This window comes from Galendromus occidentalis, unplaced genomic scaffold, assembly GCF_000255335.2.
Source record: "Galendromus occidentalis unplaced genomic scaffold, Mocc_1.1 scf7180000077231, whole genome shotgun sequence".
Lineage (NCBI taxonomy): Eukaryota > Metazoa > Arthropoda > Arachnida > Mesostigmata > Phytoseiidae > Galendromus > Galendromus occidentalis.
In genome coordinates, this window is record NW_003805219.1 from 331,580 (window position 1) to 454,563 (window position 122,984).

Below are 122,984 nucleotides of genomic sequence, written 5' to 3' on the forward strand. Positions count from 1 at the left end.
CTTCCCATCGTCGGCTCGCTGCTCTGTTCGTTGTCCACGCGGTCTACTCCCCGGATCGACGCAGCCCCTGCGTCTACTGACCCGAGGGAAAGTAACTCGATTCGGTGTCTGAATGATATTGTCGTAGGCTTCTCGCGATTGACGATCGCGCATCGGTAGCGATTCCTTGGTCAGCAGATCGTCGAGCGTGATTGCTCGTCAGATGCTTCACACATACGGGGCACAGGTTTCAGGAGTTCACGTCAGAGACGAGATTAGCTCCAATGATATGATTGAGCACCTATCAGAAGAGCAGGGATCGGAATTCGAATTTTCGGAGCACGTCTCTCTCCCGCGCTCGGTAGCGAAGTGGACGTCAATGAAGATGCAGTCACAGAAATATGTTTGGTCGGGTTTGCTGAACCGTTAAGTCGACTCGTCGAACATTTTTCATACGGTGCGTTTTGGCGGCTCTCACCCATGTCGGCGATCTTATCTCATTATGGGTGCGTTCGGTGTGTGTGTGAGTCTGTCTTCCGCGTAATGAGAAGGAGTGCCTGGATTCGCGGATCCTTCGTGACTCGACTTCGCCACAGCCGCTGCCGAGACTCCTGGCTATACTGCGGAAGATTCCATGCTGATTTTCAAAGCGGTTGTCGCGACGATATGCCAACTGCGACCCTTCTTATTGACTCTGGCTTCCCACACACGATGAGCCGCAATGAATTCGTGCGAATTTTCCTGGCCGGAATCGGCGGAATTTCTCTGGGGCGAGGGGAAAGCTCCCCTACGCCCATACTCTGCGGCGGCAGGGAACCTCCGCGGCCGAAGGTACATTCGTATTCCTGTGTAGCGCCGAGACGACATTCCCGGGGCATGATGACCTCGCCGAAGCTTGACGGCTTCAGATTATGATGATGAGCTCTTGCGTACACGCCAATCGAAAATTCCTAATTACTAACGGTGAACGATTGTCAGTGAGCGCAGGAATATTTGAGCAACTACCGTTTTTCTCACACGGTCATTGATCATCATTCGATGTCGGCTGCCCGTTTAACGAGTGTACTTCGACTGCAGACATTGCTTACCGAAATCCGGAATGACGGATCACCCAAAGGACCGGATATCTCCCGCAAGCCGGTGTCATCTCATCATGCTAGTGACCGAATTGAAGCGGTCATGATCATAAGCGACCCGCTCGTCCTAACCGTCAGCTCAGTATGGAAATGACAAGTTCATCTCTCATTCGTTTCAGAATCGGTGTTTATTCGAGCTTGTGGTTTATTTGCTGCTTGTTCGTTTGGTGATTCAATCACATCCGTGATTCTTCGGTATTGATACTCCTCCCTTCCTACTACCTTATCTTACCGAACATGATCATGAAAACGATCGATTTGTTATCAATATTATAATACCTTATAATCGATATTTCTCCTCTTGCAAAGTTTCTCATAATTATAATTATTCGTATTGTTGTCGTCGTATTCCCTCAACTATTATTACTTGTATTAGTCTCATCGTTTGCACCGATACATGAGTCATTGTCGCTCTATTTACAGGAAGGAGGGCTGGGAACATCGGCATTGACAACAGTTGGAATCATTCGCGGCAACGGTAGAAAGCAGCCTGTGAGTTTCATTCGTCTCTTGCTCCAGACGCGATCGTTCGGCGACAGATCGTGATTGTACATGTATGTAGATATACTTGTCGAGGGACAAATGATTTTCCTCTAAAGGCTCATCTCATATTCTTCTGAAGGATAAGCAAACGTACTCGCATTCGCACACAGGCGCACGAACACATAGAATCAAGTCGAGCTCCGAGAACGAGAGCGTCGATCGCCTTCGTCCTCGGATAATGATGACAGTGAGAACTCCGACTATCTCTCTAGTCAGGCGGACTATATCATCAGCTCGTAATAAATTAAATCGATGGAATTTTCCGCGCATCAATCCTCGCTCTCAAGCTCGGATCCCTGATCCTTGTCAGCGTCGCAGATTTCCGGAAATACCATCGTTGTGCTTGGGATCTCGGTACACTTATCTATTCGTGAAGAGGAACGAATGGATGCTTCGAAGAAGTTTGGGAGGTTGAGAGGGCCGATGAGAGAAACTTCAGGAGTTCTTGACGAGGGAATCCTCGCATCTGGGTGATCCCTCCGCACGACGAACTTTGCTTTGAAAAATGACTCTATGAAGATCTCTGAAGCTCCATTACATCCTCGATGGGAACCCTATCTACATAAACTCGAACAGAAGAGGCGGAGACGAGGATTCTCCGGTCGGAACGAGTTACCAATGCTCTATTGCCATCCAGAGAATATTTGTTTTTTTTTGGTATATACATCCGTATGTACAATCTGTCGGATTGATTTGTAGGTTACTCCGGTTCAAGTGAGCTTACGATATGTCTTCAGTTGTATTAGGTTCTCCCATTCGGTGCCCGCATCGGAATCAAGATCGATGAACCCTGGGCCAATGCGATTATGAAGGAGCTATCCGCGCTAATCGTCAACTCGCGGATGGGTTGCGGGATTCCGCAAAATTAGATGCGAGGATGACACCCCAACCCCGAAGGCTCTAACCCGTTCATTCAAAATCTAGACTTGTGTATTTGTTGACATGATTACTAATTCTCGTCGATTCGCTCATGTACTGCTACTGGTGGGCGGAGATGGTGACCGGCTCTGAGTTTCAGAAGCCGAAGTCACCGTTGACGGCGTAGACGTTGACGCCGTTGTGGCCACGGTGAAACTCAAGCCATGGGGCAAGTGAAATCTTTGCGGTGGCGCCATGTGAGAAATCCCAGTGATGAACGGATGCGCCTGACCTCCTGATAGACCTAACGCGAAAGCGGCCGCCGCAGCCGGTAGCAGGGCTGGACGGGCTGCCAAACGGAGTTTCTCAACTTCTGCTTCTTTCAAACGCTTCTCTTTCGCTCGTCGATTCTGGAACCAGATCTTCACTTGGGTTTCCGTGAGGTTCAACGACGAGGAAAACTCGGCCCTTTCGGCGATTGAGAGATATTGTTTCGCTCGGAACTTTCGCTCCAAGGACAGAAGCTGCTGGGTCGTGAAAGGAGTCCGGGGTTTTCTGTTGTTTTTGTGTTTCCGAAGTGCGCATTTCATGGCTTGAGGTGGGATTTTCGGCAGGTCGCCGCTTTCTGCAAAGAAAAGAAAGAGAGAGTTTGAATCCGGAGTTCAATACGCCGTTCAGACGACCAGCGCGTTTCGTTCGAAGATCTCGAATACCCTCGGAATCGTCAACGAGAATCGGAGACATCGAGAATTGTCGTATTGGAGCAGCGAAAATCCGAGCTTATCTTCCGCACGTCACCCCGCCCCTGGCGACTCGTCGACGTCGTTCCGGAAGCCACGAATCCACTTCAAAGGGTCCCGACGCCGTACTCTCGCGTGTTTTCGTTCCCTCTCCTCCGCTATCGTTTGGCCTGTGTCAACTAGCGCAGTTTGTTGAGAACGGCTGACTTTCAGAACATACCGCCACGTACTACGACTACCACCGACGTTGACTCGTAGAAGATGACGAAGACCGCGCCCCTTGTGTAGCTATCATAAAACACGAGCACACATTAGCTCACCCGCTTGCCTGTCGGTCCGGCCGACCGACCGCCCGCTCACTCACTCGTTGGCATACAAACACTTACAAACACTCTCATGTCTATAACAAACGCAGTTTCATCGTAAAATGATGTCGCTTCATTTTTGCCACAGAAAAGAGAACGAACCGTCCTTTACGAGTTATTGTGTGCTAAGCGAGTATACTTATTCGGTGCAAGCGCTCGTATCGTCGTCCACCGGACCAATGTTCCATCATTGTTCTTCAATAACTCCATCCACTGGCTGGATTCACGATTGTCCCTCGAACGATCCATTCGGATCGTCGTCGGTCAACAAAATCTTGATACACATATCTCTGATCGACGTAAATTGTCGGTCTCTGTCTTCTGAGTTTCTGTGTTTGCATCGATGTGTTGGTGTGTATTTTAGGCGGTGCCTTTATCCGTATTTTCATACTACTAGGTATCATTGCGAGAGGGCGGTCCGGAAAATTCCTCTTTCCTGCACATAAACGCTCGCTGTGATATGGTGAGCTTCATTCGAGCGTAGGCTGAACACCTCTTGCCTCTCTCCGATCATTATTTCCATGATGATTAACAGTAAGCGCGGCTGTTGTTCGATGCCCATCGCGGGAATACCTTGAAGAGAGCGCGCCGATGTACTCGACGGAGGCATCGCGTCAACACGATTCGAGCCTTCTGATTCAGACATGCGAGAGCGATGGAGTTGGATGGTAAGTGATTCACCGAGAATGCGATCGGATAAATGGGATCGACAAGGCCATCGATCGCCGGCTCGAGCGGAAAGCCGATCTCCACTCTCGAGGATCTAATTCAGCGTTCGCGTGCGATCGACTCTGCGTGACATCGAATTCCCATCGTGCATAAACAATTGCCCTGTTCTATCGAGATATTTTCATCGTTTAGAACGAGGACCTGAATGTCGCTACCTTTGAGCATTCCGGGGATATGCCTCGGGGTCGGCAGTTCGGCAGGATTTAGCGGGTCCTCGATCAGGAACTGCGATCGCAAGCAGAGCGAGCTCTCGGCCGAAAACGACACAATCGAGACCAGGTCCGGCCTGTGACGACTCTGAGTTCCGTTTCGGAAATTTCCAAGCGACCTGACGATCGTTCCTCCGAGCTTCCGATTTCCCGAAAGGGCAAGATACGACTGTCGAAGCCCATCCTGGATCAATCCCAGTCGTTCGAGTTTAGGGAGAGCACTCGGGACGGCCACCCTTGTTTTCAGTCGATGCACGCGGCGAACAGCGAAAAGAAGCTCAATTCGCAGTGGAACTAGTCGACAAATTCCGCGTCGACAAATTATTCCTCGGCGACTGCCTTGATTTAGCGCAGAACGCTGTTCCTCTTTGACGCTCCATTCCGTTACTTCTCTGTTCAAATCCAGTGAAATTCGGATGGGAGAAGGGATCGCCTCGCGTGAATGATTTTCGGTTTATTGTTCGCAGAATTTCAATTTCGTAGTTCTCTTTTCTGGCAGTAGTTGGAGCGGTTCCTCCTCCTCTCCCGGAGGATGACCACGTTAGTAATTTAAGTTGAAAGGCAAAAGAAGATATCTTACGCCTGAGAAAAGAGAACGTCCCTGTTCTTCATTTTATAGAGCCATCATCGCACCGCAGGAGCTGTGGCCACATCTCACCACGTGCTGACTTCAAAATCCGTCGATTTCGAAACGTCGGCTCTGTGGCTCGGATCGTTCCTTCATGAACTTGACTCTGCTAGATCCGAATCTGGTATGATTGGTCAGCCGGAGTCGTCTTAATACATTCGCGGAGCTATTGCTCCACGGAGCTGATTTCCGTAGTGTGGACTCAATCGGCGAGGATCGAAGTTATGCTTCGCGGAAATAGTCGTACGATGGGACTGTGTTTACGACAAACCATTCGCTGATCGGTGTTGACCCTTTTGAGACGGAACTCTCGACCGGAAATTCACCGGAGACTTCGAAATTGTAAAGCGCTGCCGAGAAAACACAATGAGTGGAGTGTTATTGCAAGCTGTATTGAAATAAGTATATTAAGCATCGTTCACTTTATAGGCTCATCGGATTCGACCGTAAATTGCGAGATTCCGGTTGAGCATTCCGCAATCGAGATTTGGGATCGCAAGAGCCTAAGCCACCGGGCGAAGGATATACTCGAAAACTATCAGCAGCAAGATTCGTCGTCAGGAAGCTAGCAGACTTTCGAATGTCACTCGTAACATGACGCACGCCCCGCGATATACGTCTAAAAGTTTATTCACCGTTCGGCTCCTACTCGCGAGCCCGGGGTGGGGGGAGCTTGTGAAGATTTGGCAATTGGATTCTAAGTGGCGGATGGATTTTCGACGCCTCGTTGCCTTCGGTCGTATGTGAGATGCCACCATGGATGCATGTCCCACATCGCGCGTCTGCTACAGATAAGCTCCCTCTCGGTCGTTCTCGCTATGGATCGCTTCCTGGTTTCGTGTTTCGGTCGCCTATATTCTGCTGTTCTCTGACAGTGAATAGGCCCCGAATCCTTTGCTTCCGTACTTCAATTAGAACTCGTCGTTTGAGCGTTTTTTTCCCTCAATCCGAGCATGCAGTCCTCGGATCTCGCCAGTGTAGACACGGCTCGCAGGAAATTGTAATTCCTGAAATGAGCAGCGGACGTCGACGCGATAGCGATTGCACCAGCCGCCGCGGCGCTTGTGCTTCTGCCTCCGCGCTGCTCAATCGATATCGTTCCCAGCCGAAAGGACCGTTTTCCGAATGCTGAGGATAGGGAAACACTCGCACAGGAATCACTTGATGACGGCGCTTTGGTCGGTGTCTCATCTTGCTGTCGGTTGTGCTTTCGTGTAGTTCGCTCAATCTCGCAGTTTGTATCACTGTCCGGAGAGTTGATGTCTTTATAGAATACCTAGCACACTGGGGCCGAACACGCGACGGAACACTCCATCAGCTCCATATGGAAGCCGACGACGACTGCCGCTACGGTGTTACCGAGGCTGAGCTTGATCGGATCGAGTCTCTTGTCGCTCGTCCCGCTCTGCCTACAGGACATACTGGTATCAACAGGAAGTCCTAATTCGTGTTCCCACACAGGCGCGCACAGGCTGGGATACCGTTAGCCGAATAGGCCCGGGCTGCACAGCTAGCTGGATGGGTGTTTGCTTTATCGGATTCGAGACACCCGAATCACCTTGTAAGCTCTTTTTCCCAAAGGGCGTGCTGTGCAATTTCTTCCTCAACCTGTCCAGGCGAATCCATCCGCGAACTCCAGCTCCGTAGGAAAGGAGAGTCATCCGACGCCTAACTTGACGAAGATCGTGTCGCGATGCACTTGGTCGTTGTCATGACTTCCATACTTGTTTCTGTTGTTTGTCGAATCGTGCGTCCGTCAGAGACGTCCGTCGGCCTTTCTACCAACACAGACATCTATCTGTGAGCGGTCGTTCTGCTTCTCCTTCTTCATTTTCTAATAATTCTAATCCGGTAATTTATGCGGACGATTAACGCCCGCTGCTCTCCCAGGTAGCAGCAGTCGGATCGTGCTGTCGAGACGAAGCACATGGAGTCGCCAACGACGCCGAGGACTTCAACGACGTCAATATCTCCGGCCACGATTTAGCGGCATCTCGTAGCAGCTTGGGGCGCGCAGCTTTTTTCACAACTTCAAAAGAAATACGAGCAAGACAAAACCGCGGACAGGATTGGAAGGAGATTCTCAAACGGAGAAGACCGACAGCGGAGAAGAGATGTCCGCCGACAGCTCTATCGGCCAATAAATTTCACAAATGAATTAAAACTCGATCCGATACCATTAGCACAAAATTTAAGCTTTTCCTGTGCGGGCTCCTCGTCGCTGCCGCAGACGAGTACGGCACTATGGGAACTACCGTGTTCACTGTGATTGACTGCGACAATCGAACTCGAAGCGAGTCCATTTGGAGCCGGTCCCGTCGCGCTGAGCCCGTGTCCTGTGTGGAATCTTGCAGAGCCCTATCGTTCCTCCGGACCCTCGCCGAATAATTCAGACTCTCGCGTTCTTTGCACATGACGCCCGATCTGCAGTATCCACCGGCTCGATCGGCTGTCGATGCCGATCTGAAAGCGTTCCGGTGTCGTCTTCGAGGGTCGACGCCTTATTCGTCCGTTTCTTGATTTCTCCACGCTGTGTTTCAACGGGGAAATCTGACCAATAACGCTTCGGGGACAATTCCGACGCTCTGCCGTCGGCGTTTCTTCTTTCTTCTCGCGTTTAGAGAAAGTTGAAACTAAAAGTGAAGAGCTCCCAAACGAGAAACACGTCAAATCCCGGATACATCGGTAGCTGGACCCGCGTCTGGATGTACGGCTTGCCCGCTCAGTCGGTCGCCGGGTCGTATCCAGCTCTCTGCAGGGGTCGGTCGTTGTTGACCAGGAGTTGGTTTGCCGATGTTCGAGCGAAGCAGCTTCTCTCGTCGAGATTCGTGCGAGTCTCAATTAATTGTGCCGATTCGCTTCTGCGGAATTCGGTGCGAATTTCGTTCCCGGACTCCTCTCGGCTAAATCCGCGTGTAACTTCTTTCAATGATCCGACCGCTGACGGAGCATGTCAATGCCGAAAACGGAGCTTCATTTTCTAATTCACGCTTAATGTCGTTAGCCCAATGATCCGTCGTGATGTGTCGTTTTGGTAACACTGCTTCTATAAGTCTTCCTCAGATGTGTTCCGATCGGCGTTGAATCCGACGAAGAGGAACTCCAAGCAAGCCATCATTGTCCATTGAAGAGATAACCCCCCTCCGAGAGATGGCGAGAACATTTCCAACATGGCGTGACATTGAAAAATTAGTCCCGGTCGGTATTATTCCGGATCTCACGAGAGAGGTCCGCTGCGACCGTCATTCCGTCGGCGGCGTACCAGTGGCTTCTCCCAAATCTTTCTCTCCTCGAATCATCCTGATATTCCGTATGTGTCGCCAGCAATCATCCATTATGATCAGATTCCTCCCCTCATTATTCGGACCGCACCACTTGCTTGAGCTTGCGTGGACGCATCGGAGGGACCCCTCTCGTCGGTGGCAACGACTGCAAGTTCAGAAGACGTTGGTCTGCATGACGCAAGAGGGGAGAGGCGGCGAGAGCCAGAGCGAACGGAGAGCTCCGTTCATAACACGTTTGTAATCATGGAAGTGACACGAGGGTACTTTTTCTCTCAAATTTTCAGTGAAAATGTCTTCGCCTCGGAGTCTTCGTTTTGATGCTTCGCCTCTCGACACTGCAGGGAGCTGCGATGATTTAACACGGACATATCTCACAGATATTACAGTGTGCACGTACTCAATTATTGCTAGCGTTCCTTTCTTCCTGCCGACTCGGTGGCTTTCCGAAATCGATCATAGCGAGTTTTTCCTCTCATATGACGAGCTCGAGGATTGATCGAGGATATCGCCGTTTTCGAGACGAGGATCGCCACGGTACGTATAGACCAAGAGTCCCATTGCGAAACTCCGTGACTAGGAGAAAATCCCTTTGTTTTTCTCTGGCAGATGAAGAGTTTGTTCGGGAGTCAATAACGTAGCCGACCACCTCCCGACCTGTCATTGGCTGGCGAGATTCATTGGGATGGCTCTTTTTTGCTACATTTTTACTTCCTCGCCATATCCTGCATGCCCCTTTGTTCGTTGTATCTCGCGCTCCTCCGACCTGAGAGCTGTCAAACGGTCGAATGTATATTTTTATTAGAACATCTTCCTTCTTCGCGTTTTATTTACGCCTCTTCTCTTGGTAGTTTGTAACATGTTCCCATTCCGGAGCTGTTCTTTGTTTGAGCGAATGCGACGACCGCGGATCAACAAATCATCTTGATTCAGTCGTCTTGTCCGGGACTACTCCGAGATTTATCGCGACTCCCCTCCCGATCTGGCGAATTTTCCGAAAACTGCGGATCACGGCATCCGAGTCTCAAACTTTCGAAGATCGAACATCTCACCACCAAGGGGCTGTGTAAGAACTGAGACAACTCATTCGGAGTATTTGGAGCCGCGATGATCTGTCCGAATGGGTCTTCGGGACTCGTCGACAGAGCGAAGCAAGGTGCTGCTCAGAGTTTCGGTGGAAGTTTTCAAAGTGGCAATAAATTCAACGCTCGTAGAGAATACCGTCGGGTCGCGTGGGACGATGTCTCCGCTTCTGGTTCCCATTCCGCAGCCCGAGCATCATCGCCCGCGATGTTTGATAGAAAACAGTGCGCACGACCCGAAAACAGAGAGATATGTCCCATTTAGGCCGCGGACGATAAACGGCCTCTTTATGGAACGTCCAGAGACATTCACTGATTTCAATCTTGGGACAGCGTCCGATCCGCGATTGTCATGCAAGCCGGCGTCGGGATTTCAAATGAGATTACGAAGAAGCAATCCGCGGGCACCAAAAGCCATCCGCGGTCAATATCCTCAACGTCCAGATTTTCCTGCCGAAAGTCTCGGCTACGCTCCGTATGTGATCCGGCAATAGCAATGAAATCGGTAAGATAATTATGACCATGATCGGGAAACTCTTAGGGAAGGATGACGATGATTGCCTGACGGTAATGCACTGATGTTTCTCGAAAGATTCGAAAGGAGCATCCGACCCTCCATGACCATGGACTGAGTCTCGAACTACCCGAATCGTTCAATGAAAGCCGCGTCTCTCGTAACTCAATGGCGCTTGGGGACGCATCTCCCTCACACTGAGCGGGTCTATTTCGTTGGAGCTCATATGGTTGAAGAAAGGGACCAACTTGCGCGTTGTACAGCTCTTTTCATTGCCTTAATTTTCGCGACGAATCCCGCAGACGTTTTCTCAAGGATCGTCTCTCGCATGTCTTTCGGAAACGTCCCAGACGATGAGCGGAGAGCAAGCCGAGAGATCTTCGCAAGAAGGACCGACGGGAAATTCGAATGAAGATGCTCCACGTATTTTCCAATCCAGTTCTGCCGAAGGTGGTATTTCTCAAAAAGTTTGTCGCGAAAGTTCAGTCACGTCTTCTCTTGCCGCGGCGCGGTATTTATTTGTAGCTTCTATCCGGACCATTTATTAATTCGAAGAGGAACATTTATTTATTCTGTTATCGCTCGTCAGTCCCCAAGTGATTTGGCGGTCAGACGGAGGGTCGAAAGAACGGACGACCACTGTTGCAGCCGCCGCCGTCGCCAACACCGCCGCTTCTGTTCCTAATGACGATTCACCGGTCGAAGGCTTCCTTTACATCGAGCCGTAAGCTATCGCTCCGAATTCCGCCGCTCGCTACGTGTCGTCTATTATTTACAGTAGATCCAACTTAAAAATGCCAGGAATTTCCCCCGAAATAAAGTATGACTCTGCGGCGATATTGGAGCTGCCTCGCCAGCCCCCAAGGTAATTCAACGGGGCATGGAGGCGACCCAGAGGGCTAGTCTGACGCTTGAGAATGAGAGAGGGAATCCAGGCTAGAATATCCCGCACGGAATGGTCCAGATTAGGAACGGGCGAGTGAGGTTGGCTCGAATGGGAAAGGTTTCGCACCTCGGAGCACCAACGAGGTAATTGGGCAATGATTCAATATACCCGAAAGTGAAGATTTCAATTACGAAATGCGGCAGGCGTATTTCTGGGCAAGCTGTCGAGCTTGCCAAGCGGCCTGTTAATCTTTCCTTGATTTTTTTCTCGAGACGATGGCGTGTCCGCTGGTGATATTTTCTCAGTCCGTGTTTCTGGCCGTGCTTTTCAGTCGGTAATGATCATTCCCCGTCGTCTGTGTTGCGATTTGGCTACCGCCAGTCTTTCTGTTCCATATTATTACTTATTCTGCGGTGAATTGGGCTCGATTTATTCTCTCCAGTCATCGGCCCCGTGCAATTCGGCTCATTGCTGCTGTCACTATCGGTAATAATATCGCAGCTGTAAACGATGTCGTTTGTTCCGACCGGAAGATTTTGCGCAGACAAGGAACAATTATAACCGCGCACGAAGTCCTCGAGAAAATATTTCACGGCGCCTTGGTCTTCGCCATCGCGTCATGAGCGAGAATCGGATTGGGACTCAAGACTCCACGAAAATTGAGACCATGGAGGGCTTCCTGAGATCTTCCGAGCTACGACGCCAGAGTTACGTGTTCCCGGCGGGCTCCTATCATGGCGGCCAGAGAGACAACTCGAGAGAGGCGATCAGGCCGGTGCGGTGCCACGGTAGAAAGAGGCAATGGGGATCAATCACCATCCGAATCGAATTAGGAAAAGGCGTACGTCGGTCGCGTCGGTTCGGGTCTGAATTCGAATTCGGAATACGTGCGAATACGAGCTTTTGGAGAGGAAACGTTTTAGCGTAAATTAGGGGGAAGAAATTGGAAAATACGATCACAAACAGACGACGACCTCAAACAATTATTAGGATCAGCTAAGCGCCCGACGACGACTCATTGATCGACGAGAGTAGCAACGAGCAGGAGGCGGAGTCGGAACGCCCAGACGTTTAGCAAGGAAGCGCTCGTATCCGACGTAGAGAACGGACCTTTCAGCCAGGGAATTGAAGTCGCAGTCGCCAAGTGGTCCTGCTCTTTCGGTCCAAATTAACCGATCCCGACGGTGGTGGCGGCGACGACGAGTACTTTCACAAGGAGAAGCCCCTCATGGACTGCTCAGTCGACTTAAAAGTGGCAAAACCGCCGTTTTCGCTGACGATGTGTAATTTGGTGAGAGGCTACATCTTTTTTAAGACTGAAATTTTTTCGAAGCTCCGATTCGAACAGAAAGCGTTCACCCGAGGGGATCCAGTGATGGATTTCGGATTATTACGATGAGAAATGGAATCTGCTTTGGAGGAAATCTGCTACGCAGCTTCATATGTGGTATGGATATCGAGTTGCTATAGCGAGGCGTGTTGTTTCTACTCACGCTTTTATCTCCCAATAATTTCACGTAGACAACGTTATTAACACCGTCCGGAGACGATGATTCCGCCGCTGCCTTCGCTGCAGTCACATCGAATCCGCGACTTCGAGCGAGACCATGACGAAGTTCGCTGCGGGGCTTCAGAAATAAAGAAACAATGAAAGCCAAGCAACAACAACGGCGCGTCGGCACCGGCCGCAGAATCAGCAACAACGAGCCAAAGCCTACCGTGTCTGAATGTTGAACGCTGCGGGTGTCGTCGGGCTCTGGCGTTCAAAAGAGAAAAATGCGAATAAATGTCCGTTTAAGACCGCCCGATATAAATCCCGCAATTATTTAAAAGTTTCGGCGGGATGCGAGATAACATTGTGCGTGAGCTTCATTGTTCACGCACTCACCACCGCTGTCGCTTCGATTGCTCATATTGACAAACTGTTCGAGAGCAACGGACTGTGCTCAACATCGGACGATCCCTTTGAAGCCGATAAACGAAACCCAGTTCTTGATCACTGACATCAGGAAGTCAGCGCAAGTATCCGAAAGAGGGGAATTTTTCGCATTTTCAGCGCGTCGAGACGTCGCGACGATAGAAGCGCTTGCTCTAGGTATTCCCGTGCATGCCCCCGGAACACGATCGGCAGAATCGTTGACCGCAGGTTGGGAGCTCGAAGAGAAGCGCCGTGATTTGTCCACGGAGCGGGGTTCGACATCAGATCGCGATGATCCTTCGTCTTATGATAAGATGGATCTTAATAAATCTCATTATATGCTAATTCATCTGGATGACGCACGAGCAGTGCCTGGCGAGATAAGAATACTTCAATTATCATCTTTGGAATCGACAGGAGCCATGATATAGGAAGTAGAGAAATGGAATGAGATTACGGTCATTTAATTAATCGTCTACAGGACATATTCAAATGGGCGACCACGATTCGAAATAATTGGACTAGGTGAATGATTCCGCCTCTGCGCGCCTCTCTGCTCACCCGCGCTCACAATGCTAGTTTTTCATTTTTCATACCCAAGACGGAAGACAGTCGGAAATCGAGTTCGTGATTTGATGGAGCCGAGATCGCCGATCCGAAGGCGAAGTCCGGAAAGTCCTTTGAGACATTACGATAGCAACTTATTATCGGGTCGTGATAGAGAATCCGGGCAATCCAATCGACAAAATATCGGGGATTTGACCGACTCGCTGAGGATTATCACGCAATGAGCGTTTCTTCACCTTTCAGATAAATCAATTTTCAGCCGATCCAGCGAGCTTCCAATCGGCCCGTGTACTCAGAGAATGTGTCGACCGAGCATTCGTTCCGATACTTTATCAAATATTCTGCGGGAAAATTCGACACTCCTCCAGCATAATCCTCGGAACCTGATCTCCCGAGAACGCTCGAACGCAAAGTTCCGGACAGAAAATCAGAATCTGAGGAATTTTCCCTCTACTGGTTTGAGCGATTATGATTATAGGTATATGTAAATGCATGTGGAGGATCGGAATTATTCGGCAAATGATTCTCACATCGCAAGATTTCCGCCGGATATATGTTGTCAACAACGTTCTTCGGGCATGCCGATTCCGGCATAATTCACGATGATGCGAAGTATTCGGAGCATCTGCTCAGGGTCGCGGCAAAGAGAAGAGAATCATAGTTGACGGTTGTCTCTTTTCGGATCAGCGCCCGCCCAGCGAGGGGGGAATGAAAGCGCTACAACAAGGCTAAGTGATCGTTCGTTAGATGGACGACACCATTCCTTAATAGCTTCGAATTGTCACCGGCATCCCAACCCCTCGTACAGCCGCCAAATGGGCTCCTCATTCTGGTGAGATGCTTGAGCATAAGTATCGGCAGCAAGCCATCGTTACGATCGCTACGATGAGTGCATGTTCTCATCACCACAATAACACCTCATTACTCCTTGATTGCACTCACTCGAATCGTGATCACCGTCAACATGGAAACGATCATAAAAACTGAATCTCTAGAATGGTGGCCAAGGCAGCATATGCCGGTAGCAGCTCTGTCTGGTTGTCATAAAGTCGTCGTTTGCGATGGCCTCCTGCTTATGGGCGGTCCGATCGCTCGCTCGCTCGCTCGAGCTCCGAGAGCGAGACTCTCCCCAACACTTCGAGACTGCACTCGAGTCGACAACTGAACTCGACTTCACCGCTGAAGCCCTGAATACAGCTGGCGCTCTGACTGGCGGTTCCGCGAGGGTAATGAAGCGGGCTTAATTCGTTCCGAGTCGAGAGGACTTCATGAATGTTATGACTCCAGCAACAACAAGCTCTACCAGTGAGAGGAGCAGATGGATGGATTTTTGCAATCCGCGCTCCAGACAGGCTCCTCATTACACAATTGGATGTTAGAACTGATTGAATGGCCAGTCTGGAGGGCGCTGTTCGCGCGCTCCGGACGCCTTTCTCCTTCCCCGACACACAGGAGGGCTCTGAGTGAGCCCTCGGACGCAAAATCTCAGAACGTAATGAGTGGAGGAAATGAGCGCGACGGAATCGCTGAATCTCGGCCTGGATCGCGATAAGTCGAGCATCTGCGTGATCCCGGGAAAATTGAGCGCGTAAGACAGGACAGATTCGAAGCTCTTCCGATAAGTCGAGAATTATTATGGGAGTAAATCATTTTGATTAAAGAAGAAAACAGTAGCGGTGGCATTGTTTTTCGTTATCGAATCGAGAACAATCCCAGGAGTCATCCTCTCGCCCCCTGTAATCTGCGAGGCTGAGGAGCTGTTCGGTGGAGGTGGTGGAACACAGGGAAAAGTCAAGGAATCAACCCGACAGCTCAACTGCTCGAATCGGAGCGTAGATGCGGTCCCGGTATCTGATTCGTTTGGCTCCGCGGCTTTCATATCTGTGGTGGTGTTGGCGAGACTGCGCCTATCTTTGTGCGCGCGCGCGTGATATTATCGTTATTTAGGCGTAATGGTCGGACACACAAACTGCTAGGGGAGCTGGCGAACCAGCCACTGGGAGACGAATCAGATCATTGTGTCGTGGATGGATGATCATAAGGCATCTGAGGAAGATACGGGGAGATGATTTATCGAGTCCGCTGAAAGACACCCGGACCGGCGATCTCTCAAAATCTTTGAGTTCGCGCTTCCCGTCCAGGAGTGACAGCGTTACTTTGGGCTTTATGCGCGCGAGTTGGAACACGTTCTTACAACGGAGCCCCATCAAGCACCGCGCGTACGCCGAATGTCAATCGCTTTCTGATGGAAGGCATCGGGGAGAGACGATTGAAAAGAACAATACGGCGCAAATACGTTCGATACCGCTTGTTCTTCCCCTTCGATGCTCCAAAAGGGCGATCAATGAATGGAAGCGCCAGCGGCGAGGGATAGGCTTCACCCGAGGATTTCTGTTGACTCAAAATCACGGAGTGCACCTCTGACAATGGCATTATTGACTCTCGAGAACTTCATGCAGGCGACGGATCGGGCCGTCGCTCGGTTTGTCCGTCCGTCAGACCTCCATTCATGTTTCCATATGTTCGATGGAGAGTTTTCTCACTTCATCGGCTCTCACTCTGACAATAGACTCTATCGCCATGTGTTTGAAGTGCCATCGGCTTGCGGTTTCTAAGCCCGAGCTCATTTCACACGGGGACTCTCCGATAGTCAATCGTTCGGCTTGAATGCTGTCGGCCAATCCGGGGAGCGGACGATTCCTAAATCGATGCTTGATCAGCATACAGCGCACATTTCGGCACCCTTACAGCTCCTCCGCATCGAGATCTGCCGTCCCGAGCGCTGCACCGCGCGCACCATTGATGGTTGTTCCCCCTCGTGAAGATGAAGCTCAATAAATGCTGTATTCTCTGTCATTCGAAGATTAACGAGTTGACGAGGGGAAAAACAGAAAAATAAGTGATCAGCACCGTCCTTTATTTGCTGGCTTCTAAGTAGCTCGCCTCCCCGAGAGCCGCGGTGGCGCTTGTTGGCTTTGGCAAAACGATGTCTGAATCATGAAAGTGATAAATGGACTTTTAAAAAAGGGATTGGGCTCTCCCCACCGACAGTCGGAAATGGAATGTCTTCACAGGTGGTTCTTAACAACAATCCCAGTAACACAAGAAATCACAGCGGTGTCGAGAGCGATTATCACAGTCAATGTCGAAAACCGGGCGACGCCCCCGCACGGGAAGTGTCAAATGAGGTTACCCATCCCTCTGATCTACACGCAAAAGATATCAAAGGTCCTGAACATGCCCGACCAGAGAGATGCCTTCTCCGGGATCTCCGTCAAAGCCAAGCAGCCTATGCTTCGAAAATGTCTGCTATGAAGGAATCGTTTTCACTGGAATCGACCGCGGCGAAGGTTCGAACCGTCGTTGCTGTGGCTCGGAAGTGCCATTGAGTCCAGTACGGGCGATTAAGCGGAACCAATTGACTTGAAGCGACATTTCACTCGACTAGGACAGACGATATCCTGTGCTTTTCGCTTTACGGACAGCGACGCACTTCTCCGAATGTTTCATGTGATTAAACGACCGAAACGACGGCGGCGACTTCCAATTGACGGATGAAAGGGTGGACTGTGAGACGTGGAAGGTTTGAATGACATTTCGGCGATTACCGACAAGGGCTTGGCAGCGGGGAAAGAAATTTCTCGACGGTCGACGCTCAGGTTCCGGAAATCATTTCCAGGCAGACCAATCGTTAACATCCTGGCGAGTTTCCGACAGATTCTCAACACTGGCCAAAAATGCCTCTCATCCAGGCTCTGATAGCCCATTGCTCGAAAAACCACTGCGACATGCATGAGCCTTCTCTTCGTCTTTGTTAACTGGGAATATAACTCCACGGGATAAGAACTAGCTCGCATTCGATGTCGGTGCTTGGAAACGCCGAGAATGCTTTCAGCCGCCGGCTTTAGCTACAAATCGTGTTGCCAATGGTGAGAAATCTCCCGCTATACCCGGGACTCGAACCGCAGTTCTGGATTGAGACTAATACAGGAAAAGTACTCACTTGGAGAATAAGATCGTTGAGGCAGCCAAGGGAAAGTCCCGGCCGTCAGAGCTGCGGCCTGAGCCGCCCAAGGCGCCAGGTTCGGCGGTAACATCGAGCTGGGGAAACCTTCAGGCAGCCGCAGCGCTGCTGCTGTTTCTGCGTCGAGCGGGGGCGCTCGTAGGAGTCCGTCGACTGAAAACGATCTCTGGTGTCCGAAGTGAGAGGAGAGATTGATCGGTGACGCTGTGCTTGACGGTTCTTCAGTGATTTCTGGCGGAGATGATGGCGACGGAGAATTATTGTGATCGTCTTCCTCGTCGTCCGTGGCCACATGTAATTCTGCCTCATCGTCTTCTTGGGATTCGGGCGAAAGCGGAGGATTCAAGTCTCGACTGGGAACACGAACCGGTGGTGAGCGCGGAGATCGAAGCAACGAGGCAACAGAGAACGATATCTTATTCGATTTGCTGGAGCTATTGTTGTTATTATTGTTGTTGTTGATGTTGTTGTTGCTGGTGGTGTTGTTATTGTTGTTGTTCGGTGGGGCGGTCGCCGTTTGTAGGCACTGCGTTTGGATCATGTTGGAATCGTTCCGTTTCCTCTAATTATCCAGTCCGGTATTAAAAACGAAGGTTCCGTCGAGGGGGCAATCGAACCCGCAACAATAAGTCTCGAACCACGATGCAGAGACAAGCTCAATCGGAGAGAGGCAGAAACAACAAGTGTTGCGCGATTCTTCTCTTGGGCGCGCACTAGGATTCTCAAGAAAATCACACGGGGAGCACTCGGAACGGAAGATATAGCTTCTGTAGAGGGTGTGACCGCGCGGATGAAGAGACACTTGATGAAGTGGATGGGACGAACAACAGGTCAGCAGGAATCACTGAATTCACAGTGTGAGGCGAAGGCTCGGCTGGGCGAACGACCGAGATTCCGGAAAGAGTTTCACGCGTGTTTGAAACTTCTTTCAGCGCCGGGTCCCAGTCTGAGAAATCATTCACTAGTTGCTGCTGGGATTCTTATCGCGACACTGTTCCACATGTGCTTCGACGATTCAAAGCGAAGGCGACAGCCCGGATCTATCCGTCACGAAGTGTTGTTAAATGGATCGTCCAAGACAAGACATCGACTTCTTGGAGTCCATAGCTTCCGTTCGAATGTTGTATGGGACGGTTTCTGAACGCTCGCGGAACACGTCTGATCTCAGTTGATATTTGCGGGGACGTTAAGATCGATTTCTTCGAATCCCTTGGTTGATCCGGTCCACCTTTGCTCACTTCACTGAATCCGAATGAAAGCACGAATTCATTCCATTTCTCGCGGGCGAGGTCTGCTCAATTTCTTGCGCGTCAGTACGAACGTTGCACCCTGTGCTCCGTGATGTCTCTTCTGGCTCCGTCCGCGTGTAAGGGCGGAATGTGTGGTTGATTTTCGGGGCTACTGGCTGGCCAGTGTATGCTGTCACTAAGTAGGTGTCCGTCGTGGTCGCTGCTGAGGAGATCCGCTCGAGAACACACATACACACAAACAAACATACGGTTCCGCGCGGACTGTGACGACTAGGCGCTCTGTTTGCCGACGACTGACTGACTGAATGAGTGGCTGGTCACAGGCTCCCTCGTCCGCTGGCGAATCCTCTGGTTGTCGAACATCCTTCTCCTGACGGCAACGAGCCACGGCGGTGGTAGCGGCGGCGAGCCGGGCGCAGACACAGGCCGCGCATTCAGAGGCGGAGCCCAGGGTTAAGGTCCGCCCATCGTTTAGCCAAACGGCAATCAAAGCTCCTCACTACCGCCGCGCTGGTGCTGCAACCGCTGCTGCTGCCACTACTCCTCGAATAAAGAAAGGCCAAGCGTTTACACCGACAGACACTCTCGCTCACTTCGTCGGTCTGATACACTTACTGGTGACCAAACGACTAGGTACTACTATCCAGTCACGCAAGGTAGCAAGCGGCCGGGAAGCTGGTACGATCGACATGAGGAGGTGCCCTGTTTCTCTGCAATTACCGACCAAGTGATAGTTGCTCTAACCGTCAACGATACAATTCGCGTTCATGCAGGAAAGGCGTCCTCCGTTGATCGAACTCGAGACTCTCACGAGTCCTCGATTGAGTAGATGTGAAAGCTCTGCGCAGAAATCGATGGGCTCAACTTGAAATTCCCGCGTTTTGCCGATCCCGCGGAGATTGCGGCTGCGAACCTGCCCCGCAGCTCTCATCAAGCGATTCACTCGGCGCAAGACAAGATGACGCGTTCGGACACTCCCTTTCCCAGCGCGAAACAATCGTATTGCACTTACTCAGCAGCCGCATGTGATCGGGGTACCATTGGCAGCCGAGGGGTTGGCGAGTTCGAGCTCGCTAACCGGAAAATACTCCCAATGAATTATAGTATCGGTCAGTCAAGGATTCGAATTGTACACAGCGGTCTCCAATCACTCCGGATTCGGGATATACATTGAGCAGATACATATGTACGGTAGACGGTGTGCCCCAGTGCAGCGAGAGATCTAATGGGTGACACAGAGGCTGAAGCCGGAACCGCAGTCGACTAGGTCGGTCCCTCGGGAGGAGAAGCCGGTCTCACTCGAGAATATGACGCCTCGGACCACGAGGGCCGAAATCGGTTACATAATCCCACTGACGTCCGCGGGCGAATGTCAGGACGGAAATTCCTCGTCGGCTAACCACGGTCGATTTCTCGCGAGAGAGCCCAAGAGGTAGGTGGAATTCGGGGAAAGACATGAAGGGTACCCTGGGGAAAGTGAGGGGACCATAACAGGAGCTCTCAAACTCTCGAGAAATGAAGCAGTCTCGAGGACGAACTTCCAGCTCCTGATTATCGTGAGGTCTAATAGATGATCGCTTCTCCTTCTCGCTGGCTGTCTAGTATCTGGCATCCGTAGATGCTAGATACAGGGTGGTGTCCGACGAACAATTCAGATGCAAACGACCCATACGCTGTCCCCATGGCTGCGTGCTTGGAGCAAACGTGTCGACAAGGCTTGCTCGTGGACCGTGAAATTCGAGAGCCGACTATGGCGCGAAAGATCTCGAGTTTCAAGCCAATTCTGATCTTCCTCGTTTTTTTTGCCGGAGTAATGTCAAGGAAGAATTTCGGCCACGGGGGAGAAATTTCCGATCCTCTCGCACCATGCTCCGAAAACCACGGATGGGTGCTCGGGAACCTCCCGCATATCTCGCAATTTTACGTTATTTCTGCCAACCCCACAACTTGTCTACCTATAATAAATATTGGGTGCTGACCTTGCAGGTTGCATGTATGATATAGGCTGCGGAGTGCAGTCTCCTTCTCTAAAGACTGCGGGAATCCGTCGACATGAGCTTTTCATCAGCGAAATCTACCCGTGAGGACGAATCCTTCATCATATGGCCATCAGATCATCGTCACTACGTCGTCGTGGCGAGGCTTCGGTTTCAACTTGCACCTTTCTCGAGTTGCCTTTCACCGGAACGACGGGACTATAAAGAGAGTGTAAATCGCTTCGCTCATCGTAGCAGTCGGCTGGCTAACTGGGTGGGAGGGAGGCAGGCCGGCGGGCGAGCGAGCGAGCCGGGAAGCAAGCAGTCAGCCATCCGGCAATCCAGGGAGAGTTCCCCATCAAGTCCCCATATTCTCCCCTGTTCGAGCAACCCCGACAGAGATAAGATATCAAATGTCACTCGAGCCTTTGTGGCGGTAGCGGCGGCCCCAGCAGACGGGTGGCTGACTGACTGGTTGGATGGGTAGCGGCGATGGTGGGGGAAAAGGGGAGTTCCGGTTAGAGTTAATCATTGCTCGGAGATTGCTTGATGGGAGTCGACGGTCGAACAGAAGCTTTTGAGGGCAAAGCACACGGTGGCGGCCACGCTATTGCTTTTCTATTTCAATCCGACGCCGTCACCCTCCATCTCCTTCGAATCGGTCACATTCCTGAGCCTGTTTTCGCAACTCCTCACCTAAAGGAGAGTATCTAGCGAATCGCGATCGGGGAATTCCGTCTTTCTCGGATGATCACGGCCGATTCCCGCGTCGAATTGTATCGGTAGAAGTCATTTTGTATTCCAGCTCTGCCAGAGGACGATTCGACGTGCGCCTTACGCACGGTCTAACCGAGCATCGGACACAAGAGAATTCCCCGAGCCTCTCGCGGACGTAACACCTATTACGGAGTCATCGTGAGCGAAGCTCTTGCTCACTCGAACGGAATGAGGAAAAGCGTGGAATACCTCAAGGGATGATCACGGTTTTTCTGTCGCACATTCCCGGATCGCTCGATGCCGCCAACAGAGTCACCAACGGCAATGGACGAACGAAAACCTAAGAATGTTAAAGGTGAATTTATCTTGATGAGCGCTTCGTTTTGGTTTCGTTGCGTGGCAAAGTCTGGCTTCTTCCCATTGTGTATATTTATATCCAATCGAGAGTTTCGCTTCGAAGTAAATAGATGAATGAGTGAAAAACTGTCTTTGCGATGAGCGTAATTTTATTAATGGCGTCCCGCCAGTCAGAGGTCAAAGATAGCGGCGAGCCTCAAAAGCCCGAAAGCCTCACAGCAGCCGCTGAAGCCAAGAAGCTTCCACTGGCTACGGCGCGAGAGGACGCAGAGAGAAGAAGATGAAGAGGGTAATATCAATTGCCAATTATTGAGCGGCCAACGTGACATCATGCGAGCCGAGCCAGTCGGTGATCCTCATGCGTATTGCGCTAACTGCAAATATCCCCGAGCGATCCCCGAGGATCACCGAAACGACTTTCGACGCACGGAAGTCGTAAGGTCTATTCGACCGAGCGAGACCTTCCGAGTTCAGAACTGACGATTTCGCAAACATGTTCCCGGAGCGGGATCGAGCATCTACCGAAGAACGTTCCATCAGAACCTCCATGGGACCATTCCTCGAGATTTCGGTCTGGCGTTCCTTGAGAATCTCCGGGGTTTTTGCGAGGAGGAATCGCAAGCGAATCCGCGAGTGAGCTTTGATCGTGACTGCCGCTCATTATATTGACGAGCCACCTCATACATACATACTCAAGGCCTCGGATCAGCCTACGGGAGATTATTTTTCCGTACATACCGGGGACGTTGACGGTTCCCTCTCGAATGGGATCGAGTGTGAGAGCCCTCGGGAATTATATCTTCATCGTTTCTGGTTTCGGAAGGATTCCGACGATCGACGAGCGGACGCAGCCGTACAAAGAATCAGGACAAGGATCTATCTCTTCTATTTGGGAGTAGAGGATCACGCTTCGGGTGTGACTCTAGTTTCGGCTGCTCCTGCTCCGCACTTATTTGCAATTGTGGAGGATTCGAATAACTATCTCTGTCAAAAACTATCTCTCGATCCTTCATGCTCGATCGGCTAGCCTCTTTCAGGAGTGATTGACGCGTCGGGTGGAGTCGTCTGTTGTCACAAAGCGAAACGAGCCGATAGAATTCGAGGATCTTCGAAGTCGGAGTCGAATATTCCAAGCCTGTCAACGCCCTGACAGATTTGGGGGAAACGATCTTCTTCTGCGAGTGTCCGATTCCGGTAAAGCCGAACCAGTTCTTCACGGACGCACGTCGCAATCCATCAAGCGGCGAATACCAGGGCTTTCAAGAAATACGATATTCTTAATCGATGCCGCATCGATACATGCGTTTTCCGAGCGAAATAATAAATTGTTCAGACTTAGTGCACTAACGAAGCGTTCCACGTCCGATCGACCGATCAGCGTTTGGAGGAATTCCTTCCAAACGCTGCTCGTTATCAGAGCTGAGTACATGCCTCCTTACGATGGCGCTCAGGGGGAAGCTTGTTAGAAAGAGAAGAAGATGCTCACACGGCTTTACCGGTAACCTTGTAGCATCCGATTCGTCCATAGTCGCCGGTTCCCACCGACGGATCTGGTTCAAGCAATTTCAAATGACAGCATTGAAGGAGGAAACGTCAGGCTTGGCGAAACGAGATCATTTTTCAAATGTTTTTAACATTCTAACTAATCGGAATGGCAGCCAAGCTGACGCCGGCTTCTGCACAGGGTGCCACAGGCCGACAGAAGTACTCCAAGTAATCACCGAGGATTGTGTTACAGAAGGGACATTGAGGCACTGAACACGGGTACCTACTACAGGAGGAGGAACTCTCAATTCGGATGTCAGACACCCGAAAGACAAGACTCAGAATATCGAGTTGGGATTATAATTCGTCTAGGATTCCGATCGATGCCGCCGTTCGACGAAGAGTAGGTCTCGATCTGATCCGGGGAGCATCCCGGAAGCTCTGGGAATCTCTCCAGAATTCGACAGATTCGAAGGCTCCTATTTGTACCGCTGTAACCCACGTGCGACCGTCGAACCTGAGTCCATCGATGAGCCCAAACCATGTATCGTATGACTTCACTACCCACTCCGGGACTCCGGTAGAAGCTCCTTGTGAGCTCCAACAATCGCGCCTAACGAGTCACTCCCTTGCGCCGCACCTCTGTGTCGGATACAGTAACAACAAGAGAACAACAAGAGATCAACAACGCAGTCGACTCGGCAACAAGAGTTCAATTGATTTACAGGATTGGGTTACAGGAGCCCGAACAACGAGCTCGGGCTCCTCCAGAAGGCCTTTGAAGAAACGTTTGGAGGCCACTTTCTCGCCTTATGTCTGCCTTCATAGTATTGAATGGGCAGGTGGCCGATTTCAGAGGATAATGATCAGAGTCGAGTACCCGCCTTTCGCTCCATCGGAATCCACTTCCACCGTCTAATCAGCCTTCATGAGGACGAGATACGGAAAGGGCCGAGTTGGAACCCAATCGAGTCTGGAAGGATCCGAGACTTTCCTCTTTTGATTTGCGCCCTGAATGTATAAGCGGCGGCTCCGTGGAGGGGAACGTTTCCAGAGACTGCAGAATCACAGTTGCGGGTATGTTGGAGGAGCGTCGTCTCGTGTTGTTTGATCTTCTCCAAAGCGAGAATGTCTACTTTGTGTCAGTGAGCGGCGGCTCAGGTTACAACAAGCTCACATAGATTTAGGGGCTCGACGGAGTCGGTCCATTTGTGCTCATTCACACCTTTGGACTGATATTTCGATGGAGCCACCCCTCCCTCCGGCACACCCGAGTCATGGAGAGATTCTTAATCGGTCTCCGAGAGATTCCGCGGAATTCATCCACTTCATTCGCCTTCCCTCGTCGTCTGGGCTCGAATCTCAGGTTTTCGAGAAACATTCGATCCCCGACCGGTCTCTATCTTTGTCCAATTAGACTTGTGAAAGTGAGGATGGAGAAAGGAATGGCATCGGATTCTGTTCAACGACCCGGTTCCATGACAGAATGAATTTGCCGCCGGGATTTGAGCTACACATCTGGTTGGGATCGATGTCACTGCGCATATTTCGACTGATTCACTCTGTTGTGGTCCGAGCTCTCGTTTTCAGAGGTATCTTCATCGAGCCACTCGTGTGGAGCCCTCAATCGCGATTCCACTCGGTGCGTAGGCAATATGCTGCTCGCAACAAATCTCGACCCGAGTCGACCTATGGCACCTACTTATGAAAGCGTTGTTCACACTAAGGTCTGAATCAGATGCTATCGGACACCTTCGTACGGATCGATTGGGTCTTCTAATATTGCCGTCCAGATCCCCCTGAGCCTTTGTGTGCATGGGTATTCGAGATGCTATCGAGTTCCAGGACAACACCGCCGATGTGAAAGATCTCGGCTACCTGACTTGAGCTCGAGCGCGACCCGACATCTGTCTTGGACCCGGAGGAACGATTTACCTGATTAGGAGACTCGGCTTCAACAGAGGAGAACAAGAACCATCGCAAGGGAGGTCCGCTGCTTCCGAACTCTTATGCCCGAAGCTCCGAGATGATACTAGGTAGGTACTTTGATATCATTGATTTAATTCCGGAACTTGATACTCGGTCCGAGGCTCAATGGGACGTCCGACCTTTTCCCCATCGTTGGTTTCCGTACTGGAGCTCTCTCATCACCCGAAAATCCGGGTTCGTCTCGCTCGGACGAGCTTGGAATATGATGTGGGTTCACGGAGATGGCATTTCGTTCGAGAGCAGAGAGATACCCACCTGTTGTTCCGAGCAGCAATAAATCACAGAGTTCACTCTTGTTGGACTTCTCCTCCCCGTCGGATCTTCCTCGCTCGCTCATTTAAATAAACAAATGCATTCGCCTTGTCTGCTTTCGGAGTTGTCACCACACGATGGCTTCGGCGGCAGTGACAGCGCTTGACCACCTCGTGGCCTCTCTTGTCTCAATAGCCATTTTTCATTTCTTATCATCACCGTCTTTTGCTCGACTCCCAACAAACTCATGCTTTTATAACGAGCTGGCGAGTTACTCGGACAGGGTTGGATCTCGTTAAAAGTGCTTTTTCAGCCGCTGGGTCGGCGCTCGTTCTTGTATCCAGTTCATACACCGACTCGCGAATTCATTTCCATTCCGGCTGACTTTGAGTGCGCAGCGGTACGCTGGGAGGGGGCGAGCACGGTAGTCAATCGTCGCATTTCGTTCTGAGGGAGATTAACACGTACTGCATCATTGTCGAGCTCCGACATATGCCTCGCCCTTGTGCTCCGACTCAATTAACACTTTCCCCGGTGTCGCTCGAACCCGGGCCCGCGGAAGTTTGACAAAGGCTTCCCCATTGCTTCCTCTGTTTAGTTTGAGACCAAAATGATCATTTGAAAAATCGGAAACTCGCAGAGGGAGAGGAAACAGGGGAAGACGAAACTCGACGCGGCGATCAGACACGCAAACAGATAGGGGAAAGTTGGACGACGACCCGACGAGTCGGCCGAACTTCACCAAAACGGAACCGACGAAGCCCGTCTGAGTCAATTTTGTTTCATCGTTCTCGCGACCGCGCACCAGATAAAAGAAAAGTAGAAAAAGCGTTTCCCTGGTTAATTTTTTTTGACATCTAACTTGCGTCGCGCTTTTTACGAAGCCGCCCTACTGGGCGTGCCTTCTTTGATCATCGCTGCCAGTTTGGTTACTGTCCGCGCAGACGATCGACCTGCTTGTCGGTCGGCCGGCTGACACACGATTCACTCACACAAGCGGACACAGACGACCAGAACACAATCTACAAATAATTTTTCAATTTTATCGCCGACTTTCAAATAGAAGCAACGCAAACATGGAGGAGCAAATGGGCACCCGAGTTCAATTGGCGCCGAATCGCCGCATCTAGATAAATGATAATGACCATCACGAACGCTATCAGCACCGTCGCTAAGAATCGAACGTTACGGTGCCATTGCTTGCGGGCTCTGGGGAGCGCGATTGCCCGAAATCAGCCTGGGGTCCAGGAGTCTCCGTCTGTCTCCTAGAAATCTACGGCACTCTTGTGATCCGCCTATCTCACTTAAACATCCATGAATCACTCAGAGCGCGAATATGGCTCTCGGGGAACGGGAGACGTATTGCTCCAATAACAATTATCTTGTTCTTTCGTTGCGCTTCTTCTCGAGTTACTCCTTTTGTGAGTCGCTGTAGAGCATTGTCGAATACTCCGTGAAACGTAGGAGTCAATGCGATCACTTGAAAGATTAACAATCATTGCCTTAGCCTCCTCGCAGCGGCCAGGCGTCTGTGCCGCGCGAATAGACGGTCGAAGCACGCATGCTTTATCTGGAACCGTGTGGACACGGAGTAGAGGAATTCGCCTTCTGACGTCTGAAAGAGTGTAAGTTGACACGTTTCATCGTAGGGAAAATGCATTCTTGGCACTGTCTTTCATGAGACGGAATTTCGACACTGATTGACTGAGGTGCTGAATCAGAAAGATCCATCGATCGAAAACAGGCGTTTTGCGGCTCGTTGGGACGCGTCCCGGAGTTCTCCTCACTCAACTGAGTTTTCACATTTTGATTCGATTTCCCCACAAGCACGCTTTCTTGTGACGCTGAAAACAGGCCTCATACTATCGAGCCGGGTGACACATCCTTCTTCGGACGAGAGAAATATTTCGTCTGAGGGTATATTCTCGCAGTGAAGATCTCGTGCCCCGATTTATCTTTCGAGAAGCTCTATTGACTTTATGAATTGATTCTGCTCGCTGCTGCAATCTGTCCAAGAAAAAAGGATAAATGCCGGGAGTGAAGGATTCGACGCCCATCCAGCCGCAGAGTATGTACTCCGAGTCACTATGACCTGGTGGCGCCCTCTGTGGTTTGGGCTCAAACGAGTCTCCTTTTGCGGACGTACTCTCTCCGCGTTGCTGTCATCTGTCTCCCCGAAAGCACATGCGTTTGTTGTTGCGAGCTACCAGTAGCGTGGAAATTCCACACCTTTCGCTGTCTGTGAGGAATTAAAGTCGAATTTTTCTAATGGTTTATGCAGGACGGACTTTCGATTTGATATCGCTCGGTGAGTATCCTTCGTGTCTTCGGCGCTACGCGCAATCCTGTAGACGTTGGAGAGCAGAGCAGCCGCGGGACCGTGGGGGAACGCGAATGCGAACTTTCGTCTTTACTCGCTCTCGACTCACAGGACTTTCCTCTCCGCAGTCGCGCTTGAATACTGTGAGCATGCCGCAAGCCGTGGTTTTGGGCGGTCTGGTCACTGACCTGCTGACTTACGCCCCCAGGTTCCCTGTCGCGGGCGAAACTTTGGTGGCACATGGGTTCCAGATTGGGTTCGGAGGTTAGTGGAGAGTCTGCCGAGCGCTCAGTGTTAGCCTCCTGACATCAGAGCCCTCACCGAATTTTTATGTCCTAACAGGGAAAGGAGCGAACACGGCCTACATGTGCGTCCAATTGGGGTTGGAAACTGCGCTTCTGGCAAAGTTGGGTGATGACCAGTTCGGGGAGAATTACCTGAGGTATCTGAAGACTGCCGGTATGGACACGTCGCACGTGACTGTTCAGAAAAACTGTAAAACTTCTGCGTCCGTCATTACTGTGACAGATTCCGGTGAAAACACGATTGTGTACTATCCCGGAGCTGCGGACGAGCTCGTCGAAGAGGACGTGGACCGCGCTGAGCACCTATTCCGCGGAGCCAAGGTTTGTTTCTCGAAAAAAATTCCGGTATCTGTGGAATCATTCATAGACCGGAGCTGGGTGGACCTTCTGAACGATGATGTTTCGTCTCCCGCCAGGTGTTTGCCTCTGTTTTCGAAACGAAGTTGTGCAACGTCAAGCGAGGGGTCGAGATCGCAAAGAGAAACGGACTCATCACCTATGTTAATGCAGCCCCGATAGTTCCGGACCCCTTCCCCGTAGAGATGCTCCCTCAGATCGATTACTTGTGCCTTAACGAAGTCGAAGGTTCCGCACTAGTATGCAAGCTTAAAGGAATTCCCACCGAGTCACTCGAAGAGCAGGAGATCGTGGACTATCTTCTGCAACACGGTGGAAACACAATCATTCTGACGAGAGGAGCGAAGGGCGCGGCCTTCGCCACCGGTTACAGCCCACTGTCCCGAAAACTCATTGGCCCGAAATCTCAATGGCCCGAAAAACCATTGTCCCGAACGGTATCTGTCCCGAAAACTCATTGGCCCGAAAAAATGAAAGCTCAGCGTTGCTTCTATGCAGAGATGTGCATCTAGCACATTCTTTTCGCTCTTATATTATGTCATATTATTACGTACAATCACAGGGGGATCACAAAGAGCCACGGCTCAAGACAACCAACGTCTTGAATCGATGGAATTGATACAGTTGAGTGGTTACAGCCCACTTGAGTGTCATTGGGAGTACAACGTGTGCGAACAACGTCTGAGGTATTCTATGAGAGTGATTTCATGGTTTTCATATTGTCGTACGATGCGCTCCAGTCTTTGTATTTAGGAGTAATGTATTTTTCCGCTAGCGGCTTCGGAGGGTGCCCGACGTCCAATAGAAGTCTGTCCGACTTGTGCTTGCTCTGGTCCTGTTTGAGATGGCCTATCAAGACAAAGATGTTCACGTGGCTTTCCTTGACCATTCGATTCAAGGCACTATGCCATGCTTCGATATTATTTGTCGTGCGCGGTCCAAAGTTTCTAAGGGGAGGAAATTGAAGGATAAGGCAACACAATCATTCGTACAGTACCATCCGGACCACGACAAATCATTTGAGAGCTCTCACCCATAATGGTTCCACAACCGACGGGGAAAAACCGTCTCATTCTCCAGCCATGTGTGTATGACATACTCTTTGAGCTCGTCCAATTTGGCATACGCAGCGTGATCAATAGTGGGAGATTCACTCTGAAGCTCCAACCACGCATCATCGATGAGATGCTCCGGTACTAAACTTAGAGCCATCACGCCTTTGACGAAACTGCGGATCAGAGTCGATTGAGTAATGCTGCCGAGCTCAAACTTATATATATGCATGGTTGGATTGTTTCCATCACTGGATAATTGATCTACCTCCTGATGCTCGGATCGTTATCGTAGAAGGTTCGGAGACCGACCTGCTGGGTTTTCCTCCATATCGCTTGAGAAAAATGGAAATTGCATCCCTTTACTTCCGTTCCTGGGAGCGACTCTTCGATTGCCTTCAGACTTGAAACTTCAAAGTCTAGTTGCATCTTTGGAGGTTGAAAAACCATATGCCGTGTCACAGCGAAGGTCTTCAGGAGCGTAAACATTCGGATGTAAGTTTCCTTCTGTTTATCAGGGAGGAGAAAATACACGAGCGGCATCATTTGCCCCCGATATTGAGCGTGGAGCGTATAAAGCTGAGCGAACAGATGAGGCACGACCTTGAAGGTCCCGTCCATGTAAATCGCGTCAGCACGACAGAGGATCGTCATAGCTTCTTCGGTCGAGAAACCGAGGATTCTGTCCGTGGTTCCATCGTCAAAGACTAAGAAATCCTCCCCGTCCAAGGTTCTTGTCCACGTATCGCGAAGCACGATATCAGACCGACTTAACGGCAGCACCGGTCGAACCTTAGCTCGCTGTCGATGCAAGGAGCTTCGAACCTCTTCAAAATTCGGCAAAGCAGCGCCGATCTCTTCGGCGGCGTGATCTTGTCGAAGATTTGCAATACTCCGAACGAGGACTTCCTGATACACTTGTTTACATGATTTGTCCGGTCGAAGCAGAAGCGTTCGTTTCATCTCTGTCTTTGCAGCGCGTCTGATGCGATCACGACGTTCCTCTTCGTGATTAAGAGTCCCGGACGTCCTGATAATTTCGGCATCGGCTCCCTTGGAATAGCGAAACGGAGACTCAGGCGCGTTTTCAACTTCGTATACCCGGAATATCACGATCGATGATCAGTTAGATTATCTATCAGGGATAAGTGAGAATCTATACCTTGACGACTATGATTCGAGCAGAACAACCGTCCGACTTTTTTCGAATGCACCGACAATAATGTTTCTGTTCCTTCTTTTTGTCGACTTCGAAGAGGAAATCGTTGACACGGTAGAGACTATTCGCCCAAGCGGACTCGATTTCTTCCGGGATCATCTTCCCGTCGACGCGAGAGACACAAACGATCGCGCAAGAGTGACTTGCGGAACATCCACATGTCACATTCAGTCAGCTGCTGAAGCCCGCGCAGAGAGGATTAAGGATAGAGATAGAGAGGCGTAGAAGTCTCCACTGCGGCTCACTCGCCACATCTCCGCATAGAAGCTTCGCTAAGCTCTAAATTTTTCGGGGCAATGCGCTTTCGGGACAGATCCCGTTCGGGACACTGGGTTTTCGGGCCATTGAGATTTCGGGCCATTGACTTTTCGGGCCAGTGGGTGCACACCTTCGCCACCAAGTCATCCCCCTCTTTGAGCCTGGTTCCCGCGGTGAGAGTTGGGAACGTGGTTGATACCACAGGCGCTGGCGATGCTTTCAATGGAGCTTTCATCTATCAGTTGATCGTCAACAATCATTTGAGCATCGAAGAAAAGATTAGAAAGGTCAATGGAATCGCTGCGCTCACCGTTCAAATTAAAGGGACCCAAAGCAGCTACATGCCCAGGTCGAGCGTTCCTGAAGAGTATTTGTGAGTGAGAATCGCAGATATGCCGAGCTGTCCTTTTATTGAAAGAGTACACTGTGAAACACGCCCGCGTTGGAATCGGCCGAACCCTCTTCCATCCCCGGTCGAGATTGGTCACAACATCGGTCCCTCTCGGGGAATCTTGACTAAGTATAATAGAGAATTGATACACAAGTCTCCTTGCATAGAATCTTGAGCGGAGGTGAGAAACGGCCTGAGTTGATGCTGTTTTCAATGAAGTCCTGGAGCTCATATGTACAATCGAGGGAAACTTCAGGTATTCGGTGGAATGATAAGCTTTTTCTACATGCAGGATGGAAGGAGGCATGATACATTTTTCCCAGAAGTGGTGAATTTTTACATTTACGGAGCGATGATTTGGAATAAAGTCCAACCGAGAAGGTCAGATTTCTTCTTTGACTGTACCCGTAACCCCAAGTTCTGCTTTGATTTTATCGCCGATATCGCTCCCATTGATTTCAGACTCCTGCTTCACATCCTTGATATACACTCGCTCATCTTCCTCCTTCTCGATTTTTCGTTTCTTCCTTCGGCTTCCCTCTACCGGCTCCATTTTCTTCTTTTTCGGCAGCAACAACTTCGGCAATTTCTCCACCCACTCCCCGGTGTCTTTCTTCGTCGGATCCGAAGTATCCTTGTATTCCGGAATCTTGAACCCGAGTTTTTGGAAGAGTTTCTCCATGACGGTATCCACATAGTAGCTTATCCTGAGATCACACTTCTTGTCCAGTTTCGTCTCTTGAAGATTCACAACAACTATCTTCGCATCAGGATTGTTCTTTCTAGCCTGGAAGGAGGAAGAGAATGTGAGAGAGGATCTCGCTTGCAGGGCATTCACGAACATTAAGGCATGACGCTTGGGAGAATCGCGTCCAGGAAAAATTGTAGTAAGAATAACTCACCTGGAGAGGCATCGTTCCGACGGGTAAAATCTGTAATGTGCTACCCAGGCATATAACCAGGTCTGCGTTCCGGCAATGCTCAAGAGAGGCTTGCAATCCTTCGACGGGGAGTTCATCCTCCCAATCAAGGATTGAATCGCGGAGTTTGCCACCCCTGCACGATTTGATGTTTCGACCAAGTCTCTCAGCCAGACAGGGCTCTCCTGTGAGCTTCTGACCAACCTGAAAACGAATTTCGAATACTTTGAATTTCTGGAGCCTTTTCACTTGGAGTCCGAATCTCGCTCACTCGCCCGCCCCTCGGAAATCTGAGGTACGATTGAGCGATCCATTGGAGTGATCTGAAATACTTACAGTTCTAGTGCATCGTCTCCGGATGAACTGGCGTTTGCACTTCTGGCATTTGTCGACGAACATATTGCCGTGAACGTCGGTCAGCCTGTTCAGAGGGAAGCCGCTCTTCAGATGGAGTCCGTCAACATTCTGCGAACAGATGAAGTGGAGCTTGCCCCGTCTCTGGAATAATCGGTCTTCGGTCAGTATTCCGGATCGCGGAGAATGGGGGAAGTACGCTCTCGGGTGAGCTGTATTACTGCGAGACCTCGAACTCAATGGAGCGCTTACCTGTAACTCGACGAGAGCCATGTGCGTTTTCGTCGGAACAGCGTCGTTGAAGGAGATGTTGATAGTGGGTTTCTCCCCTTGCTGTTCCTTCGTCCAGACTCCGTTGGGTCCTCTGAAGTCAGGGATACCAGCTGACGTCGATATTCCGGCGCCGGTGATCACTACCATGTGCTGGCTTTTCTCGACCCATTCGGCTAGAGTTGTTATCTTGCTATCCAACTCCGGTGCGGCATCGAAGACTTCAGCTTGTCCGCACTTGCCTAGAACAATCGAAAGCTAATGTAAGACATGCGCGTATACTCTCTGGATGAATTCCGGATTGCTCTAGCGCCGCGGGGTTCCGGATCCAATATTTAAAATACAGCTGTTGGAATGGTCGCTGTCAGAGCCTTCGGAAAGTCTCCCAGACTGATTCCGGAGCCGGGCTCATCCCGTGAGAAGGGAGGCCTCACGGATACACACGGCAGATACTCGTTCACTCACCTTTGTACTCATAAGGAGACAGACCGTTGGCATAGTCACACGACATTTCCGCTCTTTGATGTTCGGGTCGGTGCTGGAACACTATGCTACCTCTCAGAGACCTCTGAGTGAAGCATTCTGGAATAAGTAGTGATGGACTCTGATTATATGGGCTATCTCCTCCTCCCTCCCAGCCACTCTCACTCTGAAACGAACACTGTTTGTAAATAGAGTGCAGAAAGAGAGTAGGGGAGAGATCGAAGAGGCTCACGGACTGGGACGAGGAGCTCCGCCGCCTCGCCTAATCGTGGGACGAATTCTCGGAGGGGGGATTCCCGAGACGAGAGAAATTTCGTACTCTTTGCGCGAATACGAAATACGATCTAATTGATCGAATGCTGGTGAGCTCTGAACGATGAGGAAACTCGCGACGAATCGCCGCCAAGAAAAGGCATGGAAGCTTCTATGGGTGGACGGTTGTGGGAAAGGGAGAAAGTTGTGCAGAAAAGCAGATTGAAGAAGCCGGCGGCAAACACGCGACTTCAGCGGATTAACACCACGAGAATGCTCCGCAAGTGCTTTTTCGATATGTGAATGACATCCGGGTCTCTCGACCGAGTCCGAACTGCTTATCCTTTTACTGAGAGTCCATCATAGGTTGGTGGTAGCGGAGAATTTCTCCGGATAGGACTACCATGACAGCATATTTCGGAATAATTATCATCACGTCGACGGACCAGATAATCGGAGAAGGGAGATTTCTGTGAACTTTATTCTTCCACAGTGTCGGAGCGAAAGATCGGATACTCATTATGACTGTTGGGATACAGTATCGAGACTTGATCTCCTATTTGCGCACATTAGAATCCGCCGTCCTGAATCAACTGTATAAACATCCCGCGACATGCCTGGCCATTTTCAGAAGACTGCCACCATTGGGTATGAATTTGATGAATGAACGAGAAATCCGCATTCCATGGATGAATGAGAAATGGGGTATATATTCCGATTGAAGTGGGTGGTTCTGTGTAACTGAAGCTCGGATCTGTTTTTATTTCTGCAGCTCGGCAATATGTCATACGACTCCTGCACATCCGACAGGCCGTTCCGCAAGCTGTGATAAATTCTTGGTACGATCCGGAAGCTGCCCGCGATCACACTTCGTCCGAAGACGCCCTCCTCAGTCTCAGATTGTGGCATGAAACAACATTGCCGGGTACGCAGCGCTCGCCAACATCGTAAACTGGCTGGAATCTTCGAAAACGAATTCGAAATAAGTCGTCTCTCTCTCCTCCCCTACAGGCGGTTTACCGGGCTGGCAATTGAACCCCACATTCCAAGAGATGCTAAGACAGGCTCTGGCCGGGGGAGGGGATCCGTGGATTGTGTATGGCGAGCTGGACAAAGACAAGCACGGCAGAGATACAAAATTTCTCGATCAGTACGCTCAGGAGCGATGGGATTGTGTTCTGCACTATATGGTTGGCTCAGAGGTGGGTTTTTACGCAGCGACTGCATGATTCGATAATCTCGCACTCGCTCGACACAATGAGATTGATGACTATCTCACCGATCTCTTTTCGCGCTCAGGTGAACTCAGAAAGTGGGATATCTCAAGACGCCGTTCGGATTTTGCTGCACTCGGGCTTGATGAAAAAAGAAGATGACTCCCCAAATTCGAAAAACCTCATCACCATGGAAGGGTTCCAGTTCCTTCTGATGGATACTGAAGACCAAGTTTGGTACTTCATTCTCCAGTATCTATCGACCGTCGAAACACGAGGGGTCTCTCTCGTTGATTGCCTCCAGTTCATTTTCCAACTGAGTTTCCTCACTCTCGGCAAAGACTATAGCATTAAGGGTGTGAGCGAGAATTTACTGGTGTTCTTGCAACATCTTCGGGAATTCGGTCTCGTCTACCAGAGGAAACGGAAGTCAGGCCGCTTTTATCCGACGCGATTGGCCATCGGTTTGGCCTCTGGGCTGAAAGAACTCCAAGCTACAAAAGACGAGCAGGGATACATAATCGTCGAAACCAATTATCGCGTCTATGCATATACAGACTCGCCGCTACAAGTTGCTCTGTTATCGTTGTTCTGTGAGCTCCTCTATCGGTTTCCTAATTTACTCGTCGCTGTTCTCACGAGGGAGAGCGTCCGTCAAGCTTTGAAGGGAGGGATCACATCGAATCAAATTACGCACTTCCTGAAAAGCCGGAGCCACAGAGTGGTACTCGAAAGGGAGGAAGGAATCATCCCGATGACCGTGACGGATCAGCTGAGACTCTGGGAACTGGAGCGCGACCGTTTCAAGTTCGGGGAGAGCGTTCTCTACTCCCAGTTCCAGACAACAGGGGACTTCGAAATGTTGAGGAACTACGCTCGTGATATTGGTGTTCTGAAGTACGAGAATCCTCAAAAAAGATTCCTCGTAGTCAGCAAGAGCGGGGATGCCGAAGTCCGGCAATTCTGGAAACGACATAAGAAGGACTACGATTGAATAAAGGAGCGTTGAGATTCTGTTCTTTGCGCGTAAGGCTTCTAGATAGTGAATGAAATGAGTCACCGATTGAGGGGTGATAGAAGCTCGACTCTGATGGGTATCAGAGCGAAATTCGAAAATGCCACTCGATTGTGAATCAGCATTGCTGATCGGGCGTCGCCGACCACCTGAGTTCGACAGCTGCGTTTGACTTATTCGACTGCTGGATGACTATGAGGATATGATTTGCGTAATCGATACGCCGTACAATCTTAGTGGTTTCCTCCTTGGGTCGATAAGGGAGGAAGTTTCAACATTTCAAGGGCCTGTTGAATTCCAGCGCATCGCTTCGTTGGAAAAGTCAAGCTAGCTGCTAATCGGACACTCGCTCCGAGTAATGCGACAAGCTGGAGCTCGGCCTCCCCGCGACTCCTGATTCAGAAAGGATGTACCCAAGTCACCAGAAAGCTCATGTTCGTCGTGGGACCAAGGCTCTATCCACCTGTTTCCGGATAGGTGACAGCTGTTACGGGGAGAAAACGGTCTCGCCAACCTTGTTGCGAGAGTTGATTTCTAGATTAGCCTTCTCTCACCCTGTGGAGCTGGATGTAGCGTAACGCTATCGTGTGTCTGTGGGCTTTTGAGCCACCGTCGTTGAGATCGCGGTCAGCCAGGTTCCCGGAAGCCCAGATTGCTTGCTCAATAGCCGGGGACTGGTGCGGTGAGAAGTCCCGGCAAGAAGTTTTTCCCGGAAAATCAGTGATCGGATCGGATGTATTCTCTGTAAAGTTCCGATCAAGTAAGTAGCAGCTGTTGCCGCTTGCACTTCCCCAATCAGCCATCTCATTTGCCCGAGTTGCAAGCATCCTAGCGTGTAATCAGGGATAAGCCTGCCTTGATTCATCGGCCGATGAGTTCACGATCAGCGAATGCACGGATTGCACTGTGGATGGCGTTCGGAGTTTGGTAGTGAGATTCCGTCAGATTCAGATTCCGCAGGGGGGACGAAAATTTTTTTCTCAATTCTTGGAATGTTCGGGATTGAAAGACTCATTTTCAATCCGGTAGCGTAAATCGGAGCAGAAGGGCTGTCAGGATCTTTTTAGACTCTACAAATGTATTCGCGGGCGTGAACAGTGCTCTCAGGGGATACGGATCACGAACACGCGGTAGCAGTACCCCTGAGGAAGCAAAGAAATACGGGGGAATTTGTGGGGGTCGGATGCCCGGATTCGAGTGAGTTATTTTCCGGGGAAAAAAGGGCCATGACCGTTCCGCGGTCCAGCGGACCTCTCGAGAGTCTCCATTGATGGCCACCAATGCTGTCTTGAATCAGCCCAGGCTTAGGGAGACGAGATATATTCCGATTCTGTATCGACCCTTGAACTGATAAGTATCCCACTCGCATTGAATCCGTTTCACAGGTCCAGAACACGAGGAGGAAGCTCAAAAAGCTCTTATCTATCTCAGCCTAGGTCCATCAACTCGAAATGACCGAACCAGTGAATAGACAGCCTCGATACTGGGAGGAGGGACATCTGAGCTTCTCCGGCGGAGGTTTCATCGGTATCTATCATGTAGGCGTCGCTATAGCCTTCAAAAAATTTGCACCGCACATCACATCGCGGAAGGTCCTGGGCGCATCATCGGGCGCCCTGGCGAGCATGTGTCTGGTGACGAACATGCCTATCGATCAAATCATTAAAGGAATAGCGACAATGTCGACACATTGCCGCTCTCTGGCCCTCGGACCCTTCGACCCAAGGTTCAGCATCTTCAATATCATGAAGACCGCGCTAACAGAAAACGCCTGCGAGGACGCTCATCAAATAAGCACCAACAAATTGTTCATCTCTCTCACGCGGGCCACCACGCTGGAGAATAAAATGATGAGCGATTTTGAATCCCGGGAAGAGCTCATCGACGTTCTCCTCGCTTCCTGCTTCATACCCTATTTTCTGGGTCTGGTTCCACCGACGATTCGCGGGGTTAGTTACATAGACGGAGGTTTCACCGACAATCTCCCGACGCACGATGAAAACACGATTACGGTTTCGCCATTCGCTGGAATGGCAACGATACGGCCTCGACCGAGTACGTCAAAGTTACCGGACATCATCTATACCCCCGAGAATGCTATACGCATGGTGAAGACAGTTTTCTCACCCCCTCCGAAAGCCCTAGCTGAAGTGTGTCAAGAAGGATTCAAGGACGCTCTGGAGTTCATAAGAGAGCATGATCTATTCGCATGCGAATCTTGCGCCCTCCTGCCCAATAAACCCGAGACTCGCTCTTGTCGTCGATGCCTCGACCTGATAAGCGAGGCCGAAAACGCGGGTGTCTCCAGTGAATATTTGTGGCCTCTAGAAGACGCCGACCGGGCTGAACGGGAGAAAATTCTCCAGAATCCCTTCCAAAACAGCGCCTTTATGCGCACAATTAAAGTCGTCGCTGCGATGGCTTATTATCCTCTCGACGCTGGTGTGGCCGTGATTCGTAAAACCTATAACTCTTGGGATGATATCTCAGAATTTTTCAAGCGGTGAGTTCAAAACAGATTCGATACCTCATGCCTGAGTTTGGTCCATGCTCTGAGTGTTCGGGGGCTGTATGAGTCTCGCTGATTGTGAGCAAGTGATGAGTGATCGCACCCGCACCAGATATTCTAGGGAGCAAAGTCGTCGCCATCTGACCTTTAATTTTTCTCTCCAACAGATCAACTTGCATTGGAGGGCTTTTAAATTACGCGCAGCCGCTACTGAGTTGTCCCATGAAGAGGAAACGCGCTGTGGCGGATGCAGATCATGAGAATCGCAGACGCGCTCGAGCTGAGGAGTAGCACTCGTCCAGAGCGAAGACGAGTCAACACACTCGTGGGCGAGCTTCTTTGCCGGATATCACATCAACTGGGAATGGATCGATAGTAGACCTCGTTTTTCTGGATTCACACAAATGAATCGTCTCCAAAGCGAGAGGCGATTCATGCGTGGAGGAGCGTCAGACTGTGAATGTCACAACATACTCCGAAGAGGGACTCGAATCTGCTTACTTCGAGCGTAGGCTGATGCCGGAAATCTAGACCACGTCACCTGCGAACACATAGGAGCGGTTCCCGAGGAGGAGGACATGTTGAGAGAATCGGGAAGCGGAAAACGAGATAGAGAACATCCTCAGGAATGACCCCCGAGACCGAGGAAATTTCCTCAGCACTCAAAGAGAAAAAATATTGATATCCGTTAGGACTACCCGCCACTAGAGTGAAGAAGTCATACAGTCGAGAATGAATAGAAACCAATAGCAAATGAAGAGATAAAACTATGTAGAGCTAGTACGAAGCTGGTGTCCGAGTTCCTCAAAAAAGAAGAGATAGATTTCATCCACATTCTTCTCGAGCAGACGATTGCGTGACTAGGAGAGCATACGCTGTAAAACGAGATTAGCGGAGAGACTAGCACGTCACCCCTCCCGAGCAAAGAATCGATCGTCTGACCTCTTACGGCTCCGGAGCTCGAAATTCTGCAGCTGTCTCGGGTGGGAAAATGCGCAAGGATTGTCGCTTATTCTCCGGTTATGCGTAGGAGCTCTCCACCTCCGAGGGTGAGAGAAGGGACTGAAACGTAAATTTCTGATCACGGCCGCACTAATGAAAACCATCGCTCGGCGCACGCCTTACCATCGAGAACCCGTGTCTTGGCGAAACAAGAAGACAATATATTTTCGCATTCATTGGGATGTTTTTCCGTTGTCGTATCTCCGGAGATTAAATTCTAGAAGTCAATCAGCTGTCAGACTCCACCAAAATGTCTCGATAATCCAGGTGACTAGGAAAGCTCTTACTCGATCAGTCTTTCGATGTTCCCTTCGGGTAGTGTGTCCTGGGATGGTCAGTGTGCGTCTGTCCGGCGTCGTCGTCCGTTGCAGCTTTATCCATCCGTCCATACATCGGTCGTCTATATATCTGTCTGTGCGTTCAGTCAGTGCACCTGTCTCGCCTACGTCGCAATCGACAATCGTGCGGCATTGTTCGTGACAGCGAGGAGGGTCCACTGGACATTTCGCTAGCTTCGGCTGTGCATAGCCATTTTCTGTGTGTAACAGCGCGGAGAAGCTAGAGTACTGACTGACTGAGTATTGCGTGACGAAGCCTCAGCGTCGGAGAGTCACTCACATTGACCACTGTGCGAGCACAGGTAATGATCCGAGTCTCGGTCGAGACCATGGCCTGTAGTTCTTGTGAAATCGAACCCCGCGAAGTCAAATCATCTGACCTGCTCGAACTCCTTCTGTGTAATGAACAGCTGCTCTGTACCGTTGCATGGGACACACTCCACCACTGGGTATTTACCGTTGATGGAATTAGCATCTTCGAGTACCTGTACAAAACCGAGTGGGACTACAATCAATGGGCTCTGAAAGTGAGACGATTCTTCGGCAAGTTCCTCCAACGTGAAATCGAACTCAAGCTGTTCCTTGCGTGCGACGAATCGTATCCCGTCGCCGGTGTGGTCCCGTCGAGAGGGAGCACCTTCACGGACCGCCTAACCGACTGCGCTTTCGATGTGAATTACGCTTTCGTCTTGTTCGTGGACACGTGCACCGATCTAGGAATAAAAGTGAACGTCGTTGACGACGCCCGTGAGATGATCGATTTCGCAAACAATAATCGTTCGCCGGTCATCTCTGCCAACACTCGGCTATGCTTATTCGATATGGAGAATGGGGTCGTTCTGCCCCAGGTGCAGACCGAAGGTTGGCCGTTGCTGGTGTATTACGATCGGTACGAACTTCTCCAGAAATTAAATTGTAAAAACGACCGTGTCCTGTGTCAGCTGGCGCTCCTCGAATATCTGGATTGCTTGGAAGATCGAGGCGATTGCTTCTGCCATCTCGCCAAAGACATACGGGTACCGCGCAAGCTTGAGCCGTATGTCGCCACACTCCTCATGCTGAAGGATCTCACGCCGTTCGAGGTCCGTTGGGAGATCGTCAAAAACAAAATAGCGCGTCATCGCAATCTAATCGATTCACATCTCCGTGTCTTCGAAAAATACTTCACGAGTACAAGCGAGGACCTGAGTCGATCGAGTTCCGCCGTGAAGTACTGTCTCCGACGCGGCTTGTCGCCAGCCGTCCTCAACGACAACTGCGTGGATTTGGCCTCATCTCTACATGACGTTATCAAAGTTCTTCTGCGGGGAGAAGGCAGAACATTCCGTAGATCGATGGAGAGCTACGCCGTCGATCAGCTGGTCAGTCTGCAGGAGGACGAGAAGCTTCGACAACTCAAGAAAAACCTCGATCCGAGTCATGACATCGATATTTATCGCATCGAGCCGCCTTCGCTGAGACTTCCCGTGCTCGCAATTAATTATTGGATGATTCATTCACGATCCGCATCTTGCATCGAACGCAATCTGGTTCTGGCAAGCATTCGTATGGCTACCTCCGGCGTCTCTCAACGCTCCTCACCGATGACAAAGCCCCCGGGCAACGTGGAAATCGACCTCGAGACAGCTCTGCCTTTCATGGAACTTCTCCGCGTTTTGACTGCAGCGAAAGTTCTCAATCGAGTTCTCGGCAGCCCACTGCCGGACAAGGGCGTGGAGAAGCTCTTCAACTTTTGGTGCATGTACTTCTGGCGCTTGGAAGTGGACCCTGCCTCGAAGCACTTCCATTACTCATACAGACAATTCGCCCTTGCGGGACGGACCTACGGGCTCCGACCAGAATGTAAATACGGCTGCTATTTGTGTGGAGTCAGGATTTGATATGAGAAATACCACTGTGTTGAGGCGCGCGGACCTTATATCGATGATCTGCGGGTTGATATAGGAGGAAGGGATCCCCCGATTCTCGTGCAAACATTTATTCGCAACTTTTTAACGGAAACACCAGTGGGCTCCGTATCGCACTAAAATGCTTCACCTTAGCTGTACATAAAAGTTTTGATAATTGCTAAAGGTCCTCATTTACTACACTCAGAATGAATGATTCCGACGTTGGGCACTTGAGGTGGACCATTTCCCTTTCTCGGGCCATGTTCAAGAAAGGACTTTCGGGCATAAATCGCTGTCCCCGTGAATTGAGTTGTTGTGAAGTTTACAAAAACAACATTCACAATAACAACCTTTTGAAGTTCACCGCCCGCCGGGAATCCACGGGTCCTCTTCCGGGCATCGCAAATCATAGAACCGAATAGGGATTTCAAGAACGATTTCCCAGGTCCGTAGATATGGTCAATCGTCTCCACGCCGCTCTTGGAAAGTCAGAGGATACGTTTCACAGGGGTAGAGCCGAAGAGAGCAGAAAGACTACTATCGCGCAGTTCCTTGATCATCGAGGCCTCGATTCAGATCTTGCCTGGGGATCTCCGAACAATAAATAAGGGCGAGGAAATGAATTTGATCGAGGGGCCGAGGATACCGACGCTCCCGCCCAGAGCCACGGGTTCCGCATGTATAAAATATGGCAAATCTGCTCGATCTTGTCAACTGGAGCTGAGGAAGTTTCAGACTCCCGGAAAAAGGCCCTGACATAAAGCATTCATAACGTCAGCTAGAGCAATGATCTTTACTGTGAATGAATTACGCTGCATTATCGGTGGACATCTGCACACAAATGTACCCGTGAGATACGTCGGCGGAGAGATTCTTCGCCTTGTGCCGCAAAAGGAATTCATTGTTTGTTACGCATGATACGAGCATGCGATCTGCCTAAAAAAAATACCTATGAGAGGATTCTCGTGTTCCTCATTTGCATTTGAATTTCCCGCGAAGTCGTGCTTTTCTAATAGCCAATTATTTCACGGCGCTGCTCAAATTTGAAACTTTCTGCTTGAACCTTCAAAGTTCTCCATCTCTCCAGTCACGATCCCATGCGAAATCACTGATCGAAAAGCCTCTCATGGAGCATCTTTCGTTTCCCCGGATCCGGAGTTGGGCCGAGCGGCATACTTTACAAATCGGGTCGGAGCTTGCACGTCTTGGAGCCGCCTGTCTCACCTGGACAACCATGAGTCGGAGCGCGTTCGGAAGATAGCTCGATGGTTTCTCGAGCACCGGTCTCATCGGGTGACTTTTGAACGAAACGGAGAATGTTTAGCGCTCAGATCGACTATATATATCTATATATAGATTGAGCCGTATAGATTTCGGGACGCATCCTCTTCGTTCCCGCGGGTCTCGAAGGAATGGTTCCCTTCGCCTTTCCCCGGGACATTGACGTAGCTTGACGACGATCGGTCTTCGGCGTTGTAACCGCCTGAACTCCTGAGGCTTCCGGGAACATTGAAATTCGCGGAGTCATCGAAGGAACGGGCGGTGTGCGGCTGATCGACGAACCGGAGGCGAAGGAAAGACTCCGTGGGTCGTGAGTAGAAAACAGGAAGTTCATCCGCTCAACATTTGGCCGAACGTGAGTTCGCTCCAAGGGTGGCTCCGTTTCCGAATGAATGAGATAATGTGGGTTTTCAGTGATCATAACTGGATACGGCACCGCGTCCGGCATCGGCAAATGACTCCATCGGCAAGCAGTCGGAGAATCTGTTTGTATGCTGTAGGCAGAGGGAAGCTGATTCACCTGTCAAGAGTTTTGAGACAATCGCCACAGTGAGTGTCCCCGCCAAGGCCCAGAGCTGACTGAGAGCTTGATCCAGAGCAGTCCGACCGGGAGGTAAAGGCATTGCATCCGTCTCCAGATCAGGGGAATCGCAGCACCGGTCTGATTCTGCGTATCGAAAACGTTTTGCTCAGATGTCTGTGTCAGGGAAAAGTTCGTGGCCCGATGAGTCTTTTCTGACAAGATTGAGAAATCTTTATAGAGATTTCCCAATGAGAGAGATGGCAGAGTGCGACGGTATTGGATAATCTTAGATTCAGGACTTGTCTCACATGTTAGAAATGATTTTTGGGGAGTCCGTGAGGTGCGCATCCATGAGATCTCACCTTAGGTACAGTGAGCGATGATAGAATTCAGTGGTCGCGGTCCCCGCCACGGTCACGCTCATCGGAGCACCGGAGACTACAGGTATACCGTGAAGGTTCCGGGCTCCGCAAGCATCGAGGACCCCGCATTGTTGAAGGGTCGGCTGGAAGCAGAACAACGTCAGCAGCAGCAGCTAAGGACGTGTGTCGTTCCCGACCAAATTGGAACGGAGTGACCCATGAGCGCTGCGTATGGTCTTCGCAGATCGGATCGTGTATCCGAGCACAGAGGTCGTTCCAGCGAAGGTTCCTATTCCCAGGGCCAAGGTCGGGAAGAGCGGCATGTCAGGCAAAGCCCCGACCGCGACCCCACCTTGATGAGAAACGAGAACTTAATTCATCATGGGGTTCATGTGAGAACAAGGGGAATTTCTCCGAACGTGAAGACCCTACCAGTCAAGGTCGCATTCTGTAGGTTGACCATCGGAAGTTTCCCGTTGTCATCGATTTCATGATTGATACGATGAGAGCGAAAATACAGCTCCCCTCCCATGACCCAGAAGAACTATGCACATAGGTACATATTGAGCACGGCCCTATGTCGAGCGTCGTCTTGCGCGCCTATGGCATTGAAAGAGGGCCGATACATCCACAGAAACGGAGTACCTGAATGCAAAACAAACAAGCGACTCTCTTTGAGTAATCTCAGACCTGGAGTGCGACATCGGGATGCTTGCTGGTCTTGACCTATTATTATCGATCATGGTGAACGGATTGCTACCTCTGTTCGAATCTTCCCAAACCGCTAGTTGCTGCCGGTATTTCCCGTAGATCACGCGTGATACCGCGAGGCCGGAATAGGCGCCGAACGTGCGCATGAAAATCGAACCACCGATATCCACGGCATTGAGAAGTTCCACACCGATGAGCTCGTCGCAGGCAAAAACATCTGCAGGGGGGGATTAGGTCGAAAACTTCATTGATAGGAAGACTTGAGGGCGGGAAGCGCTAACCCTCGTGGAACACCCGTATGGCAGCACCAGGCATAGAGACAACTCGCCTCGACGACGGCCATCACGAGAAATTGCATCCATGAAGCTTTGCCGATGACAACTCCAAATGATGTCGAGACTGTTGCAGATGAGAACAAGTCCTTCAGCAGGCTAGAGAATAATGCATTGATCGAAAAATATGAAAGAATAATAGAAACGAGATGGGGCTTGAGCGCAATTCTCGAAAAGAGCGGACTCAGACATTGCGAAACCGTCTTTGGGCCTCTCAGCCCTCTGATGGAAACCGCGAATGAAACCTTCCTAAGGCTTTTCATCATAGTCCACTCCCTGGAGGAGGGAGCTCGAGAAAAGATCACTGGCCGACAGTGGGAATCGAACCTGCGGACCGCAGCGCCATAGCAACGCGAGCACCTCCGACGTCCTCCACTGCGCTCACTCCGCTCGACCATCGAGCACCGCGTCGGGAGCGCGTGCGGGTAGAGTAGGCGAGCTCACAGCTCAGATCGACATAGCGAGCTCACTCGAGAGCAGTGCTGTACGCCATCTGATTTTTCGCGTCGTTTTCCAGCGGACTTGAGACTCACGGCGCACCGCGCTTCTCTCTCACCCGGAGCGAGCTCCATGGGGAAGTTGATCCCAAGGAGTGAGCTAGGAGCTAGGGTACCGAAGAGGCACAAAGCTCCAGAAAGTAAGAATCGAAGAGCGCGCACAAGTTAGGTTCATCTATTCTCAAGTCGCTTACACTTATTCTGCAAGAACTCTCGATTATCGTGTATGAATAGACAAGACGGCAGGCTCGTCATTCCTATTTAGTCTCTAGATGTGCAGCGAAGAGTCGACAGAAAAACTTATGAATCGTCTCGATTCTCGGATGAGATAAGGTGTCGTCTACGATTCTCATCATCGAGCGAGCGCATCGAGCTCGGCCCAGGTTCTCTTTCTTTGACTCTGATGAACATTTTCTTCTGTATTCCCTAGATTCGCTCCGAAATCTTTCGAAAGGGCTGTTGACTATTCACCTTGGGGATCATGACGGCGCGCCATTCCGCCGCAGGACGCCGTGCTCAGAGCTCGGCGGCGGCGATCGCCGGCGATCCCGGGGCGCGGCGCACAGCTCTGCTCGAGACCTTATAGAGAATACGCCGCGCTGGTCAACTCAGGGCTCGATGTTTGATTTTCCGTATCCAGCTTAATTTCGGGCTGAGCGAGTCGTTCCGCGAGAAACGGGGCGGGCACTTAAGCAGGATGTCAAATGAAGATATCGGCTCGAAGAAGCTGTGAACCGCTAGGATCCGAAAGTAAGACTCTACCTGTGAGTGTTGAGAGCATGAGGACTGGCAAAAGATCTCAGTGCGCTTCAAACTAAGAAGCTCGTTTCTATGGCATACGCCGAGTACACCAAGGTGCTCCGAGGAAGTCATCAGGAAACCGGGAACGATGAAAATCATGACATTAATCTCCTAAAAGACTTCAACACAAAGCCATGCAAGAGCGGGAACCTGGACTAGTTATATAGTCAAGAATCCGAATGAGGCTAGGAGGGACATTCCCGATAAGAGTACAGTACAAACTCGATTATAGCACCCAATTCGTGTTCAAAAATGGTGATATGATCGAGAGTGTGATATAATCGAGTTTTCATAGACTTCCGCGGGAAATCGATTATATAACATCTCCGACTCGATTATATCACCCTCCGAATACCTACTCCATTGAAACAAATAGAGACTCAATTATATCACCCTCCGCCGTTTTCTCGATTATATCACACCGATAGAACGCTCCTGGATGCCGAGCGACCGCTTCATTCAGTGCGCAGGAGCAGTCCGACCTGGACGAGCCTTACTTCCCGTGGATCCTTGTAGCTGATTGTGAGTTTTTCTCGAACGTGAATCCTCCCCGTTGAAGCTCCTCGTCGAGAGCTGTGTCACAGTGAGCGTGATCATGCTCGGAAGGAAGACCAGAACCGTTTTGACCCTCGAGCAGAAAGAAGGAATCCTTCTATCGCTTGAAGGAGGCGAAACTCAAGCTTCTCTGGCCGAGAGATACGGAGTCGACAGGAGCACAATCTCAACCCTCAAAAAGAATGCTTCGAAGATCAAAGAATTTCGCCAGTCTGCGACAGGACAAGGAGCATCATCGAGCGTCAAGGTAATGAAAACCGCGAAAGACGAAATGCTCGAAGCGGCTTTGTACATGTGGTTCGTACAGAAGCGTTCCCTTGGGTTCCCTTTTTCGGGCTCCATCATTTGCCAGAAAGCTCTGGAGCTGAATCAGAAGCTTGGAGGGGACCCTAAGTTCAAAGCAAGTCCTGGCTGGTTGGGGAGGTTCAAGAACCGTCATGGAATCCGAGACTTGGAAATCCAAGGTGAAAGGATTCCAAGGTGAATTTCTTCAATCGAAATGCTTAATTACCATCAATGATTTCTTCTTAATAAATCGCTTTTTAGCTCGAAAATAGTTCTTCTCGATTACATAAATGTTTATAGGCAGTATCGAGACTAGTACGGTTTATTACATGGGACCACTGGCATGAATCGTGAAGGTGATATAATCAATTTTTTGAGAAGTTCAGGGATGGAACATACGAAAAAATTATTTCGAATTTTTTTTAGTTATTTAATCGAGTTTTCCCGATATCTAGACGAGAAAATCAGGGGGATGATATAATCGAGTTCCGAAATTTTCAGGGTGATATAATCGAGTTTGCACAGTATTGATCTCATTGTACCCATGAAGCACGGATCATGATTTTTTTCGGAGGTCATCGTAGTCCATTAGCTATTATCCCAGCTTTCAGCCCGATAGGGATAGTGGCAGCGCCGAGAACGAGCCTGCTTTTCGCCTCCATTCGTAGGCTACTTCCTCCCTCCTCCACTGACTAGCCGTCAGTGAAGCTCCACAGAAAATACCGCGCTCCAAGATTCATAATGGAATCTCATCGAATCAGGTGCTCCCTCTGAGGTATTTCTCCGGTTGAGTCGCCCGAATAAACACGACCGTTGAGCGCTCCGGGAGCGCTACATGGGATATGATTCCGCTCCAGATTTGAGCCGGTGCGAAACGCAAGCATTCTGTGTGGAGACCTCTGGAATCGATGCTCCGCCAAGGGATGCTTAGTAGAAGTTCAGAATCGATCATGAACATGCCGTGATCAGTGAACTCACCCTCAAGATCTATCGGCGTTCATCGCCCAAATCCGCTCGGACCCTTAGCTGCGCCAGCCTTTGCTTCACTAAATGTCGGATCTCTTTGCTATCCACTTGCGATTCCGAGTATTCAAGGAAGAGCGGACTACGTGGAATGGACCACTCTACCCGTCCCGCAGTAGCTTCTTCCTATCAGCTCGTAAAGTTCATTTCCCGAAAGATCGAATGCACACCGAGAGCACGCTGCCTGACGCTGCTTTTGCCGGCAACATTTCAACCCCTCGATATGGCTCTCGAGGAAAGTCTCTTAGCATGGGGGCGGGAAGAAGCATCACGGGAAGACTCTCCCATCGCGCAACCATAGTCCGACTCCAGGAGAGACTCAGGTGCTTCCGAACTTCTGGGAACTTCAGTTTCGTGCTCCGCTCTGAGACGCTTCTGAATCGGCACTCCCGCTTGATTGGACTGATCGCGTCTGTATTATTGCGAATCACGGATCTCGCGTCAAGGGTGGGGAGTGGTTCTCCCCGCACATGCATCTGTCATTCTGGAAGGCACATATACCCTCCATGTATCCATTCGTACACACTGACCGAAAGAGCGTTTGTTGACAGGTGTGGCTTGGCTCCGGACGCGCATCCCATCTGCCCAAATTCCGGGTCCATGCCTCCAAGAGTCTTTGCAGGACTTCTATCAATACCTCTTTTAGGCTCTCTCAGTATCTGAGGGCAGGCATGTCTTGGAATCGGTCGATCATAGATATCTATTCTGTAGGGGCTAGAGGAATCATTGAAACCATGGAGCTGGTAAGCCGTTACTCGACCCATCAGAGGAGAAATACCGGCTAAATTCCGGGAGCGAGAATCCTCCCCAGGAACGAGGGAATCCAGATGGTGTCTTATTGGAAGCTCCCTCGGGAGATATCAGCGCAGTCTAGGGACTCCAGCGAGAACTTCTATTGAGATGAATGAAGAGGCAACCTCAGCTGAGCAATATCGTCGATCACTCAATAAAAGCGGTCGGTCGGTACCGAATACGGAAGATATGCGATTGCAGGTCCGTCGGATCCAATCCAAAGTCTTCCAATTCTTCTTCATCCATTTTGTCTGCTTGCTCCTCCAGAAAGGTCGATGCCCTCTTCTCAGCTGTGGAATCATAGAATGGATGGTTTAAGGAAAAACTGAAGGATGAATGTCTACATGGGGATGGAAACTGCATTCCATTCGTTCGAGGAGTAGGCACTCAGTCGGGATGGGTATAACGGGAAGGTCTGGAGAGAAAGTCGGGATGGGTTCACGAGGTATCGGATATGTCCTTCAACAGAGATATCCCCCCACACTGATCCTATCTTCACAACTGAGTTCCCGCCAGTTCACAATCCATACACACTCACCCGCAATGGTCCTTGCTACGATTATGTAGAGAGCGGCCACTACAGCGAAGAACACAGCAAGAACGAGGCATTCGTCTGACATGTCCAAGGCATGGAAGCTCCCTGTTTCACTTTGCGTAGGCTTCCGAAATTCCTGCTCCCGATCCGCGCTTCTTCGTATTCATCCTTATGGAGAGCTGCGGCCGCGTTAAGCCGGAACAGACGAGCAGTTGAGCTATCGGCTCCTTCGCGTGACTTATTCGGCACGGTCAATCATTGAACCGCCCAAAGAAATTCTACACAATTCCGTAGTCGATCTAGTTCGCGCGGCGGTCGAGGATTGGTCAGGTGGCGAGAGTCTCGCCGTCAGAACGATGTGAAGGTATCCCGCTCTGTTCCACAACTCACGACTGGGAATCCGAGGACAGATCGAATATTTGCGTGTGAGATCTACGGGCGTTTCAGCAAGGACTTGAACACGTCCGCAGAGCTCCCATCCCGATAACCTCAGTTCAGCCGCAAGAGTGTCGAAGTTTGCTAATCGTCGAGCTGTAGTCTCCACCCAGTTTCGGGCCTCCCGACAGAGCTACACCTATAGTTCTAGAGACATGCGCTTTAGTTGAATCGAGATGGTTCAGAATGTGTCGTGAGTCGTGACTCTCAACTGTCGCCATCCCGGACGAACGATCGACTCGAATAATGCCCATATGCCCGACAATCTCTAAGGGTCGGATGAGAAACGGCGTCTCCTGAAGTTCTGTCATCGTTGCTCGCCCGAGGCGCGCGCATAGGCACAATTATTTTCCCCAGAGGAAAGTAGCGCAGTCCATGGTCAAGGGCGAGGATTTATGATCATCACTCATCACTCGAGACGCTCACGAGATCAGATCGCTTGTTTTGGGACCCTGATTCTAGCAAGATTCCCCGCGAGCCGGGCCAGATTCCAATGTAAGAGTTTCAGGTATTCTCACTCAAGATATCTTTATTGCGACGGCAAACTATTACAGAACGAGAATAGTGTCAAAGAAAAGTCTACAAAACGTCAATCGTCCAACGAAACTGCAGAATTTTCGCCAAACGATATTTATCGCAAGAATATCCGACTTGTGTTCAAAGTTTGTTTTTCGATCACTGCTCCCAAGCGCTTAATTAACGCGACATAGATCTATCGTGCCAATCGCCATATCGTGTTTTTGGTTGCCGAGGCCAGTCCGCCTAAGTAATTGCTGACTCAGTACAATATTGTCCAACTGATAACAGGGTATTCCGCTAAACAATGTTCATTCTACTCCCGCTCAGGGATCGCCTCTGATTGACTCACCCTCATCAACTATCGTTAACATTTTCTCTAAAATATCTATCAAATTGTAGATCATGCGGCCAATCAATTGGTTTTGATCCCACGACAGTGCGTGGCAGTTTGGGTATCTGTACGTGCCGATCCGGAATCCTGCTTGACGGCGTCTCTCCCGTCATACTCATTTTCCATGCGAGATAAGGCTTGTATATATGCGACATAAAGTCACTTGTCAGGAATAACGCCGCCTCTGAATCGGACGGCGTGGTGTTTTGCGCGGTCATGAGTCTCTAAAAGCGATTATCAGAAAAAGGGATCCGAGTTATTCGTGAACTCGGAAAATCGGACGAGTAACCTCTCAGGCAGCTGACTCGGCTAATCTGAGGACCTCTTTTCACATGCTATGAGAATGAGCCCACTCAGTTGTGCCTGTTTCAGCACCGTACTGCCACGGATCCGATGAACATTCCGTAAGAAAGCAACTCATCCCGATTCCTATCGTCGGGTCGCTAAGATTCATGGTTGGATTTCGATAGATTCATGGAGCGGGCGGGGGAGGACGAAAGCTTCTAAGGTATCGTCGAATGACGATCGGCTCGAAGCTAGAACAAATGCGCTGGACATATGGAGACTTCGGAAGACCACCGATGAACGCAGTGGTGCAGGACGCGGGAAGCTTGATTGCGTATACAATTATATAAGTGATCACGGTGGCGGCGAATGATAGCACACCAGCCATCAATTCCACATTTCGAGTGAAAAACGGAACAAATATCTTGATCGACGCGAGTCGCACGCGACAAGAATTGGGGGTTCATGTAGGTTCTGTCTGACAGGGTTTAGGAACACAAACTGCGGGCGCCGGAAGGCCGCTGTCAATGAATCGAATAGAGTAACAGTATTTGAAACTCTCGTCGAAAGCGCCAGTCCCATTTCGCTTATCCCATTTCGGCTCTTGTTCTCGGTGAGCACGGGCCATGTTTTCGCCAAACATCATGTAATCAAAGGAATCGAGCTCTGGGTATTCGAAGCATTCGAAAATGAGAAACTCGGCAATTGAATTTCATGAACTCAATGACTGCTCGCTTTCTGAGAATGATAGATCGCCGAGGTCATTCAGATCCGAACATCCGTGGCCGTAATGAAGACATATTCGGCCGATTGTGAGTGACGTTTGGAGAGAAAACAAGACACTTCAACTCTATTCTCTACTTGTTTGCTGTAAGCGAGGTCCTGCGAGCTCGAGGAAGGTCGTACTCCTCCATCGAAAGCGTCCTTCGGCGGCCGACAGCGCCCAGCATCTTGTGGTCACCCCCGGAGAAGGTTCTCTGCCTTTCTACACCCGGGAGGGTGATGGAGGTCACTGGAAGTTAAATGATGGATCTGATTTAGATTCAGAGATTCCCATACGATAATCTGAAGGTCGACATGCGCAGGGACCTCGAACATGTGTGTGACTCAGTCGTTCGGCGCTAACTAATACTCACGGAATCCCAGTCCCTTGACGAAGAGTAAGAGACTTTGGGCTAGTTTCTCGGGCTGTCGATAGAAGAACATAATTAGAGAGTTCCAAAAAAATCGGATTGCATTGGAGTATCAATCTGTTCGCTCGACGACTCACAGCTTCCTGCATGACATCAGCGACGTCGTTGATTTTTAGGATGGATGTTTTCTCCTTGCCCATCTTCTGGTATTCCTTCTCTACATCCGCCGCATAGGCAGCTTTGCTGCCTGTGACCAGCAGGATATCAACATTTCTAGAACGAACATTATCGCTTTCGATTAGATTCGAGTGATTGATGAATGAATTGAGAGTATTTGGAATAAGCGGGAACTCCACAGAGCTCGACAAACAGTCCTCTCCACATCGCACGCTGGTCAATTTTCAAAATTCTCAGGTGGGAGCGAGAGAAAGAGCCCCAACTGCTGCGTACGGCCTCGATGAGAGATACTCACCTTAAGCTGTTCGCAATGAGAGCGCTGATGTCCTTGCGGCTGTAAGAGTCGTGATACATATTGATTGTTATTAGAGGACGATCACTGAGGGAAGACGACAGGGCTTTTTCAGGAGGGTTCCCCCGCAATGCAGTCGACTGGACTCACTTCATGTACGATTGAACATATTTCTTGAGGTTCCTCGGATTCACTTGTTTCTTCAATTTCTCGGTGTACTCGGAGATGAGGGTCTCTTTGTTATCAACCATCTCGAGATGCTGAAAATTCGATCAATATCTCAGGGAACACGAATGAACTACAGAAAACCAGGACCTCCTCTTCCGTGTCGTTAATCATTGCTTACTCTGCAAGCTGTGCCTCGTTAGCTTCACGACTTTGGACAGATAATGCGCAAATTCTAGGGTCGGAAGATATCCGGAGATCGACGGACAGCCTAAGACTCAGATCTTTCCGTGTAGCTACGCGAGCATCTCTCAGCATCGACTCTCATCACTTCCATCATTCGATGGGGTACGACTCTAAAAGCCTCCGAAGCTGTAGCACTCCGCCGCAACGATGAGTGATTTTGCTGCTAATTTAAACTAGGTCGTACAAAACCTACAGACAAGCTCAATGACTACCCAAGTTTTCAATCTAAAATTGGATATTGCAAGGCTGCAGCTGCTATGTATATTTTCCGTGTCGGGTCACACGAGGCAAGGAGAGAGGCTGAGCCGTGCAATGGCCTGCCAGCTAAGATGTGGGCTTTCTCATTATTTACCTCCTGAATGACGTCAGCGAGGCCACGATCAGAACGAATAATGTTAGTTCGGTAATGCTTTCCATAGTAAGTAACTAAAGAATGTGCCGCTCAGAGGAGCAAGGGATATGTTTTCTAGGTGGCAGTATTTCCTCTGATGAAACGATGCACTGATCCCGTTTTGAGGAGGAAGTCACGTCCGAGAACCTCGATTCAGAGAGGTATCCGAATACCAATATTCATAGCAATACGCGCTGGTATATACAGGGACTGCGAGACGATTCTCGAGAACTCGCAGCTCAATAGCATCTTTCGAGGAATTTGAGATACTCACGGCACCGAATTTGTGATAAACCAGGTATTGTTCTGCTGATTGATCCATACCAACACTGGAGAGCTTCCAGTTGAGGAACTGTGGAGAGTCAGTACAATTAGGATCCGAGATCTGTTTCTTCTGATCACCAGCCGTAAAGATTCTTTCTAGAACGATTGCTTCCGTGAAAACAGACCCTGTCCTTGAAGTATTCCATCATGCCGACTCCGGTGGCTATGAGATGGATCAGGACCAGTCCCAGGATTCGCGATGTATGGGCGAGCTGCAAAGCGATCCGAATCGATTGAGCCGAAAACTTCCATCGTCTTTAACATCAGCTACGAGTGGCTGTCTAAGACTCAGTCGGAAACTAAGTAGCACAACAGACTCCAAAAACAGATCTCAAGGGGCAACTCACCGCGAAGCGGACCAGTATGTTGGCTCCAGCACCCTCACCGAATCCCACCACAATTTTGATTCTGCGATTCACGAAAACTTGAGCGGGAGTCCATTAGCGAATCACATTTCATCTCAACTGCATGAATGATTCTGAGACACTTACTTGAGGTGGTCCAGGACCTGAACCAGGTCTTCTCCGATTTGCTGAATGGTGGGGAAGTTGAAGCTGCAGATGAATATATCTCGATAAATGCCTCAATCCGATCGCGAAAAGCGCAATGTTTGTCAAAGATTATAGGATATGTACCAATTCCAACAGCTAGGATTTCTCGTTCCACTCACTCGTTAGGTAGGTCGTCAGAGTTGTCATGTTGACCCGGGATGTCGACGTGGATAAAAACGGATCTCTGCTTAATCTCGGACATACAAGGGTGATCGACAAAGTCGTGGAAAGATGAATCTGGAAAGATCATTGTGTTGAGGAACAATACGAACAATTAGGAGCGGCGGGGATCATGAGCCTATTGTGTCCACACAACTTGCTGCATCCGTTTTCTCCCTCTTCCTAATTTTGACGAATCAGTCTGGACTCAACCGTCGTTATCCGTAGTCTCCATTTTCGGAGGAGAGCGACGAATCACCAGGATAATCCATTTTACAACTTATTGTTAGAAGTGCGCATCCACTGCGATTCCGAGTTCCGAAATATTCCGACGTGTCTCTTAGGAATAACCTCTCCGGCCAGAACAGTGCCAGTCCCTCGAGGGATGTCGATAGGTCGACGGTATCAGAAAAAAAAATCGGATACCGAAAACCAGCATCAGGGAGAGAGTACAGATATTCCTAGATATGTCCTTATCCGAAACTTTGCATGGCACCTCCGAATTCATTACGCCGTATTCTTATGCGCTTCGATGCATTCGATGAACTGGGAACCTGAGCGCTTTTGACGGATTCCCCCATCAGGCTGTCGCCTACGGGAGACATGTAGCTCCATCGGCGGAGTACAAATCCATAAATCAAGGTCAATCAAGCGTCGACGTGGGACCCCCGAAGTACGAAGGGTGGCTTGAGTGCCTCGAACAATGCAGCACTGTGTTTTCGCCGAGCTCTGACCGACTCCGAGGAGTGCGCTGTCAGTTCCTCCCACCAGCCAGTACGATGAGTCGGTGGAGCACAGGAATTCCATTAGGTGTCTTTTTCTCGGTGAAAAGATCTTTACTCGCTTAAAGGAATCCATGGAATATGAATCTTTCATAAAAATTCAAATTCATCAGAAATGAACGAATCGGTCAGATCTCCCGAATCAAGATCTCACTCGATAGTCTTCCAGTCGTGCGGAGTGAGTCATCTGCGATGAATGGTTCAGCGCTCGCGAACGGTGCGCTCGATTTCGTTTACATGAGATCCCGCGTATAAGGGACCTTTCATTTCCGAAAATACCGCTTCGTATAAGGGACTCTTTGTATGAGGAACCTCGCGTATAAGGAACCTCGCGTATAAGGGACTTTCCGTATAAGGAACGTTTTGTATAAGGGACTCCCTGCATGAGGACTCCTCTCATAGGGTACTCTCCGCGTAAGAGATAAGATACTGACGCGAAGACTTCTCCATGAAGAACGTTTGTGGTCAGCTCGAGAAAGTATTCTCCTCCTGAACTCCCACGGGTCGGACGTATGCAGGAGCCCTCTGATGTATACAAGGTAAATCCACACCATTCCCGGGGGATTGCCGCCGCCGTACAGTAGGGCCGAACCCGATTTTAGGCGGCAGAAATTGAAGAGGAAAAATTTGGGAAATTTATGTCGTGGCGTCTTGGGGGAAGTATGGCGACCTCGAAAACACACACCAATCAGAAACCAAGCACTTGTATCTCTGTGGAGAGACTCTGGAAAGAGGAAGTTTTTTTTGCTCCGGACTGTCACTTTTTTCTTCCGATTCGTGCTGACGCTCGAGTTTCCGTGGAATCGATTCAGGTTGGAGCAAACACCGAATCGTAAGTAAGATTGAGCCTGAAACTCCACGTTTAGCGTTTCATTCGCCGATAATATGCAAATTGGAAGTTTTTCTGAGTTCATCCTTTTTCGCGAAAGAAGCCTGATTTTCATGAAATTTCACCTTCGAAAAAGTATATGGACCAGGGTGGACCCGGGCGGCTCACGGGGTTGAAAATCTTCTTCCACCCTCCCTCCTTCCATTTCCGGAAAAAAACAGCAAGTTTTGGCAAACGTAAATGCGTGCTGTTTTCCGATATTCGCATTGGGTGCCCCGGAGGACATCTGCGGAGACAATCTTCAACTCCCGGAAGAACGAGGGCATCGATGGGTTGGAGGAACTTATTTTTAGTCCTGCTCATGTTGAAATTGAGCAACGCAGCAACAGATCTCACATCAGATTGCAGATCAGCAGGCATGCGTCCCGAGTGAGGGAAAAACTCCGTAGACTTATTCAAAAGCGGAACGGTTCTTCGAAAAAGTGGCTGAATGGCTCGAAGCCAAAAACTCCGATTTCATCGTGCACTGAGCTACCCGCACCAGAATACGTGCCCGAGTAGCCGGGACCATCAAAAGCTTCTCAAGGGACACCTCGAGCGGGACGTCCAGAGAAAAATTTCTCGGACCCGGCGGAGAGGACAAAATGGGACAAAGTCAAAGATTTTCTGCCTGCCGGACCTGCAAGGTTATTGTACGCGGCTTTCTGAGAAGAGCAAACATCTTCGATCTCTGCTCGATGTTGATGATATCGCCTGATCCACTCGTGAATTCGATTCGTGACGTTGTGGACCAGAAGGGAGCCCCGTAGACGAGGAAGCTACTGACTCGTTGTTGAGTGTAAGTTCTCGCGATATTCGATGTCACCCGGAAGAATCAGAGCAGCTTTCGGACTCTGAGTAGACTCGGGGCAGACGCGATTGATTCGAGCTGTGAAGGTGAGGCTGTCGCTGACAGTGAGTTCGATTCCGGAGACGAAGAAACGTTTTGAGAAAGCAACAGCTCCTCGATAATTTTTGTTCGTAAGGAAGGCCGAGGTATTGCAAGCGGTACCATGCATATGATTTTGTCCGATCAATGAACATCATGTCGTCCAAATTGCCCACCTCTTGTCTGCCCCATTTCGACCCAGAACGATGAATGAAGGTTCAGTAGAGAGATTCAATAGAGAGATTGAAGGTTCAATAGAGAGAGATTGAAAGCGAATGGAAGCCATGTTCCACCCCCAATCACGAGCAGATAGAAAGCTCAATTGGTTATTTCTGAGGAGCTCAGAGCCAGATATTTCCTCTGATGACTGATACGAGTTCGTACCACGAGAATAATCCATAAAACTCACTGAAGTAATTTGTGTCGCCTAAAATCGGGTTTGGCCTCACTGTGCGCCGTGATGAACGAAAATGCGATTAAAATTATTGTCGCACGCAGATTTCAGATAGGGATTACGCGACGGCAAAATAATTTGTGCGAGCCCGAGTCGGGTGTCTCGCCAGTCACCTTAGGCCTTCCGAAACGAGTTCGAGGGTGAGGGAGAGGGGCGATTCCCGGAAAGCTGAGAAGTTATACTTCCGTCAAGACTTTCCGCCTCTTCTGAGTGACTTACGATTGTTTCCGATATCATGAACGGTCAGGAAAACGGCTTTCTTCTCCAGATTCTCGATATCACCCTGAAAATAATCGATCGCGTAACTGAATATGATTGGGCAGGCCCGATGCTGGATCTCGACAAAGTCCACCTTCGCATGCTCTTCTGCAGGCATCGATCGTTCAAATAGGTCACGTCACTTTGACTCCAGTCACTCTGTTTGATACATTGCTCCCTATTCGTGGCGAGGAGCAATGCCAAGGATTAAGAGATCATATCGATGCAACTGCTCTGACGCAGCAGACTTGGGGCGAACAGCTCGCCGACGTTTTCGATGTCTGCGAGTGAATACGAGGTGATTACGGAAGCCCCGCGGGTGCTTCCTCATGAAACGAGTGCTCTTCTACCTCAGAGTGCGAGAGAATCTGGCACCGGAAGTTGGCCAGCGAGAGATGGGAAGAATGACACCCGATCCGCGGAAACGTCTTGCAAAGGTTGCTGCGTCGAATGCATATCCTTCTGTAACATCGTGGCCTGCTACTTCTGGAGGTGATTTGCGGCCCTAATCTCGAGACGTCAAGCGAGATCCCCCAGCCTGATCCGATCAGATCATCTTCCTCCAGGCTCCGCGAGAGACCATCCGACGAGAACAAGCCCGGGTACGAACCTGGACATGGACGTGGAGTTTGCCGCAGTTCTTGGTAGTAACTTCGATGCTCTGTGGAGGAGAAGAAAACGTAAACTGTTGGGAGGTCAGAGAGGCCCATCAATCAGATCGGTGGCAATCTACCGCGTGGCGTTCATGCGCAAACCTGTGATAAGTCTGTAAGTCCCCAGAGGAGCCGAGTAGGCTGCAGAAATGTTCGGATCAAGAGAGTCGGAGTTCCATGCCTAAAGCCCGGACGCTACGGATGAGAATCGAGAGACCGACAGAGAAGTCGAAGATTCGAATGTCTCTCGTCATCCTGCATGTCGGCTTCTTGGATGCGGCTCAGTCATCTAAGTCATGCTTCTATTATCAAAAGTGAACCCTGCTTCAATAAATACGATCGAACATTTTCTAAGGTTAGTCTTCTCGTGGATGGAATCGTGAAGCCGGCTCAACCTGTTCTTCGCTGCGGGATATTCTGATCTATATACCCGGACTGGATGGAAAGAATAATTGCAGTCGAACTAGGGCAGCTCCCCTCCTTTCGAAAGCGAGAGCTCTTCTGACCGTCCGTCTTCGTCATTTTTGAGGCAGTTTCTTTCTCGTTCAATGTTCCAGTTCAGGTTTCATTCAGGATATTGGCTCGGTGAAGAGTCCGGTGCGCAGTGTTCATCCACACAACAGGTCTCTCCCGCCAGCGACCAGGGAGTCCGGCGTCTGACGAAAGGGTGGCCGCGCATGCGTTGTCGGGTCAGCTGGCAAGGAGGACGAGCAGTCGAACCGTCGGCCCTGCCATTCGAAAAGTGCCCTCACAGGTGCCGTGTCTCGGTAGACTCAGTGGACCGAATGTACATACTTCGAGTCTCCAGTGCGTATACTCTGAGGATCTGTATTACTGCGAGTGAACGGAACCCAGAGAGCGGTGCATAAACGCGCTATGTGAGTAACTCTGAGTGTGCGACAGAGCGAATGACCGGTTGGCATGCCCGTTAGAGGATTGGATGATTCTGTTTGAAAACCTGCCATGTGCGCGAACTTCGCCGTAGGAGAACCGATGGAGAATGAGAATCTTTCTCCAGGAAGTCACATGCCCGCTCGGAGACTCGAGTCCCCCTCTTCAGCGTCGGAAAAGTACATGACCATGAGGATAACATAGCACAACGACTGCATCGGTCGAGCGAAAAATCGCAATAACCTTGAGTTCATCCTCTCTCCGAGTTCATTGTGAATGAAGCCCGACGAACACTGACTGAGCTCCCTAATTGATACCTGGAGGCAACAGGCGTTCCCCTCTGATACTGTTCGATGGTTGCAATATCTGACAGTATAGACTACACTGAAATACTCTCAATAAGGTTGAGACATTCGAACCTTGAAGCTAAAAGCAGCGTCTTCGCTATCTGAATGCGTCGGAGGTCGAGACCGGAGAACGAAGCTATGACATCAGGTTCCGTCTTCCAGGTAAATGACGTTTTCGACAACGTGAGAGATTTTAGAGATAGGATGTCTCATCATGACACCTGACGCGCTATTAATGGAATGGTGCGATCTCTGACCTTCCCCGAGGAGAAGGTAGGCTTCTTGCGACTCCTGACTCTCTTATTGCAATCCCATCTCTATGAGCAAAAACAGAATCCTCGTGATTGTCATGCTTCCTGTTGCCGAACGGCAATCGGAAGAATAATTCAGCTTCAGAGAATTCCTGATCATCTGATCGTGAGTGATCGGATTCGGCTCCCCTCACAGCGATGGTCAGAAACGTTGCCGATACATTGCTCATCCCTTACAGGATCCTCTCGGAAAGAAAAGAGCATGGCTAAAGTAGCGCGTGCATACGCCAATCTGCTTCAGAAACACCCATGGAAAACTCAACTGACGACATCGGGGCTCTTGATGTCAACTTCTGATGTGCTCTGCCAAAATATTATTGAGAGAGAGACTCCTTTCGATCCGAAAAGAACTCTACGATTCTTTGTGTTAGGCTCCTGTTGGGTTGGTCCTATCATTCGTAAATGGTGGGTGAGCGTTTCATATGGGGGCTACTGTTTCTCACTTCAGAAATGAGTACAAGCTCCTGAGGTCTCTCCTCCTAATCAGGTACATCTTCCTCGACAAGAGGTTCAGCAAACCCTTGAAGACAGAGGCCTTGAAGAAGGTTGCCGTAGATCAGCTCTTGTTCGCCCCGCCATATTTGCACAGTGTGTTAGGAGTACTTTCTATACTAGAGGTAATGGTCGTCTGAGGCACCGTAGGTCATCACCTACGAGCTATCATCATCGATATTGTTTTTGCTCATATATTCGTGACATCACATCATACATCCCTATGCTCATTTCAGGGCAAGGATTCCGAAGGAGTCAAGGAGCGTCTTCGGAACGATGGTTTCAAAATTGTTCAAGCGGCATGGTGTTATTGGCCCGCTTCTCAACTGATTAATTTCCTGTTCGTCCCTCTTACGTACCGCTTCCTGTATTCCAGTACGGTCGCTGTTTGTTGGAACGTGTATTTCTCTTGGCGAACGAACTCTTGTGGTACAGAGAGCATGTTGTTCCCCGAGTAAAGTTGGGCTTTTAGAATTGACTAGAAACCAATTAATCAATTGTGAATGGGATGTGAATCATGAGAGCTTTCAAGAAGCGCCACAAGGATAAGTCACGGGATTCTCGGCTCGACCTCGTGAGGTACTTCGCCTCGTTTCAGAGATTGCAAGTCAGGATTCCGGCTTCTCATCACTGACTTCGGAATCGAGTCTTGAGTGTCTCAAAGTTGAAAACATTCGTCCCTGCCTTCTCTGCAGTACAGGGATACCCCTTATGTGATGTCACGTTATAAGTTATGAGTTGTGATGATAATTCTCGAGTGCACAGAGAGTGTTCTGAAAGCGAACTTGCAGGGATCTGTCAAGATCTTTTGAGATTAAGATTCACAAGTCGCCTTGTATCCTAAGTACTTTGGATGGAACCACACGAAGAGCTCCTCCGGAATGTACATACAGCCTGTTAATGTTGAGCCCATAATAAACTGGATCAATCAGAGCGAAGGGTGTTTTGAGCGGGATACCATTGTATTACATGGAACAATGGATGCACCGCTTGAGGTCCGTGAGTTTCACGGCTCAACTTCAGAGAGCAGTGGCCTCAGAATTCCTCCCGGAGAAATATTATCGATCGTAGAGATTTTTAGCCCACAATCCGTCGCCCGAATCCGCGAAGACCTCCATTCCGATCAGAGCGTCGAGCTTGTTTTCCTGCCGACACAGTATTTGGCGGCGACCTAAAGGATCGCGTCGACGCTCTCCGAGCACATCTAAGGATGAGCTCTGTCTATGAGACCAGATACAGAGAACATTGGTCTCGAGTCACGGGAGTTACAGTCGATCCGGATATCATGAAATGCTGGCATACAGATGATGAGACCCGTCAGACACAAGACCGAATTTATACGGCTATACCGATGACCCGCGGAGAACAACTCGAGGAAGGTTTCGTTACCTCTGGGAATCTCGATTAAGCTATTCGCCGCTGTCCCCATCAAAGAACTGATTCCGGAATTGTCCTCCTGAAAGTCACCGGAGAAATCCATCATACGACCGGGTCCGGCTGGAAGCCGTCTCGTGTCGTCTACGTCCTCCTGATTCTTCCTTCTAGATAGAAAGAGGGAAATTAGGGACCTGGGACGAGAACGATCGCCCGGTATATGCGAGAATCTGATGCGTTGACCAGAGGGAGTAGTAGAAGCTTCCCATCGATTTTCAGCCCTGTCCGCTCCTGGAGGGCTGACGGGGATTTTCCCTTTTTCGGGCTTCCACAAGCGAAACTATGTATTAGATTGCCGTCGTGTAGAAAACATACAGAGACAGCTGCTTAGCACATCCCATGCTGATCCCAATCACTAGGGAGGGAGACGAATCGCACAATGCAGTCCCGGATCCTCGATATTCCCGGGACTCAGAATCAATACTTCTCCTCGTATTCAATGGATACCAAACTGCGACCGTGCTTGATGCTCTAGTCTGCCAAGTAGAATAGATCCGCCTGGTATTGGATAATTCGATTTAAGGAGCCTCGCAATCGACCCGGTTCCGTCCCCCGGGGTCTGCTGCCCCTAAGAATATCGGCCAAGCCAGCGGCCCGTTTTCACACAAACGCACCGAGGTAGCGTGTCTTAACACATTCCACCAAGTGAAGGGCAAACAAGATAATGATGATGGCTGTCGATGCATGTTCGCAACCCGGAGCAGCGAACCGTCAACTCTCCTTTCGTCGGCACGGCTTAGATCCCACCGACTGTCTTGCTGAGATGAAGAGTAGGCGCAGAAGATGACGCGCATCCACGCTGTTCATCCGAAGGTCTTGGCCGAAGACATTAATATCGTTAGCGAATTGATCCTTGTATCAGGAGCAGACCGGTTGCCGTTCTGCTGGCAATTATAGAGATCCGCGAACTCTCCTCGTCGATGAGCAGACATTGAGTGAACACGACAAGGAACTTTCACAGAATCGTCGTCGAAAGTTTCGATTGCGTCGCGCCGGAGGTATCTTAGCAAGACATGTGAGAGTTGAGGGGCCGTATAGAGGATACGCGGTTCTGGATCCGAGCTATTCATGAGGTGCGCATGGTCCATCTTCTGGGCCTGTCATCGCCGGGAGGGTTGGACTCAAAATCCGAGTTCAGTCTTTGTCCGGGTTTGTGGGATATTATTTTCGATCGGAGATGACTCTCAAGCGTCATAGACACCCGTGCAGCTAGTCTGGATGTCGTTTTGAATTGAGGACAAGTGAAGCAGAGGTCGTGTGCAAGGTAGCGGACACCTTGTGCCTTCCGAGTTCCCTGCTCGAATCCCGGCTTTTGGAATACTCCCGTTTGACTCCCTTTCTACGCTACCATGGCACAGGATCGACCAGACGAGTTCGGTAGAATCATTCCGGCTCTTTCGCTTGAGAGATTTAGCAAAAGCGAGCTGGTTATCTTCTCAAAGCTCTCTTGTGGAGTCTGGTTCTCTGGAGACAATGTCATTGATCCCGCGGACACATAGTTCCGAGTTTTGAAGTCAACAGGAACTCCTTGAAATCCCGAGGAGAAATGCTTAGCACATGCTGGATTCGATCGGAAAGACTTGGTAAGGCCTCGATCTCCTCCGATTGAATTTGCTCCGAAAGCATCCAACAATGAAGGATCTATCGAATCAGAATTTCACTTTCTGCTCTAACAAATGATCTCAAATGGGTTGAGCTCATGAGAGAGGTATCCGAAAAACTGTGTCGGATACAGTTATATTTTACACCGCACTCGATCCCACCCGATTGGTCCCCAGGTGTTTCCGCTCATTTTGCGGTGACGTCCTCAGCGAATGATAATGATCAACATCCCTGGGATCACCATCATGCATGACGTCTGACAGGAGCATACACAATGGGAACGCGACGGAAATGCATCGCGATGTAAGCGGGCGAGAGATGCCGCTCATTCTACCATTGTCGCATCAATCGTTCACTCAAGGATAATATCCTGCGAGGTCCTAGATTTTGGTACAGGATATCTCTATAGGCTGAGACCAAGAGATCGGACTCGGGCATGCAATCTGTCGGCATCGAAGCCCAAGGAGTTGCCGCAGAGATGTCAGAAGACGATTCCTCGAGACTGAGAGTCTCCGACGGTTTTCAGGCTCAGAATCATCGATCGTCTCGAGGCGAATTACGTCGATGTCGATAAGGACGGTAACGAATTCTCGGAAGATTCCCACCGAGAGATGAGCAGATCCTTACCTTGACATCCTCGGCATCGATCTGAAACAAAGGAACTAGGATTTAGGCCGACTCAAACCAGATCAGAATGAGCCGATTCCCCAGATACTAGGGACGAGGGTTTCTTCCTCCTGGAAAAAGATGGAAGACCTCCCAAAACATAGCTGCGTCGGACCACGCACGCAGGCACCCACACGAAAACCAGAGATTTGATTCAGGAGCTCGGCGAAAAGTCGCATCACCGATTGCTTGTAATCCTCCTTGTATCCCCGTATCCCGTAAGGATGAGGATTCGTACGATACGGAGGATTCCGGAAGGATTGTGATCTCAATCGTGTACGGTTCTTCCTCCGGTCGATGTATGCCAATCCATGGAGACTCAGAGAAAGTTCGTCGGAAAGGAGAGGAAACGAGATATGGTCCCACATCATCTTTATTAGGGTTCGAGTGAGGTCCAAACATTGCGCTGGAATCCTTCCCGACGACGGGGACACGATACGAATAGGCTTGTCTTGACAAAGACAGGAAACTCTTTCAGAATAATGAAACGGATATCGAGCCCATTCCGTCGAACGTCGAAAATCGCTTCAAGAGACCTTTCAGGAGCGCAATCATGAGTTGCCGCTAGAACCGAAGAGCTACTCGAAATAAATCCCTGTACATGGAAACTCGAGGTAGAGACGTTTCCAGGAAATCCTTGGAAATCCCGCGGCAGCGTACTTCCTGCTTCCCAGGAGGCTCTACTGTGGGATGGAGTCTCTGGAACCACGGAATTTTTCGCCCCGCGTAAGCCTCGACGATAAGGTCCTCAACACGCAGAGAGCGGTTCGGTCTGTTCCGACGGGGGAGCCTTTCAAGGCGAAGCGAATTGGAATTGAAGTTTGCCCGACACTCCATCCCTCTTTCCCCCCACAGCGAACGCAAACGAGCGTCGGATAATGGGAAGGAACAATCGGTCCCAATAACATTGGAAAAAACTCTCTGCGAATCTCTTATTTCCTTTTCGAAGTACAATCCCCAAAAAAATAAACTCCAAAGTAAATACTATACTATGCCAACAATAGCTACGAATCGTCGTCTCGAATCGAGAGGGCTGGAAAAAGTGGTCCTTCCTTCTGAATGGTGAATTTACATTTTCAGATCATCATCGAAAGACTCAGCCGCTCCAAGAATCATGCGGCCGATGCTGCGCCTCGGCAGAGCTCCGGAGGATTCGATATCGAATCAGGGACCCAGTCGTGCGGATGTTTCCACCGTGCAAAACTCCGAACCTCATGCGAAAGTAGAGTTTCCAACGAATTTCTGAAGCCTTGCCACTCCATGCAGAACCCAAGCATTCGCATTCAAGCAGTCTGAGGGAGTTTCGGGTTCTCCAGGAATACGTAGACGGCGCATCCCTGAGAGCGCGGACTTACTGCGGAATTCTCGGGGATCACCTGCGTGATTGGGTGAGCCTTGGTTTCATCCATCTGTAAGAGCGGCCCAGCGAGTAGCGGAGTGGAAGAGGAGAGAGATAAAGACGGGTTAGGTCAGCTGCACAAGCGTCATTGTCTATGTGATTGTATCCTAAGGCGGAATCCTGCTGGAATAGCTGTTAGATCGTGCGCGTCGTGAACTCTGCGATGTTATACACTAGGTGACGCAGGATGAGCCTCAAGCAACAATGGGGTGGGCTCCCGGGGGAAATATTTTTTCTGACACTCCGGACGTGTATCGTTCCCCCGGAGCACGCCCGAGACCAGCTGTTCGACTATCGGAGCGAATTTTGGCTGTGTGAGGTTCCACTTGCTCTTCGGAACCTCAATCGCCATTGAGGAGAGTCCTCGAGTTTTCGATAAGCCTCGAGAACCTTCCAAGAAATGCGGAGAGTTCATTAAGGCTTTGTCTCTCTCATTGAAGTGCGGGAGGTGCTATCAGCGGCTAATTGAGTGAACTCCAGGTCCTAATCTTGTCGAAATTATTTTTATGCTGTGCATGATGCTGTCGATGGCGGACACTCGAGACGCTCCGGCACCCATGCGTCTCATCGCGGGAGCCTCTCCCGCCAAACAGAATTCGCTCCTCCTGCCAGCGATGCTAAGCGAGGGAAGCTCAGGGAGAGGAAAAGAGAACCAGCGGGGACTGTTACAGAGTTTTTTCGAGGTTCACTGTCTCATTCAGGAAGCATTGAAGCATCCTGGATAAGCGAGGGAACGATCCCCCGACTAGGAACAGAACACTCTCACAGATGCTCTGCCAGAACCGGATCGCTTCGGAGCGCGTCATGGCTTCCACTCCCGCTCTCTTTCCACTCCAACTATCTGCTCTCACCGACAGCACGGCGATAGGACCCAAGAGAGGAGCAGATACTCTGATGGAGAAAAACACACAGTTCCCCTAGCATCAAGCGGCATTGGGGTTGACCTCGAAATTCAGCCTTACCTGAAATGGAGAGAGAACGGATGATTAGAATAAAACCCCGAGTGATGCCCAGCTCGTTGCATTGCCTCTCCCTACCGATCCAAATGACTGAGTGAGCGACGTTCCTACGAAACATGGGAGCTTCACCCGCAGTCGGGTGGAATCGGGCGATGTTGGGAGTTGCGCTATTTGTTTCCGGCACTCGGACCCAGTGGAACTTTCGGTCCGTCTACAACTATTCTTCAATCACTTTGCTTCGCTGGCGACGAACTCTCTGACGCTCTTTTATTCGCCCTCGTATAATCGTAGGAGAACGAAGCCGAGGAGCGAATTCGCAGTCCTCCGAAATCGCGTGAAGATGACGCGACGTCCTAGTCTCAACTCTCTCTCCTGTTCACAGCAGGCTCGGAGGAGACGATTCCCCCGGGTTCCGTAGGTGGTCACTCGACTCACGGTCTCGCTCCTTCACGTAGCAGGCTCATTGAGCTGTCAAGCTGTGTTAGCTCGACGGTGTCGCTTTGCCTTATTATTCATCCAGGACTTTCCGAGAGAACCATCTGTCCCCTGCATGTCATCTGAGGAGACGTTCACTCGGTCTGCGCGCGTGAGGCTCGAAGAATTCGCCACGAGTCAGGGACATGCGAGAGCTTTTGAATATCAGGCAGCCCTTTATCTGGAAGTTCCCCGGTATCATGGTGAAGCTTCGGTGGCTATTCGTACGTGGGGGGATGGAGTAGATAAGCCTGACGCGGAAAAAGTTCTGCGGGAGGTAAAACATACATTCTTCATTCCAGAGATGATTCCTTGATTCGCCGCGCGATGGAATGATAAGGTGCTGGACTGGCCCACGAGCCCGGTACGGGGCCGCCCACTCCCGGGGGACTCGTTCAACAATGCATGGTGCGGTAAATCGTCGCTGCGGCAAATCGCTGGATTCGCGAGCAAATGTCAACGTCTTTGTCTTCGCCTCGGAGAGCTTGGGAGCCGTGTTTTCCCTTCGGAGAGGGCTCAGCATGGATCCTTCCCACGTCCCGGGGCCCGGCTGCGAGTTGATGCCTCGAGTGGGGGGAGGTCGGTACTCCACCCTCTCGATGGAGGGACATGCTCATCTGTAGCACCAAGCGACAAATCGGCGAGCGGATTCTGCAAACGCGCTGAGCTTCGCTACTCTACGAATGAGGGTTTCGCGCGTATCATCTCGCAATCCACAGCTATGAGGCTCGTAGATCACAGCTCCGAAGCCTGTCAAGACGTCGGGGGCGAGCTCCGGTTCTTGGAATTAGACGAAATCACCGGGGATCTCTACCGGTCGCCGGAGACTGCCTCAAATCGATGAATGTCGAGCGAGGGTTCACACGATCAGGGAACCGGTGAACCTAATGGAAATTCACCGAGCTCGTGGAATGAGAATGAGCTAAATTCTCTCTCGGAAGGAATACGGCAAACGCGTGACGCGTACGCGTAGTCTCCCACCACTTTCGCGGGATCCACGGGAGGCTCAGGAGAGGATATCTGAGCTGTCGTTCAGGCGTGTACCACGCAGGCTTTGTGGCACGTCTCTTCGGCAGCGGCGGTGGCGTTACCGTAGAACAAACACACACTCATAACATCCATTTGCATATCGTTGGATGAGTTCTCCCGGCAAACGGCGACAAGCGATTACCGAGTTTGCCAGAGATACCGTGTCATAATTAATTAGAATCGTCGAACATGATTCATTGCCGATCGTAACGACTTTGGCGTCCGCCCCGGTAAGGCACGATAACGAATGGAAGCACACCGAACGCCATCAAGGTTAGTGTTTACAATGGCTTTTTTCTGCCGTCTACTATCGACAATCATGGATCTCTGTAGGCTTGTCCGGTGGACGGTCGTTTCGTCTCGGTAGAAACGACAGCTGTCGGAGCCAAGTTTACTACAGCAAACTCGATTAAGTGACCATTCTTGAGGCGGAAGCAGAAAACTCCGACGCTTAATCGCATTAGAGAAGTCACGAAAGTATATTTGCCTTAGGCTAAGATCCTTTCGTGAAGAATCCTAGTATGTTACGTTTCTTCTCCAGTTGATAAGCCTCGGTAACAGAGAACGGCTCCCCATCCGTTGATTGACTCGGGAGAAAACGGCCCGAGCTGGAACGATGGGGGAGCCCACATACATTTGGAGCTTCCAGAGCTTCTACTATCGTGAATGACTCGCCTCCTGTTCTCTCAATACGTTTCGGCTGTAAGCTCACTCGGAGCAGAGCTTCCCTTGACAGCCAGATTGGCCGGGCGAGGGAACGATCTTGTTCCCCATACCCAGGTCGGAGCTTCATCCGCCTTTGCGGAAGTTCTCCGTCAACCACCTTGCCCAATACATTGGAGCTCACATGAAGCTATTCTCGTGCGGACATCGAGGAACAGATTGAGCGATGTCGCTTCCTCGATGTAAATCCCGCGGCTCCAATTCTTCGCATAAAAAAAATGCGCTCGCTCATGCCGTCCTCCGAGAGGAGGCTAAGAAACGGCACATATCATTCGACGGGGAGGAGGCGTACCTAATGTTGCAGAATCCTCGCGCAGCGTGTAGAGGATTCCGGCAGCGTTAGTCATTCGGCATTCGTTCGCGGGCAATCGCTCCCTTGCTTGTTCGGGCTGGTGCTCCGGCACAAAGGAGCGGGGCCACGACAATTCATTACGTCGCTCGGCCATGGCTCAGCGACGGGAGACGGATATCGCAGAAAGCCGACCGTACGAGGGCACCACAACGTCGACGACACCGACTCTCGGCGTTCGCTTGTTCCTTCCGGTCCGAGCTGAGATCAACATCCACGCTGACAGCGGCTCTGAGTTGTCCGCTCCGACACTTGTTTGACGGCCTTGTCTACGGAAGAGACAACGAACGAGGCTTGACGGCTTGATAGCTCTGTACGGAATCCGCCTTCTCGCGGTCCGGAATACCTAACTTTTGACGTCACTGGCGGGGAGCTGCGACCGATTGCTCGCCTTCCCTCCACGTCACCTCGAGTTCTTTAAGGAATTCTGTGTATGTATGAATTGTGGGCTCTTGCAAGCCACGAACTTGAACGCTCAATTAGTTTGCCGCCGGCGAGAACTCGCCTGTGTTCCGTTCCAATTGAATTTGCATTTTCAGTTTCCGACCCCGAGAGACGGGGAATTGAGGCCCGGAGTTTCTCTCTTGCCATGCACTTCTCCGGTTCGTCTGCCTCACCAAACTCGGATGTCCCGAGTATTGTTACACATCACGTTCTCCGAACGCGGACTGTAACCGAATTCGAGGAAGGAGGGAAGCAGGCCGATCCGGTTGACTACCTCTACGAGATTCATACAGAACCTCGTAGAGACGGGAGTTTATTCGCGCAATTCTGTCGGTGCCAGGCTCTCGCTTGCAGCGATCGACAATCGAGATTCTTGGGTCATCTGAGGCGACGTTCCGCAGGCGAGCGATTGGCAAAACATCGGCTGCTCTTTCTCATTCCTGGAGGACATCGATTGGTCTCCGGTGCACTTCCCGCTCAAGCAATCGCACCCCTGTCATTCGCACAGCTGTGGAGCACTGAGAATATGGGCTCTACATTCTTCCGTCGACGACTCCCACAGTCACCTGATCAATCATCCATTTCTGCAGAGCTTCCGCGCATATCCCGTACGAGCTAGACACCGTGACGGGGAGACAACATCCATTCACCTATGGGATCAATCGCAAGGAGGATCATGGGGCGATCGTACACTCAGTCAGTTCGGCGGGAGCAAAGCGGCTGTGAACAACAGGAGAGTTCCTCGCGAACCGACTCACTCAGAAGGGAAACTCCATTGTTTTGTGAAACGCGCTGCGCCTGGCATTTTGTCAAGAAGAGGGACTCCACTTTTCTTGCGCGCCGCTGATTTCGCTGCTCGTAGCCATGACCAGCTAGCATGATTCATCGTCTTCCCATGCCCCAATGTAATTTTCTATGAGCTACCGACTCTATTCCGGGGGAGCTGGCTGAGTAAGACGCGAAATTCGCCGTTCGGATCATCCATGCGCCTTGTAGGTACGCTTTTCCCACATATATCTTGCGTAGGAGGTGGGGACATGTCCAAGGTGAGGAGAACTCTAGAACGGAGCTCTCTACGGAACAACATGGCGAACATCGGAACCATCGAGCGTCCGGCCTGTCTCGAAAGGGCGCCGGCCGGGTCCAACTCCTTTGATATCTTAGTTTACTTTCTCTCTGATCGAAAAAGTCCGAACCTTGGGAGGTTCTCCGCAATCGTCAGCTTGTTGACTGCGGATTGCCGCTCTTCTTTGTTATTTCATCCGCTCCGCTCGTCGAGTCTCCCTCGTTTCCGCTTTTTCTTCCCGATCCTCGCTGCAACACTCTTCTCCGTTTTTCCTCCTTCGGAAGCTCCCCCTCACCGCTGTTGACTTCGAACTAATTCTTGTTGTGCCCCGTTGCCTTCTGCAGCTTCCATGCCCCGAAAACGTTGGGACACTCGGTCTCTTGATGTCACGGACTCTCCCGAGGCAAATTCTCCCACTGCGCCGCACCGTATCCACATTTAAACTCTTTATTGCCTATCCTCGTCTGTTGACATCTCGACGGGGCACACGGCTGAGCTGAATACTGAATTGTTCTCGTCGTCTGCAGCCTTGTGAATCGCTACGGCCTGAAGTCCCTCATGCTCTCGTTGTCGTTGCTTGTGCTCAGGCATTCACGGTCGGGCATTCGCGCAGTCTGTTTTTAGCATCTCGTATATCAATTGTGAGGCGTTCTCCTATTTCTGCTCCGTCCCGTTTGCACAACGGCTCGGGATCCCGAGGAGCTGGATTTGTCTGCAGGAAACACTGTTGCCCTCGTTCCGTCTGATGATTCTCCGCAAAATCAAATATCACCACCGAAGCTGGACCGATGTCCACGGGGCCGGCGATACAATCCGAGGCATGTGGATGAGCTATCAATCGCAGTTCCCTTTCTAGCTTACGCGGTAAGATAACAAATGGAATGACGTCAGAGTTTTCGGATATTTGGAAGCTGTCGGGCTGGAAGAATCGGTGGAGCCACCACTCTCAAGGTCGAGTTCGTCCCGTGTTCCACTCAATGGCGATGAGTCTGAGGAGAGAGCATCCGAAGACAGCGCTTCTCATCCTTTCGATTCGACGCAAACGGTCGTGGGAGCGGCAGCTGAAAACGCACCTACCCTGGAATTCTTCAGCTCATTGACGCTTCTATCCAAGGACAATGTGAACGAAGGTCAGGAGAATCAGCCAGGAGTGAATGGAACGAGTGAATTCGAGAGTGGGACCGTCGGCGAGGAGTGAAAAGTAAAACGGAAAAAAAAGGCACGGAGCCAAAGCTTCGCGTTCCGACTACGGACCGTTTCGACGAGCGGAGGTCGCAGCAGAGTGAGAAGGAAGAGAGCCGCGCACAAACAAAAAATTCGAAGCACGACCTCCGGACGAAGAGCGCGACCCGGCCAATGGGAAAAAAAGAGAGGAAGAAAGAAACGAATAGGGAATCAAGTTCCGTCCGGAGGACCCGTGATGCTCCAAGGGCTTGCTACCCTCCTCTCCCCAGGGCTCTCACATCGTTATGGTTATGGTTATGGTTATAATTGATCCTCGTTTCCCCAACTAGTTGGCTGATAGGGTGCTCGCTGACTCCTAGCTTGGTGCAACCCGCAGGAGCTGCAGACGATGAATATAAAGAGCCTTCGATGAATCGGTAAGGCGAAAGGAAGAAGACCGAACAGGTCCCTTGGCTTGTTGTCCCCAGGAACTCAGTTCGTGCTCCGAGGGATGCCTTTGTTGGCCAGCTCCGTTTGTCTCTCGCTGATTACCCCCCACAGCGACAGAACGAATGAACAAACAAGCACTGAGATCCCAAGCAATTGAATTCAATGTAGAATCCTCTCGAGTTCCTCCGCCTCGGGCGAACTCCTCAAGTCCGAATCACGGGTCTCCCTAATCGTTCGCCGGCCAATCCGATGTCAAGGCGAAAGATGACAAAAATCGCTTATCTGTAAACAACCCCGATGATGGAGTCAGTTTGCCGATCGGAGCGGCGTTATCGATGGCTATTTACACGGTCCAACGAATAAATATAATCGTGTTTAGGCCCTGGATGTGATCACCAGAGAAGAGCGAAACAGGGAAAATAGCTCCGAGTATCCTCTAGCCGAGACTGCTCCCTCTCTGATAGAGCTAACGTGCCGTGAGCGTGCTTTCGCCTCTCTACAGACTCGTCGCGTGCAGTGCAATCACGTCATAAGCCTGAATTAGTCTCGACCTGGAGATCAGTGTTCGGGGCGAGATTCGCCGCAGGCTCCTCGGAGTGAATTCGAATGGCGAGGGATCATGTGGCCACAACTGATTCCCCTCCGCACACCGCCGATGATCACTATCATCGGTGATATAATTACGCCTGCCCTTCGGCGAAGAGCCTCAATCACCGAAATTTTTGGTCACTGCCTGCTGCCTGCGCTCCAGGCTCGAGTATCTTCTGCTGCGGAGCAGCATCGTCCGCTTCTCATCCAGTATTCTCCCACCGAAACCTCATTAATGAAAAGCGTCCTTGACTTATTCATCGCTTCCATAGTGGTCTCTACTTCATCTTTCCAAAAGACAGCCTTCCAAAGGACCAGCGATGGCGGCGGAAAAAATAGCGAGAGTCTACGGCGATCGCGTGTCTCCGAGCAACCTTCAGAAGTTTATTCCTCTTGTAGTAGGGCGAAGATTTTTTTCCATCCCTCCACCGCTTTTTCGGTGCCGTTCGTGGCAGCGACGTCAACTTGGATTTGGTTCAATCACGCTCTCCGAAGTTTCGTCGAGGTACAGGAACTTCGTTTCCGCAAGGAGACGAGAGCGACAGGGAGAGGAGGAGTGCGTAGAATCCAAACGAGAAAAAAGAGAGATCGACTTTGGACTCGCCGCACATCCAAAACCGGAATTTCCCAACGCTGCTGGATCGCGATGGATGGCGGGTCCCGTCGGCGCATCGGCGCGGGCGAGCGGTTTGAGTGATTGTGTGGAGGGAAGAAATGAATAAAAAGGAGAGCTTGTCCGACTCCGCACGCCGAGCCTCGCAAGTAGCCCGCGAAAACCATACGGTCCGTCGGACAGGTGGCGAAGCCGTCCGTTCCTCGACAATCCGACAGAGCATCGCTTATTAGAGGCCGAGCCTTCGTGAGCGCCTGTACCGAATGAAGCTTGTCAACAAATGTAGACGAGGCGAGCTCTTCGTCACAAACCCGCTCAGCCAATCCGAGAGACCATCGAGTTGACAGATAACCAGCCGAGCATTCAAGGGACACGTCAGCTCGCTTGTTTTTCCGCCTGTTCTTCCCTCTTCCTTGCCAAAATGTATTGATGGGAAGGCGAGAGAGCAAACGACCTCGTTGCCTTCGGAGCCATGGGCTGACCGATGGTCTACCATGCTTTCATCTGCGCGGGGAGCACGTCCTGCAGTTCGATCAGCTCGTCAGGCAAATGAACAAGAGGACGCTTCCTACGTCCGTACTCGACGTGCGAAACTGATTGTGAGTGAGAGTCGTGCGATCCTCAACAGAGTCACACCCAATTCGTCCGCTGACTGAGCGCGTTTTCCAAGCACGGCAGGGAGATTTCGCTGAAAGTTCGACTTACGACACCCGCAAGGTCATGCCAAGGTCATTCTCCTCTGTCTGTTTCTCGCTACGAGCATGGGCGTGTCTCGGTATGGGCTTTCCGGAGGGGACATAGCGTGTGGATCACACGAGCCGGCGAACTGGGTGCACGGTCGATGCGAGCCAGCTCTCGCTCGAGGCGGTCGGAATGATGAAACCGAAGAGAAATCTCCGCCGACTACGATCGAAGTCGTATTCCAGCAACCTATGGCTAGGTACCTAGCTCGGAAGAGGGTTTTATATTCACGTAGTCGCATGTTCTCGATTTGGGGACAAACCATAGGAGGTGCCTCATCAAGAATCCTGTCGTCTTGCGGAGGAGATCATTAGAGAGAATGCTTCTGCTTCACAATACACCGACCGAATATTTCGACACATCCTCACTTCTGCAGCATCTGACAGCGATGTCGGATCCGCAAGACGGCTGCCGAGGCCAGCCGAATCAAGCAAAGTGGAGCCGGCGGAGATACGGTACGGAAGATTCGAGGAATCGTCGACTAAAGCTTCAATCATCCCATGACCTGATGCAGCAAAGTCACAGGTGCTGCGACAGCCCCGTCCGTCATTGTATGTGATCAAGCTGGAGAGACACGGCCACCAGCTGTTGCATCGGAACTGTCGTAAGAGGGTCTCGAGGAGAAAAGAGACAGAGGAAGAAATGTTCGTCACGGCGGTATGAATGATGCGACGCCGCCGTAGCAGCGGTGCCCAGTACACACATAAATATATCTTCATTTTTGTCGTCTAATGAAAGAGGGAAACCTCTCAGGGTAAGCCGAAAGCGACTTCCTTCGCTCAGCTTCGGTGAATGAGCCTTCCGGTGATCCACGCAAGCTCCGGCCCGGCCTCCTTACTCACTCAGTCGGTTACCGACTTTTTTTCCTCGGTCTAGGATTCATTATCAGGCTCGAGTCAATGAACTGCGGTCCACCGCGAGCGGCCGGTCAGCGTTTGAGACGGATGAGAATCGCGGAACTAGGCCCGCTGAGCTACGTTCCTGCGGATGAGGGAGCGAACGGGAATTCCCACGAAGTTGATTTCACCTTGACTGAAGAGGAAAAGTACTCGGCTCCCAAAGGAGCTTGTCCCGCTACTTTTCCGCTCCAATATTTCTCATCGCTCCTATTTCCCTCGAAAATATTGTTTCCAGGCATGCTCCGAGAATCCTTCAAAAGACCCCACGACCCTGGATAGTCCCCTTCCGAGTGAGCGTCTGGATATCCAGTGACGGCTCTCGAATTTCACGAGTCATTGGCGCGATAGTGTACGCAGCTTGGGCGAACTCCCAGTGGGGGAAGATTGTCGACAAGTCCCGGTAGGGCCCATCGCATGCCGCGGTTTTATCTCGCCGTGCAGTCCTCGCTCACGTCAATATTTGGATAGACGCCACGCCGAAAATAGACAGAGGAATGGGCCGGGTCAGGAGCGTTTCGTGCCCGGGATCCATCGAGAAATTCCTCTCCCGCTCATCTCCAAGCCCTTATCGTTGGCTGGTCAGCTGGTTTCCGAGCGAGCCCGGTTCACAAACCTAGAGTTGATGAGACAGCCTTACTCAGAGATGCTATCACGAGAACGCGCGTCTGCGACACGATTTTTGGATTTTCTGCTGCGGGTCCAAAGATTATCAGAGACGTCATTTTCGAGAGAGGAGAATTGGAACCCACTTTCGTTAGAAAAGACATGGTCGAGGCTCAATCCGGGAAACTTGTTGGTGCCGTTCGAAGATTCGTCGGCAGTCCGAAAATTGGAATGCTTTCTCTCGGTCACGCCTCGAGAGAATGGCAGTCTCTAGGTCGTTTTCCCTGCGCTCGAAAACGAGAGTTCCGAGAGGGGGGCAGGATTCCGGAACCCTGAGCCGAGCGGGAACGGCATGCGTAGCGAGTTTCGAACTTTTCTCAGCTCGGAATGATCGAGGGAGCCTTCTGGTTCCACTCAATGATCATCGTCGATAACAGTCACGCTGTAAGCTTGTAAATGGATCCCGATCGTCGATGCGATCATCTCGCCCGCCGGAACAATTGAGCTGGCGCTATCTCGAACCCAGACCTCGAGAACCGAAGATGCCCCGAGCCGCCAATCACGTGCTCTGCCAGGGACCCTCCAGCATTCCCTTTCGGGGACCCCGACGGATACTCTCTGCCTCACCCTGGCGTATACCCAATACCGTGACGGATACTCTCGCTCGAGAGGGAGCTGATCCCGCTCCAGCCGACGCTCCGTGGATTCAGGTGCTCGGGATCCTCTGAGCCCTTGAGTTCTCGAGAACCGATGAGCTCAGGTGACCACTCCAGGCGTTAAGAACAGTTGACCCAGCCCATCCTTGGCTTCCCATCTGCGAACAGCTGATTATCGGAACTACCTCTAGTCTATCAGATGAGGAGCAGTTCGAGAAGAATCTAAGGCGTAGCGGAAGGGTCCGCTTGCCCATCCGTTCCTTGCAAAAACAAAACAATTTTGTATGCCCTTCCGATAGTGCTCGTGGAGGTCTACATACTGTCGCGTGACATTAGCGGCGCTGAGCAAGTCTACCATAGAATATGCGTCTCGACCTTCGCTCTTTCAGTTTCTCTCGGTCGTCTCCGGGTTGGCCAAATCAGCATTTCACCTTCGATTTTCCCACAATCTTCCGAATCCCTGAGGGACTGATTGTGAGATTTGTTCCGAAAAACGATAAGTCGGTGGGAGCTTCGGAGAGCAGCCGTCTTTCGAAATCAAAACATCGAGTCATCAAACTCCTTTGAGGTAAAAAATTGTGCCTCGAATTGTCAGGCGCAAGAGCCTGCCTCGGCCACATCGAGTCAGGAACGGTGCATGTATTAATCAGCATTGGTCGATTCTTATTTACTCGACAACATTTCCTCTGATCATCGATCCTCGAACCATTGCGATTCATTAGGACTCTATCGAGGAGGAACACACCAGCGAACTTTTGACGGGACGGCATCGATAAGGTATCGGAGTTGGATTGCATCGGGTTCGTCGACTCGGAACTTGTGTTGGGGCTCGGTCCCGAAAGATGCTCGGCTATAGTACAGGGAAGGCTGCTTGGACCGACGACGAGCCCACTTAGTTATATTTAGATTATTTGTTGACACCGAGAGTCAGCGAGCGAGACTCTCAGCGAGCCGGAGCGTGGCGTTCAGTCCCAAGAACACCACAGGAAAATTGGCTGCTGGCCAGCCTGTTTCGCTAGTTCCCGCGTACTGGGCGATCGATCGTTGGCCAGCCCACCCGCCCGGTCACTCGCCCGTCAGATTGCATCGGCTCAAAGTGATGGACTCAATTTTTTTTCCGAAGTTGAGGAATGCAAACGAGTCGACTCAAATCTGAAAAACGCCAGATTTCAGGAGCATTCGAGAACGCCTAAGCCCTTCCTCCTTTCTGAACGGTCAATATTTCAACAGCGGGAATTGCCTCGAGAATGTTTTCAGAGACGACCCAGGGAAATTCGAGCAATTTCCGAGGCTCGCACCTGAGGCTGCGCTACTCCCGGCGCGAAGTTCGTTCCAAAACGGTCGCTGAGCGCTCCTTCGATTGCCGATAATCTCCTGAAGCAAGTGTCGACCGGCAATCGCTCCGATGAGCAATGCAAAACTTCGACAGAACACGCAGAAGGGACTGGTGGGGTATTCCTTTCTTTGGAGAAATACCCGTGGGAGCACCCCCGAAAGAATGGGGCGAAGACCCAGAGATTTGATCTCTCTCGGTCAATCATATTCCGAATCGAACTCACCTCGTCAACGGTCTCACTCGCGATTCCCATCATCCCTGCTTCTTTGTCAAGCTCCGATGAACAACTTTGCCGGCCCAACTTCGTTCGCACTGAGGGGTCACTCGAAATTAGGGGCGATGTCCGAGTTAGATGGCGAGCTTTCAACAAGTCTCAACGCAAGAGATCCAACGATCGAGTCTGACAGTCATTGGAAGCGGTTGAGCGCGCGCCGAGATTTTTATACAGTGGGCGAGAGGAGCGTGTTTACAGGAAGACACCGTTCGTCACGTGGTGGGCTCGCGCGAAGGACAGGCCCTCTTGAGCAACAACATCGTGCTCGGAGACCACGCGCAGTCAAACAGTCTTGACATGTATTATTAGAAATAGAGTTGTCAACAAATAGTGCGATGTGGGGAGCCGTCCACGGCGCGGAGCGCGAATGGATTGCTGCTGTCACTTCTCGAGCTCGTCGTTGAGGATCATCCATAACCCTTAAGAGCAATCACGTTGTTCCCGAAGGGCGGTGAGGTATTCTCGAGCTTCATTCTCGAGGCTTGAAAGAGCAAGAATGTATCTTCATACCGGGCAGATTTTCCTCCGACGAAGATCAACGGTCGAAGGTCATCGAGAGCAGGACTCCACCTGAACACACTGATAGATGATCAATTGATGGCTCTGCCAAAGCAAGATATGTCTGTCGTTATCGAGAGACTGGTTCCGAGGAACCGCCACAGTGAAGTCAATAATTCTTCCGTCTCCGCACCGCCGAAGCGAGGATAAGTTCCGCTTTCGCGGCTATCGCTGCGAGGAGCTCTGCTCGGAACGAGATCTACCAGCGGAAAGATCGGCGACGTCGGATCGGCGAAGATTGCGAACGGGAGGGTCTAGGATCCCATTCGGGGCTCGAAGCCACAGCCGAGCCCGATACTCCGCTAGCCGGCATCAACAGTCTGAGAGACTTTTGGCTCAGATCACTCATCTGTTGGGAAGTATTCGGTCCATCTCCGACTTCCGCACGGCGAGCACCGCCGGCAGCAGCTGTCGACGGCGAGCCTGCAGCTTTTCAGACGAGCTTCGAGTAACAAACGAGCACCTGCACAAAAAAGTGGAATCGCGACAAAAATAGCTATTGTATCCCCACGCCGGTACAGCGTGTCTCGTTCTCCTACACCGCAGGCCGAGATTTTTGCTCAGGCCTCGACGAGGTCTGTTAGCTAGCTGTTTAGTCAGTGGGTTGGTTGGTTGGTTGGTCAGTCAGTAAGACAGTGAGCCACTCGGGTCGTCGGTCAGCCTCGGAGACGGGGGACGTTTCGCAGAGCTGTCGAGACGCCGTGTAAAACGTCAATAATGAACGATTAGGCACGCTCAGAAACAGTCCAACGTCGTCGGGCATATCGCCGACGACAACATCACAACGAGGAATCGAATCACAGCGGCGGTTTACGTGACAGATAGGACCCGACGTCGTCGATCGGACTAATCCCGGGAACACCGATGATGAATAGTGAACGCTCTCGATTGGATCAATCAGTCGGGGATACCGCGTGACGACGACGTCTTATCCATTCCACGGTAGGAGGGGGCGACATGATTCTGGAAGACAGTCTGATTCGATTTGCCCGCGATGTTCTGTTCGCTAGCATGATCGCCCCGGGCGAGCCGTTCCGGCTCGAGTTTCGGACTTCGCCGGTCCCGCCATCCTTGAGCGCTACAGTTCTAGGAATCCGCTCTTAGAATCCTCCGAGCTAATCTCGGGGACAATCGACCGATGCCTACTAATTATTAATTATTGCAGTTGAAACGTTCTGTCGACATTGATTGAAGACCTCCACTGGAGCGTATCAGATCGACCGTTGGTGTCCAGTGAGGGGGTTTCAACTGGACTCGTGAGCAAACAATCAAGCATGAGAACAAACCATTGAGGGAAAACAGTCAAAACCACCGTTCGGGCGGTTACGCCGATGTTCATAAACTCCTAGAGCAAACGGCGACGCGCCGGACTTATTGACGAGCCTCGCCTGTGTAAGCGTTCGCGTACTCCCGGAGGCTCCGTCGAGGCTGACTCACTCAGAGAATAACATTCCGGGTGGATGTTTTCAAAGCAGCTCTATCCCTTTCAGGGCTCAGCGCTAAGTGTATAAAAGGATCAATGTTATTGAAAATCTTATAGCGAGCAATAAACACGAGGCTGGAACAGAGGCGAGGATCTCAGCTCCGAGAGAATCACCGGGTGGGAGCTTCCGCGACGCACCCGCAGGGAAGAATCCTGGCGACGGAGACAGAGCTCTCGATACTTTTGTTCAGATGTAATTGCGCAGAGGACAATGAGCGTTGATGAATCCCGAGGAAGTGCAGGGAGAGGCTGGGGAGCTTTTTAGTCGGACGGGGAAGACTTCTTCCACATCAGGGAGCAATAAAGGAGATGCTACCGATGGCGCCTCTAGATTTAGTTGACCGGCTGCTACGTGTCGACTGTCCGGCACTACCGAGAGCCAGTGTTGTGAAGGGTCATCGATTGTCCTCTCCCAAAGTCTCTCACGCTTACCCGAGACCAGAATGATCTGCCGCGCGAGTGCCGCTTACTCAGGGGACTCGCCAGCCCCGTGAGAATCGACCGAACGACAGATCGAGCGACCGACTGGCCGTCCGGCGGGCCAGCTAGACGACTGGAAAGGCACAGGAAGCTTTCTATGCTTCGCAACCATTTCATGCTCTCGCTTGCCAATACTTGAGTCGCACTTCCTCCATTGTACTTTTACTTGAGCAAGAGCAAACATGTTCCTCATTATTCATACTGAGAAGTTTCGCGAACGAAACGTAATGATCGAGCATTCCTCAAGGATTATAAGGTTCGGAGTATCGCTCTCGAGTACTCAGGACAGGAGCTCCAAGTGCTCCGCAGCCTGACGCGTGGGATGCTGACGCGCTCCCTCATAGTTACGGATGCGGTCTCCTGGCAGACCGAAGCCCGGACTCACCTGGAAAAAAAAGGCGAAACCATTATACACGAGCTTGTTTCTGACCCATTAGACTATTCGGGAATCGGGCCAAAAAAGCTGCTCCCGTTTTCACTTTCCCCTATCAGTGAGGGACAGTGATCGAGGACGACGAACAGTTTCCCTGGCAGCGAGGGGAAAATATTGGCGGAAGCGGAATGCCCTTCCATTCCTCTTGGACCCCGGGTCTTGGTTCCGGACGACACCGTCGAGGAGCTGAGTTAGTGAGCTCGCTCTCAATGGATCCTCCGTTTGTGAAGTCACAAAGAGCTCGAAACCGAATTGCCAATCTCGTGGGAAGCCCGCATTCCTTGGAAATTTCTGACGGCTCAGCCGCTCTTGGTCATTTGACGGTCTCAAACGTCGTGTTCCGAGCGGGGCGGTGGTCCCGATCTCCGTGGATCACCCCATTCCTCCTTCTCTACTTCAGACAGTGTATTCTCCGGTAGAATAGCTCCGTCCGGTTCATGGGCTGCCTTGAGCTAACCATTATAATTCGCAGTCCCGAGCAACGCTTGGATCTCCTTCCAAACAATGTATCTCTAGTCCTCGTCATCTCATCCGGTCGATAGAATGTCAAGCCAGGACGTGAATTCGATCCAGACCCCGGGGTCGAGGCCGGATGATGAGATGATCGCAGTCGGCCTCGATCCATCAGACGCAAACTAGGAACTGTGCAACTGGAGCGGAGATTCAATGGATTCCCTGAAGTATCATCATCTGCTTCTCGACAGCGAGCTCGATAGGTCGGCCGGCAATGATTCTGTCGTCAATCGGAAGTTGACCTATTAGAGATTGAATTCGATCGACTCGAACCGCCTCGATGCATCTTCGCAAACCTCAAACGACCGGATCTCGAATTATTCAAGCTTCGTTTCCTCAAACTCGTTTTCGAGTTTGGAAGGGATCAGCAGGAAATGAAAACGAGAACGGTTGGAGCCGTTTTCCGAGTAGATCTGTTCCGTGTCCCTAAAGCGACCCAGAACCCGGTTCTTCGATGAGGCGGCACTGATGTCGGCCAGCCCCACCATGGCTTTGTCGATTTTCCGCTTCGAATAAAATGTTGATAGTGAATGATAAATGGACTTCGCGCTTGTCGGCTCGACTCGGCCACTCGCCTTAGAATTGCGGTACGATGGGGAGAACCCATACTCTTTTCCATTTCCTGTTGATACCGGCCGGAGACGGACGTAAGCACGTCCCTCTAGTGGAAGTGAACCGAGTTGCGCTGACCAAAGCCAATAGAGCAGGCTGCCAAGGAATGGGACAAGACCATCAAAGGGGAAATCACTCCTCTCGCCTCGGCTTGTCCCCGAGAGAGAGCAGCCGGAGCCTTGGGAAGGAATGTTTCACAAGAAAAACGCCCCTCACACTTGTGAGAGCCCAATTATTAGGAACGTTCCGTCTTCCGATATACCTGAGGCGAAGATCCACGCGGAGCACTCAAAAGAATGCCGGATTACGATATACGAGTTTCATTTCTCTGGAACTTCAATACGAGAAGCGGGGAAAGTCCATCAGAGAGTCCAGTCAACCGGTATCGCTCCCATCGGTGTAGCCTATTGCCTTCGTGTGACTCAAGGTCTTCCAAGGGACAGGATCAATGATGCGACGTCGGGGCACGAATGACAGCCAGCCATTTCTATTGGCTCGCTCTACGGCGAGCTTCACGTCGGATCAGGGAGCTGTAACTCGATATCGCTAATGATTCGGGCCGCGATCCTTGCCGAGAGCGATTGAGATATACTCCCCCTCTGCGGACGCATACGGATGTGGCTTTGGGGCCGAATCTCCCACAACAAGTTTCATTCAACAAGAACACTCCCACCCTCAATTCACATCGTGGCGCTCCAAGGTAGCCCGAGTGCTTGGTGTGTTTTCCTCCGGGCGCTCCCGACGCGAGGGACGGTCCCTCTGGCCTTCCTGCCCGTTGCCAGCGAGCTGTGCCATCAGTCAAATCTAAAATTATTAAATCTCTCGGGACTGACTCACTGGAGAGTCGATGATTCCGGAAAATTCTGCCTTTCTGTATCAGCATAAACTTCTGTCGCTGCTGAGCTGCGACCGATCGGTAGGTTCAATGAAACCAACATTTCTCGCGCGAACCCTTACCGAAGATACGACCTGCGACCGGGACAGCGTCAGAGGTAGGATACGGGATCTGAAGCGGTGTAAATCGGAGAGAAGTCGCGAACTGAAGTCACGTAAGCGAGACACGAAACGACAGAAGCGAAGTCGTGATGTGGAATGCAACTTTTTTTACTCCGGGAACTTCGTTCACTAGACATCAGACCGAGGGAGCGAGCCGTGCGGCTCCAAGCGTCTACGCCTCTTGCTGAGCTGGTCCACTATAAATTTATAGCACCATTTTTCATATAAAGTCCATCCATCCCGTTTCGCATCTGCGGGACGGCACTACCCGCGTCACTGAAAGCAATCCGGTGAGAGCCATATCCTCCTTAGAAGGACCCCCAGCAGCTCCAAAGGGAGCTAATGAACCAGAAGTTATATGAATTATGCCGTCGGGGATGCGCAAGCTCAAACGATGTGAAAGGCGCCCATGTATGCTATCTGATAGGATGATTTCAGCTCCACAATCGACCCTCTGCGGCACTTTTACTTCTCGGTGAATGCTGTTCCTCCGTGGCACAAGAAGTGTCAGCAGCCGCCACCAAACTTAATAAGGCAGTCCAAAAATAGGCCTTGAGCCCCATCGGGTACGTATGCTGCAAGGGATTGCTCACGGAATCGTTCTGTGTCCAGGGATACAAGAAGTTCGGCTCGAGCGTCCGGCCTCGGGAGGGTAACGAAATCAGAGCGTCCGCGGGACGGTAGGGATTCAAACACCGAATTGCATAATTAACCTCAGAATGAAGGCTCCCGGCGGGAGAGAATGGACTGCGGTGATGCAGACCGCAATATTCCCAAACACCTGGTAGAGCTCTTCGGACGACTCTTTTGGTAATTTTTGAGATATCCACCAAGAATGTATTCCTAGCTGACTTCATCCTGGTTTCGTTGATGGTGTGACCGTTCGCCGAGCACCGAAATGCTCATTGAAAATAAATTCCTTTCTCTTCGCTGCAATAGAAGAGTTCCTTCCAGCAGTATCCTTTGCCGAGGTTTCCAAATTGAAAGCGGGAACGTAATAGCTCGGCTTCTCGAGAATGGCTTGCCTCGGACCGCTTGGGGAAAAACGCATCAGCTCACAGCAATTCGAGACTTCTTTTTTCGCCGTCATGAAGCTCTACCATGTCCTCACGCGAAGTGAAATGCAAAGTGCACGTCGCGTCGACGTGGCGCTCCGTGCGAGGCCATTTGTGTCGCATTCCGAGTACGTGCACGGTGAAAGCGACGCATGTAGAGTCGAAGTTCGGCGAACTCCTCCCATTTGATACTCTGTTCGCTGTCTCTCGGAAAGTCGATCGCGATGCCGGGTGGAGACGTATTCCTGCCCAAAGCGGAGCCTACTGGCACTCCTCACGCCGAACCGCGATCTTTTTAGCTCTTCAACCTGTGTACTTTGACTTTTCGCGGTTCGGAACAGGGGTGTCACCGAGGAGTACTCTCCATGCTTTCCTCCGAGGAACCAGCTGGAACATTCCCGTTGTTTCGAGAGCCCCTTCCGACTTTCGCCGATGAATGGAGTTCGAGTGGCGAGAAGACACGTCGTTCCCAGGTCTGAACGCGTAGCTAATGGATGGCTCCTGCGCGTTCCCGAGTTCCCATCCGGAGCTCGTATGTTTGTCTGTTTCTTTGTTTGTTCGTCTGTGGTTATGAAAAGAGAAACTCCCCCAGTACCCTGCTTTTACAATGCACAACAGCACCAACAGCGGCGACAGCAGCGAGATCCATTCATCTGGACCGGGGAGGTCGTCCTCAGCACCTGCGACGCATCAGACTCCGTAAACTTTGTTGCCTTCGTGGACATGCCGGCTCTGGGTTCATCCCAAGGCCAGTCTGCAGCGATTCAGAGCATCGCAATCAGAGGATTTTGTTTTATTCTGACTTCCATGAGATCTTCGGTTTGCGGAGCTCACTTTCTTCCTACCAGAGCAGAGCTCGTCCGATCTCGATCAGGACGAATCAATTTGCGCTGGAGTCCCGCACGCAACTGGATATCGCTCCATTCAAAAAAGCTCCGGTCCTCGTCCTTTGGTCTCGGCTCCGAGCCAGACGATTTGAGTCTTTCTGAAAATGGTCTCGGCACGAAACAACGTTGAACAAAGAGGGAGCCCCGAGAACTGGACCGAGTTCTGTCCGCCATGGTGACACTTGAGAGACACTCCCATCGAGAGGAGCTTGAGCTGAAGAACAACAACGCGACCCGCGCCGATAGCTCGCGGGATTTTAGGCGATTCTCCGCCTTCTTCGCCTTCCACTGTCGCTCTTTCTGGGGGAGCTTCCAGGCGTTCCGAAAACCGCCCACCGATGTTGAAACACTTCAGCTGTCACAACGCGCAAGTTTCGAACGGGCGCGATATCCGACAGACATCGAGCTGAGGGAGTGAATGTCTCACGCATTGGTAAGAGTCTAATCATAATTATCCATCCTGAAGTTCGTCATCAGCTGAATCCGCGATAGTTCTGATTTCGAAAAAACCTTCGTCTTCATCTCCACAGGGTTGTAATCACCGGATGTGTGAATCCTCCGCGGAGCATTGAAGTAAATGAAAGGAAACAAGATTCTAGTGCTCGACGTGTCGATCGGCAGAGCGAGTAATCCGCTGACGCTTTGTGAATATCGGTGTGCTCTTCGGGACGAAATAGAATATCTCATGCCAGCTCATGACATTGATGATAATCTCCGGATCCTCCCGGCTGGGAACGAGGAAGTATCCAGGAGGTCGGGATTCCCGTCTCGCTCGACTCGGCAATCCCACATGTTCCCATCGTGACGTCTCGAGGTATAGGTTCTTCGCAGACATTTCTCAAGGGACCAGTGGTATGACGGTCCGAAGGAGTAATCTCCTATCGGCCACGATTTTCTGATTACGAGCTCATACATCCACCTCTCCGTCGCGTCGTCTCTTGCCGCCACCGCCGGCGTCCCATTCCAAGGGTCATGCTGAACGGTAATTTTCTACGATAGGAATTTCCTTCCTTTCAGGGAGCGATCTCCGCCGATATTCGCAGGGCATTATAAGGAGCCGAATCCAAAGATAGATCCCGCGACACATTGCCAAGGGCGCATCTTGCGATCTTTTTCGGTCAATTCGACGAAGGCCGTGATGTTGCCAGGATTTCGAACTAGAGCAGGACGGATGTCAGACAGAGAGAGATTCTCCTCGCTGATAGGGTTCTTTTTTGTCTCACTCGTGCGTTCCGGGGGAGAGGACGCGAAATCCTCTTGGGTAGACGCTACCATCCGCTCCACATTGTCTGCCTCAGAAAACTTAGGGATCATGCATGAATGCGACGGAGCAGTGGATGTTCCCTCCCTCGATTTTGTTTGTGGAATATCTCATCGAGCTTGCGATCGATCACCTCTCAATATCCCTATGGAGCTCACTGCCGAAATGGAGTCCAGCTGGTGGGATATCGGAAGATTCCAGAAGCGTCCGGGAGCAGGAAACTTAGGAGGAACTGTTGCATCCCTGAACGGCCTCGATGAGCTCGGGATTTCCGAAACCCAGAGTTGAATCAAAAAAGAGCATATGAACTGCCCAAATCCGTGACCATCGATCGCTCTCACATCCTTAGTCGGGTCAATCCTTTGCCGAAGGCAAGGTTTCGACCAAATGAATTATCCGAGCCGTCAGGAGCTTTCATCGTCTCCACTCTCGGCGAGCTCGATCCTCTCCGGTCCGGAGTCCGACTGTCGAGCACAGTTTGTGAGCACGCCTTGACACTTTTGAATAGACAGCAACATCCGAGGAGTTTCGTGAAGCATTCACATTCATAGTGGTACAACACATTCACGAAATCCTGTCTTTCTAATAGGGGAAATGTACCGGTTTAGGGCCATGTACCTGTTATGGACCTAGGGCGCTCAAGGCTATAACTTCGTGGTCCTAACTGGGATAGGGGTCGCCCCGCAGTTTTCAATGGGGTTGACGCATAACTAAACCAAATAGCCCCCCCTTCATCCCCCTTATTGGGTCCGGAACCGGTACGCTCCCCCTCCTCCCCATGTTTGGAAGAAAAATATTCGAGGCCAAAGAAATTCCCGTCGAGACTCCTTGGATGAAATCTCGAACGACTCGTCCTTAGACTCCGTGTTTCCTGAGTTATGACGGAGCGGAATTTCCGTACGTGCTCGTGCTCCATATATCTCTCCCATCGAAGGGGGAGGGGGGCTTAGGTGAGCCCTTACTGAGGCGAAAGGAAGGCATAGCCCGTACCGTGTCGCAGGGGGAAAAGTTCAATCTGAGAGACGGCTCGCGGTGAGGTTGTGGAACGAATCATAAAAAGTTAACGGGCTCTTTCAATGTCTCTCATTCATCAAGCAATCTGAGGATGAGTGCCATTTCGCCTTCTCCTGCGCAGTTCTCCGTCGCTCGTGGACTCTTCTATCCTTCCCAGCCACCCGCACTATTCGGTCGGAGCAATCTAACAGAATCGAGAGACGGGGACCGTAGAACGGCGCGGCGTGTCTGCTGACACAAACACTCCCTAGGAACACTTTCATAGAAAACACGGCTCGGAGAGAGCTCCGGAAAGCGGAAGTGCAGCGTCAACATAGCCCGCGTGGCCGATTGTTTCAATCGAAGAAGTTGCGTTTGTGGGTTAGAACGGTGCCGTTAGGAAGAATCCGAGAGGGAGGATCCGATTTTTTCGATGTGAATTTTTTAGCTCCTCCACGAAGGAATAATAGACAACGAGGGTGAACAAGAGTTCCCGAGCGGCAAGACTTCCGAATTCCGCCAGCGCACAGCCGAACGTCTCCAAGTCCCACAAACGCTGCGGGGAAGGACCGCGTGACGGCGCGCAGCGTTCTTGTCCCGCGAGATCGGACTTCGTTTCCCAAAAAAAAGAGCTGTCCCCCCTTCATCTCCTTCTTCCTCGGCGGCTTTATCCCCTCGTCCGTCTACTGGAAGGAGCTGGAAACGCCGAAGATAAGGAACACCGAGCTGGGGTCTGCGTCCACTTCGACTGCGTTCCTGGATCAACGGGTTCAGCGAGACTCAAGACCAGACAGACTGCAGACCGTCTCTCGATATCTCCTCTGGATTTCTGTTTGCTTCCTCATCATGTGTCTCGAATTCCTCTCCTATCTCCCTTCCGCTTGGTCCCCCTCCCGGCTTTCGAGCTGTCAGTTTTCCTCCTCCGTCAACACCCTTACCACAAGCACCCCGGAGAGCAATAGGAGAAGGGAAAGTTTTTCCGAACGGATTCTCCCGTCCGAGAATATGTCTTCTTAAGATACTTGCATTCTTCGGTTCCGTTTTTCCGTCGCGTGACTGATTAAGCTACAAGGAACACAACGTCCCCAATTCACCTCCTCGTTTGGCCCCACCCGTAATTAATTTCCCTTCGCTGAGTGCCGGATGTCCTGCCCGGAAAACGAGGATGTGACGCACCGAGAGAGTTGAACGCTCAGAACAGAAAAATTAGCTTCTTCTCCGGACATCCGCAAGGTCTGTTCATATGGTAAACGTAATTCTGACAGAGTACCTCCGATGGTGGAATGTGTGTCTGGAATTGGTTTTACGCCCCGGTTTCCGTTCCTCGATGCCGTAGAGACTCGGGGTAAACGACTTCCTCCCCGTCGTCTCTGAAAGCAGCCAGGAGAAGGATAAATAATGCTGTTTCCGTCGTCGGAGCACTTTCCGTGGAAAGGCGACCGTAACAGACAATCGACGCTCCAACACTCGCTCGGCAGTTCCCATGAAAGATCCTCGAACCTACAGAAGCTCCCGGAAAGGGACGCTGAATATGAGAAGCTTTCTCGACATATATATCGGGGAATTTAATTGCTCTAGTTGCCTGGCATCCGATCGAGCGCTCGCTCCACCCTGGAAGGCTGTCCCTCCAGCTGCACGGTCGTCATCATTCGTTCGAACATCGAGGGCGTTACTTCGATAGTTTGTACGAAGGTTATGATACTCATGAAGGTCAGATGTCCCGTGACAGCATCAATCACGAGATCTACTCGATTCCGATAACAGAGGAGAGACCAAGTTGCGAGTTTGCCACAGAATTGGAATCCCTAAAACGCTCATCCCCAGGGAGTTTTCAGGGCCATCCAGGGCACAGGCTCCGCACGCTGCGGAAAGAATGAGCCGACCTTTGTGATGTCCCGTCAGCCCGCCGCCGGTTTCATGCAGTGGTTTGACAGCTGTGCTGCTCGTCCATGCTTACGGCGTCGCGTCAAAGAGCACCACTTGGCACTAACAATTCGAAACGAGCAACAATTTCAGCGGCACGCCATCAGTATTTCCGGCTCGACAACGCACGGTTCGGCAGTTTGGACTTAATCTATCTCGCCACGTTATGCAGTGATCGAGAAAGCACCACCCAGCGATCCCTCATCAGCCATTGATGGACGATTGAGGGCCCAATTTCGTGAACGCAATATTCCCGATATTCCTCAGGAGCGCATGCGAGCCAGAATCTCCAGAAGTCGGAAGTCGAATCACTATCGAGGCCATGGACATCGATTCAATTGTTCTTATTCATATTTCGGCATGAAAGCTTTTTCTCGAAGTTTCTTCCTCTTCGCGAATCCCGATATCGATCTTTATTGCATTTGGGAGAATTGGATTTTGGTTGGGCCGCTCTAAGCGATGAGTGCGCACCGTAGGGTGCACGGAGGAGGAACTATCGAAGAACAGCGGCGGACAGCATCTCCGACTCTCTCGAAGTTCGCAACGTTAATATTCATCGGGTTTGTCGAGAGATGTCAGCATCGGGAAATTCGATAGGTTCAGGCAAGCCGAGGAGCATCAATCGAATTGAAAAGTCTCCGAAAGCGTTTCTTCGCAAGTTTTTCGGCGGAGATTTACCGATATGGAGCGTACGAAGCGGAGGCGTCGATTCGACTGTGTCTGCACATCACGGCCAAGGTCGGCGAGGGACCCTAAAAAAGTTAGACTGGAAGCCCCCTGCGTAGAAATAGCAAGCCGTTTTTGCTACTCGCATCTGTCCCGAGCGAGAGTACGGAAAAGGCACCAGTAAACTCATCTGAGCTCGTAAAAGGGCTGCGTAGACCTCAATATATCTCGACACCCTAGTCTCTCGAGAGTCTGTGCTAATTGAGCCCGTTAGGGAGCGTCGATCGACCACGAAATGATAACAGCCGAAAGCATTTGACCCGGGGGATATCAGCTTACATCTAAGATTATTTTTTCTCAACGTCCAAGAAGCCAACCACAGTGGACAGCCTATTCCAAGACGAGCAGTCTACAGTCTGGGGCCGAACAATGTCCAAGGGATACGGCTGCCCTCCAGCCGCCGGAGTTTCCCGCTAGAGAGAGAACCACTGGAATAACGCAACAAATACAGCCGTGCGAATAGTCCACGGGGGTCGTTCGAGCCGGCAACGGCATTATACGATCTTGCGAATAAGGGAGACGTAGCTTTCCCTAACATAATAGAACACCGAGAAAGCAGATGGACGCTCTGAACGCTTTGTACGGCAAGGCTCGCGCGGAGGAGCGGTCAGTGGAGATATACGAGGGCAAGGTGACGGCCACGTACAAGGGAGCGCGGGTTGAGAGCCTTCTAAGGTCGGAAGATCTTGGTCCCGGAGGAAAGAACGTCTGCCCGAGAGAACCCTCGCATTTGACCCCCCCGACGTGAGATCGATCAGCCGACGGCGGTAAGCGCAACAAGCCAGTCTTGTCGGCAACGGAGCTCGCGAGAATCCAGGCGGTATCGGTACCGCACGATCGGAACCGTGCCGATGCGACACCGGCTTATGACTCTGTTCGTCCTTCGATGGAGCAGGTGGAGCATCAAGGAATTGTCGGCGAAATTCTACATTATTCCCTCGTCGTCCGATAGTTCCACCATGCGATGATAACCCGCGAAGCCTCGAACCTTGAGCTGAGCTTCGATCGATCGTTGACCCCTTGCTGGACCTTCGCCTTTCTCAGACACCAGTTTCTCTAACGGTTGTTCGTCTCCGATACGCGGGCTGATAATTCAGTCAGAAGACCGCGATTTCCGAAGGACGAAATTACCGAAGACGAACTCGGACCTTCATCGAGTTCGCCTCATCCGAAACAGCCGAGTTTTCGCCCTTTCTCGAGTTTCTTATGGGATTATATCGACCTGGAAGGAACACAGAACCAGGATCAACCCGTATCAAGCGTCGAGAACTTATCAGGCGGCGAAGAAAGATACTATGTCACGTCATCGTCGATTCGCTCTACTTATTCCGTCGCTCGGTTTTCATCCAGCCGCCGAGCTCGCAACAGCATCGAACCCTCCGGGGAAGACGGGGCGGGGGGTCTGTGAGCGCGGGGGACTAATGTCCCTAACGGAAGAGAACACGGAATGACTCGTGATGCCTGATGGCATCGTCCATTGTAGCGAGAGCTTGTTTTTGTCTATGGGTTCCCTGGTCGCCTGCGTGTCCCGTCGTTTAGAGCGAGTTTCCCTGTCTTGATCGAGGAGAGAGCGTCGGATCGGGTCTCGCCCGCTCAGAGCAACAGACGTCCTCGCTGGCTCGAATGCATTATTCAATTTGAATTCGCAATTGTCGGAATGCCGCAGCTGCGAACGCAATACCGCCCGCCCCTCCACCCTTCTCCCCCCTACTGCTCCGTAAGCGCTCCGATGAGTTTTTTCCTCTTTCGAAACAGGACAACGTTGCGGAGCTGAGAGCTCGTATTTGATTCAGCGCCTCGGAGCGATGGCAGTCTCCGAATAATGCCGGCGGGGATTAGAAGCTCCAGGCCGAACTTTCGCCAAAGACGAGTGTTTACGAGGAAAGAGATTCCTGCGAAATGACGCGACCTTCCATACTGGTTGCGTGCACGCGGGTCTCCTCCTCCCACCCAGTCATTCGGGTGACAGGCCGGTCATCTCGCCATCATCTGAAAATGGGTTAGGTCAGGAGCAGGAGCGGCGACGATTCTACGGCAACGACAGCAATGACGGCCGACACTGATGCTGCACAGGCAACGACGCTGAAAGCAGGGAAGCAGCTACAGCAACTCAAGCTGCTTGTCTATCACGGTCGGTGGCAGCACAAGAAGAAGAAGCGGAGGACCGCGGTCCAGCGCGACAGCCTCCCTCAAAAAACCTGAATGCCGCCGCCGCGCCGGCCGTCGTCGTTTGTTCTTGTCTACATTTGAAGCGTCGCGGCGTCGTCACTGGAATGTTCGCAGACTTTCCGGTCCCGCTTGTCACCGAAATGGTCGCGAGGAAAGTTGTCGACGGCGGGAAGAAATTTGCGATCGCTGATGTGTGCACTCGAACGCTACGGGTCGCGGCGTGTTCGCTAACTGCCATGCCGTCATCAAGGCACCGAATGTGAGTTCCTCCTCCCCAAATCGCTCGTGGGGGACGTCGAACGACATCATATCCAGAGCTGGAAATCCCAGCCAGGATTTTCGGATCGCTCTCGAGGCCTCTGACATATTTCCTTGAGATTGGCTCGGTGCGGCTCCTGCCTCTTTGGAATTTGTACCACGTTCAGCCTCGGATCTGATGCGAGAGACATGCCAGGAAAAAAATGATATTTGCATGGCTGACCTCTATCTGGGAGACCTTTCGGAGCTACTCGCTGCTTTTCAGCTCCGATGCCTCATGATGCTTCGTGACATAAGCGTCAAGGATCCGTCAAGATCTAAGAAAGGCACAAAAGAATGAATGGTGGCATCCTTCATTTTGAGCGGGACGCTTCGCAAACACCGTGTTCTAGGGAAAATATGTAGCTCCTCTGGAAATATTTGGGAGCTCGCGTCATTCAAAATCAATGAGAACTCCCCTTCCGGGACCGATGTTTTCTCCACAAGGAAATATTCCGGAGACATGGATCTCACAGAACGATACCTTGGGATCTTGTTCGGGTGATACAGGCGAGCGCTGCAAATCATGCGCTCTCAGCCCATCGCACCGGACGACCAGCAGGAATGAGTGCGGTGGAATCCCTTGGTGCTGACACCCGTCTTCTGGGCATGCCCAAGAGATAGGAGCACATTTCGATTTCCTCCGACCACAGGCCCTCCGGATGCCTCTCTCGAATGAGGTTTTGGGTGAGCAACCACTGTCGGACACTATCAGGAAATCGCGGAGTTCGGATATCGAGCGATATTGAATCGGGGAACAGTAATTGATGAAATTCTTAGCTCGTTGTCGGACGGGACCTGAGAGGAACGTCGCGTCGCTCGTCTGGTGGGCCGGGGTCGTTCGACATAGTGAATTCCAATGAGAGTGCCTGATTGGTGGCCTCTGCAGAAGGAGGAGAAAAATGTTCCCGGAAGTTTTTGTTCTTGAAGGCAACCCCGACCGCTCGAGCTTAGATCCGCTCAAGGGGCTCATCAGTATTCGCTCACTCGCAACTTCCCCCGACTCTTCCACTAGCGACCGACAGTCCCGCCGACTGCGGTATCGACCGAGGAGCCGATTCTACATTTTCTCTTCCTTCCTCGTTCATCAGAAGTTGGATCCCGCGGGAGAGGAGGAGCTACTACTGCAGCCCTCCAGCGGCCATTCCCATTTACAATTCATACGTAACCTGGTACTTCAGAATTTCTACGAAAATCTGCCTAGCGGTACCTAGTACACACATTCACAAGTAGGTGTCTTAGTTAGAGGAACTCTGAGCACGAATGTGGTTCCAGCTTCTCTAATAGTTGACTTTCATAATCCCACTCTCCCTGCTTCCTTTTTTCCCGAGGGAAGTTGAATTCTATGGACCGCGCAAGATTACGATCTATACGACGTGAGTCACCGACTAAAGAGAAAGTTCCATCCGATCTCAGTCAGCCTAATCCTCGCGGCCTAAAACCAGGAATATCCTGCGCTCCATAGATTGGACTACGAGCAACTCTGATTGGGGTCTCCGCGTCAAAGTCGAGCGAGAAGGTCAGGTCGCTTGCGGGAAGTTCTCTCGGCAAGAGTTTCCCTCATCAGTAGAGGTCATCTTCGGAGCCGAGATCCCAGAGAACCGAGCGGTCGTTTTGCGAGTGAATCGAACAGCAGAGAAGCGGAACAAAGGAGGATTATATCCATTCTCTGTCTGCCGGGCAGTGGCAACATGGTGTACGAGCATGTGGCCTCATTAAGTTACCCCAGTAATCCTTGTCTTTGAGTACGCTGCCGAAGCCTGAGACAATTAAAGCTAATGAAAGTCCAGTTACCACTTCGCGGACGTTCGGTCCCCTGGGCTTCAGGCCTGTGAGGAGCGGATACCGCGTATCTAAGCGCCTTCAACGCGCGTGGACCTCACCGTTAAAAACAGTCTCCGCAAACTTCCGAGCGGCTCTCTCTGGCTTACGGAGGAATATCACATGCAATCGTAGAACTCAGACGTCGCATGGGAGAGCTCGCAGAGCACTGCTACACGAGACTCGCGAGAGTGTCGGAGCGGCACCGTGATTGGAAGGCTCGAGACGATGGTAAACTCAGACCAAGTCGGCCAATGAGCCACTTGAGAATTACCTCGAGAGCGTTGCCGGGAACATCGAATGGGTACACGTACCTACCTACCTACGTCCTGCTGACCGAAAACAACTCTCAGCCTTGATCGAATGCCGTTCTCGATGAGCATCAATCGAAGGGTCATGTCGCTGACTTCGCCCTCGATCGACCTTCCATGCGTGGAACTCCCGGTAGCAAAAGCCAGCTGACATTGCAGATTCTAAATGCGAGTGGACCTCTGCCCGGCTGCTTATTACGGTGGCGCCTCGTCGTCGCTCGGAATCAAGTGAGTCGTCGATGGCGAAATCGCACTCGAGACAGAAAGCCATAAAACCAAATACACCATAATAACTTCCTCGATGACTCGGTTTGCTCATGTCGCGGCTTAGGCTGAGGGCGAGGCGAAATATGGTCTGCCAGCCGGTGTGAGTTCCCATTCCGTTTGCTGTGCCTGCCTCCCCGTTTCTGTCGAGGGACCGGCACTACGATGTCGGCATCAAAACTCGCATTGCGACACAAACCCCGCGCCGAGAAGGCAGCTCTCAAGACTTCGGGGATCTCCACGTCTCACAGCTTACGGATAACGTGCTATTTTCGTTTTTCTCTGCGTTATAACGTAGCAATCACTGCATAAAAAAAAACTCGTGCGAGGTACCGAGGGTGCTTATCGCTCGGTCGCATCGCGCGCGCGCGAGGTTTTATACTGTGAGCTCATATCGACGAGTGGTCATAAGCTCAGAGATAATGGAAGTGAAGCAACGAAAGTCGTTTCGACATCAGGCCCTCCTCGAAAATATCCCTACTAGTGTATGTAGTGCTCGTCCGAAGGGAGTCTATGAGCGGTGACCTCGTCCCATTTTCGAAAGAGAAATACCCCAACGAAAGAGGGAGCTCTTCGCGGCTGCGCGTGATGCATCGCGACCACTTGATTCATCGAACGCGATTCCCTATTTCTACGCGGGACGCGGGTCATCGCTCTTCTTTGTGCAGTGCGCGGAAAAGTTTCGCTTCATCGATCCTGTCAACATTATCGAGTTGGAACTCATCTGTCTTTCCATTTCTCGTTCTTATTCCTCGTGGCTCTGCCTCATCCGTCTCCTCGGGCAGAATTACGCAGCGAATCCCGGAATGAGGAGAGACAATCGTTTTCTGACGACTTCAATCACGTCCTCAGAGGGATCTCTCGGAGCTTGATGAAGGTACTTAACAATGAAGGAGCAAACACGGTCAACCATCTACGGAAACCTACTCGACCCTCACATAGACAAACATGGGCGAGACCTCGCCGAAGGAACACATTCATGTGGAGCTACACGATCTCCATTCTAATGTACACCGCAAGAGTCGAGAGCTCCGTTGGCGACCCGTCAATTATTTAGGGCGTGGTTGCAGCAGGTGCTGCTGCTGCAAGACAACCCCCGAGATCAAAACGACCGTGCACTCAGCGGAGCTATGAAGTTCTGAGAATCGAGCCCAACTTTCTGGGACCTGAAAGACGAACCGGCCCGTAATGTCCCAATGCGGGCTCGCTCCGTATTTCCGCTACTGATCCTACGTTTATCCTTTCCCCAGTAACGGGAGGAATTAAAATTCGATGCGGGGCACGAACGAGAGAGCGTGACAAAAGTAATTTTCCATCTGCGCCAACGGCTTGAGCAAACGAGCCAAGAGGAGTACTTAGTTCGAGCCAAAAGACAGGGTCGGAGTTTTTTTTAGCTTGCTGCTCCACCTCCTGATGGCGAAGGCCTGGCGCAAGGTCAAAGGCAAGATATCAGCCTCTGACAGCGGAGGAAGCCATCAATCGTACTCCGGGGAACTTTCGGCTTTGAACTCACTCAGATTGTGCGCTGGGGACATTCCGGTGACAAGCGGATTCAGAAATCCCGAGACTTGACTTTCGTGGCTCAATCACGGACGACAAAACTTTTAATTCTCTGGCGATTATATCGCGGAACTCCTTAGATCGTCATCCTTCCCTCCCTCGCCTAATCATAAGTTGTATTTCTCGGATGTCCATCGGGAATTATCGATGCGGATGTGTATGTGCAATGTGTTTCTCGGCTGGCGAGAGGCATCCGCCAGAGAGCTGAACGGCCGTCGGAAGACGAGTTGAATGGGAAAATCGGGGAGAACTTCAGTCTCGAGTGGAAATCCTCGGCTCCCGGAGCGGGATACCGATTCGAATGGAATTTCGAGGAAACCTGCAATCCTCAATCGCAGTACTTATTTGCAATCGATGAATTTGTCCCCGAGGTTCACGGATGGTCGTCAAGTTATCGTTATTATCGTCATTAATTCAATGGGCGACGTTTCAGTGGGCGACATTAACAAAAAGCTCCAAAAAGCGTTAGGATTCAAGGACTTCGGCCTCAGCGAGACACTGGTCAGCGTTCCGAAGGAAGAGGAAACCTTTGAACTCACTCCGACCAATTGTGAGACACGAGCCAGCCCTTGTTGCCTTCCCTTGAGCTTGTGCAATGCTCGAAGAGCATTCCCAAAGGAACTTCAACTCTGATCTTCGGAGCCAGAAATATCGGCGAGTCGGAATTCGAGCCCCCTCCACAGGAACCCTGACGGAAAATCCTAAAGAATACTCCCAAAGGACACTCCAAAACTCGCGGCAGAAGTTCCTGACAGAGACTCCTTAGGAAGACTTCTTAGGGAGACCCCTCATTGTAACCTTCGGCGGAAGCTGCTGACGGAAACCCTCACCGGAAGAATGACGTTTCCCGGGAAGCGCGCGAAGCGCAATGCATTACCGAACAATGCCGGACGTTCCTATCACTCGTCCAAGCCGCCAATAAGTATGTGACAGAGAATCGCGCAGAGACCCTCCGGTGCATTGATCAGCGATGAGGGAATAAACGAGGACGCTCTTCTCTCACGTTTAACGGGACAGGACCGTTGCTTCCATTCCCGCGAGGATATTTTCACCTATGACGACGCTGGTGACCGTCCCGACGAGAAGCTCTCTTATCCCGAATCATGCTTGAGGTTAGACCCTCAAAAATTGAAGTGCGGCAAGGTGGGGAGCATATATCCGGAGACTTGCATCATCGACCGAGATGGACCCTGAGAGATGAGACAAGCATCGGAGGTTTACGAATCGTATTTCGGAACTTTGCGGATTGCTTGGCGTCGAATGCGCCCATTCACTGCTGCTTCGAATCGGCCCTCGCGAGTCATCAGGCAGCTCCCTGAAACATCCTCGTAGAGCACTGGATGTTTCGAGACACGAGGAACCACCCTGCGCACTCGGGAACATTTCTAAATCAGTTTCACCCTCGACTGGGCCATCGATCTAGGAAGCTAGGGCTCCCGGACGAGCCGATGCTAATTGCGTATATCGACACGCCAAGGTCCTCCTAATATGTCCGTCGTCGCGTCGGCCCGCATCGATGGTCGATATGAGAGTCTCCCGATATGCACACACAATCACACTCGACCCAGACGATGGATGATTCTCGATGACATCTGTCCTACACGGGGCATCCGAAATCCCCGGGGCTTTTAGGTCTATCCCGCCAACGACCGTCGGGGTAGAAATGAGGCTCGGCGTTGAAGGAAGTTCTGGCAGATACGTTCTCCGGAGTTGGGAGTTCGACTTGAGCGGAATCCCCCAACAGGGAATGTTTCTGTTTCCCTTAAATGTTCTTGCTGTATTGTTATTTTTGTTCTTGATAAGACGAGCGTCGGCCGCTGGGGCATGATTTTTCCCGACATCTTTCTTTGAAAAACAAATTCCAGAAAACCGAAACCCCGCTCGTGCTCAAAATCATGATTTACGAGAGAGCGGCGGGATGATTCCGAATCAGCCTTGAGGTCCGTCTGGACTCATCAGAGTAGTCCCCGCCGTCAAGCTTGTCGGACTCCCTGAAGCGGGAAAAATTCCATTCCGCGAGGAACGTCTCTTGATCGGCGACCCCCTGCTTGCGTATGCGACACCGAGAGGATCAATTACCGATTCCGCACAAAAACTGATCGATGTTGCAATAGTATTCCGGCAGTGAATATCCCGACCCCTCAATTTCGGCTGATCGGCTACCGCTCTCGAGGAGCTCCACGCCTCGTAGGGGCTAGAATCGATCGTCAATGACTCTCCGCTCTAGTTTCTATTTCTCTGTCCCCAATATTTTCGTGAACGATGCCGGCCGCCTCCTCCACGATTGTCGCCAATAAATGGAGCCTCCGAAGACAGCGGAAGAAATCTTTCGTATGCAATCAGAGCGCGACGCCAGTGTGATTTGTCCTCGGCGTCTTCCCGGGTGCGACCCTCGCCTTGATCGCGTGGCCGTTCCGCGTGGAAGAAACCTCACCGACCAATCAGCCTGACCCGACATCAAAACCCCCGGGTAAAGGTATCTTATTCCTCGAGGAATTTAGTCTTCGTACAGATCACAGGGCATCCTGATCAGACACTTCATCGCTCGATCGAGATTGCTTGACCACTTCAAGGGTTTCCTCCACTTTGCCGCGAAGTAGACCGTGAAGGAGAATCTCCAATCGTGACACAGAAAGACTTCCTGAGCCGGGAAACTGTGAAGGCCGCTGACAAGTTCTTGTTTGAAAGATGTAGGGGATAAGACTTGTAGACAAGGAGATTCGCTGTGTCCCAGAGGTCGTGTTCGCGCACCACAACAATGTACATACGGACACAGGGCTCTCTTGCGCTCCCATCGCATCGCTCGGGAAAACTCGGCGGCTTCGGAAACATCGCTTTATCTCGCACGGTAGAGTACTCGGGGACTATGCGGAAGCCTCTTTAAAAACACAGGGTCTCTCCGCCTGACCTTCAAAGAAAGCCAAGATCAGGTCGATCGAGTCATTTCGCTGCATATTTTGCCAAGGAAACTGAATGCAGCTCAGAGCATTTTCCGGAATCGCGCGAGTCCCGGAAGCCCCACAAGCAACTCATTAGTTCTCGGCCAGAGAAGTCTTGAATCAATGCGGATGGACATCCAAGCCGAGAGGCTCATTGGGAATCGACAAGGGCCTCACACGGGTCCCCACGAAGCCTCATTCTCATCAGTCATAAGTCAGTGTAGTGCATACGAAAACTCGTGAAGCATCCCTTCGAGAACTCGACGACTTCATGATCATTGGCGAGAGTCGTATGTAAGGAGATCGACCCTTTGTAAGCTCAGTTGACACACTCCATTCGGAGACTCGCTTCTCCCAAACTTCCGTTTCCCGTGCGCGTTTTTTATGGATAATGCGTCGGTGATGTCTCTAACTATCTCGGATGGGGTAGTTATAACTATGACGCATATGAATAGTAACTATAACGCACACTGAAAACGCGTACCCATCTGTTCGCTCCAACAGAATTAACGAAGGCTGCTCGGAGAAGCTCATCAGCGAGTGAGGGGAGGGGCCGGGTCGGCCGGCCGGCCACGGGGAACGGGACAAGGGCAAGAAGCAGAACCCAAGCGCCCTGAGATCTCAAGACAACGAGATGCATTGAAGAAAAACCGGTCCTGATTTGGAAACGACGCGCAATCGCTTGTTCTCTTTCCGGCTTCAGCGCTTCAAAAGTCGGCACTTAAGAAAGCAGTCGCTCCTCAGAGGGCGGTCTGGAACTCCGAGAACATCCTCCGGTCGCGGAAATCTTACGAAGTTGAATGAAGCGTTGCGATTCCAGCGCCGTCGCCGCGGGACGTCATTACAATAACTTTCTATGAGAATCAATTTTTTTCGTTTTTTTTCCCCTGGGGATCGAGCTGGATTCTTCTTCTCGGCGAATTCCCTCCTCCAGAGAGATGACCGGGGTGAGGAAAGTCCCGACGACACCATCCGAGGATAAATTATCCCCGGGCTAATCCTTCTTTTCTACTGAACGGAATCAGGTTCCGCGAGTTATTTTCGAGCTGGTCGCAGCTTCTTCATCTCTTTACATGGATATTGTGGGGTAGGTGGAGAGTAGCGTGTTATCGTTGCAATGTTTCGACGCCTCAGCGTCCCGGCATCCCGCGTGCGATACACTGACTCCCGTGAATATTGTAGTACCCTTGTGTATCGGAGAGAAAACGATCGCGACTTATGGTTTGCAGCCCATTCGCAGGCGGGAGGGGGGGGGAGGGAACGGACATCGACAAGGTCCTCCCCCGGAAAGATCCTTTCGCGCCGTCGTACCCTCGGTTCTGCGACGGAAGACATCAGCTGAGAACTGAGTCTCGATGCATGGGAATCGGCATCTGAATCGAGGCCACATGGAACCCAATCTGATTCTCCGCTCAATCTAATCTGGTTCCTCCAGGGCTCAGCAGAGACATCAGTGAAACGAATAATTTCATTCGTGTCCTGATCTATCCGTGACTGTCTTCTGGGCGAAATGGATTGCCGTTCCACTCAACTCTGAGTTCGAATCAAGCTCGAGATACTCTACACGAGCAAACACCGTCCGAAATCGCCCGACGGAATGTTTCTCGCTCATTGCTCCATGTTTTTCGATACCCATGGTCGCGATAGGTACTTCGGGGGGCTCAGCCCGTGCTCCGATCCGAGCGCGTCTGTAATCGGAACGAGGCTTCCACATCGCTCGGTCGTAAGTTCCACAAGCAGGGAAATCCCCCGAATCCGTTCCCGTTCCCGGATGAAATTTTGTGGAAGCCACCGCTCCCTTTCCGGCGGGGCGGCCTTGAGTCCAGGTCCGCCTTCCACTGGAACAATCTATCTTCCCGTTCCTCCTCATAATTCCGACAGCCTCATCGTTCATGCCTCATTTCGCGTACAGCCTTCCGCACGCATCTCCGCTGTCTCGCCCAGTGCGTCTTCAACGCTCATCGAACATTTTCCCGAGTCGATATGCGGTTATCTCTCCAATAATTTCGAGTGTTCCCGAAGCTGGCGACGGAAAACCCAAAGCGATCTAGCTCTCGGCAGGGGGGTTAGTTTGGGATTCGGTGACTTCCCAGATTCAAATGCCATATTCACAGGTTTAATGCTCATGTCATAATACGTACAATCGGTCGTCGGTCATAACGATCCGAGATGCTCCAGGGACGGCGTCTAGTTCGAACGATGACTGAACGTTTTCGCGAGGCCGGGTTAAGGATATCTGAATCGACCGAATAATTCTCGAAGAAGCTTCTCCATCGGAGAAAGGGAAGCACTCTGGGAACGCCTGCCCATGATCATGGCGAGCGGAGCTGAGTCTCCGAATCTCGCGGGAGCAGAACAGCCCGATTCCGGGATCTGCGGCGTCAAAGCTTCCCCCCATCCGCTGTAGACGGGACGGTCTCTCCACTCGCAGGTCTCGCTGACAAGCGACAGATGCCCATGTTTGTAATAAAACGGGTCGTGCTGCGTGCGCCTGTCTTTCTCGCTACGAATCCTGAGCACAAACGAGAGAACCCGCATGAATGATTACGCCGTCGGAGCGGAAACTACATCGGAAATGCGGAGAGACTCGTATTGGAAACTAGCGGAACAGAACATACGAACGACAGTGTACCACGCACGCCCACAACAAACGAAAGTGGCCCACGGAACCTGCGTTCAAGGGCCGCTGTCGAACTAACTTAGCCGGACGTAGATGGTGTCCGAACTTTGAAACGAACTATCGATCGATACTGTTTTTTTCCTCCGCCATAGAGACCCAGATCGCGTTTCTGCCGAGAAGTCTGCCATCGAGCGACCTCAAAACCGTTCTCTCGCTTTTCTACGCGGCGCAGTTTAAAACCCCGGAACGATTCAATAAACCACTCGTAAATATTGGCGCTCCGTCTGGCCGAGGAAGCGGTAGAAACATTGTTACGTAAAGCTCCACGAAGCTCGAAGCGAATTCTTTATCTACCTCCTTCGGAACTCCTTCGAATTTTTTATCTACGTCCTTCGATACTCCTTCGAATCCTTCTCGCTACGCCAACTTCCCGAAAATGAAATTCGGCTACCGATCCGCAAGGCCCATGAACAGCTGTCTCCCCCTGAGCCCTGAGCACGACTTCCCGTTGCGTGGAGTCAAGACGCCTTTCCCTAAACACTCTTATTTCGTCGCGGCGCGGCGGCAGCATTATCGTCCCCAAAACCGGACCGCTATCCGCTCCCCTACGCTACGATGCGACGTTTCGAAAGCAGAGCCCCGGCGCAAGGCGGATCGAATGTGTTTCCGGAAGCTTCGCCTCACATTCACATTCCTCCGAATGTCAAACGTGAGTTAGTCGACAAGTTAGAGAAAAGTCTCTCCGGTTCCCTGCGAGATAATCCGGTAATTCGTTTCACTCTACGAGTGTCCCAGTATACGTCGCCTACGTTCTGACACTGACGCAATCGCAGAGCGAGCGACGACGCGAACGGAGCTAGCGCCACCCAAGTAAATCCTTTTATCTTCGGGAGTTCTCCGTACTCGTCCGGTGGGACGAATGTCAGAATTCTTTCCTCTGAAGCTATCGTGAGGCTTTCAGTTGAGTTCTCCGTGCAGTCCGTCCCTCGTTCTGCGTCGATGTAAGCCGGAAGAAATTTCGAAAACTCGAGGTGGCCGAATGCGGGCCGGAGAAATTATTGATGTAGCTCCGCTCGCAGGACGCTCGTGGAGCTTGAGGCCGCGTCGAATGACTGGACGGATTTCATACGGCTCTGGAACTTCGTCTCACCTGGTCACTCATGATGCCTGCCGACTGCTTATCCTTTGCCTCGACGCGGAGAATGTAATTTGCTCTGTATTTCACTTGAGGCTTTCCGCAGCCTGATGATTATTCTGATGTTCTTGTTTTGATTCTGTCGGTGATGGTGGTTGTTGCTGTCGCCGGATTCGAGCGGCGGCAAAGAGCCGAAAAGTACTCCGATCGGCTCCGTGGATGGAGATTCCGTGAAGAACTCGGTCGAGTTGAACAACTGTCGACACAAAGTCCTCGATGCCTGAGATCCCGGAGGGCGGGGAAGGGAGTTCGGATTCACAGTAGAACGGTTTATATTCGAAACAACAGTTTTCGCGTTCGGAAGCGGTACGGGCGATCTGAAGCGGAGCCTGAACTCGAGTGACGTGCGACTCTGTGTTTTGGCGGGTGGCGCATGCGCTTCCGCAGGAGAAAGGGTCCGGCTGCCTGAGGGACCGGCAAGCTAGCCAGCTAGCGAGTTGGCTCACTCGCAGGATCGCTCACACTGGATTGTAGGCTGGCTAGCAGAACTAGCTGGATGACCCGAGGAATCCCATGACTAATGACTACGATGGTCATGGGCGAGCAGCTGACCGGAGAGTCGGTCTGCTTAGAGAGGCCAATAAGCACATTTCACCACCCGAAAAATCTTCACGTCGAACAGGAGCCGAAAGATAGCGTGACTGGGGGCTGCGACCCTCCTGGCATTTTCGGCTTTCCCGACGACCGTGTTCAAGGGACATATACACCAGGACCGGAAACACTGCCCCAGAACTAAACGACACTCAGTTCCGCCGAGAAAGAACAAAAAGACGCGAACATCGGAAGATCGAGGGGATCCAATGTTCCCGTCGTAGATCTCCGAGATTTCTCAGGAGGAGAACTTCCCTCTAAATCTTCTATTTCTGTCGGTCACAGTGATCGGACACCACCGCCTGAAGCGTACCAAGCCCTCAAATGAGGATCGGCCCAGTTTAGGGAATAGCGAAATCGCTCCGACCTTTCGAAATGAGGATACATCGTCGATTCGGTCCCGAGAAGCGGAGTCCTGGGTATTTTGATAGATCTCTCGTCGGATTCCCGTTCGATGAAGGAAGGAGACTGTTCGCGTGTATTTTCGAGCTCTAAGTACGGAGGCAATGGCTGAATTTCATTCCGATATATATTCGCGAAGTATGGCAGAGAGGAAAAATGACGCGAATGAATTTCGGGGGACATCTCGTCTCTTTTTATTGAAACTCTGCTCTTGTGTAGACGATCTCCTTGACGGAGTCTTTTACTCTGGAGCGCCATGGATCCATTTGTGAAAATATCCCGAAAAACTCTTGCAACACTCTCACAACTCGACATTAAATTAATTTCGAAGTTATAACACACAACAACAGGTTTCTGACCGCTGACACCAGGATTCGAAACTCGCTCGCCGGTCTCCGATAGTTTTGACACTCAGTGAGACAGGCGACAAATCGATGCGGACCCCGCTCTCCGCTCTATCTTCCGTTCGGGGCTCAAACTATCACAATATTAGACACCTCTGCGTCTGCGCTCTGTCGATTCTCGCTCTCGGAGAAGGTCCGACTCTGGAAAACAAGTGAGAGCCATCGTCGATTATTATCTCTCTAAGAGAGATCGCGCCTTACTGGTCCCTAATTAAATCCATGACCTTCCAATATTATTACCAAGATATTCCATCGGTCGCGCTCACCTCTTCATGCACAGCCATCACGGGGAGCCGCCTGCTCCGATGGATCCTCGACTCGCCGAGAATGTTGATGAAATGATTATCGTAGACTCGATACTTGTCGCCGGTGCAAGTTGTTTCGAAGATTCGCTCTCCCGAGATCACGTCGCAGTAGAATCCTTCTACGGGGAGGCGGAACGAAGATAGAAATCGAATGAGTCAATTTTCGAAGAAGACGCAACAACGCTCAGTCAGAATCGGAGTGCGAATACACGCGCTACGAAGATCCCGGCCGGAGAGGCCCTGAAGCTCTCAATCATGCAGCTTCAAGAATCAGGATTGGGTTTGAGACGTGAAGCACACGCTCATGAAAACCGATTCAAAGCCGATTTAGGATTCTCAAAAGGACCTCGTTCCACGCTCATTGAGGTAGTGAGAAAAGGTATCGCGGAACTTCCGAAGCGTTCCCGCAGGGTATCAGGCCGAAATATGCACGATTTGGCAGACATGCAAGAACGTCGCTGCGCGCCGTTGTCGTCTCACCTCTCAACGTAGTGTTGAAATCTCCTCTAGCGGCTTTTTCACCGGTTGCCACGACGACGAATGACCTTTCCTTGCGTGCGAACGAGAGTGTGTCTCCTTCATCGCTGAGGCGGATCTGGAAGATTTTCTTTCAGTTTGTGCTTTTCTTAGCCCTTTCGGTATGACACGCTAGAGTCTCGACGTCGGCTCCGCGAGCCCCCTGCTCCTCCAGACCATGGTCGAGATGTGCTCCCCGTTCGCTTCCCCTGTGGGGGGTCGAAGGCTTGCGAAGTCTCTAGAGATGAAACCGATAGGAGCACAACAGATTCCGATCCGTTAATCGTGTTCTCGAATTTCAGAAGATCCCGCATTAGATGAATACCTCATGAGACCCTGCGGATTTGTGGACAGCGTCCCCAGAAAATTGCCCTCTGCCTTTCCCGTCACTCGCGCGAGAAGTTGTGTACGTATGTATGTGCCACAAGAACCAAGCCTTTATAGAAGTATCTCTCTTTCGGAGAGTAGTCTTATCGGAAGTTCAAATTCCCCGAGGAGAGTCCGTTTGAGTATACGGGGAACTTTCCGCCAATGAGTCGCGGAACGAGCTCCGATATCATGATCCTCGGGAGAAAACTCGGCGATGGGGAAGGAGCGGCAAAGCAGGACAGGGGAAATACTCACATTCAGAGCAGCACTCCTGCCAGCCACATTCCTCCATACGGGGAAATGACAGAGAGGCTTCTGTCGGTGGATGCAGTCCCAGCCCGCGGCGCATAATCCCTCCTGGAAGCAGAATGGAACACCATTTATTAGCATTACTGCCTGTCGCAGTCTGAACGCGGATCTAATCAAGTAATAAGACGGGACCCCTAATCGAACCTTTGTGGACACCACTGGGAGCGTGTCGAAATCTGGCGACGAAGGTGGCCCGAGGTCCTCCGAACGCATTCCTGGCGCGGGAAGTTTCCGCGGCTTCCATCCTGAGGCATAGAAGATTTTCGCTTAGACGCCGCGTCCTTCGGGGAGCCGAACAGGATGCCCTCGACTCAGCCCCGAACCTCCACCTGGGTCCTACTTCGATTCCGGCGACGGCGTTTAGGTCACGAGTCAGGCAGGGATAGCTCTGTTGAAGACACTTGCGACCCTCGATCGACATCGATACCCCTCGCTTTCGTATTCACGTCCCGTTGTGAATGTGAGATCACCTCGGTCGGCTGACGGGCCGAAGTGAGTGTCGAGGATCAGCACAAGGGTCTGATCGACTCCATCAGCGTGAATAGATAGCTATCCGACCAGCTCAGAAATCCTATTCGTTCCGTTCGAATGAGAATCGGCGCAAACCCATCAGCCGATAGGTTGGTCAAAGATAGTCTCACCTGCGTAAATGAGGGGGATCCCGCGGGGCAGAGTCATCATGACTATGTTTACCAACACGCGCCGCCAGTAGTCATTGATCGATGCCGCCCGGAAGACGTCCTCGCGTGCCAACGAAAATACCTGCGGTGAACACAAAGCCTCCGTTACGCTCGCGGATTCTTGTTCTTCAGAGCCCACTGTTCTACGCGAGGTCTGGCTGGCATTGTCCCGGCGTAAATATAGACCCGTTTCTTCGTATTTGTCAACATGAGCCTGCACCTGATCCGGTCGTAACTGCCACAAGCTTTCTTCTCTGGTCAACAGTGCCCAAGTACTTTGACGCCGTGCGATTTTATCAATATTGGACGCGAGTGTGGTGTTGACTAGAACTCCTAAAGAGGAAAGTGCCACTCGTGAACTGCTCGACGCCAACGGCGCGTCGAAGAATACAAAAGGCGAAATTGGATTCGGGTCGTGCAGCGTTGTCGACGGCAGAAGCTTATCCAAAATTGCCTGAAACGAATGGGACTTGCTCTTGAACAGAATTCCCCTAATAGGCAAGTTCTGGTCGACTTCGGCAGTTGTCGAAGTCAGACGGAGCTCCCGCAACGAAACCTATTAAATCGCCACCTACCTCGAGATCATAAACATCCAAGCGGTCTGCATACGCCACTCTGAAACCACTAACTCCAACTAGTTGTAACGTTTGAAGGTAGGTGCCGAGCACGTTCTGGACGTGAACGCTTTGGAGGTCCAAGCGGAGCCAACCTTGCTCGCGGCAGTTCAGAAGCTGGCTCCGGTCACTGTGGGATCCGAGTAGAATGTGAGTCTCATCATAGTTCCGGTCTTAAAAACCCGGATAGGACATCGAAGCGAAAAAGTGCTGAATATCCCCTGGATCCCGCCGAACTTCCGGAGTATGATAAAGATCGCTCCCTCAAAATCCAGGCCATGGGAGTTTGACGCAGCTTCTGCCAACTGAACTGATTTACGTTCTTATGACGTGGTTTGAACGCCTCTGAGCGGAATCAGCATCGGGAAAATGGGAATCGAATTTAGGCACGCGCCGTTCCGTGAGGGAAAGACGTAGTGCCTTGAATCGTCATGAATGCATGATCGTAGTTCTGAGGAGCAGCCGTTTTCTCCGCTCATTGGACGAACGTTTCCCGGCTCATTTGACGGAAGCACGGCTAATCACTCGAACTCTGACTGAGAGAGTGGATATACATTAGAGCGCGGGTCCGATTTGAGCGCAGGTCCGATTTGAGCGCAAGTCCGATATGCGCGCAAGTCCGATATGAGCGCAGGTCCTGTGTGAGAGCAAACCAATTTGAGCGCAGCCGATTCGGGCGCGAGCCGATTTGCGCGCAGCCGATTGAAGCGCGAGCCGATTTGCGCGCAAGTCCGATATGGATAACATACATGAATGACACCGAAGAATGATTTATCTCACGTACATGTTTATTAAGTAGAGTTTCGGAAGTCGGTCACAAAAATCACAGGTTCGGACAAGGAACAACAAATGAACCTAGGTAGAATATTACTTCTGAAACTTGTAAAACGTCAGAATCGGTTTTCGTCGATTTCATTTCACTCGCTGCTTCGAGAGTAGCCTCACGTAGATCATTCAATTTCTTTCGAACTTCGACAGCCACCGAGTCAGGCGCATGCTCGTGCTCCGGGGAAACCTTTCGAGGGATAACGGGGATCGCGGGGGGATATCTCCAGAGAATGTATGTTCGGACATTTATCACACCCACCGTGACTCTGTCAACGTCGATTGAGGCTCGACTCGAGCATCTTTTTTTCAGACACCGCCACGTCTCTCGACCTCGGCGGAACTGATGGCCGTCATACGAGAGCAATGGTTTCCCTTTTGTCGATGAAAGAAATTGTATCGACATAGTGGAGCTACTTTCTCCGCATCGATGCAAATTATCGCGGCGCGGCGTCGAGACACGCACTGTCATCTGTCAGGAATCCCGAAGGATGATCAGCGCCACAGAACAAACACTTAGCGGCGAGCATTTCGAACTTCATATCCACTGAGCTGTGGGCGCGTGAATAAGAGATCTCTCCCGTGGATCTCATGATATTGATATGGATTTATTGCCATGAGTTACATCCAAGAGCCAAGGGCTCGCTATGGACTGGCGAGGCTCGCTATGTACTGGCGAACGGGTTCATAAGGTTCATTCGTTACTCATTAATTGACGTCATTCATTGATGCTATTCATATCGGACTTGCGTTCATATCGGACTTGCGCGCATATCGGCTTGCGCTCAAATCGGCTGCGCGCACATCGGCTGCGCTCAGATTGGTTCGCGCTCATATCGGACTTGCGCGCATATCGGACTTGCGCTCAAATCGGACTTGCGCTCAAATGTTTAGCCACCGACTGAGAGCACCCCAGACTACCGAAAAATCATTGAGCCGCTTCGTGTGTTGTCAGTCGTTACGGCCATAACCTTCAGCTCGGCTCTCGTCGGTGGAATTCTCCGCCTATTCTCGCCCGGCTTGCGTCGGTTCCGTCTTCGAAACCCTTATCTCCATCACACGTTGCCAGTGTTATTTCACGGCAACGCGACGTACTGTCCCACACAAAGGTGTGTCGAGCTCCGTGGGGCGCCCGATTCAAGTGAGATATAATCGAGATGACGCCGACGATGGTCAGTGAACGGAATTCACCGCCCCATGAACGTCCCGGGCTGGTTTGAGTATCGCAGCAAGCGGAAGCCCCAAAAAATCAAATGGAAAAAGCACCGTGACATTCCCCTTTCGAGCGATTCCCTTCTCAAGGAATGTCCATGCTGGGTCCGGGTCGATCCCGGAAATTCGAACGTGCGTGGAACATCGCGGTTCCCATCGTCCGTCCCCTTTTTCGCCCCGATGACCAGCCTAGAGGGAAGTCGGACAAGCTCCGAATTCCCCGTTCGTAGAGGGGTCCTACCTTGGGTCTTCGACGTTGCCGCTCCGTGTGGGGCATCTCCCCTTTGGGAAGAAGTCGGTCGCATGGAAGTCTTCAAAATAGATATTCGTCGCGTCGAATTCTGTTCCCGCGTAGCTCTCGTGCGACGAGTTCGATGTCGTGTGCCCTGAAAAGCATATGCGTTCTCCCTAAAAGCGTTATGAGAGAAGGGTAGAAACCCCGCATTTCGAATGCTGAATATCATGGATCTAGTTTATTAGAGTGGCGGAGCCGATGTCCACCAAGACAAACACCCGGCCACGCAAAACGCTCGCCGGAGCTGTCAGACACATTCCAACCGAGACTTGGTTCTCCGTTCTCGTCAATCACCAAGTCTGTGGCATACGATCGACTGCCCAAAACGAGGCCGATCTCGATTCGGAACACGTCGTCGCGCGCCGCTTCCATGCCGGGGTAACCACCGGAAGAGGGACGACCCCTACCAGCATGGACGCATGGGCCAGTTCGAAGCGGCCGCGGAGTCCCACCTTCCGATGCGATTCCCCAATTATAGAAATGCTGTTCGATGCCATCTCGAGGTTCGGATCAGGAGCCCGAGCGGAAGGGGAGGCTCCGAAACCTAGGAATCGAAGGAGATAGGATCACAGCGACAGCCCTCCTGTGTTTCAATATTTCGATCGTCTGTAGCGGAAGGTTATCATGAGAGACATCGGTGATCCTCGAGCGTCATCAGAACAAATGCGAATATTCTGCTCGTTGTATCGGTGGTGGATACCTACGGCCGGGTCGTCGCGGGCACCAAGTGCATCGCCAGCATTTAATTCGTACATGGGATGACATCGATGCTCGGTCGCTGACTCATCGATGAATTATGTCTCCGAGTCGCGCAAATTGTCTCCGGATCGATAAATGAAGTATGTAGCCGAATCTCGCGTTCGGAATCAACAATCATTTTCCATGACGGGCGCGCCACGCGTTCGTCCTCAACGTTCGTCCTGATAAATCTTCGCCGTCTCCGCAGAAGAAACCGAATTAGTGCTTGTTGCGGTACGGGTGCCGGTCGTGATCGTGCGAGCGGTGGCAAGTAGTAGTAGTCGTGGTAGTAATTCTAAAGCGACGCAGTCAAAGCCGCCGGAGGAGATGTACCTACGCAGACTTCGGCGGATTCCGCTCTCTCTGCCTGGAGCGGAGATGTTTGCTCTCTTACAGACTCGCTCGCTCAGACACCGCCGGGCCGCCACCTCCATCGAGCTTGGCTCGCTCGCGAGGATGCTCGTAAGAGAATCTACTCACCGAGAACGACGTCTACATATACTCTGATGTTGTTTTCATTACACGCCTGAACCATTCGTTTGAACTGCTCGAAAGTTCCGCTGGCGCTGTCGAGTTTCGTGAACGACACCGGTTGATATCTGGAGCGATAGCAATAAAAAAAGGAATTATACCCTCGTCATTATAAAATGAAACGTTCTCGCGCTCATCCCCCACTGATTCCCCTGACCCGCAACTCTGCCACCGCTTCTGCCGCGGGGACAGCAATAACTCCTCGAGGTCGGCGGGGAATGGCGCCGGCAGAGCGGTACAGTGCACGGCCGGGATCCGCGCACGCATGCGAACTATTGCAGCTGCTGTTCTGCGAATAGAACCTCAAGCAGAACCGGAGACATTTTTCTACAGGGTACGAGCGACCTTGAGAGGAACCGCTTGTTCTGGAACGGGGTATCGGAATATTTTTTCTCCTGCCTGAACACAAAGAGTGCGAACGACACCGACGGCAGCGGATAAATCGCGCACGCGCGTGAGGGGGAGCGAGGCGCCGGGTACTGAGGGGGCGCTTTGGGGGGAGTCGATTCATATGCTGATTTGTCCCATTCGAAGCCGTACACGACGCTCACCTTTCGGTATACTGTCGATACTGCAACTGGCCATCGAGAACTCGACCGGTTTTGAAGGCGTGGTCGTTCGGAGCTGAGACCTAAAAAGAACAGCGATCACGACGCTTTAGCTAATGGCGGTCAAGCGAAAGAACTCCGCTGATTGAGATTGTCGACGGGGAAAATGTTCCGGCAGCCTCATTCACAGTTCATCAGCCCGACCGAGTGTTTGCGATCGATACTTATCAGTGGGAGTGGACAATGGTTCCTCTTCATGTCCACTGCACCGTCAGTCCATCAGATTGATTGGTCACACTGAATCTGTCGGTCCTGCCCGACACACGGCCGGAAGAAATAAAATGTTTACGAGATAATCACCGTCAATCTGTCTGTCATCTGACGACTGCCTGGCCCATCCATCTGTCTGTCAGCGAAGAATAGAGGCCATACAGATCAGGCTGACGAGAGGACTCGCCATAAGAGTGGACGACGCGACGTCGACACCGCGGCGTCACCACTGCCGGACGACTTCCGAGATCAAAGGCGGGCTTTCGAGGGTGTGGTTTGCCGCCGACGCCATCGTCGTCGCCAGGTAGGTCCATGACCGACTCATCTTGCACGAATCCGTGGAGAAAGTCTAATCACCGCCCGATGGCGTTTGGAACAGTGCCATCGGACGTTATTGCACCGCGTCATTTGGTGGCTGACTTAAATGAATTCATGGAACATCCATTCAGAGCGGAAACTGCGAGCGCTTTCACGCCGTCGAGGGGCCTCCACGCATGACCTGAGGGACCTCGTGGCAGTTTATTTTTTTATTTTTATTTTCTCCCACTCACCAGAACTGCTGCGATTTGCCATTTGTCCAAATGCTCCGAACATTCCCTCTGCACGTCATCGTACAACCACTGGTCCAAGTGCACGATTGTGCTCCGCGTTGAGTAGAAGTTGGGCGTTCCCCAGAACCGACTCTCGGTGAAGCTGATGATGCTTAACGAATAAACAATCGAAAACAACGGCGCCACAAAAGGCATTGTGTATATTCCTAGTCCACGGGAGCCCGTTTCATCGTCTCATGCTGTGGGAGAAAAAAAAGGAAGAAATGAGCCTGAGTCAGCAGTTGTTTCCCTCGAGCCCGGTCTGCAGCCTCGATCTGCTGTCTGTGAGTGGTAAAGATTAATTTCCTGGAATTAGGGCCCCGTTCGTCAGAGGCGATTATCTCAACTGTAGAGGTGAACAAAGTAGGATCCATTCGCTCCGAAAACTTCTACGTCCCGCTTCTCTGACTATCCTCATTAAGCCTTACGAGCATCGTTGACTCCGTAAGGCGTACGTTCCAAGGTCACAGAAGAATATCTTCGTCCTCGGGACGATCTCTACGTTTAAATCAGACGAGGAAACCGAAGAGTTCGAGTAGTAGCGAATTTCAGATCGGGACTTGACATATCCGGTGTCGTCAAGGTGACGACGATCTCCAGAAGTTGCGACAGTTCTGCGAGAAGGTGACGATGCACGCTCCGGCTGATCAGATTCCGTCCGTATAAGCAGATGACCTTTGACGAAAGGAAAGGAGCGAACGAAAAAGCTTCTGAGTATCTCGGCGATTTCTCCCTCGGTGGAATGACATCCGGTCCCTTTGATCCTTCGACTTCCACGCCTTCAATGCTGTGGTAATCGAATCCGCACTGACAGAGGCTCGTCCAAGGACAGCGTCTTGGTATTTTTTTCCCCGGAAGCGAGTCCCCCTTACAACATACACGGTCTGGAGAAAGCCGATACGCGTCGCCGAAAGTCTCTTCTGCGAAATTCAGTCTCGGGATCTGGGCACGGGATCTCATTCCGATTTGGGCAAACAGGTCGAGGAAAAAATTTTGCCTATTGTAATCAGTGAGGGGAAAACCTCGAAAACGGTGAGGAGAAAAAGATGTAATAACATTTAATGACTGGGGCCCTTCGGACGCGCGTGCCATTTTGCGGCCTCTCATACATAGCCGTCAACAGTGGTCCTGCGTATCGCTTCATCCCTGCGGTCGGTCCGTCGGCGCATCGTCCGCTCGTCCCTGCGCCGCTGCTGACCACTGTGCCCTTTTTCAGGTTGATTCAGTTTCGCTTAAGAGTTTCACAGCTCAGCCCGATTTTCTCAAACATTTGGCTTGAATGAAGAGAAGAATAAGAGCCATTCACAAGTCCACGAGGCGATTTAGATATGCATTGATGGAAGCGACGCACGGCTCCATTTAGCACGAGTGACTGGAACGGTCGACGAGCTCCTTTTGCTTTTCCCGCGTATTACCTCGGCGAGACTCCTTAAAGAATCGCCCACACGACGATAAGTCGTTCTCAGATCATTCCCGTTGAACTCGTCGTCTGACCCTGACTGAACTACCTACGAGAGGCGATAACGATCGTCACGGAATATTCGAGCTCGGCGGGCTGAGCTCTGTGTGACTTCGCTTGCGCTTCCAGATCCGATCCAAGCGAGATGAAGAATTCCATTCCGATCGAGCGCGCTTTTGGACATCTCGGTCCCGCTCATCGTTTCAACGCCAGTGTTGTACCGTCGTTGATTGGGTCCCGGAGAATTTCTCGCGAAAATATCGATCGACCTAAGCGCGGCAGAACGCAGTAATCCGAGAGTCGATTCCTCCTCGGTTTTAGTCACTAAGGCCGACAGTGTTCTAGGATTCGGTCAGGTGGACCGGGAGGGTATCCCAGAAGTCGTTCAGGCAATCAACCGATCGGTGTTCCGGCTTTTCTGTTCATTGAGAATGTGCGAAATCGTCGGAGGGATGCCCTTGTTGCGTATCAAATTGAAAGAGCGCTCAACGAGGGGAACAGAGCAATAGTTATTCAGATCTAGTGCCGGCGACGGTGCAAGCGACACGGACACGCGGACGTCGGAGCTCCACGTCAGGCTCCAGTCGACAGCGCCCGTTTTATGGAAGCGGCAATGCTTCCGAGTGATTTCGCGACACATCGGAAGCGTGAAGGTGTTCTTCGACGGTGGCCCCTTTTTTACAGAGCCGAATTTACAACTCAAAGCCTGCCGGAATCGGAGTAGTAACAGCCGTCGCCGCCGCAGCAGCGACAGTCTGTAACCAGATAAGCCTCTTGTCCTTCCTTTGAGGAGGACGAAGGAGAGCCGCGGCTTCTGCGCCACAAGACAACGCTGACAGATGATAGAGAAAGACTGAATGAGCGCGCGGAATGGCTCCGAGCTAAACCTAGAGCTAACATATGTAGTATTGGCACGTCGTGCGACCAGGGCGTCAGAGCAAAGGTCAACACGTCAGCTTATCTCACGCGACAGAATCTTTCCGCATTCAGAGACACTTCGATCGCTCGAAACAGCTGACTCGGAATTTCTGTCGCCGTCGTCGTAGCATCGCCGTGTCTGCGTAGACATCGGCGACGTTGTCGAGGCTGTTCGCCCCCGATAGCAGCCGATGCGAACGGAAGTTCCCGTGGTTCAAGTTGCGAATCATGCAAATTCCCAGATAGCGAACTCGCCACACCGCTAGAGACATCACTTGCGAGCGCGGAGCGATTAGGTCCCTGTATGTAAGTCTCACAGTGACATCGACTTCGACGACGACGTGCCGAAGAGCTGTGGCAGTCGTTCCGAGATCCGGAAAGTGTCTGAGCGTGTCATCCGTCGACGAGAGGGCTCATGAGAAAACCGCTCGTCGCAACAGGCGACGACCTGGGTGCGGTGGTTTGTATTACATGTTCGCGCGCCCCGGGACCTTCAGAAGTTTCTGAAAAGCCAGCCGTGCACTTGAGTGATATGCCCTCGAGCAGCGAGTCTCCGCGATGACGAGTCTTCGCTGTGGAAGAGCTCCTGGCTGTCCCGTCGATGCTTCGAGAGGCTTTCATTTTGGAAAAGAGCTCATGATCGGCGGAGACCGGGGCCAATTCACGATTTGTTTCCGCGTTTCGGTCTCACCAGGTACGGCATCGACCCCATACTATAGAATTCAAAGGACGGCGATCAGAGCCAGAAACGCTTCGCACACGATTAAACCATTCTCTATGCGTCCGATCTATTATTCCCGTAGTTCATTTATCAGCATCTCACAACGCGAGCTAAGCCCGCCGGCAGCACTTCTACGCTCTCGCGTCGATTCTGCGAGCTTTAGCGACCGCTTTTCGGCCCATCTTCGTCTTGGGCATTTCATCGAGCGTTCTTAGGAATGTTCCTCCGGTCGTTCGACAATTATGAAAAATATTTCGATGACCGATCGAGCCGATTAGGCGCCTTGTACGACGGCGACGGGGAACAGAGGATGACATCGCCGTGGTGGTGGCGGCCGGCGCGGCAGCGCTTGTGAACAAGGTAGATCCGTAGCTGAGATGTTCGAGTTTCCAGTGATATGAATCGCTATCTCGCAGTTCCGATCGAAGACGGCTCGGGTCGTAAGAGTTCAGTTGAGTAACTGACTGATTGTGAGTCGTTCCTGCACCAAATACGCTCTGCCCATTAAACAGGCAATCTTCGATCGACGGCTGTCGTTGGCAGAAGAGGGAAAATTTTCAGAAGCTCGCAGCCCCGAAGAATTCTCCGCGCACCGCGGAGGCTCGACGGTATGGGCGCTCAGTTCTCCGCAGGCTTTCGACCTCGCGGGAACTCCATGGATCCCGTAATGGGTCGGGCGGGCTTGCGGTCAGACAAACGACTCGGTTTTCAGATGGGAACGCGAACACCTTCCTACGCCAAGGAGCCATTACAGTATGAGTTCAGCCGCGACTGCGCGAAAATTTTGTGGGCCGGAGTTCTTCTCTTAATTGAGGCGGCTCATGAAAATGCGAGATTCATTATGGTTCCCCGAATGAGTAACAAGCAGAAGAAATTTGATGCAAATTAACTCGCTTGCACGGCCATACGGTACACGGAATCTAAATCCGGACGGTGTCTGGCGCGGATCTCCACTCCAGAGCCACCGGCTGAGACGATGTTGGTGAATCTTAGCTCTGGCCTCGTCTAGTTCACCAACTGGCCACTATCGAGATCGGATTTCCAGCCTGGTCTTTTTTCACGGAACAAGGTCCCCGGAAATGCGTCGCGAACGTTGCTTCCCTTCGGCGGCGACACGGTGGATACATCAACGAATGTTATCATTGTCAGGACCCGGATCCGACCATTTGACAGGTTCCGAGAGGAATCGACAGATTATTATTCGAACAAGCCCGTGGAGAATACATACGAAGCTGATAGCTGTCAGAAGGCGCCGCCAAAACTTCGAATGGAAACCGTGTGAAGGTCGAAGATCACGGCGACCGGCAGCCCATGTCGCCGTCCTCGAAAAGTAAATATATCTCGCTGTGAAGTTCCTTTGGACTTTGTAAACATTCACAGGGTCGGGTTTGTTTTACTCTCAGAGAGGATCCTCGTCCACAATACGAGCTCGCTGTTGAGCAGGGATGAGCGAGTGCGGCCATTTAAATTATTCTGGGCGCGATTCAGGGACCTACGGGAGCGAATCGAAAGAGCAAGCCGAAAACTCTATCGGCTTCCAAGCCTACGGTACGAAGGGAAACTATAGCCGCTGAGAGATAGCACTCACTTCAAGTCGATGTAAGCTGAGCAGAAAACATTCCAGGACTCACGTTTCTCCTATTTCCGTAGGCGGCTACCAGCTATCCATTAATCACGGATGCTCGCAAGCTTTCACTCACAAACGAAATCATAGTGGGAGTTCTAGAAAGAGGGATAGTGCATTCGAATTGTATCACAGGTTCGGATTCACGAGATGACGCGCGCCTCCTCAGTACAACTCCTCGTTCTTTCCGATGCGCGGATCGCTATACACTGGACATTGTTACGGAGTCCAGCGACCGCTCGGCCTGACAGCGGTTCGAATCCCTACTGGTTTCGTTCTTTCGACTTTTCTATCTGTTCACAGTCACCAGTGAAAATTTACGCGACACGTCAATCAAAACGTCTTTCTGAAGCTCTTCTCACAGTGACAGTACAGAGCGAGTGGCGCGCCGACTTCACGCGCTTGTTTCGCGAGGTTTCACCGTGAAGTGGTAAGGCGGAGCTGAGAGGGGCCTGCCATCTTTCTTCGGCGGTACTGTAGAGGAGAAGAACTCCTCTAGGCTTGACTACTCCGCGCTCGCTAGCAGACGGACGAGCGGATCGACCGAGCAAGCGGCCAACCGACCGGCCGGCCGGCCAAGGAACGAGAAAATGGCCCGCACTGACTGATGTCGATCAGGGAGGTAGGTATTCGGCTGACCGCGCGGCCAACGCTCCATTGGCCGAACGTTGTCTCGCTATGTCCGACGAGACAGCCTGACCATCCGTCGTCGATCCATCCATCGACGAACTGACGGTCCGATCGACAGAACTCTCGCTTGACTGGCGAATTGACTGCTTTAATAGATTCGAATCCGATGACCAATGTCCGAAAAACTCACGGACTATGGGGCTTAGCCGGAGGTTTCTGATGTTGTCAACAACTCGAATCGATCGTCGATATCGACACATGGAATCCTGCGGTGTCATGGTGGCACCGGCGGCGCATCGGAATGTGCCTATTATATTCATTCCCAGTCATCCGATAGATGCCACCCTGCTGACGAAGCTGATACTTGCGGTGACAGGGTAACGGCTCCCACGATCCCTCGTCATAATAAACTACGGAACGGTCAATTTATATTCCCGCTATGACCCGCGCATCGAGTTTAATCAGAACACCCTTGACCGTAACACCAGAAAATTCCCTCAATCTTAGATGGATGGCGTTTCTCAGGCTCCGAACGCGAATTCCGCTCCCTGAGACTGATCTACAAAGATCGATGCTCTGGATCGGATGAACGGTTGATCGCTCGAATGAACTCGCAGGTCCTCCGTGGTTCTCCACCCTGAATGCATCCCCGGAGTTCAAGATCAATTCTTTATTCGTTCGCGGCAGATCGAATCATATCGAGGCAATTGTGATAACTCCACGGGTCCTCTCCCTACTCGCTCACTTGTTATATGTCCTTGGCGTTTGTTTTCGTCGTCAAAGAATTCTTTCCGTAGTCCGCAATAAGGGGAGTCTCGGTACTGCTTCTCGTTTTCTCGGTGTCAGATGCCGGCGGCTTTCGTTCGGACTGGGATCGACATCACAAGGCTCAGGTCGCTTTTCAAAAGAGCTCGTGAACGACTTTCTGTCGCCACTATATTCGCGCGTAAATACAATGTCTCCGGAGCCGCTCCTTTTCGACTCTCTCTCGACACGCCGCGCCGCCTTCGAATGGTAACTCTTGACGCTCTCGGCCTGACGACTGAAGCCTTGAAGCTCCGAGGTAACGAAATATCCCCCAAGGCTGTCATCTCTCCTAAGCCGAGCCACCCTTATTTTTCCCTTCAGCGATTTCACCGAGATTCCCGCGGATGTTCTGACGAAGAATGAATTCTTCTAAGATCCCCTCTCTGGACGATTTGTCGCTATTTCCGTTCGTCCTCCATTCATGGAAAACCAGGAAGATCCGTGACTGGGAAATGAGCGTCAGGAATAACTTCGTATGCATTCCATCTCTCCCACTGAATCAACGAGATTTCATCCTCTAATCAGCCTCGCAGATGTGTGCAGCTCTGCGAGGAATTCAAAAATGAAAGGCGTACTCACTCAAGGAGAATCCGAACGGACTTCAATGAATGCTCTTCTCAAAAGACGTATTCGACAAGTCGTCACACAAACCCATCGCGGAGCTATTCATCCGCGCACGAATGGCTCCGCAAGAATCGCGAAAGTCGTATGAGGTTGTCGCGTTCCCCGTCCTCGTATCAGTTCTTCTCGCTCGTACGGCGCATCAGAGAACTGTTTTCCTATTCGTAATCACTTCCATGCATGGAACAGATTTCCAGAAGGATTGGGCTCAGAGATTCCCCTAGATTTCTGATAATCCGACTGTCGATCGCCCGACTGGTTGACTGACTGCTTGGCTGTGTGTCTGCCGCTACACCGCTCTGAGCAACTGAGCTGTTATGGAGCACATGTGCCGTAATTTCTAGGCGAGGGAATGGCTAGGGTAAGCGTCTATCCCGAACCTGCCCGACCTGGCTGTTCGTGAGCGGCCGCGGCCGTTTGCTTTTATCAGGATCTATCCCAAGTCGGTAACCGGCGGTCGGAAGCAAGGTGTCGTCTCCGTTTATTGTTACGAGCATGTCGCCGCATTGATCAAACGAACTGATCGAAAACCGGGACAAGGTTCTTCTTCGATGAGAAGCTGAAGGTTGTTGGTACTCCTGCCGGGGTGGTCCCAAGACAACAAATCGAGCCTCGGTTGGGGAAAAATCATACACATTGAAACAGTGGATGAACATGATGCGGCGTATTTTTTAGTTGCAATGAAGCTGCATTACGCCGAGGGAGTGCAGCTCCGACCTCCAACGGGAAATCGCTCGCGGAGCCAGAACCGGAGCGGGGGCATTCATCCTCTCGAATACCCTCATGCTAATTGGTAATGAGCGATGAGTTTCCGGGAAAGTATGAGCCTGTCCGAGCGACTCCGTGGCAGGGAAGGTCCTGCTTACCGCTCGCTGAGCGAGTCAACTTCGATCTGGCTTTCGGTTCAGGGCCGAACTGGACCAGGCTCTCCACTCCACGGAATTAGATGGAAGTCTCCCATGTGAGATGCGATTTGCCTTCACAAAGATGAAGACTGAATGGGTGATCAGTGATCACCCCCGTTTTCGAATGGAGCGAACTGTGAGGCGGCTAACCGAATATATCCGACATACAGCATATACTCGAAGATGGGTAGAAGACCGAGAAGAGAATCACGATGAAAGCGAGACGAAGCAACGAAGCAAGAAGACCCAGAGGAAATTCGAAGTGTACGAAACGCGCATTCGATTGCTCGTTTCGATGAGACTCGTCGCAGACACGTCAATAAGATGTCACTCAAACGACTTGAACAGAACTTTTTGAAACGGCAAGCCTCTCGAAGACTCTTCGGTTTCAGAAAATATACCCACCGTGGACAAGACACGGCGAGACCAGAGTTTTTGTGCCCGGTTTTTCTGCAACATTCTATTTGTAATTTTGTTCCTCCATCCTCCGGTGACCGCCACTATCTCGTACATCGAACGAGAGACATCACGCCGATGCGAGCGCTGCTAATGAATTATTATCGTAGATTGAGGGATTACCGCCCAATCAGTGAGAATTTCGCGCCCTTGAAGCTGGCGATGACTTACCGTCTACGATGATCGAGAATTCTCGCGGATATATCGCGGCAGTATTCATAATTCATATCCCTGATGGCCAGATTCTCGACCGCTCGCTATAGTACGAGTGCGAGTGTCAAGGGAAATCTTCATGAGTTTGACTTTCCCATCACGTCGGTGAACAAAACCGACGCTCTCTGCTTGGAATGTCTCTGTGCGGCTGTCACGGGGGGCAATATCCATCGTAAGTCCAGAATAGCTTCTTCGATCCCTGGCGGAAAGCCGCGTGGTCTCCCTTCGGGTGGGAACAAGGAACTGATTTCCACCAGCGTCAGAAGTTGCACCACTGTTGCCGATTTTCGAGGCTGAAAAAAACAACCGCCGTGCCACGCCCCGAATTTCATCGAAAGATGATAATCACAAGTTCCCCTAAAGCATCGAAAGTTCAATGATCCTCGGTAAAGAAAAAGATTCGCTCTCCCGAGTCCAGAACAAAGCTTCGAGCTGCGCTCCAATCCTCGTCATAGGGTTTCAGAAACAAAGCTGACAAGAGAGATAATTGAAAGCCGCACCGTTCGATAGAGTCACGGAAGAAGCCAAGGAGGAGCTTGTTCGCGGCTATCGTGCGCGGCGCTTTCGAAAGGCTCGGCATCTGCTCGAAGCAGCTGCTCAAGGTTATGAGTTAATCACTCGTGTTCTTCTTAAAATTTGAGACAGCGCTCGACTCCTTTTTCTCACTCCGATCGGGGCGACATTTTTCCGTCCGAGTCATGCGTCGCGTGTGTACTGATGACGAGGACTCCAGATTCAAATTCGTTGTCGCCCCATCTCAAGAAAGATGCTCATCTATGATGGAGTCTTCTCGGCCAACAAGCTTGTTCTCGGCTGGGATAAATGAGGATTCCTGACCCTCACGGCAGACGCTGTTCGCGTTTCGGTACCAGGGCTCAAAGCGCGAGCACTCATACCGTTTGAACAATGAAGATGCAGTTTCGTGCGTGCGTCGCGTCGACATAACCTGCTCGTCGCAATTATCGAGGAAGGCAACGAGAATTTCTGGCGAAAGCCCGATGAGCGGATCGAGGCGAGCTCGATACAAACAAAGGAACATGACTCTTACGGATCCGTACGGATTTTGCCGAACGCTTACCTATCGAGCCGCGATGAATTTCCGGCAGAATGCAGAGTATTCCAGCTCTGCCGGCGCGGAGGTTTCGAACCCCGGTCGCACAGATCTTTTTCAAGCATCGGACGCCGTCATTCTCGGGCATGGGTCATACTTGGCTCGGGGTGCGTCAAGTCGGTAGAGCTTCCATAAGTGTATTTCGAGAGAGCCCCCGTGCAGCGCAGAAAATGTGCGCATCTGGGATCCCACTGCACGGATTTTCGCGTTCCCTTGTGTCTCCCTCCAATATCGCAGACCTACGTATTCTGATTTCTGTTTCGCGAAAGTCCAGAATCGAGGTCCTCTCCCCCTCCAGATTTTCATCCTGAAACCGACTCCGGCTCCCTCTCAACTAGTCTTTCAAGTCCGAAACACCGTCTCGCTGATACACTGCGGGTCGAATAAGGCGCCCGGCCCTCAATCGGATGATATCTACTCCGAGTTGCCCCGGAAATTGATTGAATGGAGGACGGGCTGTAGGGTAGTGCAGGCCCGCTTTATCACCCGTTGCAAGGAGAGTCGCACTGGTTCGAGGGGTTCTCTGAAATCTCTTTTTGCACGGAGCCCTGATTACCCGAGAGGTCTTGGAAGTATCTCTAGAGAGGAGAAGTTCAAGTGTGCTCCAGAAGGAGCGGCTCCCCCGAGTTTGGATCTTCCAGGGACTTTACACAAAGTACGGAATCGGTTTGATCCGATCGAACCTCTTCGGAGTGAGTTTGGCTCGTTCAAGCAGGCGGCTAACGGAACGCGGGATTCTCGTTCGACTTAACGCGCGAGATCAAGAAGCATCGGTAGTTCTGACGGCGATGAGAGAATTTTTTTCTGTTGGTTCCGAGCAGCATTTATCGTTTACTTTGAAGCTTGGCCACAAATCAGACCAACAAGCCGATGGGCGGCAATGAACGCATCTATCAAGATGCTCTTCCTCCGTTTCGACGGTCGCTCGTCTTTTCTCCCTGTTCTCCAGGTTGTGTTTCCCTCCTCGTCATCGTCAACGCCTGACGTTAGTGATGCTCGCGACCGCAGCGGCCACGGTGGCGTTTGCGAGTCAAAAAATTATCTAGGTGAGAGATGGCTCACGGGCAGAACAATTCCACCAGCATTTAGACGGGTTCGTCCGTCGGTCTGGGGAACGCTGTCTCGCTGATTTTCACTCTAGTATTAGGAATGCCATCGGGGAGCCTACCAATCGATGAGGTGGTGTGATGAGGGTGAGAAGTAGGGGTCACGACTTCTCGAGGTGTCGCGAGAAAATAGTATCTGCCAACTACCACGAATCGCTCCACTGGAATTGGATGTTATTCACTTCGATGCAAAAAGACATCGCCAACGATCGGTTCCAAAGTCTGTCATAGATGTAGCCTTGGGCGGCACCACAACTTCGGGCATATATCAATTGTTTAATCATTCCTTATTGGAATGAATCTTAT

General features: G+C 51.3%; 11 protein-coding genes across 13 annotated transcripts; 5 read left to right on the forward strand and 6 right to left on the reverse strand.

Annotated features, from left to right (window-relative positions):
• Nucleotides 1-2,626: 2,626 nt before the first annotated feature.
• Nucleotides 2,627-17,919, reverse strand: LOC100908122 (homeobox protein GHOX-7-like; the record flags this gene model as incomplete). Its single annotated transcript, XM_029111072.1, has 2 exons — nt 2,627-3,141; nt 17,439-17,919. Coding segments are annotated over 2 exons (996 nt in total), but the record flags the coding sequence as incomplete, so codon positions are not given.
• Nucleotides 17,920-27,040: 9,121 nt separating this feature from the next.
• LOC100904655 (ribokinase) lies at nt 27,041-28,992 on the forward strand. Of its 3 annotated transcripts, XM_029111084.1 has the most exons (5): nt 27,041-27,110; nt 27,767-27,793; nt 27,934-28,069; nt 28,148-28,431; nt 28,527-28,992. In XM_029111084.1, exons 3-5 carry the CDS (start codon nt 27,955-27,957, stop codon nt 28,977-28,979), a joined length of 852 nt encoding a protein of 283 aa, XP_028966917.1. In that variant the 5' UTR covers nt 27,041-27,110; nt 27,767-27,793; nt 27,934-27,954; the 3' UTR covers nt 28,980-28,992. The 3 variants fall into 3 exon arrangements, with proteins under 3 accessions (XP_028966917.1, XP_028966916.1, XP_018494500.1); XM_029111083.1 differs by lacking the exon at nt 27,767-27,793; XM_018638984.1 differs by lacking the exon at nt 27,041-27,110 and having other exon boundaries at nt 27,678-28,069.
• Nucleotides 28,993-29,158: 166 nt separating this feature from the next.
• On the reverse strand, nt 29,159-30,837 carry LOC114828143 (uncharacterized). Its single transcript, XM_029111073.1, has 4 exons — nt 30,682-30,837; nt 29,788-30,572; nt 29,567-29,695; nt 29,159-29,414 (listed from the first exon to the last, which is right to left on the reverse strand). Exons 1-4 carry the CDS (start codon nt 30,835-30,837, stop codon nt 29,159-29,161), a joined length of 1,326 nt encoding a protein of 441 aa, XP_028966906.1.
• A 932-nt stretch (nt 30,838-31,769) lies between these two features.
• On the reverse strand, nt 31,770-33,451 carry LOC100908265 (NAD-dependent protein deacetylase Sirt6-like). Its single transcript, XM_003741947.2, has 5 exons — nt 33,397-33,451; nt 32,914-33,173; nt 32,644-32,805; nt 32,290-32,511; nt 31,770-32,174 (listed from the first exon to the last, which is right to left on the reverse strand). The coding sequence occupies exons 1-5, from the start codon at nt 33,440-33,442 to the stop codon at nt 31,770-31,772; spliced, it is 1,095 nt and encodes a 364-aa protein (XP_003741995.1). The 5' UTR covers nt 33,443-33,451.
• A 432-nt stretch (nt 33,452-33,883) lies between these two features.
• Nucleotides 33,884-35,889, forward strand: mrn (general transcription factor IIH subunit 4 marionette). The gene is made up of 5 exons (XM_018638983.1): nt 33,884-34,032; nt 34,160-34,314; nt 34,439-34,591; nt 34,678-34,868; nt 34,966-35,889. The coding sequence occupies exons 2-5, from the start codon at nt 34,188-34,190 to the stop codon at nt 35,872-35,874; spliced, it is 1,380 nt and encodes a 459-aa protein (XP_018494499.1). The 5' UTR covers nt 33,884-34,032; nt 34,160-34,187; the 3' UTR covers nt 35,875-35,889.
• A 590-nt stretch (nt 35,890-36,479) lies between these two features.
• LOC100908550 (patatin-like phospholipase domain-containing protein 2) lies at nt 36,480-38,198 on the forward strand (the record flags this gene model as incomplete). Its single annotated transcript, XM_018638977.1, has 2 exons — nt 36,480-36,655; nt 37,281-38,198. A coding segment is annotated over exon 2 (852 nt), but the record flags the coding sequence as incomplete, so codon positions are not given.
• A 1,851-nt stretch (nt 38,199-40,049) lies between these two features.
• LOC114828144 (uncharacterized) lies at nt 40,050-41,624 on the forward strand. The gene has a single exon (XM_029111082.1). It carries the CDS (start codon nt 40,050-40,052, stop codon nt 41,622-41,624), a length of 1,575 nt encoding a protein of 524 aa, XP_028966915.1.
• A 2,348-nt stretch (nt 41,625-43,972) lies between these two features.
• Rh50 (Rhesus blood group-associated glycoprotein Rh50) lies at nt 43,973-49,415 on the reverse strand. Its single transcript, XM_029111075.1, has 7 exons — nt 49,334-49,415; nt 48,971-49,085; nt 44,805-44,941; nt 44,526-44,727; nt 44,350-44,467; nt 44,232-44,319; nt 43,973-44,151 (listed from the first exon to the last, which is right to left on the reverse strand). The coding sequence occupies exons 1-7, from the start codon at nt 49,413-49,415 to the stop codon at nt 43,973-43,975; spliced, it is 921 nt and encodes a 306-aa protein (XP_028966908.1).
• An 861-nt stretch (nt 49,416-50,276) lies between these two features.
• Nucleotides 50,277-103,239, reverse strand: LOC100904944 (uncharacterized protein ZK1073.1). The gene is made up of 14 exons (XM_003741925.2): nt 102,864-103,239; nt 64,007-64,027; nt 58,260-58,310; nt 57,611-57,674; nt 54,359-54,476; nt 54,180-54,242; nt 54,036-54,096; nt 53,814-53,900; nt 53,639-53,716; nt 52,713-52,822; nt 52,566-52,604; nt 52,231-52,366; nt 52,097-52,148; nt 50,277-51,972 (listed from the first exon to the last, which is right to left on the reverse strand). The coding sequence occupies exons 1-14, from the start codon at nt 102,873-102,875 to the stop codon at nt 51,818-51,820; spliced, it is 1,047 nt and encodes a 348-aa protein (XP_003741973.1). The 5' UTR covers nt 102,876-103,239; the 3' UTR covers nt 50,277-51,817.
• Nucleotides 59,033-61,266, forward strand: LOC100905089 (protein Mpv17). The gene is made up of 5 exons (XM_003741926.2): nt 59,033-59,180; nt 59,703-59,813; nt 60,031-60,256; nt 60,339-60,468; nt 60,580-61,266. Exons 3-5 carry the CDS (start codon nt 60,054-60,056, stop codon nt 60,799-60,801), a joined length of 555 nt encoding a protein of 184 aa, XP_003741974.1. The 5' UTR covers nt 59,033-59,180; nt 59,703-59,813; nt 60,031-60,053; the 3' UTR covers nt 60,802-61,266.
• Nucleotides 103,240-104,285: 1,046 nt separating the features above from the next.
• On the reverse strand, nt 104,286-112,263 carry LOC100909116 (pancreatic alpha-amylase). Its single transcript, XM_029111077.1, has 12 exons — nt 112,069-112,263; nt 111,251-111,330; nt 110,649-110,767; nt 109,377-109,521; nt 107,060-107,228; nt 106,693-106,938; nt 106,446-106,566; nt 105,949-106,049; nt 105,751-105,852; nt 105,091-105,205; nt 104,572-104,729; nt 104,286-104,446 (listed from the first exon to the last, which is right to left on the reverse strand). The coding sequence occupies exons 1-12, from the start codon at nt 112,261-112,263 to the stop codon at nt 104,375-104,377; spliced, it is 1,623 nt and encodes a 540-aa protein (XP_028966910.1). The 3' UTR covers nt 104,286-104,374.
• Nucleotides 112,264-122,984: the final 10,721 nt, after the last annotated feature.

Bases quoted from the DNA above. Each gene is read 5' to 3' on its own strand.
- mrn (XM_018638983.1), top strand. From the start codon at position 34,188: ATGACTGTTGGGATACAGTATCGAGACTTGATCTCCTATTTGCGCACA. The intron at 34,315-34,438 runs GTATGAATTTGA...TTATTTCTGCAG, and splicing joins CAGAAGACTGCCACCATTGG to CTCGGCAATATGTCATACGA. The intron at 34,592-34,677 runs GTACGCAGCGCT...CCTCCCCTACAG, and splicing joins GCATGAAACAACATTGCCGG to GCGGTTTACCGGGCTGGCAA.
- Rh50 (XM_029111075.1), bottom strand. From the start codon at position 49,415: ATGTCAGACGAATGCCTCGTTCTTGCTGTGTTCTTCGCTGTAGTGGCC. The intron at 44,942-48,970 runs GTACCGACCGAC...ATTATTCTCTAG, and splicing joins TCGCATATCTTCCGTATTCG to CCTGCTGAAGGACTTGTTCT. The intron at 44,728-44,804 runs GTGTTCCACGAG...CCCCCCCTGCAG, and splicing joins TGCCTGGTGCTGCCATACGG to ATGTTTTTGCCTGCGACGAG.
- LOC114828143 (XM_029111073.1), bottom strand. From the start codon at position 30,837: ATGATCCCGGAAGAAATCGAGTCCGCTTGGGCGAATAGTCTCTACCGT. The intron at 30,573-30,681 runs GTATAGATTCTC...CGCTATTCCAAG, and splicing joins CTCGAATCATAGTCGTCAAG to GGAGCCGATGCCGAAATTAT. The intron at 29,696-29,787 runs GTAGATCAATTA...TCTGATCCGCAG, and splicing joins AACGATCCGAGCATCAGGAG to TTTCGTCAAAGGCGTGATGG.
- LOC100908265 (XM_003741947.2), bottom strand. From the start codon at position 33,442: ATGTCGTGTGACTATGCCAACGGTCTGTCTCCTTATGAGTACAAAG. The intron at 32,512-32,643 runs GTAAGTATTTCA...ATTCGTTTTCAG, and splicing joins GGAGACGATGCACTAGAACT to GTTGGTCAGAAGCTCACAGG. The intron at 32,175-32,289 runs GTGAGTTATTCT...TCCTCCTTCCAG, and splicing joins TCGGAACGATGCCTCTCCAG to GCTAGAAAGAACAATCCTGA.
- LOC100905089 (XM_003741926.2), top strand. From the start codon at position 60,054: ATGGCTAAAGTAGCGCGTGCATACGCCAATCTGCTTCAGAAACACCCA. The intron at 60,257-60,338 runs GTGGGTGAGCGT...CCTCCTAATCAG, and splicing joins GGTCCTATCATTCGTAAATG to GTACATCTTCCTCGACAAGA. The intron at 60,469-60,579 runs GTAATGGTCGTC...TGCTCATTTCAG, and splicing joins GAGTACTTTCTATACTAGAG to GGCAAGGATTCCGAAGGAGT.
- LOC100909116 (XM_029111077.1), bottom strand. From the start codon at position 112,263: ATGCCTTTTGTGGCGCCGTTGTTTTCGATTGTTTATTCGTTAAGCATC. The intron at 105,853-105,948 runs GTTCGATTAGGG...TTCTGCTTCCAG, and splicing joins TCCCAGTGGTGTCCACAAAG to GAGGGATTATGCGCCGCGGG. The intron at 104,447-104,571 runs GTGAGCGCGACC...CTTGTTTTCCAG, and splicing joins TGATGGCTGTGCATGAAGAG to AGTCGGACCTTCTCCGAGAG.
- LOC114828144 (XM_029111082.1), top strand. From the start codon at position 40,050: ATGATCCGAGTCTCGGTCGAGACCATGGCCTGTAGTTCTTGTGAAATC.
- LOC100904655 (XM_018638984.1), top strand. From the start codon at position 27,754: ATGGTTTATGCAGGACGGACTTTCGATTTGATATCGCTCGGTGAGTAT. The intron at 28,070-28,147 runs GTTAGTGGAGAG...ATGTCCTAACAG, and splicing joins GTTCCAGATTGGGTTCGGAG to GGAAAGGAGCGAACACGGCC. The intron at 28,432-28,526 runs GTTTGTTTCTCG...GTCTCCCGCCAG, and splicing joins ACCTATTCCGCGGAGCCAAG to GTGTTTGCCTCTGTTTTCGA.
- LOC100904944 (XM_003741925.2), bottom strand. The intron at 53,717-53,813 runs GTCTGTTTTCAC...GACTCTCCACAG, and splicing joins TGGAATACTTCAAGGACAGG to TTCCTCAACTGGAAGCTCTC. The intron at 51,973-52,096 runs GTGAGTATTAGT...TTTAACTTCCAG, and splicing joins CGTCAAGGGACTGGGATTCC to TGACCTCCATCACCCTCCCG.